The sequence below is a fragment of the Poecile atricapillus genome, chromosome W (genome assembly GCF_030490865.1).
Source record: "Poecile atricapillus isolate bPoeAtr1 chromosome W, bPoeAtr1.hap1, whole genome shotgun sequence".
In the NCBI taxonomy this organism is placed as follows: domain Eukaryota; kingdom Metazoa; phylum Chordata; class Aves; order Passeriformes; family Paridae; genus Poecile; species Poecile atricapillus.
In genome coordinates this window covers 52,541,433-52,685,611 of record NC_081288.1, presented here as the reverse complement: position 1 = coordinate 52,685,611, position 144,179 = coordinate 52,541,433, and the positions used below count along the sequence as shown (strand labels likewise).

At 37.9% G+C, this 144,179-nt stretch overlaps 2 protein-coding genes across 4 annotated transcripts in view; one reads left to right on the top strand and one right to left on the bottom strand.

Moving 5' to 3' along the window:
- Nucleotides 1–42,845, top strand: part of LOC131592170 (cortactin-binding protein 2-like) — a 76,218-nt gene extending 33,373 nt beyond the window's left edge. For 2 of the 3 annotated variants that reach the window (XM_058863490.1, XM_058863489.1), the window contains exons 4-23: nt 1–688; nt 7,088–7,291; nt 12,458–12,557; nt 15,637–15,787; nt 16,892–17,146; nt 20,371–20,488; nt 22,827–23,093; nt 24,447–24,542; nt 24,970–25,049; nt 26,157–26,243; nt 26,340–26,439; nt 28,205–28,357; nt 28,635–28,822; nt 31,206–31,384; nt 34,849–35,054; nt 35,283–35,468; nt 37,223–37,283; nt 38,177–38,309; nt 40,334–40,435; nt 42,098–42,845. The exon at nt 1–688 is cut by the window's left edge and continues 963 nt beyond it. In XM_058863490.1, the coding sequence (XP_058719473.1) occupies nt 1–688; nt 7,088–7,291; nt 12,458–12,557; nt 15,637–15,787; nt 16,892–17,146; nt 20,371–20,488; nt 22,827–23,093; nt 24,447–24,542; nt 24,970–25,049; nt 26,157–26,243; nt 26,340–26,439; nt 28,205–28,357; nt 28,635–28,822; nt 31,206–31,384; nt 34,849–35,054; nt 35,283–35,468; nt 37,223–37,283; nt 38,177–38,309; nt 40,334–40,435; nt 42,098–42,250 (3,507 nt within the window). In that variant the 3' untranslated portion in view covers nt 42,251–42,845. The remainder of the gene's footprint in view (nt 689–7,087; nt 7,292–12,457; nt 12,558–15,636; nt 15,788–16,891; nt 17,147–20,370; nt 20,489–22,826; nt 23,094–24,446; nt 24,543–24,969; nt 25,050–26,156; nt 26,244–26,339; nt 26,440–28,204; nt 28,358–28,634; nt 28,823–31,205; nt 31,385–34,848; nt 35,055–35,282; nt 35,469–37,222; nt 37,284–38,176; nt 38,310–40,333; nt 40,436–42,097) is intronic. The other variant, XM_058863491.1, reaches the window with a different exon arrangement.
- Nucleotides 42,846–49,509: 6,664 nt separating this feature from the next.
- On the bottom strand, nt 49,510–136,582 carry LOC131592446 (cystic fibrosis transmembrane conductance regulator-like). Its single transcript, XM_058863960.1, has 27 exons — nt 136,409–136,582; nt 123,887–123,997; nt 120,964–121,075; nt 115,654–115,869; nt 114,670–114,759; nt 113,159–113,322; nt 112,513–112,638; nt 108,897–109,143; nt 106,437–106,529; nt 105,722–105,904; nt 102,825–103,016; nt 91,968–92,062; nt 89,560–89,646; nt 87,949–88,681; nt 86,906–87,034; nt 84,048–84,085; nt 82,854–83,107; nt 81,736–81,815; nt 77,477–77,627; nt 76,138–76,365; nt 74,020–74,120; nt 65,137–65,379; nt 62,208–62,363; nt 54,798–54,887; nt 52,466–52,638; nt 52,025–52,130; nt 49,510–50,546 (listed from the first exon to the last, which is right to left on the bottom strand). The coding sequence occupies exons 1-27, from the start codon at nt 136,459–136,461 to the stop codon at nt 50,340–50,342; spliced, it is 4,458 nt and encodes a 1,485-aa protein (XP_058719943.1). The 5' UTR covers nt 136,462–136,582; the 3' UTR covers nt 49,510–50,339.
- Nucleotides 136,583–144,179: the final 7,597 nt, after the last annotated feature.

Genomic DNA, 144,179 nt, shown 5'->3' with positions numbered 1-144,179 from the left:
GACCAAAATGGAAACACAACCCAAAGCCCTCCCTCAAGGGATGTATCCCCTACTAGTCGTGACAACCTTGCTGCCAAACAGGCAGCTCGGAATACTGTTACCCAAGTTCTTTCAAGATTCACAGGCCCTCAGAGTAGCGCTCCTACGCGGCCAGGGACATCTCATTCAGGGGAAGCTGGCACTTGCCCCCCAGTTGGTAGAATGACTTTAAAGACTCCAAGTGTATCAAGAATTGACAGAGGAAACCCTCCACCTATTCCTCCTAAAAAACCAGGGCTTTCACAAGCTCCTTCTCCACCACACCCACAGCTTAAAGTTTTAATGGATAGTAATCGGTCCCCAAATACGAGTGCAAAAACTGACAACAAAACCATGACCTCACCTCTTTCAAGTTCACCACAAGGAATCAGGGTAATAAATGAGGAAATTATTTCTAAGTCCTCACCTCAGCTGCCACCAAAACCTGCTATAGATTTATCTGTGGCACCTGCAGGCTGTGCCATACCAGCCATAGCCTCATCTCAGGTGGGTGCCTGGCCTTCCCACTTTCCTGGACTGAACCAACCTGCATGTTCAGAAAATTCCTTTGTCATTCCCACCACCATTGCCTGTAGCTCCTCCATAAACCCTGTTAGTGCTTCATCCTGTAGACCATGTGATTCAGACAGCCTCCTGGTAACAGCATCAGGTAAAGGGATTGATATGCTACAAACTGTCTCCCTCAAAAATAATGTTTTGGTTTTCTTATATGTCTTGTTTGCTTTATTTATCTTGTAACATTCTCTTTCTTACCTTCTAAAAGCTAACATTTTTGTTTATATTTTTCCCACATTCCAGGGGTATGGGAATTCTTTCGCTGATTTAGAAATGTTATAAATAAGTTTGCTTCCTCAAGAAGTCACCATATTGATAGCTTTTTTTAAAGATAAAGAGGACTATTGTTTAAAGTAAGTGAGCTGCAGATTAGAGTATATTTAAAAAATCCTTTATTTTTTTAAATTTATTTTTGGTTAATGGTAGTATTTTGGACTTCAGATTGCTTTCTCAGTCTGGAATGATGTTTTGAATATTACCTTTCCAGGAGATCTTCTATGGAATATGTATTTCGATGCTGTGTGAATCTTTTAAAGAATAGGGCATAGCTGGGATTATGGTATTCTGCTGTGCAGTAGGTAATTGCACATTAAGACATGTAATTGCCTGTATAACAGTGCAGTTTCCTATATGCCCATAGAATATCTTTCATTTTTATTTCGGTTTTTCTATAGGTTTTTTTTTGGTTGTAGGCTTTGTTAATACTCATGTATAGCATCTCACAGCTTTACTTCAACAGATAGAGGCACAAATTTACTGTTGGAAAGTTAAAATCTAACTGTTGATAATTTTAAGTCTGGAGTGAATGTGTGTATCTGCTACTCATTTTGTGTTTTGGTGGGAACTTACTGGTGTGTCTAATGTGCCACCAGCTTCTGGGAATCTTCTTGATGGCATTAAAGTGAACAAAGACAATACTAGTCTACGTTTCAGTAAATTGTAGATCTCCTATAAAACTTTTTATCAACATTTCCCTGCTGGGACCAGTAGCACTAGAACATTAGGTAAAAGCTCCTCTTTAGCTTGACTTGCAGTGAAAAAAAAAGGAACAATTATATCCAGAACACACAGTTATGGAGCACTTTAGACCTTCATCAGCATTGATAAATGTTTGAATTGTTTCAAACTTTGAACAGTTAATTCGGTTATATTCAGTATACTGCAGTCCCTCAGAACTCTAGTCCCTGCATCATCATCTGTAGGGCACAAAAGCCCTGCACAGCCAATCTGCTGCCAACACATAACCAGCCACTTTCTCTTGGTTGCTGCACCACTAGCTAATAACTGAGTTGAACTCAAGTACCAGGCCTGGGGAAGTCATTCCAAAAACTGTGTGTGGTAAAATTGAGTGTGTATATATAGGAGATTCCAGGTTTCCTATTATTAACCAATTTTTATTCTCATTCCAATTCACTGAAGACTTTCTACGTGTATCAGTAGTCATGCTTTTAACATTTGGTTATTTCACCATACTGTCAGAATCATCTCTCCTTTCTGAACTGTGCCATAAAAGGATGAGCTCAGAAATCTTATCCTTCTGTTTGTCTACTGCTCCTCAGAGCCAACAGAATTGGGATTTGATGACTGCCTATTAGTTTGCTGTTTTTCATATGGATATCCTGAATTTTCATCTTAAATTCGTTTCCAAGATGAGTCTGGTTGCCATGTCAGATAGATTATTAGTCTCCCAGTATTTCAAGTATTTTTCAAACTTAATTTGCCTTCAAGTGCTATTATGCTCCATAACAGAATTTAAAAATTCTTTAAAAAAAAAAAAATCTCAAATTTTATGAGCAAAAAATAAATTACTGGAAAAGTAACCTTCAAAGTGAATCGTTTTTGTAAGCGAGAGATTATCTTCCACAAACCCTATCAGCATTACTTTGGTGTATGTAACAGTATTGATATATACATTTATGTATGATTCTGATATTTGGTAATAATTTAAGATGGTTATTGATTGTTCTTTAGAAGAATAAATCTCATGCCTTAAAAATTAAATTACCAGTGCTTTTCTTTATAACTCATGTATTGTTTTTTATTTAGTTGGTTCTTTGAGGTATTAAATTTTTCCTTAGGAGAACAATAGTTCTTTTAATTTCACTTTATTTCATCCAAATATTTAATAAGTGTTTCTTATGAAATGTGTGACCATTCTCAGAGAAAGTTCTCAAAGAGAGGACTTTTTGTCAAAAATTGTTAGATTTTTTTGATTTTTAAGATTGCTTTCTTTCTCTAACTCCCTTAAGTTTTTTTGAAGAGGCATGGAAATATTTGTTGATTTAAGTCCATTGTAATCCTCGCTCTGAACATTTGATCTTAGTACTTTGTAAGTGACACTGTTTTTTTGGGAATATTTGCAACTTCAGGTGGGAAATATATCCCATGACCTAAAGTTTGCTAAGAAATATTGCTTAAACTCTACTTAGCTGTATGCTATTTTGTTTTAATATTGAGATGTTATTTTAGTATCTTCTTTACTGTCTACATACAGGCTCAAAGAACCTTAATAACTTCATAACTTAATAACTGTAATATTTGCATAAATATTCAGGAGGTTCTTTGTGTTTTACCCAAAATAATGCTTATATTTTATTGCACTTATTCTTCAATCTCTTTATGTTTTTAAGGGAATTTAATCTATATTGGCCAAGTGTTCTACCAAACTGCAGAACTAAATAAATTTAGAGCAACAGATATTATGCAAGTATGGAAAACATTTCCTTCAAAATTTTCAAAAATTAAAAAAAACCAAAAAACCCAGATTTTATAAATATATATGGCAATAGAAAGATAACCCAAATTTAATAACACTGGCTTTGTTACGCCAATGTCAGTAATACCTGAATTCGTGTGATTTTATTCCCTTTATTCAGCTTCTTTTTTAAGTATGACTTTTTTTGAGGTGGGAAATATCTAACAAACTACAAATACTGCTGAGACCTCCTTCCCATATCTGCATTTTCATGTCCTCTAGGCATGGAATCAGTTAGTTTTATTAATGGTCTGGTTAATTTTTATATGTTTTATTTACTTTTTTTTCAGAAAATGTTTAGAATTTCAATTTTACATTCAATTAAAGCAGAGTATGGTTAAATCTGTTTCACATTTTATTGTATTGTAAGTAGTGAGCTTCAGTCAGAATTTTTTTATCTTTTTAACAACAGTGGCAAACAATTTTAACATATTAAAGGACATTAACAGAATCTTTCATTTTTAGATTTTTTTTGTTTGTCCATAAATTCATGCTTCTTTCTTCTAATGGTGGAGTCAAAAGAGTCAATAATAACCTAATCACTAAAGTATTATATTTATTAATTTTAAAAGATTTTCCTAGTTAGATCAGCTTTCTTTAGGAACATATCAAGAGTCTGATTTTCAGTAAGGTGGTGTCTTGGTTCTAAGAAGAGGAACTGTTAAGAGCAAACTTAAAATGGGAGCTCTGATCCTGTCATTTATGCATTCTGCTAAAGTAATGTGATCGTATCTTCTTTTAGAGACGGGTTGTTGTACCACATATTGTTCTTTTCATCCCTGGTAGGAAAAGACATGGGCTTTCATCATTAACATTAAGCAGACTGCACATGGAGACATTACAGTGAACATTTATGGCCTGATTCAAAATCTGTGGCAGTGTTTTCATTAACTTCAGCAGCCTTTGAATCAGTGCCAAAATGCTTCTGCTGTTTGGATTTCTACAGTTCAATGACTGTAAGATTTCAAAATGGAAACAAATGTAGGCGTTTGGATTATCATACCCCTGGGATTTCTGCTTTCACTTTCTTCTTACTTTTGTGCTTTCTATGTCACTCTTCAATGAAATGTATTTTTTTATTTTGCTCATTCCTCTAATGATTGATTTATTCTGTCTTTACAATTGGCTTTGAAGATAAAAGTGTGTGTGGCAGGGGGTGAAGGACTGATCTAGGCTCTGAAATTAACCATCTCATATTCTGAAGCTGATGCCAGAAGCTGTTTTTGTCTGTCCCTCTGCCCTCCATCATTGCATGCCCTACAAGCTTTCACAGATGCTTCACATTTCCCAACTTTTTGCATCTGTAATGGTGTCCCTTATTTATTGGTATCTTCTAATGTTGATGCATTTTGTTGATGACAAATTGAATTTTATTATACTGCTTCACATTGATAATAGAATGTAAAGTTATATTTGTGTCATTGCTTATTTTTGTATCTTTATCAGTAGAAGGTTTTCATTTAATGGTAACCTAGTATAATGAATTTCATCACTGAATTGCAACAATATATTTTTCTTTCCAGGGAGCTGAAATGAAAATTAGGATGTGACATTAAAAATTTTCTTTCATTTTGGCCTTTCTCTTAAGGATGCCTCAAGAACAAACAAACAAACAAGCAAATAAACTACATCAAAAATTGCACTTTTTTTAAAAGGGAAGGAAACCCAACTACTATTCATATTACCAAAATTCCAGTGTTATTTGGATAAAACATTGTAGTAACTGCAGTGCCATCTTGGCAATATTCACTATCAGTTAACTACCACAAGAAGACAGTAAAAACTACACAAGTACTATTTAAAATACATGAATGGATGTACAGCAACAGCTGCAGCACAGTTAGTTTCAAAGAATAGCAAAAGGCTGGAAAAATAAAAACATTTTCACAATGGAAAGGAATACCATGAGTTTTTCTTTGGACCTTAGTGAATTTTGTAAGAGTGAACTGTTCTCAAATGCTGGAAGTTGAAGATAATATATTTTTTTGCCACTTAAAGGATACAGTTTAATTTGTATATTGCTTATTGGTTTTTTTTATAAACTTCAGAAACCCTCAAAATCCTCTGATTAAAATTATTGGAGAAATAAGTATTACTAAGAGTATTAATAGTCAGAAGGTAGCTTCAGAATTGAAGTTATGAGAAGGTGTATGGAGTTCATTTTACAATTTTTCTTTGGTTTAAATTTGGATTTAAAAGGTAACTTCATAGCTACAGTGTTGACTTCATACAGTGAATATGAAAAAAATAAGTTTAATAATAAGCTAATGATATTGGGAAAATACTGAAAATATGTTTCCTTTCGATACTTAACAAGTAAATGTAATTTAAATTGACAAATGTAGCTTATTTTAGAAACAAATTTGAAAATACTCCAATCCTTTTTTGTTGTTTTTTTTGTTCTCTTTTTTTTTTAGTGGAATCAAACAATGTATTCTTCATTAGTGTTGCTCAGATGATAAATTCTTTTGTAAATCTTGATTAATTAAAAAGTATCAAGATACTACAAGGTGCCCAGTCTGTTGTTTCTGTTGGTAATTTCCATATTTGATTTTGTTTTCCAAAATGTGGAGCAGATCATCCCAGTATGGTACTGCTACTACCACATACTTTTTCTAGTTCAAGATAGAACTTACTAGCTAGAATGGAACTGAAACTAATGCCCTGCAGCTCTTCTTCAGTCTCAGGCATTTCAAAACTGCATTAAAAGCTGCATTAACTTGCTTTGTATCAGATTTCAGCCTCAAATAGCAGCCTATTTGTGGCCACAGAAGACAAAGTTATTTATTCAGGAAATAAGTCTAATGTGTATTTTCTAAAGGAAATAGTGAAAATATGAAAAAAAACCCAAAACAATCTTTCTCCTATTTTGTCTTGCAGTCTTTGATCAAGGAAGAATGCACAAAATATTCCATACCTTAAGCAGCAAACTTCATATTCTTAACAAAGTCCCTACTAAAGCCAATAAGTAGTCAACAGAACACTTAACCACAACTTCTAAGCTTTCAGAGTTTTGGACTGAATAGTCTTTGTTAATGGAGTGACTTGAAAGCTTTCATCTATGAATTTTATATAACCTGTTATTCATTCCCATTAGAGCATTTTATGATATATTGTTTAAGTATCACTGAGTAAAAGGAATGTTACCTTAATGGAGGGTTTCATAATAAATGTAATTTTTCTGTATTATTTGTGTAAATGATTTCTACGTGTGTTTTCAGACTTTCTGAAAGACACCTGAAATCGTTAAGGGCTCTCTGTGCAATTTATCTTTATAACTACATGTGAGTTATATAAATAATAAATATATAAATACTAATGTTTGCAATAAGGAGGATAAAATTACATATAAAAGTAAGTACTTTGTTTTGAAAACTTTTCCATACATACTTAAAAAAAATCTTCCCAGCATATTGCAAATAAATTAAAACTTGTCTAAAACTTTGTAATTTTTGATAATATACCTTTTTTTGAGACATCCAAATGCTACTACAGTTCACAAGTTTCACACTGACGTTTTGTAGTGAAGTCCTGTGCATTTGTATTAGTAAGTGTCACCCGAGAATGTAGTTTTCATTCTTCAGGATACCTTCTAATGTGTAGACAAAGCACTGTCACAAAACTTTTGCTGAACTAACAAATGCAGTCGTTTTGAAGATATTTTTTAACACTTAAAAGAACACAGAAAATGCAGGGCTTTATTTATGTGTCTCTAACTTTTGTTGCTTTAACTCACAGGCTGGTCTTCCTCCCTAACCCCTTCGTTAACAAGTGGTGGTCCTGTCCCCCTGGGTGGCAGGCCCACCCTTCTTCACCAAGCTGCTGCCCAGGGAAATGTCACTTTATTATCAATGCTGCTTAATGAAGAAGGACTGGACATCAATTACTCTTGTGAAGATGGCTATTCTGCCTTGTATTCTGCTGCTACGAATGGACATACAGGTAAATGATACTAAGATCTAGTATGGCATCCATGTAAACTAGTGAAAGCTTATTTTATAAGTTTTTAATATTCAATTAGATCAAATGCATTCTTCTTAAAAATGTGAAATTGAAAGTGAGATATATAGGTTATATTACGAAAGTCGTGGTATAGCATATATGAGCAATGCTTCTTGAAGCAGAATTTTGAAACAAAAAAATGGTAGCATTCTGCAGGAACATCCATTCTAATTCTCCACTTACTTTGCATAAAAAGCTACAGGTACTATCACCCACTATTCTGTGAAAAAAATAAAGATCTTTTGTAGCAATAGGAGCTTGAAAAAAAGCTTTACAGGGAGTAAGCAGCAAATAGATGGTCATCAGCGTTTTGATCTTCTACAGCAGCAGTGAAAATGATGGAAGATAGGGTCAGAATAGTGTGTTACTTGGGAAATAAAATGAACTGTCTTTATTTTTGAACTAAATGAAATAGCCCTCATTTGTTACTTAGGCTTTCCTGAAAAAATTAAGAGGGGTTTTTTTCCTCCTATGACCCCAACCCTCCTCTGTATTGAGGAAGTAGCTTTTCTGAGCCTTTCAACAGTCTTCATATTTTATGAATATATTTATGAAATGCAGCAGGTATCTTACTAAGAGATAATTAATTTCATTGATAGTAACTCCTAGCAATAATTTTCAGACTTTTCACACAAGGTTCTCAAATAGCAGGATTTTTTTAAATGTGCAGTGCACGTTACTATAGCTTTTCTACCTACATGAAAACCTCCAGATTCTTATATTGCAAGTGGTATCATTATGCTGTTTTAAACACTAAAGATGAAATCCAGCAATACCAATGGAAAATATTCCATTAAATTTTAGTAAATTCAAAATTTTATTTCAGAGTAGAAGGTGGAACATAGTCTCATTAAAGCCACTGCTTTCAAGAGTACTTTGTGGTTTTATTTAATAAAATATTTATTAGTGACACAATTACAAACCCTTGATCCAGTGTTCCAGATAGTCCATAGTGACACTATTTCATAATTCTTTTCAAGTATTTAAACAATGAAACTAAACTTAGGATATAAAATCTGCAGACAGGCAGATGGTGTACATTTTTCTCACATGTTCAGGGTTAATTTTGCTACCTGGCATAGCAAAGAAGGAATTTTCATTTTGCTCAAAATGTTATATTTTGTCTTTGCTTCCTAGGGCTATGGTTTTTTTTTTGTAGAAATGTCTGGGTCTTTTCACCTGAGTTTCTTTCCTTTGCCAAGACCTTTAAAATAGTGAAAAAGTACTTTTCTTTTTCCTTTGGTGAATTTTTCGTTTTTTCAATTTGTTATCTGCAGTGTTATGAATCCTAATTAATTATATTGTGTGGATCTATTATTCTCCCCTCACTGAATGGATGTTTGGTGTATTCTTCTCGGCTTACATCCAGTTATCATTGCTAAGATTTATGGGAGACCACAATTGACCCAATTCTTCTTTATTCATCTTGTGTTCTAAAATTGCTTCAAAGCGAATGATTTTCAGTTACAATTACAGAGCAGCTTCTACTAACAACAAAGGCAATTTGGTTCCTCATTTTATTGTCAAAATTTCAAATAAGAAAGAGACTTGACAGAATTGTGAAAACATAATAACAAAAAGCAAACATATGCATGTGCACCCTGTAATTGTTTAGTATGTTTTATTTTTTGAGATAAAACCAGAGGTTATAGTGTTGTTCTAATATTTATAGTTGACAAGATGTGAAAAGTATTTTGTTGTACAAATCATCATATTTCAGCAACTAAATGGATTGTATGAACTCTGAAGGAGAGAATTACACAGCCAGCAGTGTTGATGTCTCCTTAATGAATTATATGATAATTGAAAGTTTCAGATTTATAAAATTTTTGGAGAAAGATTTTTATCCTTAACTTTATTATATAATAATTTTTCATTACTTAAGTCCTTTATCATACCTCTTTTTAACTAGCTAGGTGGAAAGAAATTACACTGGTGTCATTTTAAGGATAAAATCACTTATTGTTCAAATTTTTCAGTGTGATGAGTTGTGTTGCCTATGCTGGTGGGTGCTCACACCATGATTTAATTTGTTAACAATATTTTCAAAGTTGACCTAATGACTTAATAGATTTTGAGATTTCTAAGTCAACTAAGCAGATTTTCCTATTTCTCCTGGAAAAAAAATTGCCAGAAGAAAAGAGTAACTTTAGAATTTATAAAAGCCAGCATAATGAACCCTTCAGAAATACCACGGTTCAGAGATTCTTGGAAGAGTGTAAAGTGAATGATCCCCACACATTTTCAGTGAAGAAATACAGTATTTGAGATGTGTAGATAACTAGAGGGTGGTAGAGCACATTGTAACCAGCATGGTGGCAGCAGCTGTTACATGCTGTCAGCCCATACTGTAGAAAAATTTGATTTACGCAAGAAAAGAGCACTGAAATACTCTGTCCTAATCTATCCTAATTGCAAAATGTGCAGCTTTCCTGTTTGGCAACAGTTGCCTTTTGAAAGCTGCAGCAGAGGGTTTGTCCAGCACGTGAGGTTAATAGCAGATGCTTTGTTTCCAGCACACACTGTCCCTAATTCTGTCGGTCTGAGAGAGAGAAATTCACCCTAAAAATATACACTTCCTTTGTATTTGGACAGACATGAGGAAATGGTTAATTTTGTGGTTCAGCCACTAGATTGGGATAGCTGAACAGGTTGTCTTGTCAGACTGTATTGGTTTTACCATTAGCAAAGAAGGAACCACTTCAGGTCTTTTGTGTGCTTAATAACAGTAGTTCTCTTAGCTAATAGATCTACATAGGTGTATGATGTTGCAAATCATGACCATTCTCTGCCACAAAGAGGTGGAGAACAACACAATGAAACTAAGAGTTTCTGAATCTGAGAGATTTGAAGATAATATCCTTTGGACTCAGCTATGTGCTAATCATATGTATTTATGGTGTAATAGATTCTCTTCTATCCTGAGTATTTGGAGGCTGTGGCACTCTGGTTGATAGGAAAAAACTGGAAGGATGTGGGAAGTAGAAAGGAATGAGGTGCAGAAACATACAGCTACATGGAGTCTGCTTTGTCAAGCCACCGGATGTATCTGCATGATGTTTGCCAACACTCTGGAAGAACTAACTACCCAGCTATGGTGGAGAGCACTAAAATCTCCAGGTGTTTGTCTTAATTTGCTTCCATGTTTTGCTTTTGCTATGACCAAAAATTTTATCTTAGTGGCACCAATGTCTGTCTAGTGCCTCCCCTTCCACCCAGTACTCCGCTTTGCTGCTTACTTTGGCAGACCAGAGTGAATTGGAGTGAATGAGCCTGGATTGACCCAAATTACCCTTCTCCAAATCCCAGTAAAAACTCTATCCAGAAGACCCAGGCTTCTTGGAGATAATTGCTATTTTACTTGATATGCCACCAGAACGGGTCATGTGGAGCTTACTGGCTCACATGTTTTGCCTTATGCAAGTAGCTGTATTTTCCTCATGGTCACACTTATCCCTAAGAATAAAAAGCTGTTTTCAGAAGCAGTATTTTCATAGAGATAAGCTTCATCAGAAGCAGTATTTATACAGACATAACCTACCACGGGAATGATCTGCTGGTCAATAAGTGTGAATTAACCATGCCTTTCTAGACAGGTAGTCTTGTTCTGTGTGTTCATGGCTTTTGCATGGCTAACATATGCTTTATGAAGAGACAGCAAAGTATTCTAGCCAAGTACTTGAAACTTCTGGATGGAAATGCTTTCAACACCCCTCATAAACTTTAAAAGTATTTTAGGATGTCAAGCAGGAATCTGTATTTTCAAGTTAATAATTTAATATAGGACCAGGATTAACAATGGAAAAAAGATAAGTCATTCTTAGCAGAGTATTTTTGTGTTAAAAAGTGAATAAAAATATAATTTTATTTGAAGTAGTACTATCTTACAATTGGGGGAATTGGTAAGTTAGTTAACAGAAAGCTTTTTTTATGAATTAAAAAAAATTACAAGTCAAGTCCTGGTAACTAACCGTGTTACAGACAACCAAGTTTACAACAACAAAAAATAATTTCACATCAGATTGTTTGCTTCAAAATTAAAGAATGCTAATTTGCAACATAACTTAGAGTGTTTTAAAATCTTGTTGCTTAATGTTAAATTACTTAATCAATTCCACAACATCTGTATTAGTATTCAAAAAAATTGTAACAGGAGTAAATACATCGAAGAATGGTTTAGACTAGTCAGATTTCTGAGTAGTTCTTAATGTATTTTTCTGATATCCAAGTAGTTCTTAATATATGTTTGGTTCTGATACCTAAACTTCACTAACAAAACCTGGCTTTGGGATTTTACTGAGTGCTGGAACAGCATGCATTAAACTTGCTCAGAAATCAGGTCAGGAGTTTGTAACTGGTGTTGTAGCCGAGCTTATTTTCCAAGTAGTAGTTTCAATTACAAAAGACTTGTTTTATTTTGGTCTGGAGCCAATTTCAAGAATGAGGAACAGATCAACTGTTTTCTTCAAAGTTAATTGCATCAAATGATTTACCAATTTGTGGATGAAAAGCAGTCTAATTACTATGTAATTAATTATCTGAAATTAGCTGTAGGGATGATGGAATCAGGCTGGTTCTATTTTTAGCATGTGGTTTTGGAAATATATGAATGGCAATGGTTTGGGGAGATTTGAGTTTGTCAGCTTATTTTATTTGTCATTGCAATCACAAGTCGAAGTGTCTTAAAATAAGACTGACCAGTGTGTTGCTTGAGGTCTGTGTGGCTTGTGAGCATCTCCCTTGTGGCTGGCATATTTGTCACGACTGCCAGTAGGCAGTGATGCCTTCAGGGACTCCTGGATAAGTCAGATTCCTCACTTGGGAGGTAAAACAGCTAATACTGTGGGAATTGCCTGCAGTGGCATGTGTTTAAATCCCAGCAGAAGCCAACCCAAGCCCTTTTTGCAAAAGGGTGGTGATGCCCCTGGGAGGCAGTTCTCATCTCTCTCCTGCAAACTTCTTCCTGAGCTTTTATTTCAGTCCCCTAAGGTGTGATGTGTAGTCCAAAAGACTGGCTGATTGTTGCCCCTTGAGCAGACTTTAGCCTCTAGTAGTTTTAACCACTTGCTCTTGTTGACTCATTCTATGGTTTTGCTCCATTTATAGATTGTGTGAGATTGCTGCTGGCTGCAGAAGCACAAGTTGACGCTGCTGATAAAAATGGCTTTACACCCTTGTGTTCAGCAGTTGCTCAGGGACATGTCAAGTAAGTGAAACCTTTAAGATTTTGCCTGTCAGCTGTTACTCAATATTATATTCTCTTCACATTATGTACATTTTATTACGTTGCTGTTGCATTTTTATGTATAAATTTATGTATTATACATTGTAATAATTTATTATATTATATAATTACATAATATAATACACTACTATATCTTATAGTATATTATATACAGTATATATTGTATAATTATTATGCTATTATGTAATATAATATTAAATATTATATATAACTATATATATTCTATTCATATAATATACATTATTATAACTCATATTCATATATATATAACTCGTATTCTCTCATATTATATAACTATATATATAACTCCTAAATTAATATTCTTATGCCATTCTGATTTTAATATTTGCTATTTGTTTGTTTCCAATTTCATCTCTTAAAGTTGCTGAGCATGTATTCTTAGAAATTACAATGTGGTACTGGTCTACATGGGCATTATATCTCTGAATTTCTTAATTTTCTTGGAGTTATCAGCCATAATATAGGATTAACAGACAAAGGAAGAAGGAAATTATTTTTGCACTGATTTTTTTCAAGCATAGAAAACTATGAATATCCTATTCAGAGGCAAAAGAACATCTGAATTTTTTCCTGAGTGATGCATAGTCAAATACCTTACACAACAGAACAAGGTTTTTTGAAGATTTAAGTTTTTTGTATCAGTAACTTTGAAAAACAGAAAATTATGTACAAGCCAAATAATATTGCAACAAGCATTCTTCAAAATCTCATTAGAATAACTTATGTCATATAATCACAGGAAATAGAACTGCAGGTTGGAAACAACTATTAAATAACCATTTCCAGAGCATCCTTTTCCAGAGAAAATTATTTTACAAATTGAAAAGGCTTTAAGCAGAGTTACTAAGAATTCCTACTACAGAATTTAACTTTGTTTTACATATCTTTGCTGGTTTTTTATTTTCCTGATTATTTTCATGTTTATATTTTGTTATTTTTAAGGATTTTACTCTGATATAGTAACACATAGGATCAGTCTTTAAGTGTTATACTGTGATAGGCCCTGACCCAACAATGAGGAAGAGTGGAATCTCTCTTCTCCTCACAGTCATCCTTAAGTGTACATGAATCTTCAGAGATCCTTGCCACTTCTTATAGATTTCAAGCTCATCAACTACTCGTCATTTTTTACTGGAGGTATTACTCCAAAGGTAGCAGATGCCCACTAGGTGTTTTGAGCACAGAAATACATGTCTAGTTAAGTATTTCAGTGTTTTGTATAAAATCTGTAAAAAATACACGTGACTTGACAAGACAAACCCAATATACACCCTTCATATTCTTTCACTAAAATAAATATCTTAATACTTCATTTAAATAGGAAGCTATTTATTTCCCTGACTTAGCCTCACAACACTTTGCTCTGTGTCATTTGCTGTGTTGTAATATAGCAGACTTTATATTCTTTTTGCCTTGGAGTTACTTATATAATATGTTATCCCTAAACACATTTTTTTGCTTCTACTTTTTTCGACACTGAATATGAACTGAATTGTAAAATTGAGCATGGAATGATAGGGCTAGCCAAAAATGTCAGAGACACTACAGATGGTTCAGGCTGTTTGATTTGTTGGTCACTTCAAAGTTCAGGCTCAGAAAAAAAAATCTGTAATAGGTAAAATTTGGGGCAACAGTATTGTCTGTCTTCTGATGTGGAGTTAATGACAGCACTAAACTGCTCTCAGTTGCACTGTAGGTGTCTGTCACAGACTTGCTAACCAGTCCCCTGTGACATCTTCATTAATCTTTTTCCTGAGCCAAGACAATACTGTTGTTCTAACCCTAGTTATGTAGTCAGAAAAAAAAAATCTACTGTTTGAGGCTGGTCCAGTAGTATCACCAGATCAGAAAATGGTTTTAGGAGAAAATTCCAGAATCATTTCCCATATGGTGCAGGCTAGGATGACTTTCCCTGAACTTGAGGTGAAAAGACAATGAAGCTTTTCAAGATTCACCAAATACAATGAAAAGTATCAAACCAGATATTTCTAACCTATCAGACTTAAAGCTCAGTCTTGAGTTGCTATATGGAATGCTTGTGATTTTTTTAATATGTAGTTTCTTATATACCTAAATTCTTATATATACCTTAAATTGGTTGAAATACTTTGTCACAGTATATTTTGTTACAATATGGTCTCCTAATCAGTAATCTGGCATTGCACTGACTGCTTTGAGGCTTTATTGTTGATATGCTTTCTATTTTTATGGACTGATAATTATTCAGCTGGAGAGCTGGGAACTTACCTTTGTTAACAGTGCGTGTTTGAACTGCAGAGTGAACTGACTGGCATTAAGATTTTTGCAAGGTCATAAGTGTTGTTGAAAAGCTAGGTTGGGGAGGGGAAAGGTAGCCAACCCTGGCACAACAACTGGGGGAAAAAAATGGACCTACTGCTACAGTCTTGTGGGGAAGTACAGGAGCTTGGATATGAATGCCAACCCCAAGTTAATTGCTCTTCAGCACTCCATCTAATCTTTCATCCTCCATAACCCAGTAGCTGCTAGCAGTACACCCAAGCCATCCTTCTGCAGTGGCCTCCATTCAGGGACCTGAATAGCAGGTACTGCCATAGCTGTTTTGCTGTCCCCCATCAGGTTACTTCCCTAGATCAGTGTCCCTTTTGCTGGTAAAGCTAGTCCTAGTCCTTAATTTTATTTTTCCCTTTTCTTTTTAATTCTATTTTAAATACCAGTAGTCAGAAATGTTTCTTTTTTTAGTCAGCTGAATGTTTTTCTTTAGCAGCTGTCATCAAGTTTTTATCAATCTTGTGAAATTCAGTGTTTTACATTCAGAATTTTTAAATGCAGCTACAGTAGTCTAAGATTCACATGTTTAAAGTAGCCTGTCTTTATACCTATGTACAAAATAATACTTTGTACTTGTATATGGGCTGATCAAGGTAGATCTGTATCTGTAAAATCAGTAATTTATTCAAAATATTTAAATGTTGTAAGCTATATAGAGGTGTTGGATTTCTAACATAAGACAATTTTATTGCTTTATTGTTTGCTGTAGATGTGCAGAATTATTAATTATGTATCAGGCTGATATTAACCATGCTGCTGAAAGAGGACAAACACCTTTGTACCTGGCCTGTAAAAACGGAAATAACGATTGTATTAAACTATTGTTGGAAGGTGGAGCAGATCGAACAGTAAAAACCAGTGTAAGTTAAAATAGTTTGTAAAGTTACAGTACCTTACAGTACAGTATAGTACCCAATATTGACATTAAAATATTTAAACTTTTCTTTAAAGCTGGAATAAACCATATAATTTGAAATTAGTATTTTGTTATTTTCATCATACTTTCTGGGGTTTTTTTAAACTGTATATTGTCTAAAATCTCCTAAATTATGTGACTTTCATGCCATTTTACGTATTTCAGATTCCATGGCAATTTGTTGCAACTTTTCTCCACCACTGGATTTGTAAAACTAAACTTGTCTGGTTTGGCTTATTTTTAAGGTGGAGAAGTGGAGATAATGATTTTTCTTCCACTTTGTATGTTAGGGTGCTTTATTGTTGTCCTTGAAATGACAACACCCCAAAAGTATCTTGCCGGTATTGTAAAGTCTCATATATCACACATGGTGGAATATTGGCAAAAAAAAGTTGTATCTGGAGAAGAGGGGGAGGAGGACTGTCTCAAAATTAGTGCCTACATGTTGCTTTTTTCAGGTGCTCTTCTAAAGTTTTTTTATGACTCTGATGTCAATAGATTCTTATGACAATAAATGTGGGTTATAGGCTGTTCCAAAATACAGAACAATGAGTAGCAGCTTCACAGAATATTCTACTCCCCCTGTAATTGTTACACAAAATTTTTTGTCATTCATTTATTTTGCAATTGTAAAGTAAATATATTTGACTTGGAATGAAAGTTGTGATGTCAAAACTGTGAAACTGACTAATAAATGGATTAATGCAACATGAAACAATGATAGTTAGAATAATTATTTTTTTTGATCCACAGGAAAGAAGCAATTTAGTTGTAAATTTAGCAATTTACAGGGCATGTAAGACCTGTATCATTTAGACTCTTCTAAACATTTTGAGACTATATCTGTTGGGCTGGCCTTGGAGAAAGCTGTAAAATTTTTTTCTGTTACATTTTCTTCCCTCTCTTCAGCCCAAAACACATACAAGCAACTTTGTTTTCCCAAAGGATTATTATGCCTTCCATTCAGATTCTTTGCTGATATAAGTCTGCAAACATTTTTTCTATGTGTTTGGTGGCAGTGTGCTTTTTGATTTTGGTTTTCTTTTAGGATGGCTGGTCACCAATTCACGCAGCAGTGGATTCTGGTAATGTTGAAAGTCTCAAGCTCCTCATGTACTATGGAGAGACGAACAATGGGAACTGTTTGATGGATGCAGAGCCTAATTTAGACTACTTTGATTTGGAGAAGAGAGAAGATTACTATAGTAGTAGAATAAAGCCTGTTGTTTCTGCAGATCTCATCAACCATGCTGACAAAGAGGGTTGGACTGCTGCCCATGTAGCAGCATCAAAAGGCTTTAAGGTTAGTCCGTGTGAACAAGTTACAGTAACCTGACAGAATCTGGGCAAAATAAATCCTTTTCTTTTATCTTTGAAGAATTACAACTTAGATGTCAAGTCTTTGTTATCTAGTTTATAGGCAAACTTCATTTAACAGAGACAGACCTCCAGCAGACCATTTGTCCCAGAATCCAGTCTCAAATGGAGTGAGTTATCATATTTAAATGTCTGTCTCTTATGGGACATTAATAAAAAGACAAAACATCATTACTTGATATTTTCAAAGTTAAGGTGATATGAATCCTACCCTGAATGCCAATTCATAGGATGTCATGTGCTTATTGATATTAGATGGGCATAATTTCCAGTTACAGGTAGGAATGATTTCACAATGAACAATTTTTCATCTGTGAAGGAGGTAAGAGGAAGAAATTCAAGAATCAGATTTGTGCAGACATACATTATTAAATTTATTATTTTGGGCAGCCTTTTTAGCAGGCAGTGATACATTTTTGTGAGGTTGCAATAACTGATGACATGGAGGATGACCTGATAGTTCCTACTGATGACAAATAGGAAGATTTCTGGAAATTTAATATTACTTCTTGACGTCAGAAGCTATACACTTCTAACACTGACCATTTAAAGGACTTCTTTTTGTATGGTAGCTGTCCATCAGATCTCACTGTAAAATTTTTACCCAGGAAGAAAATAGAGGGTGCTAAACACAGAAGAGTGAATTTTAAGAAAATGCAGTCCCAAGACTTCAAAAATCAGCTTGTGTTTACATTCCTACTTCAGTGTCTGTTATTATGTTTGCTTTTTTCCTGATAAATTTATGTTCAAAATAGATATGTTCAAGATAGACACAGATTTAGGATTCAGTTTAAGTTATGGGGTTTTTTTAGGGAGAGCCACTGCCTTCTCAGCATTTTGCATTACAAAGAGTCAATGTTCCATTACCAATGTCTGTTAGGCAGGTGCAGACTCTCATTCTAGTTTCCACTCATACAAATTTAGATGGAGTTTAAGGTATTTGCTATAGTCTGTAAATACCTAAATAATGTGAGCTATGTTGGCTCTTTCTGCAATACTGTAATCCTCAGGAACTTTGAATTTAGGTTTCATTTGCTGTCTAAAACTGCTTTGACTAGGTGATCTCTCTGAAAGTTCTGACACTGGAAGTCTTCATGTATGTCTTTCGTGAATTACTCAAGGGTTTGACTTTCTAAGCACATTACAAGTCAGTTGTTTAATAAGATCTCCATTTGGGCTTGAGGGAAGTCTCTTTAGTGATGAACATGATGCACAGCTGGCAATCAGATTCCTGGTTTTGATGGTGCAGAGACTATAAAATTGTATTTGATTTAATGTATTTATCAATTTGAGATATGTTAGGGATATTTAAAAGCTAAAAAAACTTAATAGCCATCTCCAAGTGCTGTTAACACTTAGACTTCATTCTTTAATCCATTATGTACACTGCATGTCATTCATTCCAGTGCATGATAGCTGCATATAAGCAGTTAACTCTTGTATCCTCTTGTTTTGAGATAGGTAATCTGTAATTGTTTACAGATTAATTCTGCTAGGACATTTTAGCTGTTATTTTGTAGGCAGTAGAGACAACAAAAATCCTCATTTTACTAAGGAAATAAGCTTGCTTTCTTGGTTCTGCCCCACTTCTTTCTGCTTTACTTGCCATTTTCAGCCTCACAGTTCAGTCCCCAGCCTTCTGCTGTTCTGCTATTCATTGCTCCTATTTGAGAGATACTGTTAACAAACTAACCTGGCAAGAACACGTGCTTTTTTCTGCTTGATATCCTTCTGGCAAGCTTAGTGAGATAATAATTTTTTTTTAAAGTACTTATAGGTGATGTAACTATAGCCTGATAAAATTTCACTTCATGGGCAGATATACCTTGAATGACTGCTGTATTAATGAAAGGTCTTAGGGTGTCAGATACACTGACAAAAGTTTCTGTAGAGCAGCTACAAAATAGGTAACACTAGGTCAACCTGCAACTAGCCACTCTTCTACATCAAAACACTCAATAGCTGCTTCTCTTTCTTTTTAAGGTTTGATTTCTCTGCTATGGTTAACCCCAGACATTATCAATACAGTATTAAATAATATAATTTCTGTTGGTTTCTTTTTTTAACAATATGGATGTGTCTTTAAAAGCATATCTGCGATGGCAAGGCTTTCATGAAGGCTGCCTGTGTTGTTGCAGAGTGATGGTCATTAGAAACAAGGACTTGATCCTTTTTCTGATTGCTGATTAATCAATCTGAATGTAGTTTTATGAGAACTCTTTTACCCCACACTAATTTGGGAGGATCTATATAGTGAATATTTTTCCATTTTACAGTACGATTCTACCAATCCATATTTGTATGCTAATAGCTTGTTTCTAATTTCAATGATTTTTGCTTTTGTTGAACATACGGTATTTTTAGAGGGCATCATGTTGTTGGCATCCACAAGATGTTTGTGCTCTGACTTAATAAAAATACATTTTTATATGACGGCATTCTTACGATGCTTGCAGAATTTCAAGTTTCTGCTTGCAGAAATTCTGCCAAATAAGAGGCTTGCAAGGTGATTTTAAAATTATTCTTTTTTTGTGTCCCACTCAGGTTTCAGATATGATGGAAACTCCTACTTGGTGAATTACAAAGTGAAAACTGGTTTTATGGATTGTTACCTAAATAGATTCATTTATTAGTCTATTCATTTATTATTTACTAAGCATTAAAATTGCTTCTTTAGTGTTGCTTGAACACTGAGGCCAAGATGTTCAAACCAGGTTAATAGCTGGGTTTCTGTCTCATCAAACCTAAGCTAGTGGCCTGAAGAGGCACAATTGCCAAGAAGACTTTGACACTGTCCACACAAAGAAGCACCACTTTTCCTGTAGAGATGTTTACCTCTGTTATTGTCAGATGTAAGAATTCAGCTTCATTCAGCTAATCAGCACTTGATGCTTAGAGACTGTAGAGCCCTGGCTCTGTGTGTTCTGCTTTTTTATAGTCATTGTTTGAGACTTTCATGTCTGCTATAAAATATTTTTACTCCTGGTTTTCAAGTCTGTGAGAAACATCATTTTATCTATAAAAACGCTGTAGCTGATTGTTTTTGGAAATGCATGTATAAGAATTTTATTTAGGAATCTAACTGCATACTGGTAGAACGCTTTAGTGCAGCAAATGGACAAGTAAATAATACAGTTCCTACCTTTGCAGAACTGTCTAGAAATCCTTTGTAGCCATGGTGGACTAGAGGCTGAGAGAAAAGATAAGTGTAATCGAACATTGCATGATGTTGCTACTGATGATTGCAAACATCTCCTAGAAAACTTAAGTAAGTAAATGCTATCAGCACATAAAAAATGTTTTTAGTAAAGAACGTGTGGGGCAAAAATGAGACATATGAAAAGGGTAGTTGTCATTTTTTTGGCACCACAATATTAATTTACCTTGATCTAGCAAGTTCCTATTTTCCAAATTTTGCAAAAGTGTATGATAAAATTTTGTTGAAGATTATTAAATTCCTCATGTCTTTGTTCCTAAACCATTCAGAAAATGGTACATACTGTACATTTGCAAATATCCATACTCTCTTAAAATATCTGAATTTAATATTAGTAATTACTTTTTCAAAAGCTATTGCACTCCTCTTATCTTTTCTTCAAATTCTTTCAGAGTTAGTCAGTGGTGGGTAGCTGTCAAATTTCCTCAGGCTAAGATGATCATCTAGTCATATCTGAATCTCTTTTTAGAGTATAGTTTATTTTGTCACTTGTTTATCAGTGAGGAGATTGTTTGTTTGATTCTTCCAATATGTCTTAGACACAACATCAAAGAACTTCTATTTTCCAGAATCAGTAACTTCTGTAAGAAGATTGCTCTTCTGTTGAAACCTGTCATCTTCTTCCTTCTCTGTAAGTTTTCTCAAAATTCAGTAGAGCAGGCTCATCTGTATTTCTTGAGACAGAACTTAATTCATTCTCTCACTAGTTCTGTGTATTTTATATCACTGTATAAATCTAGATGTAGCTATGGCTATATATATAGAGAAAGGTATCTATATTTCCCTGTATAATTAGAGTTATGGCATTTGTAGATTTGTATGCTCTATTTTTTTACCCTTCTTTTTGTGTTTGTCTTGTGGGATATAGGGATGTGGGTAGTTAAATTCACTGATTATCAACAAATTAAGGAAGTTTTCTGTCTGCTGCTTCTGATTTTCATCTTCAGCTATTTTAAGTCCCAGTTCTTACCATTTTACTGCAGTTTCAGAAGGGAACACAGCTCGCTTTTTAATAGATACTCCTCCATGGTCATCTTCTTTATTAGACTGAAGCAAATTTCTGATGGCTGAATCTGTAGCCTGTTAAATTAATGCTTATATTATTTCAATCAGTGTTAGTACCCTGTGTCTCTGGTCATGCTTGTCATGAATCCAACGGCTTTTATCAGATCAGAACCTTTGCCCCCCACTTCTCTTCTTCTGTACACCTTGAGCCAAGACTGCGTTTTTGGTGAAGGTGTCTATATACCACCCTCTACCTTCCTCACACTCCCGTAAGGTTTTCACTGCAGGACATGTGCTCTGACAGATCTGAAAGACTGGGGGCCAGGATTGCCAGCTATGCCTTAGAGGTCACATGCATTCAAGTTTAGGCATATACTGTACCTCTGTCCTAGGGCCCTGTTTCCTTGTGGAGAGCCCTCTGTACTCCTTATAGCATATGCTCATTTCCCTGAGGTCCAGCCATCAGAAGGGCAAGCCTTTGATGCATTTCTCACAATTCCACATCTGAAGGATGCCTCTGAGTAATCTTTTCTCTATGGTAGGCTAGTGGGTTTAAATCAGAGCTTTTCTGACATCGGGAAAACTTTATTGGTTTGTATCTGCTGAAGATCTGGCTTCTGGACATAAAAGGGTAACAAAGATCATGTTGCAAGACTTCATAATAAGCTGATATGAGTTGTTTTTTATGGTGTACTTCTTTGAGGTATAATTTCTGAAAGGTATTGTTTGGCATGAAAATTAGAAGATAGTTTCTTTTTCATTTTTAGTCATCTACATGATCTCCAGAGACTGCTGCTTCTGTTGAGTTGTATTCTGAAGAGCAAGATTTAAAATACTTCATAGTTTCTAGAATGTGCATGTAAATTTCCTTTTTTAACATTTTGTCAATTTACTCTATAGCAAATCAAATACACCCTTTCAAGTGCATTTTCTGTCTTAGCTCCTAGCTTTTGATTTAAAGATGTTTGGCTCAGCTGTGTTTTCCACTTGTGCACTAGTGCCAGAAAATTATTTTCTACATTGATAATAAAAAATGTGCACAAACACAATGAACTGAAAAATTAAGACATTGCCTACCATCTGTCCTAATTGATAAGTAATTAGTCTATAAAGAGGAAATGGAAGATTAGGTAAATTTTGTCTTGTTTCCTGTTATTTAAGCATAATAATACTGAACTTTTTTTGTAAAAAATTACAGATACCTTGGCATTTTCATCAGTGTTCTGATTTTGTGGTGGTGATCTGTTTACCATTTGCTTCTTTGTAGCAGGAGTTATTTTGTAGCATTCATTTGTAATATAAGATGTTATTGGTTTGTAATAATGGGACTATCTTAAATTGAGTTTACAATTTTTCTCATAGTTGGTGTTTTGTTTTTCAACAGATGCTCTTAATGTGCCTGTAAGGATTTCAGTCAGTGGCATTGAACCAGTCCATTGTGGTACAGAGGAATTTGATACAATATGTGCTTTAAATATCCGCAAGCAGACATCATGGGATGATTTTTCAAAAGCAGTGACTCAGGCAGTGACAAACCATTTCCAAGCAATCGCTTCTGATGGATGGAGGAGCCTAGAAGATCTGTCATTTAATAGTGCTGCAGAATCCAACATTGGCCTCGGTGCAAGCAGTATATTTTCTGTCAAACTAGGTATCAATATTAGTGTTAATGAAAAAAAGCAAAACTTGGGGGTGTTCTTGAATTTGTGAAATCTTCTAAGATAAAAATATCTTTGAATTACTGCATCTTTTAAAGCTTAGACTAAGAAAGACCAAAACTAGATATGAACCTTTGAACAGTGCTGGCATGAAAGCATTCCTTACTTTTAGCTGTGTGTATAGCACAGTTAATTATGCGGTTCAATATAATCTTGGAGATCGTGAGGCCCAATGTTAATTAGTCTTTTAGTACTCCAGAGGAGAAATCAGTATCTCAGGTGAAACTAAATTCTCACCCTGGGTGCTGTGTGCAGTTTTGGATGCCACAATATAAGAAAAAGCAATTAGTGGGTATCCGAGGGAGAGACATGAGGATGGTAAAGGGCCTTGAGGGGAAGCCATATGAGGAGTGGCTGAGGGCACTTGGTCTGTTCAGCCTGGAGAAGAGGAGACTGAGGGGAGACCTCATTGCAGTTACAACTTTCTCATGAGGGGAAATGGAGGAGCAGGCACTGATTTCTTCTCTAATGACCAGTCACAGGACTTGAAGGAATGGCCTGAAGTTCTGTCAGGAAGGTTTAGGTTGGATGTTAGAAAAAGGTTCTTCGCCCAGAGGGTGGCTGGGCACTGGAAGGGGCTCTCCAGAGAAGTGGTCACAGCACCAGCCTGACAGAGTTCAAGAAAAATTTGGACAATGCTCTCCAGCACAGGACTCTTGGGATGTCCTGTGCAGAGCCAGGAGTTTTATGATCCTTATGAGTCCCTTCCAATTCAGGATATTACGTGGTTCTACAAAAACAATTCAAAACCTGCATTGCTTCTTTACAGTACATCCAGAATATACAGTAAATACAGACTGTAAATCACTGGCATAGGTAAACAGAGCTGCTGTTTTACATAACTTCATTTAGCAAGGTACAAAAGAGAAATCTTTAAAATTATGAGAAATTGGCCAGAATGTGGTGGTCTTAGTAACAGTTGTATAGTAACAGGTTTCTGAAAATCTATGTACTTCATCTTAAATCTCCTTCTTTCACCTTCCCATCAGCAAAACTGAACCCTAGTCACATTAGACTGGGCAAATTGTTCTATTTTACACTACTTTATGTGTAAAGATAAAAAGACAGGCTAGCTGTTTAACTTGTGTCTCAACTGGCATAAAACACTAGTAACTTCATTCGTATATCAAATAACAGCATGATTTAGTACATCTCATACACGGGACTGGTTTATCAAATTTATAAGTGTATGCGCATAGTCTTTGTAAGCAAGCAAATATGCTTGAGTGTAAGAAACTTTATATACATACAAGGAATATCTCTCTCTTATTTTTTCTTTTTAACAGGAAACATTTCGTGGTCAACAGGTCAGATTTTTTCCCAGCCACCATGGGACTTTTTGAAGAACAATAGAGCTGAGCATATCACAGTATTTTTGTTTGGTAATTTTCAAGTCATAATTTTTCAGTTTTGAATGTTAAGAACTCCCTATGAAATACATAATTTGAGAGTAGTTTGCTACTGGTTTTGTTCTTCAGTATTGCTTGATTCTCAGAGACATCATATCCATTTAATTGTTTAACTAGATTTTAAAGTGTCTACAACATTTAGTAAATATGCTGGCACGTAAAAGCCTTACTGCCTTTTTCAGCCATATAGCAGTATTTATATTGCTTATGTCATAGATACCCATGAATCTATGGTGCTAGGTAAAAGCCTTTCATTTATTCAGCATTTTAATTTGCATAATTAAATTTTAAAAATTTTAACAGGTCACTATAGAATACTGCATGAAAATCATATGTATCAGTCATACATGCATGTAAACATAGTAGATTTACAGAAGTTATTTGTATGTCTCATTTTAAGGACCTCAAGAAGGCTGTCTAAACAGTGTGACTTATGCATCCATGATCCATCTTCAGACACTTCAGAATTATCTCCGCCTGGTCAGTAATAAGCTAGCTTCTCTCTGTATGCTAATTGTTTGTCAAAGTACTTCTGTAATAGTGTTGACTAAAATCAGGGTTTTTGCTGTATGAAAGAACATCAAGACTTTTAAAAAAATGAAATGGGATGAAAGCTGTTTTAAAATAAAGTTCCCCCTAAATTTGCCCTTAACTTTAGTCTTGTGAGGGCATTAACTTTCTTTAAATAGTTGCTATCTGATTAACTGACCTGCTTAAAAACATATTAAAAGCTCTCTGATATTTTATTGCTTTACAAAGTTATTTTATTCCACTTTTTGAGAAGAAAGTAAATTAGAATAGCATTCATGTAAGCAGTTATTTGAGACTTAAATTTTATTACTATCTTACATAGAAATCTCATGTAACACAGTTTATTTAATATCTCAAAGTGTAAGGATAATTGAATAATATGACATAACTTTCATAGATAATTTCTTTTAACATTGCCTCAAATCAGAATTAGTTTAGAACCTGCTTAATTTCTGCTGTGTCCGTGGATAGTATTTTATGTTGTTTAAGAGAGCATGCCACAGGTTTCTGATGTATTCAGCCATATTGCAGAGAGATATGAATCTATTCCCCTACTGACATTTTAGAGGTAAAATAGAGTTAATACCAAAAAAAAAAAAAAAAGAAAAAAAAGAAAAAAAAAAACTGTTCTACCATACTGATAACATGATCCCATTTCTACTGCAAATAAAGTCCATAGTCGTAATTTAGCAGTGACTTAAACTGATGATTTTGGCATCATTCTGATGTATATATTTTAGATCAAGATCAAGAAAATATTTGTGATTACTAAACTTATTCTTCCCAGATAAATGTTTTAAAGTCTGTTGTAAAAAATACCTTGCTATGTACTTTCACAAGTTAGGATATAAATTTCTCAACGTATTTTCAAGAAGTTGTATGCAAATATTGTCTACTTTGAAACTCGTATAGTAAGGATTATCTACTCCAGTACTGCAAATCAAAGAATTTTGTCTTTTAGGTGATGATTGTGTCATCTAGGTTAGAAAAAAAAAAATCTAAATCTGAACTTCCAAGAATAATTTATTTATTAAATAAATGTTTATCTGCCTGTAGGTTGAACAATACCGTAATGTCATTTTCCATGGTCCAGAAGGAAGTTTGCAAGATTATATAGCATATCAGATAGCATCCTGCGTGAAGGTATTTACACAAACATATCAAGTAAACCAGACTTTTCACTATTAACATAAACCAGAGTTTTCACTATTTCACCAAATATATAAATTTTCAACACAGCAAAAGCAAGTGGCTGCAGGATCTACGTGTGAGATTGTTAAAGTTGAAGTGGATGCTGGTTTCTCCAAGGAGCAACTTGCAGAAGTGTTCATCAGTAATGGTAAGGTTATTTCAGCAAGACTAATTTTGGTGATTTGTATGAAAAGTTTTAATGGTGCAAAGTAAAGAAATACATAAAACCATTTTGCATAGTGGATGGCATGGAACTATGGGTTCCATTTTAATGGAACCTATAGTTTTTCAGGTGCTTGGGGACAAATGTATTGAGTCTAAACTGAGGGAGAGCTGAGCGTGACAGCCTCCCTATAAAGACCTCTGTCAAAAGTTCATGCCATTTAAGTAGAAGTAGGAGTTTTAAAAATTTATTTATGTAGCTTTTTTTTTTCCTCCCTTTTTTGTGATCCTTTAAAAGTTGATTGCTCTGGTTCAGATCTACTCAATCAGAATTGTAGGTCTACTGTGTGTGCTCATGAACAAAAGCAGAGCCATCCTATCAGGTTCTATAGTGCCATGCAGTGCTCTGTTCTGTTTGTTCTTGTACTGCGTGGTGTAACTTCAGTATATGGCAGTTTTTTCTTTAAGGAAATCCCAGGCACAGTTCTCAGGATAGCTTGTGACAGCGATGATTATTCCCACACATCACTTCGAGTGCCATCACATTGGAGGGAGAGATCATTTAGTCAGAAGTCAGCCAGGCTTTGGTGCTCATCCTGGAGGCAAGAATGTCACTCTTGTAACCCATGTAGTTGCTTTGTTTACTGGCCACTGTCTCTTAGGAAAGCTGCTTCTTTTGGATGCTTTACTTTGTGTCAACCACACACTCTTTTTAATAATCTGGTTTTGCATTTCAGCATGGTGCATGCTAGTTGAGTCACTCATTTTTCTGCCGGCTTCTTTCCCCACATTTCTCCTCTAAATTAATCCATCAGACACAGAGGGGGTACCCATTCTCCCTCCTCTCAAGCTGTTGCAGCCTCTTAGTAAAACAGGACAGTAAATAGTCAGGAAACTGCAACTAAATAGCAATGATCAGATACAGTCAGTTGCTCTAAGTTTTGCCTTATTATGGGTAAGTTTCCTTAATGACCATTGTTAGCTTTGAAAGGTTGTGAAACAATGCAGGGCACAATACAGTCAAGATAAGTGTTTTGTTTTATGTATGCATTGCAGAGGCATTCACCTGGGATTTAATATTGCAGGAAAACTTGCAAATCTGTGTCTTTTTCAAGCAATAAGATCAAAAATTGGGAAAATTAAAGGAAAATATTTAAAATGTTAAAAAAATATATACATGCCATTTTAATGCCTATTAGGTTCAGGTGCTACTGGGTTTGCCTCATACTAGCTCTTATTGAGTGATTCTTAAAGATACTGAAGAAAGTTTTGAAGAGAAGATTGCCTACTTCTCATAGAAGTTTGCTACTATCTCACAGAATGATAAAGTTTCTTACAAACATGGGCTATTCTTGAACCTTTTATCACTACATGTTATAAAGAGTACATGTTAAAAGTTTAAGATATAGTACAGCAAAGGAAAGAAATGTTTGAAGAGGTCTTTGCTATCTTTTCTTTTGTATTTATATTCAGTGTACTGAAATTTTTCCTATCTATGATGATCCTATTACAGACATTCCAGAAATTTTAATCATAGATTTCATTCTTTTTCTTAATATACAGTATGATACTCTTTCTGTTGTTTGATTTTATGCTTTCAATTTTAAGCTTATTATCCAGTCTGTCTGCTCCTGTTAAGTTAAAAAGGAAAATTAAAAAAAAATTAAAAATCCTTTGTTGCAGTAAATTCTGTATACATAAATATAAGTAAATTTTCCTAAGTATACATTAATGGGATTTTTCTATTTCAGCTTGTCTGATCCCAGTGAAACAGCCTCCTGTAAACAAGACAACAATTGTGATTTTAGAAAATCTGGAGAGAGCTTCTTTATCTGAATTACTCGGAGATTTTCTAGCACCTCTTGAGAATCGGAGTTCAGAAAATCCCTGCACTATTCAAAGAGGTATTTAAAGAACTTGGGTTGCAGAAATGTTTTTACTATAGTACAGTTTTATTGTAGTATATGACAAACAGGAAACAGGAGAAAAATGTAATTTGTTCAGTTTTTATATTTTGTTGTAAACAGTTGTCCTTAACAAAACTAGCATATTTTTTAGCTAATTTATGGTATTTTGTGGTTAGTTTTCCTTTATAATTATGTCACTCCTTCTTGATTTTGTATGAAATCCATGACAAGGCTTTTGAGTATTTCAGTTAAGTGTTTTGTGTTTCCTTTTTAGCGAATGGAGTTTCTGGTGCTTTTTACTTTCATGAGAACTGCTTTTTACTGGGGACCATCGCCAAGTGCCATCTTCATGGCTCTGACCTGCTGGTTCAGCAGCATTTCCGTTGGGTTCAACTTAGGTGGGATGGGGAGCCAATGCGAGGCTTGCTGCAGAGGATTTTAAGGAGAAAAGTAATAAACAAGGTAAGAACTCGAGTCAGCTTCAGCAGTTACATTCATCACCAGGTCTGTGAGTTATGTATGATGGTAATGCCAAAAGCAGAGCAGATAACTTCAGTTGTTTCAGGAGAAAAAACATTAATTTCTGGGATGATACAGGTATCTGGAAATGTGCTTGGCCTCACAGAAAGGTGTGTGGCCATGGCTAATTGGCATAAACCATTGGTTGGTTGCAAATAATGATATTGTGGCTACTTGCCTGTCCACTTCATGAAACTTCCTTCAGTAATTTTTTTCAACAACTTCTTTCATTCTTCTGAGAATGATAGTAAAAATCAGTTCAACAAACATACCATCTCTTTTTCAAAGAATTTAATCTCAATATCTAAAATAAGATAGTCATATATGTGTTTTGTCTAAGTTTCAAGCAGAAAAGTATTTTCCATGATTTTCAGATCAAAAGAGGGGCACATTATATATAATCATTATTTGAGTTAATAGGTCTGCTGAAGCTGGAACAAAAGTCCAAATGATAATAAAGATGGAAGTCTGTTTTAATAAATAAATAAAGATGGGAAAGATGTAGGCAAAAGAAGAATTGTGGACTTTCAAAAGTTATTGGAATACCATTTGAGTGTGATAGCAGCTATTACCAACAGTCAGGCACTGTTAGACATTGGCAGAGGAAGTTTAATCAAAACAGCTGCAAAGGAAAATAATCTTGGCAGCAGTTTTGAAAAGGCTTAAAAAGGGAGATTGTTCTAGGAGTAGAAAAAACTGCCAGTAATAAAGAGTCCTGTTGTGGGACAACAGACCTACTGTCAGTTTTGAGTGTTCAGCTGGATGTGTCTTGGTTATCCTTGCAGATGTCATCTCCTGTACCCTTTGCCACAGTTCTCATCTATAAAGGCTTACTGATTCAAAGAGATCCTGAAGAGGAAATGTGTAGTAATTGGACATTTCAGCCAGGATAATGAGGAAATTTAGAAACATTCCTAAGTATTTTTTAATTGCAAGAACCAGAATACAGAATAGAAAAAAAAGAATCATGGGATATCTATGAAACACTTAATAGACTACTTTTCTTAGATTATTTTTTTTAAGTTATGATTTGTTCATAGTCAAAGGCTGCATCAGACTTACTCTGCCGAACTGGTTTGGCTACAAGAAATTGCAGCATCACATAACAGATGTCATTTTCAGGTTATTTATTTTGGACTTGAGAAAAATCCTTAGTCTAATAGGTTAGAATTTGATGATGTAATAGGCTTCTACCTCTGACTGAAGTTGAATAGAATTTGGGTAGTAATCTCATTAAGTTGAATTTCTCTTGAGCATATATGCAGATGGTGGCTATTTGGAGAAAAAAGCCATGTGTCTTCCTGTATCTTCTCTAATTAAAATATAATATATTGAAATGCCCTGTGTGGTAGCACATTTTTTGAAATACATACATGTACCATATATAAGCTCAAACTCCAGTTGGTATGGGACTTAAAATAGTGGATTGCAGGGTCAAAAATAGAAGAAAGATGAATCTGTTGTAAAACTCCAAAGTAGAAGCACATTTATTAGTAGAACCATAGATTATTTCAAAGATCATTGCTCTGTATTATGATACCTTGTTTGTGCCATAATATTCATGTGTTCTGGTGAAAAGCTCTTTTTCTGTTAGTTTGAACCATTAGGTTATATGGGAACACATTAATGTTTTTCTACTTTAAGTTCACTTATAGACTCTATCAAGAGGTTCTGGCTTCAGTGCTGTCAGTTACTATCCCTGGTGCATCTTTTAATGCTTCCTTTAATTTAAACTGTTACAGAAGATAATCCAAGGATTAGGATGATGAAGACTGCAATTTGAAGTCAGAGGAAACAAGAGGTTTTTCTGGCACTAAATAATTTGCCCTTAACAAGGCATACTAAAAACACAAGTCTTAGAGGAAGACATCTTTTCTTCCCTGCTACAGGATCAAAAATCACTGGGCATATGTCTGGATCAGATATTCCTGTTCAGTGCAGTTGGGCATTTTTTCATATGCCTTATTTGTATCATATACATTGCATATATTGCATTGTATATGGTAGGTATCTCTTGTAATCCTAAGCTCAAACACTGTAGAAAAAGCACTGCTAGGAAAATTTCTGCCTCAGTTTCCCACAAGAGAGTAACGGCATGTCAGTTTATTGAAAAGGATATATCTTTTGAAGTGTAGTTGGGAAAATAAGTTTTAATACGGCAAGATGTCAATATATTCTATAAAAAGGTTTGACCTGTTTTTGACTGTTGCTGATCTTTTAATAGCTATATATGCAATAAAAAAAAACCCCAAGCCCTCCTGGGGCTTCAAGGAAAGTGTTTGCAGCTCTGGTCTTATGCCATGTCAAACATCTTTTCCCCCTGCAGTTCAGAGGCAAAGTACCTCCTCCATGTGATCCCGTGTGCAAGATCATAGACTGGATTCTTGCTGTTTGGCATCAGCTGAACTCTTGCTTATCACGTCTAGGAGCACCCGAAGCACTTATGGGGCCAAAGCATTTCTTCTCTTGTCCAGTGGTTCCGGGGCACAGCCAAGCAACAGTCAAGTAAGATTTCTGTTTCCTGTTTGATGCTGCTCAGTGCCAACTAGATACTTACTGCAAATGTAGCAGTTGTGTTTCTTCCAAAACCCTGCTGACTCAGCAACTTAAAAAAATCATTTTAATTGAGATTGTTGAAAGTTTTAAACTTCTGTTGGCTGTTTAATTACTAGAAGGGCAACCCTGAAGGACACAAATGGGAAATGAGTGTCTCATACTCCACCAAGTCAGTCTTCTTGAGATCTTTCATTTATTTTCTGACACAGAGGTTAAAAGTTCCAAGAAAAGTCGGAAAACTCTCCTTGTAAAGTTATATATAAAGGAAGCTTGGAGAATGATTTTTCACTCTTCTAAATATATGGTATAATTTTAAAACATACATGCATTTTAGAGATATATTATCTCAGTAAGTAGGGCAGGTACATATGTTTAGTTACACATATGACTAGCTGGCCAATAACATAAAAAAATACAAAAAAATTATGGAAATTTTGGCTTTTTTCACCTACAATTGCATTAACATCTGATCACATTCCAACTCCAAATGCTAGCAAATGATAAAAGAAATATAGAAATTTGAGTTATATTAATTTCACACTAAGATGCTGTTTGGCTGTATCAGAACGGTAATGAGCCTCTAATTAATTCAAACTTATTCAGAATACAAAGTACAACATTGGTTTCTGGAGATGTGACATAACTTTTCTCAACAGTCAGGTCACCACTTCTGTTCCTTCTCTGATCTGTTTCTCTTGTACTGGTTTCTGCTGACCCTTCTTCCAGCAGCCTTTGCTTAACACGTGAGGGGCCTTTACTTATTATGTGCAGAGGCTGTCTGATTTCATGTTCTGTCTGCAGATCTTGATATGTTTTGCTTATTTATTTTCCTTTTTATTCTCTAAAAGTACAGATTAGATACTAATCTTCAGAGTACTTACCAAAGTCTAAATGTGGACATAACATTGACTTGAAATTTTATTGGTGATGGGAAATAAAAAAATAATAAAGCTTACCATGCATCTGTCTCTCATCTTCCTCTTGAATCATGTCCTCTGAAATGTTTTAATAATTTATTTATTGCATTGGCATTAATAGAGGACAGAAAAACTATTCTTTAGATATCTTAGTTATACAATTCTGAGTCTGGATTTCTCCTCAGTGTAACTCTGACTGGTTTCACAACACTGTATGTTGAGTACAGCCCAAAATGTCCTTTATTGTAGCTATATGCCAGCTGACTTCTCATTTTAATGTAGTTTTTGTATTGTTAATAAATTTTGTATTGTTAATAAATAATTGTTAATAAATAATTGAAAAGCACAGATCCAGTGAGCTCTTACTGCACACTTTTAGCAGCATGATGGCTAACAGTGTGGTCATATAATAAATAGCTTTTAATTAGCAGCTCACTGGTTGCTGTTATTTCAATCTAATTAACCACTCCTTTCCTCTTGCCCCTCCTCTCCACTGCACTATTCTGCTGCTTTTTGCATTTAGTAAAGCTTCTCTGAGTCAGTCCAATTCATTAGGACAGCAAACAGCTATCTAGAAATTGGGCTCACTCTAGGCTCAATGTTAGCATGAGACAAGAGGAAAAAGCAGCACCAGGGGAGGCAGAGAGAACGCGTTACAGGAAATTGTTTCCTGCTGTGTGTTTCATGTAGCTTCACCTGTTTTGGTGAGTAGAGTGAATAAATGAAGAAAATTTTAACTACACTTTTTCTTGGTTTAGGTTTAGGGAACTGAAGATAATGTTCCAACAGGAACAACTTTGACTTTGCAGCCCTTTTGAGGTGCAGGGGTGTGTTATACCTTTTCTAAGTATCAGCTATATCAAAGAATGGGGGACTTGATCAAGATGAGCACAAACTTAAAACTGAATTTAAATACCAGGTTGGAATTCTATTTAGAGAGCATGCCCATCCATTGTTAACTGTTAGATTAGAATGGCCTTAATTAATTTTATCTTTGCAGTGTTCATTTTTGACCATTTATACAGGCAGTATTGCAATGTTGAAAGCTAACATAGACAGAAATTGAAAAGAGAGAGTTTTTTATGACTAAAATACAAGCAATTGTTTATTTTGGTAGCTTAGGTAGCAGAAGCAGACTGTAACTGTATAGAATAATATCTACAACATTAAGCTGAGGACGCTTCAAGGTCCTTCAAGGACCATCTGCAGTACATATTTTACATTGTATTTTAACAACTGTACTAATTATTTTTCTAAGTAAGTAACTAATGTATTATATCAAGCTTATAAAAGCACTTTGAGCATTTATTTATCATAAAAACTCAATCTTATTCTTCACAACTGACCAAAAATATATCTTTCAAATAACTCACGCATTCTAACTTTAAAAAAAATGGAAAAAATCCCCAAAAAGTCATCATATTATTTTAGGTAATAGGATGGCTTCAGTATGTCAATGTATTCAGCAAAATTGTCCATTTAAGTCAAACAGACATTTTAGCCTTCATGTTTTCTGAATGGGTTTCTGCAAACCTGAATGCAGTATGATAGCCTATAATTTCTTACAAACTTCTTTAATATAATTTCAAATACAAATTTCTTTAATATAAACCCAATCTTGCCAAGTCTGACCCAATCTTACTATCTTCCTCCTGTTAGAGGGTATAAGAATAAACAAAAAGAGTTGGAGTTGATCTAAAAAAGATTGTCTCAGTGTCTGTTGTAGATGTGAGCTGAGCCCTAAGTCTGAAATAAGCCTTTATCCCCAGAGAACTCCTAAGTTATAAGAAATAGCATTTATTTTTCCCTAACACAAATTTTTCACTTCTTTGCTAATACGACATAATACTTCTCTCTTTGAAAAGCAAAAGTCCCAAAAGACCTATGTCCCTTTTAATCAAATTTTTGAATCAAAATCAGACCCAGTCTCTAAACCAGATAATCTGGAATATCCACAGCATCCTGGAAACAGTTCACCACAGGTCAAATAGACAAAAGAGGAGTAAGAGCAAGGCAGCTCTACAAATAGAAATGTCTTTTAAACTAGACAAATTTGGAAATGGAAGAATACTGGAAGAGGTACAACCATAACTGAATATCTCCTTTTTTCCATGCTGGCAGCAAATAGGCTAGGAATTAACACCTGCAAGCATGGAAATTTCTCCATGTACTTTTAAAAAAATATTTTTTGTATATACATTAACACACATCTTTCTGGGACATTTTTTTAGCCTTAAAATGACAAGAATGTTTTATAATCCTTATCTGAAGGAGGAAAAGCATCAGGTGGTAAGTTTGTCAAGGCAAGGTAAAGAAAATTTTTAGATCCAATAGCTTAATACAAAACAAACAAGTAAGCCCTTCCTTAAATGAAATCAGTCACTCTCTGAAATGGAGTGCTTCTTTAAAATACAAAAACTGATAATGTTACCAAAGTATGAAATGGCAAGCTTTCATAATTGTTTTTGAAGTTAAAGGATTTGTTTTGTACCACAGGTGGATGTCCAAGCTATGGAATGCTGTGATAGCTCCCAGAGTACAAGAAGCCATACTCTCCAGAGCCTCTGTGAAAAGACCATCTGTACCAGGACAAGCAATAGCCAAAAAAAATCCCAGCCAAGGGCAACAGGCTGTTGTTAAAGCTGCTCTCAGTATCTTGCTAAATAAAGCTGTTTTGCATGGCTGTCCTCTACCCAGACCAGGTAACAGTGAACTGTCTGAAAGCCAAGTAGTTGCACGTTGCTGAACTGGGGCTTTTAACTGCTTCCTTCCATTTTTAAAACTTCCACAAAACATAACTGTAGTTCTGAAGGGAGGTGGTGGGGTTAAAAGCATTTACAGTCAGTAAACCAAGTAGCTGTATAATGTATTCTAAGAAGAACCATTTGCAACAATCAGTTCCTCTTAACACTGTTTTACTTTTGTTTCAGAGCTAGATAATTACATAGCAGATTTTAAGGGAGGAAATTTTCCTTTATCTGTGGCTTCGAGCTACAAAAATTGTAGTAAGAAAAGAGGTGAGAATGCTTCTTGGAGAAAAGTGAGCACAAGTCCTCGCAAAAAGTCAGGCCATTTGTCCTCCCAGTCATGGAATAAGCAGGAGACAAATACTGAAGGTAAATAAAGCTTTTTATTTTCAGTTCTGAAAGTTGCCGGGGTTAAACTGTGTAGATGCAAATCAAACATTTCTCCAACATCAGGAATTAATTTTTTTTCAATTAAATTACACTTGTGCTTATGTTCACCAGTAAAACACTGTTAATTTTTTTTCTCCCCAGAATTGCTTCTTTGTGACTGTGAGGTGTCCTAACGAAGTTTGGTTGTTCTCATGCCCGTTCTGTTGTCTGATAATGAGGCAGGTCTTGGCTCAGGTGGTGGAATTATAAGCAGTGGTTCCACCTCTGACTGTATGGAATGACACTGTATCAGTCAAATACCAGATGAGAGAAAGCTTCATTACTTTAGTGGTACTCCTTAGATTTTCTCCAGATTTACAGTATACATCTTTTTTTCAGTTTCCTTACCCTTACTTTATAACTTCACTACAATAATTACTAACAAGTGAATTCAGCTAAAAATAAATTAATACATTCCTCCCTAGGTCATGTGTCAGTCTTACTAGAAAAATTGAGTAGAACAATGTAGAAGTCCAGCAGTGGAAGAATGAGATCGTTTGGTTTAAATTGAAGGTTTTGATTTGATTTTCACTTTAATAGAAGAAAATAAATATAAAAAATTTGGTGTGGTCACAGATACTGTAAGGTTTTCAATCATTTCAGTATGTTGCTTGATAAAGCGGGCTTTGTATGGCTGGGTCTATGCATGTGTATAAATGTGGAATTTATATTAGTGGCTGACACTTTTGAAAATTATTTTCACCTCAAGATCATAAGTCATATAACAAGTAATTAATTACACAGAGATAATGTATGGATATATTCAGAAACAGCATAATTCTTCTAAAGGACACATATTTCTAGAAGGAAATCTTAGTATTGTTGTAACTAAATACAACATCAAGCAGAAAAACTTCCAGGGAAAAAAAATCAAAGTACTTGCTTTCTGAAAGTAACTGCTTCAGGGGGAAGATTTGGGAAGAGAGAGAAGGCGGCGCATGCACACGTGTGTGTGCGTGCACACACATTTTAACAACAGTGAAATTCTAGCCTTAATTACCTCATATACAAAAGACCAAAATACTTGATGCTTTCTACTTTGCAGCACTAAAATGAGTATTCATTTATTCAGCCCTTGTTCAGAAAGGTCTGTTTTCTCTGACTGCAACTTTAACGTCCTGAATACCAGTTTTCTGTTTGAATCGTGAATTTACCTAATCCCACTAAGAGGATTTAAGAAATAATGAACATAACATGAAGTGGGATGGCTGATGTATTTTGTACCTGAGAATGTTCTTGGAATGCAGTTAATATCTGTGAATATAAGTTAAAAATTGAATGGTCAATTAATTTTAGTAGTCTTCTGTTTTAGACTATCAGAATCAAATGCTGTTGCTGTTTCCAGTAAAGATAAATTGTTTGATTTGACCTCCATGGAGCAAACTTAAACCTTTTCTTGTTGACAAGAAAGTTTTCTTGGGGAGAACCTGTAACAGTGATTCAAATGCCCAACACAGAAACCTCATGTCCTCTCTTTAACAAAAGCTTAGGCAACTCATCCTCTATTTGCCATTTTAGGAGTTCCCTGTGCTCCCCTGAACACTTTGAAGGGATGTATTCTGATCTTTGACAGACCCTGTTGACATAATTAGTTAGAAAATAGGAACACATTTCCCCTGTTTGTCATAGATTTTAGAATAAAGAAATCAACACACATGGTAATAAACTAACAAGTCAGCCTCTCTTTTGTGCAGGTATAAAATCTAAGACTGTGTTGCAACCAAACTGTAAGAAAAGAGCTTCTCTCACTGCAAAGTAAGTTTTAATTTCTGATATTTGTGACACCTTGCAAAAGATAAAGGTGGTAGCATTCTGTTGTAAAGCAGCACACTATAACAAATAGATCAGTAGGGTTTTTTTTGGTAATGTTTTGGTCCCATATCTGAAGAAAGGAAGTATTTTTAATTTGCGTTTCTGAGAGGAAATAAAATTTATATGCTTCAATGTAATTTTAGAATCCATTTCTTTAATTCAAGCCTTGCAGAACTACATGTCTTTTTATGTAACAGAATGGTCTATGACTTAAGAATATTATGTAACACTTAATCTGCCTTGAAAAGTTGACCGTATGCTTTTATCAACTGGCATTATATTTTATAAACTCCTCAGGCTATTTCAAGTTTCTGAATGGCAATTCAAAATGGTACAGTACTATGCACTTTAGTCTCACTGATACAGTGTTTCCCTGAGAAAGTGTATAAATTAGCTAGAGGGAACTGCATTTGAGAATTCACTGCAGTCTGAAACCTTGGTTCTACCTTATTCACAGGCACAGAGAAAATAGAATATTTATGCTGCCAGTATGCCAGAGGTTTTTTTAAGTGTTTGGAATTATTTCCAAAAAGCAGAGTAGAATGAAATTTATTGCTGCATCTTAAAAAAAGAGGAGTCTTTGAAAATATTAGACAGAGGAATCCTTTGTTAGGTTTTCAGAATAGAGAGAATAATTTATATAGAAAGATCTATTATGAGATAATTATTGACAACTACTGCTGTAATTCATCAGATGTTATTTTGTTTTTGTTTGTAGTAGTAAAGGTCATTTGGAAAAAAATACTATTTTTGAGGAGTCTATAATATTTATTTTTAAATTCTGTATAATAGTTTCATTTAAATGTTCTCTCTGTTTGTTTGGGTTTTTTAACCAGATCTTCAGAGAAGGATCATTTGAGAACATTAAATCTGGAGCAAAGGCTGTCTGTTGGTTCTGATGATGAAGTAGATCTTGTGCAGGAACTTCAAAGTATGTGTTCCAGCAAATCTGAGCCTGATATAAGCAAGGTAAATACAAGGCTTTTAAATAATTTACTACATTACCGTATGCAGTTGTTTGTTATGTGTTTAAAATAAATCTTTCATTTACAAGCCCTGCTTGAACTAAAGAAAGTTATTCATTTTTTACATACACTATTTTAAATTACACCTTCACCAATTTTTTGTGTTGAGATTTTTCCAGTGGAGGATAAAATTTCTATAGAATCATAGAATAGCCTGAGTTGGACAGGATACACAAGGATTGTTGAATCCAGTGCCTGGCTCTGCACAGGATAACACCAGGAGTCACAGCACATGCCCAAGAGCATTGTCCAAATGCTTCTTGAACTCTGTCAGGCTTGGTGTTGTGACCACTTACCTGAGAACAGCCATCCCTGCATTACTGTTCTCATTATGTTTCACACTCTCATTGCTCCCAGTGGGAAACTGTTCTGTAGTCTTAAAGACACAAACTTTTCCCTAATATGCACTGAACATTTGGTTTGTTTAATACAATCTCATCATTCTTCACAGAACTGGCTCAAAGCTCCTCTGCTCTGTAGGCAAAATGCAGTTTGCTGCCCCAAGCAAGAGAGGATGGATTGGCCTAGTTCTTCAACAGTGGCAAAAGAGGGTGAAGGATGTTTTCAGGGCTCATAGTTTTGCATTAAATTCTATGCTGGAATGGGCTGTGGGTGTTTGTGGGGGGCTTGTTGAGGCAGAGTGTGGAGCTGTTGGTCTCTCATTTTTCCTTTTATACCAATACCATGCAGCTTTCCCTGTGGCTGAAGCTATTTATTCTTTTTCATCTTTCCTCCTAGCACAGCTGAAGTGGATGGCTGTGACAGCAGGCTGTGTTCACACTGGAGCAGCTGTTCCATATCTTTTGAAATGTGGATAGAGTCAGTCTTAGGTTATTGTCCAGTTAGGCAGTGCATGACATCCTTTAGGATTTCCCTGAACAGTGGTTCCATTAGTTTTGCTTTATTAAGTATTCTGTTTATTCTTAGAAGACAAGCAAGTTTTTATTGAAAAAAAAGAATGATTGTGTTTGGGAAGATTTTTCAACCTATTTATTGAAACCCTTTATTATAGTCTTTTGTTTTGGGTTGTTTTTCTTAAAGTATTTACAGTACATGGATGACTCACATGCACCAAGCTGGCAAGCTAATCACTAGTCAGTTAGCAGGGATTTACTGTAGCTATCCTTAAAAGAATGAGATGTGCTTAAAGAAATGGTAACCAACTCAAAATTGTGTTTAATAACATGCAAAGTGTAATTGCTTGTTGATGACAATTCAAGGAAATGCGGGTTAGATAAGGAAGGAGATAGATGTCAAGCCTTTTGTTCAGTTTCCTCACCATGGGTGGAACCATCCTTGGCTGGAATTTCTGTTGTTAATTCCCCAGCTGCCTAGTAGAGCCTTGCAGAAGTAGGGGTGCTGTTGCATGCTTTCTTTGTGTGATGTAATTTCAGGCTGCCAACAGAATAAGTACTTCTGCTCTTTAATTTGCCATTTCACTCAAATATGTTCCTGCTGCCTTCACTGGATTGGGATTGAATATTTTTGAATTGAGTTGCAGAATTGAATTGGATCAGCTTGCCCCAGGATGAAATACCTAGTTTTCAGTGAGGACAGCATCTTGAGCAGGCTCTGTCTGTTTTTTTTCTGATCAGGAAAAATAGGAAAAAGGGAAGGAAAAAATAGTAGGGAAGAAATACGGTAGGAGAAAGAGAAAACAATCATTCCTTTCTCTGATGTTCCTGGGGGCTGGATAAATATTGATGGGAAAGTACCCTTAAACTCCACTGGCAAGTATTACTCTGGCAAGTTTAATCTTCCTTTGATTATAGTTGATAAGAAATCTCCATCTCCCATCTTCTAAAAATGCACTCAAGAGTAAAGAAGAGATATTTTAATTGTTATTTGGATATTTATGCATTGCACTGTACAGAAACCATGAAAATAAAATGAAGCCTCCAAAAACTGGCAAATTGAAACAATCTCTGTGAACAACTAAAAAATCACAATTTCCTTATCTTTCTTTAGATTGCAGATTCTAAGGATGAGTTACTGATGTTCAGTAACTCCCAGAACATTCCTGTATTTTCAGCAAGTGGTACTAACCCAAATAAAACAACAGCACAAAAGGTAGGTGAAATAAGTTTTACACTAGGATAAGAAAGGTGTCTTGAGTTTGTCCAAATCTGAATTTCTGATTGTATTCTAAGAATTAGTGCCCTGTTTATTACAAGAAAAAACTGTCATAATTCTTAGGAAACTTGTTAGACTACCATGCCAAATTTCTTTCATGTGTCTTAATAGAAGCTAAAGATTTATTAAAACAAAGGATGTATTTGATTTCAGTTTTGGCTTTTTAAATAAAATCCATCTCCCCAGGCCAAGTATTTTTGACATTACATTGGCATCTGAAGAGATCTGAAGAGAAATAAAAACTGTTTGTTGCTTCCTCTCAATTAATGTCATTCAGTAAGTTCACAAAAGTACCACTTTTAAAATTCTTGATATAAAATTGCTGCTTGCTCTGATGTCAGAGCTCTCAAGCAAAATATTGAAAAGCCATGATATTCCCAAAATCTGTGAAGAGTAGTATATTTTTAGGGGTATTCAGTTCCTGGTTTTGACCTAACTATTTGTTGAAATATACAGCCATTTTGCTATGTTATATATGTAAATAAACTTCAGTAACTTCAGAGTAGTTTCAGAGTGGGAATATAAGCTGAATATTATTGAAAGATATAGTAAGTCTACTATCATCTTCTGTTCAGAAATTTATATTGTTGTTTGTGGGTGCTACCATCCGTACTAAATACAAAGATGAGATTACATCCTGCTTAGTTTTCATTCTTTGGAAAATTATGTTTTCTCTGTTGTTACATTTTGTTCCCTTTTCTTTTTTGCTCTTTGTGTTTTTGAACATCAAGAGAGCTTCTGAGCTCAATTACTCTTAGCCAGGGCATAATCTGTGGTCTTTGGATCCTTACCAGGCCTTTTGTGTTCCTTTGATATGGGTCTTTTGGAGGGCAATCCTGATGTTTGGCTGACTGCAATAAATTGTCTTCTAGAGACACAGTTTTCTGCAGATACAATGAAATAGCCCTGAAACTGGATTAACTTTCACACCTTAGCATTAAAAGGGCTGATGTTCACAGACCACCAAATATTCTGAATTGGAAGGGACCCACAAGGATCTTCAACTTTTAAGTGAATGACCCATATGAGGACTGAACCCACAACCTTGCTGTTAACAGCACCACGCTCTGACCAGCTGAGCCAGTCTCAGGGTCAGATGAGTTACTAGCCTTGCAATCATATTTCTTCATAACCAAATATTCAGAAAGTTAGAATACTTCCTGTAATTTTACTTAAAATCCATAGAAGTCTCCACTAAAGGAAATAATTTTAAACTTGCAGATCCACAAGTAGGTGTACTCCTTTTGAATATTTCTCTAAACATATTTCTAGGCATCCCAAATCAGATATTCCCATCGTAGTGATGCCTGGATAATTGGCTGTCAACTGACCTACCAGTTCCTACTGTATATTTTTCCTAGTGATCTTTTTTCTTTAAAAATTCCTGCTAGCAACAGAAGGCATTACTATATTGATTTGCAAGGAGACAAGCTTAGCTACTTGGGAGGTTTGTGAAGAATTTGGTCAAGAGATTTCATACAGAATTTTAAAAAAATATTTTTCTGGAGAAATGTTGGCTGAAATGAAGGAAACACAACCCAGCAATGTCAAACAGTAATACTTACTTATACACAAAATGCATTTTTTCTTTATTTCTAGGATGGAATGCGTCCTGTCAGCAGCAGTCGAACTGTAGAAAGCAGCAACAGTAAATCAGAGTTGGGTGTTTCAAGAGTTAAATCTTTTCTTCCTGTTCCTAGAAGCAAAGTCACCCAGCCTTCTCAGAATACTAAAAAAAAGCAGCAGCAGTAATACAAGGCAAATAGAGGCAGATAATAACACAAAAAGAGAGATTTGGAATTTGCACAAAAAAGAACAAATAGAAAAATCCAATAAATAAACCTGCCTATCTTACAATTTTTTGTGTTCATAGAATCTCTATTGCAAAGATCCAAGTACTTAAATATGTAAATATTTTTTAAAAACAAACTGTTACCCTGTAATGTAAAGTTTGTACAGGACCACAGTTTTATTTCTATGTACATCAGCTAGAAATTATATTGATTTAAAGTTTAGAAATGGGCATTTTGCCTCCTCCATAGATGGTTGGGTTTTTTCTTCTTTTATTATGAAAATTACTTATTTAAATGATAATATTCAGGGGTACCTACCACAGGATTCTGTTTGTGTATATAATGTACATAAATATATTCTATTAAGTTCACATGTTAACCTGCATTCAGATGAGTTGCACAATATATACGACAATGGCTTAAAGCTATTGTTCATGCATTTTAAAGATGTTTTATCTTCACTTAATGAAAAATTAGTGAATGTGGCAATAACTGAGATGTTTGGAATTGCAGATCGATTACTTTCAGCTACAAGCCATATTAGATACTTTGATTTCTTCATCATCATCATCTGCCTGCTGAATTGTGATTTTGTTTTTTTCAAGCTTCTCTTCATCTAAAATGTAATGAATTTCCTTTATATCTTTCATCTCTTAAAAACAGGAAAGAGATTGAGAAATTAAAATGCAACAAAAGTTATTTTTCTCAGACTCTTAACTCTTTGATAGAATTGAGGAAAATGTGATCATTTATTAACTTAGTTTTTCTTGTATACTGTAAAAACTTTTATATGCTTCATTAGTGTTTTAAAAGCATCCAAGAAATAACGGTGTTTTACAGAAACAGATTTTACTGAAAGGAAATTTGAGCAAAAGCTTAACTACAATATTATCCAAGATAATGTAGTAGCAATGAGTTACTATGTAATTATCAATTTCTGTTGTGGATTTAAGATGTAATTGCTGTAAAATGATACTTGATTTGCAGTTAAAATTAACTCTTTGTCATTTTTCTCTCCACCACTGAGGTAGATCACGTTCCCATGAGGGACAGTTTCTATGCAGGGCATATTTCCCCAGCCTCTTTCTACAGTAGTTGCAGTTACATCCTTTTGAATTGTAGGAATGTGGAGATGTGCGCTGTCAAGACAGCTCACCTGTTAGGCAGGGGAAAGTGCAGATTTTTCTTGAGATCAGATTTAGATGTCTTCTGCTGGGTTACTGGGAGATGGTTTGGAGAACTTGGACAGTGATACGTCTCCAATATCTAAAAGATCATTTTTCTCAAAATAAGCCCGGAGGAGGAAAGGATTAACTGTTTCCTCATGCTTTGCCTTTGTATGTAAAACAGTCATCCCAGACTCATGTCAATAAAATCTTTGTACACCATATTGTCTTTCTTTCTCTTAGTTTGTGTGTGTGTGTTTGCTCTATAGATATTGAATATTAGAAGCTTTTTTCTGAAATTATTTCCTGCACAATATATTTAGAAAGTACCCTGATTTTAGGCAATTGCTGCTTTCACTAAGACTTCAATTTACTGTGTGACAATAATGTGTAACCAAATACAGATAATTTCTCTAGAGATTGATTTTTACTTTTATTTTTCTTACTCCTTTTTGTGCTGAAAAATGGATGCTGCTTTTGCTGGTGGTTCTTAGCAGAATGAGTCAGCTGTGAAGCACTGCAGGTCAGAGCAGTGAGTCTCAGCAAATAGGATCCCTGATGTGCTGAAGCAGTGAGCAGCAGTGCAGTAGCTTGTGTGAGAAGCTCAGGTATGGATTTCATGGCCAAAGAGGAATAAAAGTAGAAGACACTGTTTGTAAGGATAACATAAATTTCAACATCAGAATTTGTAATAACTTCTTTTTTTTTTTTTTTTTAAGGAGAGGAAAGGTAAGGAGAGGAAAAATCCTGACATGTTTCTAAGCTAAGTTTGTTCTACATTTAAAATATGCCTTGGAAATGTCAGACCTCATTTAGATCAAGAGTTAACAGTGTGCTTCTGTGTGGGAAGATACTGGGCAGTGTCCTAAAGCACATTTTGAGGCATATTCTAAAACTGCATATTGTCTGTGAGACTGAAAGCTTACCAGTGCTGTACTGTGCATGAAAATCTGCAGAGGACAGAGTAACTTTGATCATGGTGTGAAAGTTGGGTCTCTTGCAAAATTTAGCATTGCCTTTCAATGCCCTCATTATCCTTCCTTTTCAGGCTGCTGTCCTAAACTCTCCATCTGCATCTTTTACTTGTTTGACTTCTGTCTGCTGTCATTTTGGTTGTCTGTCTGTCAGTCCAACACAGTCTGTGATCTCCATGCAGCTTTAATCTCACAGTATCTTGCAGATCTCCTTATTGGTTCTTCTCTTCTGCAGTAAGTGCTAATCTCTCTTGTTAGGCCACAGCAGTTCCTGCCCTCAAAGAATGACCACCACAGAACCATAACACAGTTTGCTTGGACATGCTGACTTCTCTGCTGGCTTATCACTTGGTTTGTGATAGGTTGTGCTGAAACAAGGCCAGGCTCTGTTCATGAGCTCAAGTTTTCACTGTGTCTTCAGGTACAGCACTCCTCATGAAGGACTTGTCATACCAGCTACTCTCACTTTGGGTTTGTACTAGGCAAAATCCTTTCTCTTCTTTGCTTTCTGTGTCTCAAGCAGAGAGGAATGGAGTGTGCTGTGGTGGGCCATGCCCATCCATGCTGCATCTGCTCCCAGCTATTACCCCATAACTTTAAATGAGGTAAGTGAAGAGAGACGCCATCTCCCTGTAGGAGCATCTCAGAAAATACAGGGAAACTTCTACGGTTGAATCCATCTGACATGCCATTGGGGCAGTGAAAGACTTTTAATTTAGCCCTACACTACATTCTTTATTCACATTTCCATGTGTTCAACCAGAGAAACATGAAAGATACTTCTGTCCTAGTTTAGGGCAAATTTGGGAGAGAACCTCTAAATGGTGTTCCCCTAGGAAAGCAAAATCCAAATGATCCCTCCCCCCAGCTGGTTTGGCAAAAAAGAGATTTCTTTGGAGAGAAGTGGAAAAAACTGTTTATTTAACAAAAATTGAATAATATTAAACAATAAAACCTCTCACTGTTCGACAAATCTAGGAAGAAAAGTCCTGTTCATGTGGTGTGGCTCGGCTCGCTCAGGTTCTTATCAGTCCCTCCGGCGCTGGAAAGTGCCGAGGCCCAGGCCCCGGTGGGCCACAGGCGTGAGCTCCTGGGGTTTGGCTGGGTGTTCAGTCCAGAGCAGGCTTGCACAGATCCAAGAAAAAAAGGGAAAAAAACGGTTCAGGGAGCTCCTCTGCCTCAGCTAGCTAAAACTAACTAAAAGCCAGAGAGAAGCTCTGTCCTGCAGTGTGTCCGTGCTGCAGACACCACAGTCCAGGAGCGAGATGTGTGGGAGTGATGTTTTTCCTTAACACAAACTGCGTGCTTCTTCTTCCCCCCACTCTCACTTTCAGAGCCAGTCTTAAAGGTGCAGAACTTAATATATAACATAAACCAGACAACTGGGGATACCAGTATTATAAAGTCACCCCAGGACAACTTCTCATCCATCAACTTTGGTAAGTACTAAACAATTCAGCTCTCCACTTCAAGCCAGTCCTGAAAATAAAAGCTTTCAGCATCTCTCCTTCTTGACAAGAACATGGACTATGTTCCTTAAGTGAATGTCTGAATCCATCAGATATTTGCCTTTGGTTTTGGGTTGCTGAGCATGAACTCCAAAATTAAAAGCATGAAGAAACCTACTCCATCATTCAAGAAAGGCAACATTCATCAGCAACAGCAAAACCAGCAGGCCTGAGGCACATCTTTTCTGTAATACAGCTCAAGTGATTTACAAAATACATCAAAAACCTTCCAGCTTTCCAGTAAAACTGGAGAAACAAAACAGCCTCCGGTGGTGGAAAATTCTTGAAGAAAGGATGAAGGATCACTTTCTTGGTCATAACTCTGGCTAAAGTGATGTTTGTGATGGTCAAACCATAGTTAAGAGACTTGAGAATTATTAAGTGGGCTGTTCCTCAAGAAACTTGAAGTCAAAGTCACTTTAAGGGAGCACAAGGTATGGTGGTAGCATCACTCAGAAACATCTGTCTGCATTTTACAAGGGTTGTATTTTGAGGTTGAAGTGAGCCCTGGGGAATGAACTTAGTATAAATATTGCTTATCCTAGGAACAGGAAATTGGTTTTAGAGAACATGGGGGTTTGTAAAGGAAACATATTACTGTATTGCATTGCATTGCTTAATTTGCAAGATGTTTTTAGGCAGCAACTAATGGTCCATTAATGAACAATCGTACATCAGTTCTAAAGCTGTGTGGGTTTTTTTCCAAATGTTAAATCACAGCCAAGTAATTATAGACCTAAAATACCAAATCTACAATAGAAAGATGAGGAGAAAAAAATCACCAGAACACTCTTCAGGTAAACAAAATCAAGCAAATTATGTAGTTCTGAAATTATCTCCAGCAATTGACACCAATTTAGAACTAATATAGGAAAATTCTTTAAAAATTCTTTAAAAGACCTAAAGTTAATAAGAATTTAAGGCTGTTGCTTAAACAGGGTAGATGAAATTCAAGTGTAGAGGCCATCAGGTGTTTAGCAGCTCTGAGGTAACAGCCTGAGAAATCTGAGGCTTGTGGAGCTGGAGAAGCTGGATTTTAAGAAAGACTTTGGGAATGGATATTTAATGAATAAAGCACAGCTGGTAAGACACAGTTAAGCAACTGTGAAAGCAAGTTGTTTGTTGGAATAGCAAGCTTGTTTGACTCCATTGAGATACTGAGCAGTTCTGCTAATGACGCTTATCAAGCTATTTTGTGTAGTTACTTTGTGTATAAGATTGATGAAAATGGGTAAGTGTGCATAGTTCAAGTTTGTTTAGGCTATCCCTGCTTCGCCTTTGCTCTCCCAAGAACTTCTTAGTGCTGTACTAGCAGTGTGGACACCCTTCTCCACTGTACTTAAGGACAGCTAAAGAATCTCTTTTCAACTTTGTCTTTTTGGTTTCTTCTTAGCAGACTGCAAAATTAAATCTCCACATGTAGTAGTATTAAAGTCAGCATGCTCTTCTCTTAGGCTGTATGTGTATACACACGTTTCTGCATAGCTGGTTTTAATGACAAAGTGCTCTGGTAGGAGTATTTTTTATATCTGTTCTATCAAATGCATGCAAAGCACATGAGAAGAAAAATTTCCTTAAGTAATGCTCAGCCTGTGTTTATGAAGGTCATTGTTTGTTCTTCCACTGTTTATGGCCTCATTTGCTTCTTTTTTATTTTCTCCTTCTCCTCTTGAGCTCTATTTTCCATCACGAACAGCATGTGCAACTTCCCAGATGAGGTTCAGGCAAACATCCCTGGGAGCTGTCACGCCCTGACAGCAAGTACAAAAACACTTTCTCTAGAAGGTAACCTGCTCTTCTCAACCTTTGTCGGGAAAGAGAGGCTGTGTCATCCTCCGCATGGAGGCTGGTGCTAACTTACCTCCTGTTCCAGCCTGAACTCCAAAGGTACTGAAGCAGTGGCTTAGGACTGAAAGGAATAGCACACTCTCCTTTCAGCTGCCCTGATAGGGCAGCATTTTGCCTGAGCTCTTTGTGACCAGCAGTGTGATGGTGGTAGCTGGGCACTGATGGCAGAAGCTGTTTTGGTGAGTATTGTGGCCCAGGGAGGGGGCAATCAGTCAGCTGATTTACTTTTTCCTACAAAGTCCTCCTGCTGAGTGTTTGTATCAGCAGCTTCCATATGTCCCATCTACTACATGTTCCTGCTGTATTTATATTTTTCTTTCCTGAAATGTGCCCTTGTCTGCTGAATCCAGCTTAGCTACCACCTTCTAACTCTGACGATGACACAAAACACGGTCAGTTGTGCAAGCTCTGAAGCATGCACTGGTTCTAATGACACAGTGGTTCTTTTCTGCTGATCTTTCTGATCATTTTGTTTGTTTATATAACAAACTCCCCCACTTAGTGTGTCTGCTGTAACTCTGAGTAACATCCTGAAAAAGAGCGACCCTTGGCACGCCTCCTTGGACTTGGCCACACTGCAGCAGCCCTGGCCTTGCCGCCAGGTTTGGCCACATACTCTGTAAAGACTTGTACAAATAGAGACCTGACTATGTGAGAAAAGGGACAAACACCGTGAGGTGAACAGTTTGAGTGGAGATGGGATTCAAGTGATGCTATTTCAGTACACAGTTGGTTTTCCATTGTTATAAATCAAGCACAGCTTAGTGGCAAAGAAACAGTGACATGGGAAAATTAAGACCCAGGGGTATCCAGAATGCTCTGTAAGCAAGAGGCATTGCTTTGTGGAGAAAATCAAGTGCCACAAGGTGCCTGTATGCCACAGGCAGAAAGGAGAGAGACCCAGGTAAGTGCTAGAAGATAGACAAGCATCGAAGTACAGTACGAAGGACAGGGCAGGAAAAAAAAACGCAGAGGAAATGTGCAATGAAGGCCAGAAAGTATGCGATGGGGGACTGAGCTAGAGGAAACCAGCGTGCTGCAGGGCTCCTGCAGGAGCTCAGGGCAAGCCTTGCGTACGCTGCTGCTGGCAGCTGCAGGGCTCCCCGGGGCCGAGCACCGCCCGCGCTGCAGAGGCTGAAGCCCGCAGCACCACCTAGTGCCGCCCCAGGCTGCTCCGGCACCCGCCGCTCCGAAGGAATGAAATTACTACAACGATGCCCGTGGTTTTGATACAGCAGCAACCATTGAAGGGGAAGTAGCAGAATAGGTCCACAGTGCCTGCTCCACTGGGGGGTGTAGGGCATGTAATGTGACATACAGGCAGTTTCTCTTTTTAAAAATTTATTTCAAGGGAAAAAAAAAATAATCTAAAACGCCTGTGTATCACTGGAATACTTTCGTGCACAAAGACAGCATTGGACAGTACCTGGCCAAACTCTGGGGCTGCCCTCGTTTTCAACAGCTCTAGCATAATGAGACATCAAAGTCTAGTAGCAAAATATCCCTGCAACAATCCAAATATAAAACTTTTTGTACAAATATATTTTCCTTTATAGTACATGATCACTCTTAAAATACAGAATTTCCTTAGCAAAAGTTTGCAACAATATTAAAATAAATAAAATATCCTAGAGAACATTCAGTTCCATAACAAAACTGCAAACCAGAAGAGTATAAAAATTAATTTCATTATTAAAGACTACTTCTGAGAGGTTTCTTCCCTTTTTCTTTTTTCTTTTTTTTTTTTTTTTTTTTTTTTTGGTGTTAGGCCAAAATAAAAAGTATATAAAAATGCCAGACCTATGCAGACTATTACAGGTCCACTGTCAAGAGTCCTACCTTTTGCTAGATACTGATGTCAGCCTGCATTTATCCAATTGTGTGTGCAGGATCAGGTTAACAGTCTCTTAGGTTTTAACAGGAAATACCAATTCTCCCTTAACTGTGGAGACATGACAGATGTTGATTGGCTTCCAAGACAATATCCTCTCTTCCTTCATTTTCACCTATGCACGTGGCATTTGGCCTTTCCTGCTAAGCTGAAATTACAGTTGCTGCATGGAAAACAAAGAGGAGGAAGTATTCTGTGTGCCTTGCTGAAATTGTCCCTTAATTCATATGCAGGAAGTGAATCCACAGAAGTTTTTTACATACTGATTTTTCTATTTTCCACCCAGATTTGATTATTTTTTTCGCATTCTTCCTGCTGTCTTGTCCTCTCACCCCAGCAAGAACATTTCTAAAAGTTTTCTGGAACAATTATGTCAGACTAGGCAGGTTACTTCTGCTTACCATCTTGTTTGTATCCAATCAGAGCAGCTTTCCAAAGAAAATCTGGTTTCTCCACTATAAGTGGCAAAACCTCAAAGAATGTACTAACTTGCACATGATTAACCACAGAAGGGAAGCAATTCCCACATGCTCATGCTGCAGCAAACACCTCCTGAAAGGCTGAATTTGTGCATGGCTGAGGCCGGTTCAGAAGTGCTGGTCCTGTCATCATGGGGCACTGCTGACCATTCCCTCCACGAAGAAGGTCTCTACACAGCATTTCACAGTCTTGTTTCCTGCACTTCTTCCTCCGTCTCCTCCTGCAAGGCAGTGATTTGGGGTCGGGGTTTACGTTTGCTGGAGTTTCTGTGGTGTGCTGGGAGTAGCTTAAGGCGCTCAGCATGACTGATGGCCTGCCTGAAGGAGCTCTTCTCGTTCAGCAGCTTCTGAATGGATTCGTACTGCCTCAATTTGTTGTCCTCGATTACCTGGAGAAACATCACTCACATGTTAGATGTGCAGTGGTGGTGCTGACAGAATTCAGCTAATGCAACTAATGGAGCAGGGAAGAGACATGAAGACATGGCAAACATCTTCTAACAGAAAAAGCCCAATTTACAATTTCTAGTTTCTAGTATGAGGTTTCTAATTACAACTACAAAAACATACATTAAAATTTGAACATGTGGAAAAGGTGCCTAATGCCCAAATTACAAAGTGCCACTGGACTGCCTGGTTTCCCCTCCTTGTGACTTGGTTTTACCTCTGAGTCCCTTTGTTGAAGTCTCCCAGTACCTTGGCATTTCCCTGCCACTGCTAGACTGCCAGGTTAAGAAAGCGTTAATTTCTCTATCGCAAGCAGAGGGAGAAGGCTGCCAGCAAGGTGCCAGGCTTTCTTTGCTTTCTCCTCACCAAACAAGGAAGCTCTGCTCACCTCTGTTTGAAGGAGACAAAAAGTTTGCCCTGTAAGGTTGTTCCAGTCTCCCCTGTCAGGCAGGAGCAAGGAAAAATCAGGCTCCTTCACTGGCACTGCAGTGTCTGCACATCTTTGATAAGGGCACAGGACTGACAGGAGAGAGAACTTTTAGCACCTCTTGTTGCTAAAATGTGGTCTGGAGGGTGGGAAGCCTTTTCAGAGTGGAGGCTGCCTGCCTGCTAGGGCTCTGCTGCCACAGCAGCTGGGGACAAGGCTGAGTCCAGAACACACAGAGGAGCAGCACATCCAAAAGGATGTACAACCTGCCTACTGACTAACCTGCTTTAACTCCAGGCAGTGTTCCACTGCTGTGCTAATGCACCAAATCAAATAGACATCAAAAACCGTGTCTCACTCTGCTAATAAAATTTAGATGCCCTCTCACAGAAGAGTGAAAAAAATACAGAGAGAGGAACATAATTTTTAAGAACAATTTGCGTAACTTGGCTTTTCTTTACTAACCATTTTTATGTGACAAAGGAAATACCCCAGGACTACAGTAATTCATCCCCTTGATTACATGTGAAAGGAATATTTACATGGCTTGTTGAAAGAGGTCAGTAATTCTGATCATCACATACTAGGAAACTCCTCTTCCCCAGGCAGCCTCCTATTGCTCAAGGGCAGCTGATTCTGCATTTGCAATTGTAAAACTCTGTGAGATGCTGAGATTTTTCTGAATCTCCTGAGCCAAAATCAAAAATATAAGGCACCCAGATCAGCAGCTGGGTAACTGAAACAACTTTCCTTCTGGTTGAAACTTTTCTTGCTCCTCCAGAACATGACCCAGCTCATCTGAACACAGGTGTCTGTGACAGATCAGGTGAAAGAGCAAACAGGAGCCTGCCACTGTTCTGCCAGTCGGTAGGTAGCTCAACTGCCCTGAATGACCCCCATCAATCCAGAAAATCATCATTTCTACTTGGTGTGTTTTATGTGTTCATCAAATGCAGTGAGACAACAGTCAGTGAGCCTATGAGAAATGCTCACCAAAAATCTCTGGCACTCCAGCATCGCCTCCAGCCTGTGCTCAGAGAGTATCACTGTGCAGTTGGCAAACGCATGCTTCAGGGTCTTCCTGATCACTTGGGAAGTTCTGAAAGGCAAATAAACACTGGCATTCAGACTGCAATGTGCATGCCCATAACTGCATTGACATGTGTAACAGCCTGGCTGTAGGTTGTAGAGCCTCCATGCAGGGACACAGCTCTGAAGTGCCTCTGCTCATCTCTGCTGTCAAAGTTCCTATCAGCCATAGAGTAAAGGTTGTAACCAGGCTTCCCCAATCCCCTGCACAGAATTACCAACATACATTACTGAAATCAGGCTTAGGAACAGGCCAGACAAGTTACAAAAGATCTCTTTAGATGGTGCTGCCTCATGGGTTTTCTTACTCCGTATTAGAAAACAGAACAAACGAACAAAACATACACAGGGTCCAGGTGAGCACTTGGTTCATCGAGCAGCAAGATTTTAGCTTTGCTGAGAACTGACCGGGCGAGGCACATCAGCTGTTTGTGGCCATGACTGAGGACGCAGCCTCCATCCACAAGAACAAAATCAAGCTTGCCTGGAAATTGCTCTATTACAGACTTCAGTCCAACCTGCCAGAGGAGAAAAAGGACACAAAAAACCAGCAAGATATAATTACTGCTGACTGTGGAAATCATGTACATCATTGCAAATGCTATGGAAAGTGATTTTTGAAAGAAAACAGGCCTCTGGTTACTAGAGTTTAAAAGAAATTATCAAAATTTATGTGCTACGTTATAGCAACAGAGACAATATCCCCAGTCACCATGGTCGCTGTCTCTACAGTTCTGACAGTGTTTCCAGGTGCTCCTTTTGCTGCCCTAAAGGTTCTGTGCACTTTGGTTATACTAATGGCATGAGGGGCTTCCCTCTGGCACTGGTGACAAAGCGTTTAGAGGGGTGCCCATGCCAAGTGAAGCTGCTGCCTTTGGATCAGAAACCAGAGTACAGCCCAGATGTTTTCTGATTTTCCTCCAGTTTACTATCCTTAGGAGATTTACACTTCAAAGCAAAGCTTTCTATCTTCCACAGATCCAAACCAACTGTGGTCCTTGGCCTTATCAGTGGAGTTTAGAGACATTTTTACAAAATATGAAAACTAGGAAACATATGTGAGTTTCATGGCTCTATAAAACACTATAAAAATGTAAGGAAACCCCAGGAATTTATGAAGGCCACCTCCCCTGGATTTTTTTAAATATTACTGACCTGAAATTAATTTGCATTCCGGGGAAAACAAAAATTTGGAATTCCTACAAAGTGTTTTCACTTTGCATGGAAACCATATTAAACCGTGCTGTATGGGTATACGTGCTGTGTTTCTGAAGAGTTTGTGCTTTAATTTTTAAACAAATTAAGACCAGTGATTTGTTTTTCCTTCTCTTTTGAACACACATTGTGTCCTCAATGAAATTTTGCATTCAATGGATAGAAAAAAGTGCTTTCTTCTTAAAACTACACAAGGTCTCTCCATGTTCCTGTAGGGTTCAAACACCTGACTGCAGGAGCAAGACTTAAGCTCACAAGTTGACACAAGGCTGACAGATTCATGTGCTGAAATATGGGGGCAACAAAAAACAAAACATCAGACAAGGCCTGGTCCTCTGCAGTTGATTGCAAGGAGTGTAAGAGGCAGATGCTGATCTCAAGAGGATCCTCTGAATCTTCAGCAGTCAATGTGGGTCTGGAATAAGCTGACAGTTCATTTCTGTGTCGTGCTCCCAAAGTTACACTGACTCATTGCCACTGCCAAGCCAGACTTCAAGAGCATGAACTTTGTAAACAATCCAATCACTCCTAGTAAAAAGCATTACAGCTCTTTCTCTTTTCTATTTGCTTTGCATTCTGGCCTGTGCAATGAAAACCTCAGTATCACATACAGATTTGCCAAACTCCTTAATTATAAACATTTCAAAATAATTTTTTTTCAGGCCATTGTAAAAGAGGTTTAACTGTTTAAAATCGCAGACTCAATTCAAACACACACTGGAAACAATTCCCCAAAGCAGGAGAGCTTATCTTCCTAAAGAAAGGGGATATTGATCCAGGCTTGATTAAGTCCCACACCTGTAAGCATTTTTTGAGACATGAAACTTGCAATGAACAGGGAAAATTGCACCAATTTATGGTTAGGTCCATGTTAATTAGCTCATCTGTACCTTGGAAAAAGGTATCCACTTTCTAGGCTGTGGCTCTTTCCCTTCTGTAATGCTCACCTGACTTTTCCTAGGCATTATTGACACCTCTGCAACCCATGGAGCACTGTCAGAGCCAAGAAGTGGTACCTGACAACTGCAAGGTGTGTGACCAGTGCAACATGGAAACAGAATCTGGCCCCTAAGCTTGAGAATTGGGGGAAAAAAAACAAAAAACAAAAAAAACCTGTTGAAACCTCAACAAAATATTGGAAGACAACCTGTAGGTTTGAAATTCTAACATTCCATTATTCTTATTTCCCATGGCAAAGGAAGCTCCATGACACAAATAGAACAAAAGCCTGAATGCCTTGTTAGAGGGAGATCCTCTCATCTGGCTTCACATTGGCCTGGGAATTAAAATAACTATTTATATAAAACATAATAGATACAGTTTGTAACACAGCATGACCTTCCCCCTGCACTTGTTTCCTAAGATTCTACATAAATTGAAAATATTACAATCATTTGACCTACACTGCAGCCTGCTGTAACCACATCACCAGAGGGAGACAAATAACACTGTACAGGTTTACCTCCTCTGCAACTTTCCATATTTCTTCATCATTCCACTGCCCATAAGGATCCAAATTCATCCGAAAAGTTCCAGAAAATATGAACACTTTCTGCAAGAAAAAAGACATACCGACACAGGTAGATAGATAACCTGAAACACTGTATAAAGCATTGGAAATTCTGAAGCATACAGACAAAAAAAGAACCATCTGCAATTACCAGATAGAGCTAAGAGCATGTTATTAAATTTTTTAAAAAATATTGTTCCAAAACAAAAAGTGATTTTGAAAAAAATTACATATTTAGATTTTGGCAATTATCTTAATAAAATCTTAGCCAAACTTTTCTGGAAACCAGCAAACCCCAGATTTCAGCAGATTTCAGAATAAAACATTTCCTGTATTGTCATTTTGAAATAAACGTTTTAAAAGTATTTGAGAATACATGAAACATATTCAAACATACCAAAAAAATTAGTCAAACTAAAGTGTGTATTTCCACAATTTTATTTAGAGAGAAAAAAACCTATTGCTTATTTGTCAAAATTCAGGGACATTGTCCTAAGTTGTTTTTCACCAATGAATTTCTTTCTCTAATCCACTGTAGCCAAATACACATCTCAGCATCGTTCTGTCCCCTGGCATTTCACCATGTCCGAGTCCTACCTCTAAAGATGTTCTTTCCCTCTCTCACTGTCACATGGCTGAACATGAGAGACGTGACAGAGCATGGCTGCAGCAGCAAGAACCCTCTCTGTCGGAGTTTGCCCCCTGGACACTGTGGGCTGTGAGACGAGAGGGATGCACATTTCCTGGTACTGAGAACACACCCTTCTCCAGCTGAAGTTTCCTACTCCAGTCTGCTTTCCCCATCGGTTCAGGCAAGCAGATTTAGGTGACCATACCTTAGATACACGTTTTGTAGCTCAAGAAGCAGTGACTCAGACAAAATTAAATATTTGTTTAATCTCTTTTTACATGGGGTGGATTCTGATGGAAATTAAATTCTTCAAGGGACACTGAGGCTGTCCAATATTTCTTAAGAAGCTGTTTTTTGTCTATGCTGTAAGGTACACCCGCTGTTTTTAGCGGGGAGAACTTGCTCCTAAAGAATTTAAGTGCCTTGTTGAGAAGTATTACCACTTGCTTGCTCTTTCCTTATACGTACACAACAAATACCAAGAGGAAAAATTTGAGTCAATTATTTTCTTCCATCTTTCTAACCAAAGTATTTATTTAGAGAAAATGTGTTGAAATGCCAGTGATTCACAGCCACGTAAGTTCCTGGAGTTTTAGTAGTCAAACACTACCAAAAGCTGTGAAGGACTAGCTGTACCAGCAGAAACTAACTGAGAGAATACACTTTCAGTGCTGTCCCAGAGTTTGGCCTGTCTAGCACAATTTCCATGTGACCCAACCTGAGAACTTGGCATTCTTTCATCAGATTTCAAAGCGATTTATACACACATTTGCATTAATCATTAAATTATGATTAATTAAAAGTGCAAACATTGCAGAGGAAAATAAATTACATTAATTAATTTGCTAGATTAAGATATGCATGCCACTGCCAACTTATTTGGTGTAAAAGAGAAGGAAATAACTAATTCAAGAAACCAGAGGAGAAAAGCAGCTGCACTGTGGCGCTGTGCACTCAGTGGGGTAGATTTAAGTGCAACGATACCTTCAATACATGGCAAACAACACATGACAAAGCTGCAGAACCACACTCAGCTAAAAATTAATCACTGAAGTACTTTTTGTAGAGACAATGGGGAAAGAGTAGACTCCCTTATAATTGTTAACAACAGTGAAAGCTTCAGTGAAGTACAGCACAGTCCTTTTCCCATGCCCTGCACTGGTTAGGTGCAGTGGGGTGACATATTTGCAGCAGGATTAGGTTCTTCCAAGTAGTGGGTGTGGTGGAAACAACAATGCTGTGGAAACAGTGTCAGACGTGGGTTTGTTCACACTGTGAGCCCCATGCATTTAACTAATGGAATACGTGTTTTCATTTCTCAGTGGTTAAGAATAGTTAACTGAACAAACCAGTTTTAAAGAAGATAGGGCTGAATAACATTCCTGCTGAAGTGCACCAGGCACAGCAAGAAAGGGTACAACTTTCTTCTGAAGCTGCTGCTATTTCTAATAACTGTGCTTTCAAGAAGTGGGGCACTAAAAGCAAGCTATTCCCAAAAGCAGGGTTGGTTTTTCATCCCCACAAAGTAAATATGGCATTGTCCTGAATTCTGGTACTTCTGTCTCAATTTCAACACCTCCTTCCTCTCGACTCATTAGAAACCATATAGGGCTCACTTAAATGTGTCACCTGGGCAGTTTGGAGTCTACTTGAAGAGAAGCAGAAACAAATCTCTCCACATTCTTAAAAACTAGAAGTCTAAGGTGAAACAAAAACACCAGGAAGTGAATATGAAGGTCTTACATTGTTCATAAATATGGAAGAAGTAAAAATAAGGAGAGAATTGGAAGAGTGGATGGCTGGGTAGACTGGCAGCAAATCTGGAATAATCTCCTTCTTGGTCACTTGTTCACATTCCCACAGGATGATAGTGGGTGTGATTGTACAACAAATAGTTTTTTAGACCTGACACCAACCAAACGCAAAACATTCAGAAACATAAATATGGTCGTGTTTATGTTCTGACCACCCCAAATATTGCAAACCAACCCTTCTGAAGGGCATTAATCCCCATTAGTGGCTACAGCCTCTGTATTGGTGTGTGTGGCAATCAGCTTCCTAAGCAATTCATGTGTTATGTGGAAAATCAGGACCCCAGGTACCTAAGGAAATGCTTACAGAAGAGTTAAGGATCAGCTGACAAGAGGCTGCTAAGGAGTGAGAGTATCCTGGCTGTGAGTAGCTGCTGCTTGCTGTGTGCAGGTCCTCAGCAAGACCCATGGACCCTTCTCCCCATATGCCCCAGGGCTGGAGAACAAATCTAACATCAGCTGGAACCAGGCAGCAGCTGCATGCACAGAGAAGTTATGAGTAACAATAGCATGACCTCCATGTAGCCTCCTCTGCTTTGTCTGTGTTATAGCACCAATATCAACATAAAAAAAAAAAAATCAAGTCACTATGTGAATGCTTTAGTGCATTCACATAGTGACATTTAGTGCTTAGGTGCAAAGTTAGAGGATTTGTTTTAATAAACATAATTTGTTTTCATAATCCTTTAGGGACTTTCCATTGACATAAGAATAAGAGCACAGAAACAATAAAAACCTGAAGGGTTTCTGGGACCAGTTCTGTAACATTCTCCCTTGAAGATGCCAAAACATCTGCCTCCCATAGAGCTTACTTGTAAATACCATTGCTGTGCTCCTGGCAACACTGAACTCATGATGTAGAAAACAACCTATATACGACCTGAAATGAGCATGTGGGGCTGTTAATTAATGTCCCCAGTTGCTCTGTGCACGGGTCTGACGCAGCAGATGCTCCCTGCTATGGTGATACTGACTCATCCCAACGCCCTGCAGGAGTCCAGGCTCTGCAGGACCCTCTGTGGGAACACCTTGGGATGTGGCTCTGCTTGGCAGCTGCACCAGGCAGGAGTGTGCTGGCACACCACAAAGCACCCATGACCTCCAAAAGTAAGTGTTGGAGACAGACAGACAGAGACAGACAGATAGAATGAACAGAATGTGATAGATGCTGAAAAACTGGAACTACAAAGATAAATGTTGCAAAATTTTACTTCTTCTGTAAAATAAAGGAGCAAAACAAATTTGATTTTTTTTTTTGTCAGCTGGCAGTCCTGCAAAGTGTAGAAAACTTGTTCTCTGTGCTGAGCTTGATTTTAACTCTATATGGAGTATTTACATGTAGAAAACAGTGTGAGATCCAGTAGGATTCATGGAATAACACTCAAGAAAACATCAGAAGTCATCCCCTTCCAGGGAGCTAGCAACATCTCATGGGTCTCAGGTTTCTCATCATTTGTTTTAACTGGAAATCAACTGCAGGTCTCCTGCCCTCCATTCCAAGACAAAATTCTGAAGGCATGTTCTCAATCTGACTCCACTAAATACTTCAGGATACAATCTGCATGAGGACCCATGCAAGAAAGTCTTGAGTATGTTGAAACCACATGCAGCTGGAAATCCTCACTCTGGAAATGTTGTGGGCAAATACCTGCAGAAGAACCATCAGAAAGGCCTGTCCAGGAAGAAGGGACAATGGGTGCAAAGGTACAGCCTGGTGTCAGTGGAGCAATTGTTTTGTGGCTGGATGACAAACAGCCTGTAGGAGCAGTGCTGGGCAGGCTGTGCTTCAGCAGCGCAGCCTGTGAGGAGCTACAGCCAGGAACTTCCTTGTGGGTGCTTCAGAAAATATGTTTTATGTGATTTAACCCTTATCACCACTACAAGGCACTGACAGCCAGATTTGAGATACTGAAAGAAACAAGGGGTTTAGCTTTGCTTCCGCTCAGTGTGATCCCTGACCACCCTGCGGGTCATTCCAGCACAGCCTGCACAGAGAGGACAGCAGTGTCTTAGGACTGTTTGTGTTATGTGGCTGTGCATTAGTGAGGTTCTCACACTGGAAAAGCACTTCTTTTCTACTAAATTGGGAAACAGTGTTAAAGAAGAGGAAAGAGCTGGAAAGTTTTCAGGAGGAAGCATGCCTCAGGTAGAGCTCCATTCTCCTTTTGCTGGCAAGGGCTCTCATGGGGACAGTGGAAATCCAGGTGTTGCTGTAGGAGCACCTCCCAGGAAAGGAAAGGCAACTTTTTTTTCATTCTGAAGCTGTAGGTGAATGGTAAAGAACAAAAGGCTCCCTTTGTTCTTCTGGGAAAGGCAGGGTGGCATATGCAATTTCTCTTTCCTGCTGGGAAAGTGCTGCTGAAAACTTCATTTTGTTCTGAATGTGGGAACTTTTGAGGCATAATGTGCGGTTCTGTGCCAAGGCTTTGGGACAAGTGCTGCGAGCTGAAGCATGCAAACGGACTGGCAACTCACATGACCTTCCAGAGAATGGAGGTCTGGGATTATTTGGCATTGATCCATGTATCAGGGACTTCCAAATGTGAACTAAATGTGTAATTTTAACAATGAACTAACTGCACCTCACTAGCAGAAGGGCAAGTTACACTGCTCATGTAATAAATGTCTCTTGCATTTTGCTGATAGCTGAAGAATTATGTTTTCTATACTATTAGTGACACTATAATAAGCGCTCAGCTATGAGAATTATTCCTCATATTTTCACTGGGACAATGAGACTACTTGTTACCAAGTATTCAGATTTCTTCTCAGTCCATGCATTCCCAAGGACAGCTGGAGATGGAGAACATAAATTCTGATGGGCAACCACATCCCAAATGGCAAAAGGCTGAGAGCAAAAGGATAACTATGGGAGAGATAAGCAAGCCTATTCCAGTACAGAAATTTATACTTGGCTGTACAGGAAAATTTACCAGTGCAGACATACCTTACTGGTAAAAGCATCCTTCATCCTATACAGCCATGCTTCAGAAGACAGCTGTATAACATACCTGTCCTCCAAACTAAATACAAGCAGCTGCACATGCAATTCACTGCACAGCTGCCTTGATCTGAATGGGAGACATTTTTTCATACTTGCAAGCAACAAAAACTCTGCAGAACTGAACCAGCTGTAATAAAGATATGAAAATTTAAGGGAATAGATAGATATGGACATGTTGAAGAGAGTACGGAAGTGGTGACAAGAGGTCAGTTATCAAATGGCAGCTTGCCAAGTAAGCCTCAGCTCTGCAGTCTGTGACTGGCAGAGCTCAGGTAAGAAATTAATCCAACCCATGGACTCGACACCACTCTGTTAGGCTTGGTTTGTTGAGGGTGTAGGGGCAGGGAAGAAAGGGTCTATTCTGACAAGGTCAGAGTGCTAAAAAATTGCTGCCTCTAGGAAATTTCAGAGCATGAAATGCACAGAGAAAAGGGAGTTGTGCCTGCTTTGCATGCCTACTCTAAATAAATGGCACTTGGGCTACTGTGGAATAGCATATTTGAAAAGGAAGCTATCATAGCTCAAAACTGATCATCACTTAAAAAAATTGAATTCTGAGTCCTCCTTGTGTTGCAAAATCAAGGCCATTTTTCTTCCAGCATGAACATTTCAGTGTTTTTTAACAGTGACCCAAGATGTAAAACTTCAAGAATTTTATGTTAAACTGTCTGTCTGTCCCAGAGTCTCTTGAACTATTTTAAAGTGCCCTGTGTAGTCACTGCAACAGCTTCATACTACACATACACTCACCAGCTTTCTAAGACGGTAACCACTTTTCCCAGATGGGAGACTATCAGGAAAAAAAACCCAAATCTTTATAGAAACAAGATAGAAACAGCTTTACTGTGGGGGTAGGATGGGGGGAATAGCACAATTAGGGTTTGACAGCCAACAATTCAAAGGGGTTGCTTGGCCACTTTGGTCAGCCCACTCCTTTGTGGGTGTTTCAAGGAGGAGGTTACCCAGGGTGACAGGATCAAACCATATTTTTCAGTCTCTGGGGCTAGTAGCCACCCTCAAGGATGGATAAAGGCAGGACAGGCTGCATGGTCCCTCACAGTGTGGCAGACTGATCTGCAATTGGTCTCCCAGTGCCACCTGATACTACGAGCAACTCATCGGTAAGATTGCCATCAAGTGTTACTTGAATTGGTCTGCCACAGTCACAGAATTCCAAAGGAATGTTATGGAGGAAATTGTGTATGCTTTGAAACTGAAGAACTGTCTAATGTATAACTGTCAAAGAAGAGATGGTCAATATGTGCCACTTGGCTTTCAGTGTTGTTGGTAAGGACAGACAACAAAAGTACAAAAGAGTTAAAATTCTGCAGTTCATTCCTTCAGTTTTCATTCCTACCCTTACAATCACCTTTTAGCGTTACTGTATGCAGACAATAATGTTAATTTTTCAGACAGATAATCCACATCTGTAACTGAAGATACTGTCCAGCTGTGGGAACACTGGCAAGAGACTCAGAGGCCCTAGATTTACATGTTTGCTATCAGTCTGCCAGGGAAAGCACGCAATGTGCAGTATCCACATGTTAACCATGATATGTGATGTAGCTGAGAACACTGATTGGTATTTTTTTCTTCAGGTGGCACTATCTTATCCTGAATCAAAATTCAAACTGAGTCAGAGGAGCAGGGATAAGCAGGCTAAAAACACTTCTGTTTGAGTGTGCTGTATCTTCCTATTTCTACAAGAGTACCTGTGGGAGTGGCAGAGAAACCCTAAAAATGCAAAGTTTGCTGTGAATCATTGCATCCTTCCACCCATCCATGCCACTCCCCTTTTCACAAAATCTGTGTTTTTTTCTCAGCATACAATAACAAACATCTTAAAAGCAGCTATGTACATATGGGTACAGAGCCAATAAAAATAAAGGCACAAAAATTTTCAAAAATTTCATTACCTGAGGAATCACTCCAAATGCTTTTCTCCATTGCTGCACGCTGACCGTGTTCCAGGAGACTCCATCAATCTGGATATCCCCTTCAGTATTCAGCAGTCTTAAAAATGCAAAAAGTAAAGTGCTTTTCCCTGAGCCTGTTCTTCCTAAAAGGCCCACCTGCAATACAGATCATACAAGGAAACATTTAATACTCTTCACATAACAATAATCACAGACTAAGGCAAAAACCTTAGAGGTCTCAGCAGTGAAGAACAGTCCAGGTGGATCTCAGTGGGATAGCAAGTATCATTCATGGGGGAATGGTAAAAGCCTACAGCAAGAGCTGAATCAAACAATGGGAAGACTCTGTTTTGTTAGAATTAACCAGATGAAAACTCTGACAGCTTATGCTTAGCTGAAGGACAGGAATTTGCTTGTCTATTATCTTGCACTGATCAGCTCAGCTCTTTGTGCCTTTTCCCTTCACTTTGCTATGAAGCACTCATCAGCAAAATCACATCCAGAAACCAAAAACTAAGTGGGGAGTGCATTTGGATCACCCTAGTAAGCTACTCCATTTTCATATGACTGAAAATAAAGGGCCTAACTCTAATTAGTTAGCTTGAGGCAGAGGCAGTGGTTCCAGCAGACATCATGCCATTGGAGACCCCTAAGCACCAGTGCAAGTCCTCAACCTGCCCAGTTGGTGCTGATTTTCCTTAACTCTAAGGTGTGAAGAAACATAATAATGTAGGTTTTTGTTTTTGTTTTTTTTTAAGTTGTGTTTCCCTTGTAGGGGAACTGACCTATTGCAAGAACAAACAAATACCTGCAGTAACCACCAACAAACTCCAAGATGCTGCCTTTTCCAATGTACATGGCTAACAATGTCCTGTCTGAGTGTGGGCTGCTTTTGTAGCATGACCATACTGGAGAACTGGCTGAAGGCTTGTAGTGCATGGGGCTGGTGATGGTCATTGGTGGTATTGCTCAGGGCTCAGTCCTCAGGACAGTTCTCTTCCACATATTCATCAATGATCTGCATGCAGGAGTCAAATGCACCATTAGCAAGGCTCCTGATGATACCACACTGGGAAATGCTGTGGACTCTCTTGAGGACATGAGGCCTTGCAGAGAAATCTAGATAGTTTGGAACACTGGGCAATATTGCAGTTTAACAAGTCCAAATGTCAGATTGTGCACCTGGGATGGAGCAATGCCAGGCACAAGTATAAACTGGGAGAGGAGTGGCTGCAGAGCAGCCCTGCAGAGAGGGATCTGAGGGGGCTGCCTGACAGCAGGATCCGTGCGAGTCGGCTGCGTGTGCCCGGGCAGCCAAGAGGGCAAACCCCAGCCTGGGCTGATCAAACACAGCATCATCAGCAGCTGGGCAAAGGGGTGATTATCCCACTCTATTCAGCTTTGGAGCAGCCTCACCGCAAGTTCTGTGTGCACTTCTGGGCTCTGCAATTTAAGAAGGATGTGATGGTGAGTGAATGCATCCAGAGGAGGGCAAGGAAGCTGGGGAAACTGCTGAAAGGAATATCCTACAATGAGTGGACAGGAACTTGGGCATGTCCAGTTTGGAGAGGAGGCTGAGGGGAAATTGACCTCTTATCCCCGAGATCCAGTTAGAGGATACACAGGAATGATTCAAAGCTGCACTGGGGGAGGATCAGACTGGACATTAGGAAGCATTTCTTTACTAAGGTGGTGGTCAAACACTGGAACAGGCTTCCTAGAGAGGTGATTGATGCTCAAGCCTGTCAGTCTTCAAGAGGTGTTTGATAATACGCTTTAATTTCTGGACAGCCATTAAGTGGAAATTCCATCCCTCAGCAGAGGAAAACTCCTTTGTTTCCTTCTTGGTGTACTACCTATGCAGGAGAAACAAATTATCTCCAGTTTAAGGAGCATCTGAGTCCAGGGTTCATCACTGAACTTGAATCACAGTCCTTGAGAGGAGGACTTCTGGTTTTACTGCTCTATCCCTTCTTTGTAGAGTACAAAAATGTCTTTCATTTTCCTTATACCACTGCTTCAAGGGATTTTCCAGGAAGTAAACCCACCAGCCTGCAACAGCACCTGCATCTTCACATTCCAGGAATCACAGGTGTCTTTCTTTCAAAGGCAGAGTGGAAAGGCTGAGTTCAAAGTTTTGGTGCCCTCAAATTTAGTAGATTAAACACTCAGTTCATGTAAACCAAGACAAACCTACCAAACCTGGCAGACTGGTGCTATCCAAATTAGGAGTGAATATGTGCCTCATGTCAAGGCCAGGGAGCTGTCACTGAACCTTTCTCATTAATGTGGGACAGTTGAAATCTCTTCCTCCATAAGGCTTCAGCTCAGGAAATCACAAGCCTTTCTTCCCATTCCAGCAAGCATAGGTCTTTAGCATGAACTTGAAGCCAACTGTTAAACTTCTACCTAAATGCTGTCCTGAAACTAAAGCCCTTTCTTAAACACAACCCCAAATACGCACAAAGATTAATCAGAGGTTTGTTGGTCCTCTAAAGAATGGAGCTGTTTATGGTCTGTAATAATTCAGGGTGGCGTAGAGCCCTCATGGAATGGGCGAGACGGCACCTCCACCCTCCGGCCGCCGGAGCCAGCGGTGCATTACCCTTGGCACGGCAGCCAGTATTCTTCTGTGCCCTGCCCCACCGGGTCAGGCTGTCCCCAGCACCTGCATTCACCAGCAACCTTCCCTCTCCACAACAGCAGAATCTCAGGCACCAGAATACAGCTTGGAAAACTGTTGCACGTGTATTTTATCCGAAGTCATTTCTGTTCTTCAGTTAGTTTAGAAGATATTTTGTGTTGCAACAATTTCATTTAGAAAAACTTACCAGACTCAAAATCCCTTTAAGTCATTGAATAGGTTTGTGACAATTCTCTACTTAAGCTTAATAGAAGTTAGATAAAGCACAGCAAAACAGTATCTTACCCTCTGCCCTGAACTTATTGAAAAGGAAATGTTTTCTAGTACAGCAGCTCCTCCTTCACCATATTTAGCTGTAAGGTCTTTCACAGTCATTTGGCCCCCAGATGGCCAGTTCTTCTCTTCCTTCACATGCCTGTTTTCAATTACAAGGGCATCTGAAAACTGATTATTCTTCTGCGGCTTAATGCTTTTTGTCTCTTCTGTTGGCATGTCAATGAATTTAAATATTCGTCCGACAGACCGCATCTACAAATCAAAACAAACAATATTCTAATTGTAATTCATACTAAACTAACAACACAAATGAAATAAAATTATTCCCAATTCCTAGACAGCACTGGAGTCTTTTTTCTGTGTAAGCTACTGTAACGAGTAACCAACAACTTTATTGTGTTCCATACTTATCTGTATCTAAAAACTCTTAATGCCTCTTTAAGACCTAGTGTGGCTGGAACTGGAATTACAGGGCACTTGGGAGATGCCAGTCCCTTGAAAAGGTCAAGGCACCCAAGCCAAGTCCCTCTTGTTCCCGGCAGCATTTCTAAAGGCCGAGTCTAGTGCTTATTTACTAGGGGTTTTTTCTTCCTGTTGCTGTTTCACTTGTTATTTTTCACTCTTATTTTTTCACTTAAATCTACTTACTTATTCATTATTGGTGGAAAGAAATTGGTTGAAACTAAGGGGAGGTAACTAATTTTAAAGTGTCCACCTTTTTAAATTGTCTTAAACCGAGACACCAATACTGTGATATAATCTTTAAAGGCAGGCTACTTCTCCTCTAGAGCTCTAGATTCCATTGCACTTGTACTTCTGACATTGGTCCAACATGTGATTCTTGCTTCCTTTTTAAATGGACATAGTAGCTCTTTCTATCTTAAAAATTCTATTTTGGAAAGTGATGACTTGTATCTAGGAAGACAAAGAATAATCATAAAAACAACATGGGTCACTTAAACTCTTCAGGAAGGTTTTTTTTGGGATTACCCAAAACCCGAAGTTCTTTGAATAATGACTGATCACGAAAGATCAGTAGACTGCACGGGATTTGAAAAATGAAAAACAGTAGCATTAAGTAAAAAAAGAACAATCATTAAACAGTAACAGTTGAGCATTTATGAGAAATTATAATTTAAAAAAAAATTAGTAGGAAGTTCCATGATAGTGAATTTTGGATCAGTAATTATATATATTAGGTAAAATAATAAAGTCCTGTAGTTCATGAACATCAGACAGAAGTTGCTAGTAGCAGTCTTAGTGCATTTTCAAAGGAACATGGGGCTAGAAAGGAGCCTCTTGATCTTATTTTTTTAAATGGATCAAGGGTCAATAAATAATTAATTTCCTTCACTACAGCTTCTCTGCTCAGGTGGCCAGAAAACATTTTCTGCTTTATGGACAACTTTGCGGTTAGAACTCTATTAATTTTAAATTCTAAATAACTCCTTTTACTAGCTGCTTTCCCCATTCATTTATGGAGGGACACCTTAGATCAGATCACCCTTTGTTCTCCAGGACTAAAGAAAATCCAGGTTTAAGCCTCTTTCTTAATCCATGTTCTCCTTCTCCAAACTCCCCAGTTCAAATCAAGCTTTCCTGTCTGACCAGAATGTATGCAGCATTTTGGATGATGTTTTACCAGGACATTATACAAATGCATTGCTAATTCCTTATTCTATATTAGGAATATCTGCATTAACACATCCTAGGATCATACACTATTTTTTTCACAATCACATCTTATAGTCAGCCTTTGACTGAGGGGTGTTCAGCCAAGCTTTCCTCCATTTTAGCCATTTCTAACCAAGATCCTCACTTACCACTGAGGTTATTCTTAGCCATCTCTAAATCCAAGACTTTGCACTTTCGTTAGTGGAATCTATTTAATACCTGCCATTTGAGGTCACCTAATACATTTAAACTCCCAGGATCCTTTATGCCAACACTGCCTTTCAGCTTTGTGCCATTGGCAGATTTCTTCAACAACTTTTTTTTATTTTGTTGAGAGCATTTTAAAAAGATTAAAATTAGCTCAATCAGCAATCTAATCTTTGTTGAGTAGCCTCCCTACAGGTTAATACATAATACAGCTTAATGCCATTTCCTTTCTGACTAACTCATTAACACTTTACAGTTCTTATAATAATCCTGATATCCTTCATTTATTTAATTCCTGAAACAGAGCCACAGTCAATGCTTTCCTGAAGGTAAATGAGATCTATTACATTACTATTGTCTGGAAAATAAATCATCAGACACAGTTCTGAGGATACGGTGATGCAACCCTAATGTCAGTAAATCTAAGTGACTCCAACCTATATGCATCACATTTTTAGTTATAGAAAATAGTTTCTAAAGACAGGTGCTATCACACTAACAGACTGATGGTGGTATCAGTGACTTCTCATTTCTCCTTCTCAGCAAAAATTGACAGTTGTTATTTTGTCACATGTCACCACCACTGCCAGCTTGTTTTATTTATTTGAAGTGGCCATTTTATGATTTCCAGCCTCTCAGCCAGTTCTTCCTGAACACCTGGGTGCAAGGTCTGCTCTACCTGGTATGGATGGCATTGTTGCAGTCTGGTTTCACAGGTGTAAGTGAAATGTCCAGCTGCAGAACCAAATCACCCCTAGCTGAAGGTTATGATTTTAGATGGACTGACTCACAGGGGTTCACAGGTATGTGTCCCTCCAAAAACTGTACAATTTAGGAAAACCAGGATTCTAGCTGGTTTCCATGTAATTCCACCTCAGATATTATAAATCCCATTTCAACCTTCTGCTCCACTTTTAATTCCACAGATTAAACACTGCCTTTTCAGTGAAAATTAGGATCAAGTATTTATCCAGCTTTTGAGCCATTTGCAAGCCTAACTTTGATTTTGTCAAGCTTCTCTATCTGCTTCTTGTCCTCCAACACATAGCTAGTTTAGGTTAACATTAAAATCCATTCTGTAGATGCTGTAATCCCTCACATACTGTCAGAGAATGCAGTTCATGCTGGCAGTCCTAAAGCCTTCAAAATGTCCTATTTTCCTCCTGTTCAAGAAATAAGTTTCAGCTCCTTACTTATAGAAGACGTGACTTCCCTTTACATTCAGGTAAGTGCCTCAGTCCAACTAATTAATTAATTAGATTCCTTGCTTTACAAAAACTTGTTCTTGTAAACATAATTTGTTCTCTAATCTGTATTCTCAGAAATATATTTCTGTTTAGTGCTATAATGGAAAACCCTTTGTACATCTTTGTTTAACTGCTTTTATATTCTTTCTGAAAAGTGTTTCTACTTGACACATTAGGTGCAATTCATTTTTGCTCCTCAATCCCAACTGAAATACTGTTGGGTAGATTTTCTATGTGGAAGTAAATGCAAGGGAATACTGGGATGATAGCTTATATCTCAGCATCTTGAAACACAATTGTGACAGAAGTTCTAAAAAGTGTGCTAACACACAAGCCCATCAATTCTTATTTCCATCTCAACCACTTTGCAAGACAGAAAAGCATGGTCATCATCATATCCATGTATATATGTCAGCTCTTTTTGATGTCACAAACAAGACCTCAGATCAGGCTGACAGTTTTCTCCCCATCTGACTGTCAATAGTAAATCCCACAATGCGCACCATGCAGTTATTTTGACTGGTATTTGATAGTACCTTTGTTTTCATAATTCTTAGCTTTATAGAAACATAGCCATTTTAGAAACAAAGGTCTTTCTTTAAGGTCTTGGCTTCATCAAGAGCTGTGACTGTTTGTACAGGCCGAGATTCCCCATAACTGCCCAAGAGGTCAGACCACAACACACTGTCTAACGTCTGCTGTGAAGCCAGCTGGATGAACAGCCTTTCTACACAAAAGAAAATTTAATCTCAATGTCCTAGCTCCCCTGACAGACTTGTCAGTTACGTATGCACATATTTTAGACCGTATTATAATTTTAAAATCAATTCTGAATTCCTTGTTCTATAGCTTGAACTATGATTTAAATCTGGGCAGAATGTAGCATGTCAGGAACATTTTACAAAAATATCCATTCTTCCTTTCACAGGTAGAAATGTTCTGTCATCCATAATGACAGGTATAGGATAGGTGACAGCAAGTTTCTTATCCATTTTTCCCATCAGCACTGTGCCAGCTATATTCATGTTCTTTAACTAGTGCTTTTGAATAAAGGAGTATATTTACTATTTTCATCCCTAAGTCTATAGCATAGTACACTATTTTTAGCCTTGCCTAATTTTATTTTGCTGAAATTTTAGTAGCACTGCAAATTCTTTAATTTATTTTCTCATTAATATCACTTAAACTCTTCTTAACTTTGAAGGAGAATTCATAACATAATTATATAATTCATATTTCCAGAAGGTGGAAGAAGTAATTATTTTACAAGTAAGATAACAGAATTAATTTAATCAGGCTCTGTGTTTTCTTCTGCTAAAAAGAGAGCAGGCACTCTCTTCAGACCAGACACACACAGTATTCAATGGTTGTGTTGCCAGACATCACCTCCTCACAAACCCACTGCTTGGAAAGTGCAGCTGGGAGATCCTGTGGGGGATTGGTCCAATGGTTCCTGTTGTAAAAAATCCCGTGCATTAAGTCATTGAGCCAAAGCTGGCCTGGTAGGCAGAACATACGGTTTTACCAAGGTTCCACATCATCTGCTGTTACATATTGGGTGCACTTATAGGATGTATACTTCTCTTCTGAACTGCAAAAATGAAATACTTGGTTCATTTAAAACTTTTACTGATTTTTTTTCTCTTTATCACACTGCTGTGCAGGCAGGCAGAAAAGAGAATGTTCTAAAGATTTTTTTCTTCATTATGTTTCCTTCCAGAAGACCAACACTCCACTTTGAGGACAGCCATTCTGATGCAGATTTTACAGTCGAGTATTTACTCTACTTTAATTTAAACTTTGGAAATTAACAGTATTCTCAGGTTTTCTGCCAACAGTAGTAAAAACAATAATAAGATCATATCCTAGATTTAAAAAAAAAAGAATCAATTGAGCAGGTTAAAAGAGGTTAAAGGTATGGGAATATAAAAGCATAAAAAATCATCTGTAAAAGCACCATTATTTTTCACAGCTGTATTTTTAAATTTAGTCTTCTTCCCTACCCTGTATTGCTTTAATTCTTCAGCATCCCTGATGTACAGGGTTGGGCACTGTGACGTTTAGCAGGTGGGGTTTTAATATCTCTTTGGGGGATTCTTTTTATATCTCCTTATATAAGTAATCTTGGCAACAGTAAAAGCATGGCATTGTCTCTTTCCCTGAAAAAAGGAACTGTCCTTCACCATTAAAGCACTGCTACTGCAGGATATACATCAGTGAAAGAAGAGGTTAGAAACCATTTAAATAGTCCACTGGGACTAGCTAATGCTTATCAGTGAAAGCAGCACTTACTGAAAAAATTATTTTTTATTTCCTTATGAAGGGGAAAAAACAATTTGGGACACTACAAGACAGCCTAGAAGTATAAAAAAAGACTGAAAACCAGCTGAAAGGATATTAGCAGAAATTATCAAATTGAAACAATAAATCTAGCCTAATCCCTAGCTTTAAATGAAACAACAGATAGCTGTTGTAGTGACTATGTATGTTTCTGGGGGGGAAAAGGGGGTTTGGGGGTTGTTTGTTTTTAAATAAAGGCAGAGCAGACAAAGTATCAGGGCTGTAGAGAATGAAATGCCAAAACCATTACCATTACCATTGTGGGGTATTAAGAGACAATAGGGATTTTTAATTTAAAGTCAAGCCTGTTCAACAAAAATTGTTTGGAAGACAATATCTGTGTATGTAGAAATAAAAACCAACCTAGGAACTCAGATTCTTCAATCTGTGTGCCAGTGTCATGGAAAGCTCACGAAGGAGATTGTGTGGAATAAAGTCAAATTTGCCACCTACCCATCTGTTTGGCCAGCTACTCCTTTGGACATGGCTTTCAACCACTTGCAGAAAACTCAAGCTTATATGACAACTAAAGATTGCTACCTACAAGTGTGCTATTCACTTGGGCATGCTTGTCTGCAGGCTTGTAAACACAGATATCACAGCTGCTCAAGGAAAGGCAAGAGTGATGTCAACTAGAGCAGTGTGTGTGTATCTGTAACTGGAGACATGGGGAGAATGTGCCAATTCTAGTCAATCTGGTCCTGTAGGGAGCTTCAAACCACCTCTAGAGAGAAAAATAGAGTATAACTAAATAGACTACTAAGTCAGGCAACCCTTTGCAAAACATCTTTAGCCAAATAATTTTAAAGTACTTTGAAGAAGGAAGTGCTAAATGCAGAGACTACAGAGTAGGAAATGATAAATACATCTGTATCACCCAATGAAGCATTTTTATTATCTTGACACCATTAAGCTATTTTTATCTGCTTGTGCACAGGAACAGCTTTTGAATGTCAAGACAACCATCCTGCCAGCAATATTTATTAATTTCTCATCTGGGAAGTCTAAAAATTCATGTAATGAGGGTGGGCAGTTATCCACTGCTAAAAGATGTCCAGAGGATCCACTGTAACCTGATGGACCTCAGAAGGCTGTCAATAATATAATATAACACATAACATAACCAGTGCTCCAGCACAGTCCTTTTCTTAACACAGAGCAAAAGTACTCAGAAATGTCTAGAGCAATTTGAGACTTCCTTTCCAAGGGAAAGGGAGTTACTTTCTTGTTGCTACTAACAGGTGACATTTTAAGATGGCTGTACTTTTAAAAAAGGGAAGTTCTTCTTTATTAAAGCACTATTGTGTCCAGCACCCTCTGAATCCTGCAGTAAGACTTCCTGTTGCTCTTGTGAAACACCTTCATTTTGTATTAAGCCATGTAATATGCACACATGATTTGTATACAGATTTTCATACTTAAAGTGATCACATTCTGCCTTACAGGGGATGGAGTTCACAAATGAGAGCCAAGTGAAGGAACATGGCTGTTGCTGATTTTGTTTTGGGGGGCTGACCTACTAGAGAGCAGCTTTGCAGAGGAGGACCAGGGAGTCTTGGTGGATGACAAATTGACTATGAGCTGGCAATGTGCCCTTGAGGCCAGGAGGACCAGTGGTGACCTGGGGTGCATCGGGAAGGGTATGGCCAGCAGGGCAAGGGAGATGATCCTGCCCCTCTGCTCGGCCCTAGTGAGGCGACATCTGGAACGCTGTGTTGAGTTCTGGGCTCCTCAGAACAAGAGAGACAAAGAGAGGGTCCCGTGAAGGGCCACAGAGATCATTTGGGGTCCAGAGCATCTCTTTTATGAGGAGAGGCTGCAGAAGCTGGGCCTGTTCAGTCTAGAGAGCACTGACAGGGGATGACATTAATGCATATAAATAGCTCAAAGCGTGTGTCAGATGGTACCAGGCTCTTCTCAGCAGTGCCCAGCGACAGAACGAGGAACAATGGCTATAAACTAAACCATTAAAAGTTTCACCTCAATGTAAGAACTTTTTCACATTGAGGATGACAGAGCACTGAACAGGCTGCCCAGAGAGATTGTAGTCTCTCTCTCTCTGGAAACATTGAAACCCCACCTGTGGGGAGTTCCTGTGTGCTCTAGGTGACCCTGCCTCGTCAGGGGAGTTGGACAAGAGGATCTCCAGAGGTCCCTCCCAACCCTAAAAATTCTGTGATTTACCAACATCACATTTTACTTCATTTTTAGTCGTGTAACTACTGTTCAGCAGGTCTTGCAGTTGAAGAAGGCAATGAAGCCCTTTCACAAAGTGCTTGCCCTTCAAGACAGGCTGTTCAAAACAAAGCAAAGGAGGAGCTAGCATAAAATGTTTGGTGGATAGGAAACACTTCTGAATGGCCATCATTCAGATCATTCTCAACTATCAGCAGTCACATGTGCAAACAAGAGATTAGATGCTCTAAGTGGTTAATTCCTTGTTCTGAGGCTTTTAATGCTTTCTCTCAGGATGCATCTAGTTGAATAGATTCTTTTTTAAAAAAAAATAATGTCAGCCTTGCAAATATTGCTTCACTGTCACCATCTGCCCCAATTATGTATTTTTAATATGACAATTAATTTCAATTAGTCACGATTTAAGGGACTCTGGAATTTTCTGTAATTTTTTTTTGTTTTCCAATACTGAAACGGTTGGCTCGAGAAGCTAATTTAGGGTTCAGAGCAGGTAAGACAGGATGTGGGAGATCTTTTTTCTCAGAATTTTTTTTTGGTTTATAAGACTGCAGTATTTTGTTACACAAATTCTGTCTAAGATCCTAGAATGAGTGAAGTTCATGTATCTAAGCTAATGTATGATGAAAAGTGTAAGAACAAACATATTCTTTTATGAGTTTCCTGTCTGCTTCACATATCTCAACAAATAGGTGATGAGAAGCTGACCATGTGAAATAGTCTAAAGCCAGTCTTACCTATTAAAATTATGTACAACTGCAATTTGAGGGTATTTTACATAACACCAGAAAAAGACTGCCAGGAAAGTCAAGGACAGATTTTTAAATCACTATTGATAATAGGTAAAAGGAACTCAAAAACATCTATTGTGATCTGCTATGCAAAGCTAAGTAGACCAAGGAAGGAATATTTTATATATATAAATACAGGAAATATAATCATAACAAAATAACCCCAGGCCTTTTCAAGGTTTTCCTATCGCTGCTACATCTGCAATCTGAATCCTCAAATGCAAGTATTTGCTGTTGCTTATTCCAGGCCAGAAAAACTTCTGATCATGGAAAAACTCAGTTTGTGACATCCCAAAACCAGTAGTTTGCTATCAAAGGTATGAGGGAAACTTTTCTGACACACCTGTGTAATATTCAACTCTGAAGAGAATTCACTGCACAACCATAATCAACAAGACAATTCCTCAAAAGAAAGCCCAGCACTGTGCATTTTTGCTTACCAAACTATCAACATCTATGCTTGAGTTTACTGCCCACTGCAAGGTTCCCATGATGTTCATAGCTAAAGTAAGAATAATTCCAGCTGTACCCGGTCCATCACCTGTGGAGAGAAAAACACATTCCATTTCTATGTAAATAAAAAGCCATTAGAAAACATAAAATTAGCATGTATATCTTAAAATGCATATTCATACTCTCTCCTCTTTCATTTCATGGAGAAAACATGGGTTTGTTAATCATAAAAAGGACTAAGAGCTAAATCACAGTTAAACACCTGACTAGAAACCCTAATCTTGCTTGGCAGAAGAAAAAGTTAAATCTTGGTACTTAACCTGTAAACAGAATCAGGTCTCTGCAATCTTGATTTGACTTCCCTTTTTCCAACACATACGAATCTGTGAAATTACTCTTATCTAACTAAAACACCACACACAGCTAACAACTTTAAAATTCAAAATGGCTTACATTTTCATTTCTTTGACAAATAGAGGATGTTCTCCTTAGTGTTTCACAAAGATGCAGGTGTAAATTTTTTAGCTTTAATTGTCAGCTGTAACAATGGGATTTCCCAAGGATTTTCCTTTATTACTTCATACAATACAATATAAGCATTTAATATACCACACTGTTGATTTTTAACCTCACCATGTGTTAAATGGAATTGAGAATTTAAGGCAAATGCCTTTCTATGATTTCTTCATTCCTTATATAGTTTTCTTCAATAAACCTCCTCCTGCTTTTTTAATAGACATCTCATTATATAAGTAAATGTAAAAGTAAGCAATAAAAGCAACATATTCCTCATGAAAATTGATAGATTAAGAAAAGAAATTTAGTGTTGCTCCAAGGGCCTATTATAACAGTAAGGATTATAATGGTGGAAAGATGAAAAAAACATCCAGGACAACTAACACAAGAAATTATTTTCCTAAAAAACCCAAACTACTAAGGACACAGAGTAAGAAATGAGAAGGGCAGCAGAGAATACTATTTCCCATGAATGGAAGGGGAACTAGAAATCTCCTTAGTAACAAAAGTATTGTAAGTGCCTATTTTCATACAGAAGTATGTGTGGTGTCTTCTTTTGTAAGGAGAGCTAGATCTCCTTCTACAGAAAACAGAGGATAGCATTTCATAAACTATACAATATTTGATAAATTGCAAGCTCTTATTTAACTCCTTTTCAACACTAAAGTACAGCTGAGAGAAATATGAGTATTTTTAGATTTAAAAATCTCCTCCATATAATCATCAAACTCTTGTTAATCAGCAACCATAGTACTGAAACTGCATACAGATAGATCCTGCACACGAAGTTAGAGTAAAACTCGGGGAGGTAGAACCATGTCCAAACATAACTAAAGCACAGTGAATAAAAAACTGTATTTGAAGTAATCTCTAGCTGAATTTTTCCACAGAAATTAATTATTAATTATTAATATTTCTGGGACATCACACTCCTACTTTTTGTTTGTTTGAGGCTGGCTACACCTGGCAAGTCATGGGCACCACTTCAAATACCAGTAAGATACAGTGTGATTTTCATTCGTATATTGTGTTTACTAGGAGTGGTGAGTCATTTTTCAGGGGATTTTGAATAGAATTTGCAAAATTTCACATACAAAAATGGGTCAGTGAGTTGGGAATTAAAGAACTAGATGAAAATTTCTCCTAATGGTGTGGACTTTAAAAGGATATTAAAACTTTTAATGTCTTAACCATTTGCAAGTGAGAGGAACATTAACTTCTATTTACTAAAAACCTTTGAGCTGCACAGGTGTGATCAACATCCAAACTTCTCGGAACAGTAATGCAGTTTCAAATTCATGAGAAAATTTTACAGCAATTTACTATCAAGAAAATTAAAGTTTTGTCCCTTTATTTATAATTTTCTGATTAATCCCTTTAATGAGTCCTCTACAATATCAGACTGCTGGCAATAATGGTGTTATTTATATTTTAATTAAATTGGGTTTACTGTTATGACATACTTAAATCAATGACTCCAATGTATGCTAAATTCTGCAACAGTTTATTTCTTTCTGAATTTTCTAAAGCTGAGCTGTTAAAAAGAAGCAGCACACTTCCATTTCATTTTTGGGGTAGAGTTACCATACCTGTAGTTATGATAGAGATAAATGCCACAGCAACAAAAAAGACAACAAAAATAATTTCTATCCTCATCTGGAACCAGCGCAGTGTTGACAGGTAGAGGAACCAGTTTGCCGTGTGTAGGTTCAGAGCTTTGTGAAATAAGGTCTCAAAATACGGCTGCCGCCCAAAGGCTCTCAGTGTCCACAGCCCTTTTAGGCTTGTGACAAGATGGGTGAAAATTGGACTCCGAGCTGTAAAGTATTTAAATTAGAACAACATAAACATGCATGAGCAAATGCCTTTGATACAATTCAAACAGCCCCCCATGCTCTACCTCACAGCAGCGTAACTACTGCCAGTGTGTAATTTACACATGTTGTCAAAGTACATGACTGAAGAAATCCTAACAAAGGATATACAACAACAGTCTTTGCAAGAATGGGTTGAAATTGCATTCAGTGTATTGGCAGGAAAGGATCACAATAATTCTTCATAATTATCACATAACTACTTGTCTCATATCTACTTGGGGAATCTCCTGGCCCTCTGTAGGATGCCACAAGAGAAAGTCTGTTCCTCCCCAGCCAAAATTAATTCCTACAGTTTTGATAACTTTGATATATGAAGCTTTCTTAGCATAGGCAGAGTACTTTAATGCTCCAGATTCAACTGCACTGACATGGTAATTTTAAGCAGATCTTGCATTACATAAAAAGTGGTGAGCCAGTGCTGGATCCCTGTGAACATCAAAGAAATTCAAATTTAGATCTGAGGAACTCCAGAATTACACTTAAGTAAAAGAGAAGAGGATCACCACTGTTTAAGATTCAGGACTGATTTGCTGACGATCTGCCAGTTTGCTGCAAAGCCAGGCAGCAGTACATGGTCTGCAAATTCACACTTCCAAATGAGGTTTTTAATTTTACTTAGAACATTTTTGTCTCTTAATGGGGGGGAGAGGAAGGAAATTTAATCAAATAACTTATTCAGAAATAAGAACTCTTTGTGATCAAGAGATATCCATTGAAAATTTTTCTTACAAAGAAGAAAACTCAAAGGGTACATACCAAGTCTGACCACAATTTTGCAAGTTACATTTACTCTCAAGAAAACTGTCAAGACTTTGTTTTCAGCTGCAGTGGTGATAAAGGCCATATTTTAAAGGCCTTTTTATTGCTCTTTGGCAGCAGAGCACTCAGTATTGGCTGGATCAGAACAGCCCTGACTTTAAGGAGATATGTGTTCTGCTCCCAAAGACAATGTCATCTTGCAAGAGCAGAGGCAAAAATGAGGAGAAAGGGTGAATCACTTCTCAATTGATTTGTTGTGGATTTAAAAGTCTACCAATTTTGCTGCTCCTACCTTCAGATTCCAGTTGTTTCAGCTGTTGAGAAGTGTGGAGGAAGTATGCCCTTAACAGAATAAAGGCTGCTATCACAGGCACTGATGCCAGGAAGATGTAGGGCTCTAATATTGAGACTACTGTTATAGCGCCAATCACAATCAGTATTAACTGTAGAATGAAAGAAAAATACTATTGATATAGCAAACTTGTCATTTTATAGACTAGAGACTGGTGATGATTCTCCTTCCTATGGCAACTATGTACTGTTTCTACAAACATGAAGTGCTAACCTAAGAAGACTTGCAGCTGAGAACAAATCTCCATGAAAAGATAATGAATAACTTGGACCAGATCCATAACCTGTTGCAATAATCTGCCATCTTTTTTAATAGATGGAAGAAATGTTTTCCCTAGTACAATCAGTATTGCAGGCTTCTAAAATATGAAGCCACACAAAAACAATAGTAGCTAGGCACTCACTCTCTACTTAAAATTATAAGAACTACATTTACAATATCTGCAGCCACCTACCAAACCTACTGCTGTTGTCCCTGTCTTGTCTGGACTAGGTGTGCAAGACTGACAGGAGCTGTGTGACAGTCTCCTCCTGCAGATTCTGGGCAAAGCAGTCTTGCTGAGGATCAGAAAAAGTGAGTTTTCCTTCTTTGCTAGCTCAAGGGACTGTAACTCATATATGAAACTAACACTACTGCTCCTCCTGATCAGAACACAGGAAATAAGTTGTACAAGAACTTGTGGTATGACAAATTAGCAGTTTCAGGAGAAATAAAAAGGTGTTTAAAGGTGTCAGATGATTAAAGGAACAAAATTGTTTCAGAGTTAATCTATTTTAACCCGCTAGAGACTACTACCATTTTAAGACCTCATTCTCAATAGCTCCAGACAGATTTAGCTAAATCTGGTCTTGATCTTTACTCTGTAGGAGACTTAAGCAGGTAGACTGTTTTTGCCTCATGTCTAAATCTAAAGAAAATCAAGTATACCAATGTACATAGAATAGCAAAGTTCTTCTTTGTATGAGAGTGTTACTTCTAACACTAAACAACTGCTTCAAGCTGCAAACTTACCAGCATAAACCAACTGCAAATGGACAATTTGGACAAAATTATGAACATTTCATTGAAACATCACTGCAAATGACCAGTCAGCAAAGAAACAGATGGAAAGCAAAACTAATTTCACATTAAGAAGAAACCTGTAGTGGGTGCTTTTGCTACTACGTTCAAATAAACTCAAGGAAGGATTTAAATTCCAAGTTAGAGGTCTTTCATGAACAGGTAAGCACATTCTAAGTTTCCTACCACTTTTTATTTTTCATCAGAAATCCGAGAAACGCAGTATCAGCATCACATATGAAAAAAAACTACATTACAGCTGAACTAGCTAAAGGAGGAATGGCTTTGAACTGAAATAGAGCAGGTTTAGACTAGATATTAGGAATAAATTCTTTACTGTGAGGGTGGTGAAGCATTGGAACAGGTTTCCCAGAGAAGTTGTGGATGCCCCACTCCTGGAAATGTTCAAGGCCAGGTTGAAAGGGGCTCTGAGAAACCTGATCTCATGGAAAGTGTCCTTGCCTGTGCAGGGGGAGTTTGAACTAGATGATCTTTAATGTCCCTTCCAGCTAAAACAATTTTATGATCCTATGAGTTCTTTCATTATTTTCCTCACTTCTCTTAAAGAACAGTGATATGTGTGGGTTACGCTTGTGCAGGCTGTTTAGCACTGGTCTGCAGCAACTCAAGAATGGATTTGTGTTTACTCATTACTTCAAACTGCGGAAATTAGTAACACTTGTATCTCCCTCTAATTGTTAAGAAGCAAATGAGCTATTCAAGTGATATTGAGCCAAGTTATACAGTTCTCACATTACTTGAGATTAGTCACTCAGTGACTGTTATAATTCCCGTTTCTGTCATTTACTCAAATTTTGTAAAGGTCATCATGATGTCATATTGTCCTAACTGCTGGTCCCACGGTTATTTCACTAAAAAGTTGAATATTAAAATCTGTGTTATCTCATAAACTCCAAAGTAAGCCTAAAGTCTAAAGCCTAAAGAAGATTATGTTTTCTCTAAAAAGTCAGAAACAAAAATCTAAACCACAAGCCAACTGTATTGGCATACAGTTGAGAAATGGCAGTAGAGGGCTTCTGCAGCCCATTTCAGTGCCCCAGATGCTGAGCTTTCAGCCCTGGGACAGAGGCCAGATGGGGAGACATGTTCCACTGTTTCCCAGTTGGGAAAATGCAGGTGAGAGTGGAGAAAGCAACTCAGCAAGCGTTCAGGGTGGCAGTGACTGCAACAGCCAGTTTGATTAAACAACAGGAGCTTAACATTTAGGGGAAAACAGTCATGATCACAGGCATAAATGTTCAGTGAGTTCACTATGAACTTTTGAGTGAGGCTATATTAAACCTTAGGGACAAGCAGTATGTGCCAGCAGCATCTCACATGGAGGATCTCCAGGAAACGAGAACTGGTTGATAGAACTGGGTTTAGCCTTTAGAGAAGGCTTAGGGGGATCTCATCACTTTATATAACTATCTACTGGTACTTATTATACTAATATAAATTATAAAAGTTTCTGTATATGAAGTTTCTTATCATTTATATAATTAAAAATATATTCTGTTTATATAAACACTAGTAGGTATTTCTTATGGACCATATGTGCTTGAGCCAAATTCTTTTCAATGGCTGGGAAGAGGTAATGGCCACAAGCTGAAATGCACAAAATTCCATTTAAACATAAGAAAAGGCACTTCTAGCATGGGGAAGGTCAAACACTGGAACACATTACTCAGAGAACTTGGAGATATCCAAAACCCAGCTCAGCCTTGAGCAACCTCCTTTAGTTGAACTTGCTTTGAACAGAGGGGTTGGAGGGGTTCCAGGTCCACACATCCCCTCCACGTTCTGTGACTCTTCAACAATCATCAGAAAGAAAAAGTCCTATTTATAATTTCTCTGTATCTTTCAGAGTAATCTGACTTTGTTAATTAGCAGAGTCCATGGAAGTCTGAATCAATAGAGGACCAGAAAAAATTGATTGTGAAGGAATGACTGTTAAAATTATTCAAGACAGTGGGTAGGTTCTTCAGCAGAAGAACCTGGAAAGACAAGGCAGCTTATAATGCATGTCTAGAAGCCTCTGCAGTTGAGACTGAGGAGAGAGAGGTGAATCTATGGGACAATAGGGTATAGTTAAACCTCTGAAAGGCATCAGAATAGAAAAGCCAAATATTGGGATTTTCCTTCCTCTTGAAAACATGAAAAACTAGTCAGTTTCTTGTAGAAAGTTCAAAATGTAGAGACAGACTAATTAACATGCTTCTGGAATAACATCCCCATGGTAGATCCAAAATATCAGAAACAAAATGGTTGTATCAGAAAGTCACACTGAAGATTATACTGTTGATTCAGAGAGTCCCAATGCCTATGTTTGCTCATTCAGCAAGTCCTCATGGCATCATCAGGACGTGAAGTAAAGTCTTCTTCATGTCAACCTGCACTGGCCCTTCTGAAGCCATGAGTCAAGGTTATCAATTACTCAAAAAGATATAGGGAAAGAAATTCTGTCTTTATTAGATCATCATGTTGGTAGGGATCATAAAGCAGGCAAACTCATAGATGGAGAGTGTTTGGGTTGGTTAAGTTGGGCCTGTATATCACCTCAATAATGCAGAGAGAAGCAGGAGCACCAGGGAAGATTTGCTTCTGTTTTTAAAATGTTTTGGGAACCAGTTCAATATAAGGAAAAGCTGGCATTTCCATAGACAATAAAGGAACAGAAAAGTCAAGAATATATTCAACAGAAGAGAAATAAACTAAGGGTGATGGTAGCAAACTGGGAACAGAAGAGCTTAAGGAGGGGAAGTTATGAAAGTGACTGAATGCAATCAAAGAATAGCATTAAAAACCATTAAACTTGAGCCATGATAACAGAAAGAATTAGGAATGCCCTTTATGACTTACAGTTGAATCTGGGCAGCAGCAGGGATACTTGTCCTGTAGGGGTCTGCAGGGCAAAAATATTTCTGAGCCTGAGTAGTAAGAGTGGTTTGCATAAACAGTGGAGGTAAGTACACATAGAGACTAGTACTCAAAAATGAAGCAATAAAGCTGACCTACAGGATAAGCAGCTATGTAGATACATAGATTGAAAAAAATAATATGATTTCTTTTGCAAGATGTACAGCTGAAATATGACATTGCTATAAGACAGCAAAAGTTACAACTTTTATTCTACAAACCTGAATGAAGTCAAATACTGTAAGTGGAAGTAAGTCATCCAGTACTGCTGTATCTTTTGAGAATCTGTTAAGCATACCACCTATGGATTAAGAAAAAAGTAAGTATAACATTTTACTGCCCCCCAAATCCCACATTTATTACTTTAACAAAAAGTACAACTTTTTCTGAATAGATAATATTAAGTACAAGATCTTCTCAAGTACAAGCAATTCCATTACAGTTTAGTGGAGCTACAGTTTCTGTCCCCCTGGAGAAATTTGGCTACACAACTTCTGTTTCAGCTCTTGGAAGAAAAAACCAGGAAAATATAATTATATAAAAAAAAAAAAATAAAAGGGGAAGAAACAGAGGCACAAAGCATAAGGTCAGTACCCCTTGTTCAGCAGGCCCTGTGATACACAGGTAATTTGCACATCAGCATTTGCATGGGTTTGTAACCTGTTTCTTAATTTCTGAGTAGAATTACTGTATTAAACATCATGTAACAACAAAGTAAAGAATAAAAGGGAAAATGAAGGAGAAGCCCATTGTTGTATCATCATTTAGCAGCGTCTCCTGTAACCTAGTACTTATCAATAAGAAGCATACAAGATAGGAATTTCATGTACAATGGGAGATGGAAATTGTTGCACCAGTTATATAATGAGCTTTATATCAACTCCTAAATTTGAATATGCGTACCATCATTCACATTAACTGATGTTTTATGCCATTTTAGTAGGACTATTCATAAAAAAAAGCACTATTTATCATCCACATCTGATTCCTTGTCACTCACGACATAGCTGACAATATCTTTTCTATTGCAGCTTCTGACAAAGTCTATTCTTTAGAAGTTATTCTACTTTTATTGCCCAGAACAGTTAATAGTTTATTTTATCCAATTTTCTTTTTTACAGGGTGGTATTTCAGAATCAGAATTGACAACTGAAATATGTCACACTTAAGTGCAATCAAGTTTCATTAAAGGATTCACAAATTACCTTATGTGGCAAACTTCTAACATTCCACTTGACTGAAAATGTAAATGGAAGGCAACACTGTCCTTCAACAGAATGAAAACCATTTAATTGAAATTAAATGCATAGATGAGTCAATCACCTCCCATCTCATTTACCTGCTTTCCAAGAGTTGAAGGTTGACATAGGTGCATGAAGAACTGCATGCACCATCTTTTGATGAAGAGTTTTAGACACTGTTATAAGTGTATGCACAAGGGGCAAACCTCTGAAGATTCCCATGGCAAGCAGGGTATCTGCCACACCTACATAGATGTAAATGATGTAGTAGCTGCTAGTGTCAGTGACAATCACAGGAGGTTTGTCAGAGGTGCTGTTTTCTGACTGTGTTGAATTTGCCTTCAAAGCTGTCCTGTGTGATGGAAATTAAAAATAAAGGCATTACTGGAAACTGTGTGCTTTTCCTCTTTTATTAACTAAACTAAACCAAACAGTACTCCAGTGTCCATTTGTTTTAAAACTATGCTAATGGTTAGTTATAGATATTTCCAGTTGTTTTTAAAATATTTTTATATATGTATGAAATAGAAATTATTAATTACTCTCGTAGTCACTTGCAAACCTAATGCTTATTTAATCACTGACAAACCTAACCTAATCCAGGAAAATACGCCCAATTCTTTTAAACAGAAAAAATAGTTTAAGTCTTAAAAAAACTGAATTCCTATGAATGTAAAATTCTTCAGGTATACTATAAAAATCAAAGCCCTGAGTGACTTCATGTAGACAGAAATCAACATAAATCACTCTAGCTCCAGTCAGACCTACATCACCATATGCTTCTATACTCAAACATACAGACTCATTGCCGCAGGACAAAAACAGGGATTAAAAGCCACTGGCTTTTCCACTGCTCAGTATGTTTTAACCTTCAACTCCTGACCCTGTAACTACTGGGAATTCCTCATAGATGAGCAGAGGAAATTTTACAAATGGGGTCTTATAGAATCTGCTCCCTTAAAATGTTCCTATGCAAGTCTTCCCCAGCACCTCTGAATCACAGTATATTGACGATAATCAGGTCCATGCATCCCTAGAGTGACCCAGGAAAATCTTGTGTACACTGTTGTGTACTCAATAATAAGGCATAAACCATTCAACTGCCAGCACTTACAGAGGTAGCAGATACCACCTACACGAAGTATTTATTAGGTCATCCATCTATGAACTGTTTTGTTGACTATAAGATAGTGACTATCCAGAAAGAATTCTGGCAGAATTTATTCATTATTTACAAAAAAAATAATAAAAGGTATACCCCAGTTTCTCAATAAATTATCACCACAACTTACTTTTGAAGAAACCATACCCCACCAAGAGAAGCAGCTACCTGTGACCAAAGAAAATTGAGTCAGATTTTGTCTTGTCACTTTATGTAATTTTTCTCTCTCATCTTTTTTCATTGACTTTATACCTGTTTTTAGAGGGAGCATAACAAATGGGTTGAAGTCAAACTTACTTGAAGCAAAAACCTTGTAATATCTGCTTCTCTCTCCACGGAAACAATTTAGTGCATCCCACCAGGAAAGCTACATTTAGACTTGTATTACAATCATGCTCTCAAGTGCCTAAATATTCTTGTATTGTTTTTTACCATACTATTAACAAAGGTTTGCTAATGCCTTCCTACTGATAACTGTATGCCTTAACAGATTTTAAGTTTTAAAGATTAGTATTTTTAATGACCCTAGAAGAGTCTCTCGGTATCTTCAAAGGCATCTATTCAAATAAGAATGTCAAACCTTTAACATAATTATTTTTGCATTGTTGTCCTTGCTAGCTGATATCTACATTTGGTATATTCATTTGACTGATATTGCTTTGCTGCTTAGTTTTACATAATTTTCTACATAATCTATTGCAATATTTTTTAAATGTAAAATTAAACCCTTTTTATTGTGGGACGGTTCAGGGTTCAACAAGAATTTATTCTGTAATATATTCTTGTCTGTCCATCAAGACATTGGAGATCGTCATCTAGTCTATGACATTTTAGTTTGCTCTGTTCCTACCATTTTTCTAAGGGTTAACAGTTTTTACATTTTCTTCACATATATTTTTATGCCACTGGTATAGAAATGTATTGTGGCAATACCCCAACACATAACTGAAGTCTTCTCTTTGGGAGCCACTAACTTTTGCAGGTCTTACAGTAAATAACTCAAGAGCAGCCGTGGTCCTGAATTTAAGTATTTGTAAGAATCAGGCCTCTTTCACAATAATGTTTTTAAATCTCCCAACAGAATTCTGTTCTCATCTTGACTCCTCACAACAGAGGAATTTTTTCAGCCATGAAGATGATGGTAATATTGTCACAGAATAGTTTCACAAATCCTTTCTCTGTGTTTCCTTCTAAAACTGCTCTTCCTGCAGTTCAGTGGCCCTAGTCTTTGGGTATTATATCCATGAGACAGTTCTGAGCTGGTTAAGTAAGCTACACAACATAAACCTTGCAAACCTAGGAAACAGGCATTTTTGGTCCTATTTATGGTGACCTGTGTGGACTCACTTTGGCATCTCCAGAACTTCCACAGTAGTCCCAGCCAGATCTGAAGGGTGTAAAAACACCACTTTCAATTTACTTGGATGTTCATCACTATTCTCTCTTCATTGTCTCAGGTTGGAAGGGTATAAACTGTTAGCACAGGACACATAAATACTTGGTATGGTATTTCAGAGATTTACTCAACACCGGGCTGCAGTTGGATATCTTCCAGCCCATTCATCTACCAAGAGGCTTTTACTTCAACAATAGTCACACTGGAAAGTTTAAATTGTATGGAAACATACTTTCTCAAAAGTGGGGTTTTTTTTTCAATTAGAAGATGAGGCTTCTGAACTGTTTAAAAAAGGTTTAGTCTAAAATAAAAGCAAAAATGTGTAATCAGCATTAGAAATATATGTTGACTATACAGGGATAAATCTGATATACCTTAAAATTAAAATTTCCTTTGCCTCTAGAACCCATGTTCAGCTTCGCTGTTGTTTACATAGCCATTTTCCACTACCATTAAAATAAAACTTACATGATAAGAAGAGAAATACATCTAAATACTCTCTTGCTTCTGGAGTTGGTTTAAAAATTTGGGATGTTAAACTAGATCTAAGCTCCAAGATTTATTCCTGGTACAAGAGAACTAACTTATATCACCTGCAATATAACATTAGTGTAAATTTAGAATACCATCAGTCACATCTTTCTCCAGCTATGATGATACTTAATGTTTGAATCTCACTGCAGAACTGCTAAAAACCCTTTGCTGATAATCTGCCAGAAACCAGTCCTATATTCCTAATGGATTCTTCTCTTCATTCAGTTCATGTTGAAAAACACCGAGAGAAATCGGCGCCATATTTTATAAGCTGACATACGAATACAACCTCATTGATTTCCCACTATGAAACATATTCCTTCCCTTTGGAAAATACTTGGCTTAGGATATTTACTGTAGAAGAGAACATTAAGAGGTTCTGTATGCTAAAATTCTTTCCTAAATTCAGAAACAAGACAAAAAAGCAGGCAATTTCTGGTATATGAAAAGCAGTCAAATGTCCACAAACAGACAGATGTTCTTCAGTACTTGTTCCAGTGTTTTACACCATCCTTGGAAAATGTCTTCTCTGCATGCTGCAGGAACACCCCTTCCATCTTTAACTGCACCACAGGCATTCAGCACTGTGCCTTACTTACCACTCTTCTTTCGCCAGGAGCAAACCTACTAACTCATTTTTCAAAGCAATTTTCCAGAATTTATGTATGTGCTCATAAAAAAAAAATAAATTATGGCAATTATTGTTGTTAACTCCCCAAGACTCTGCAAAGATAATTTTTAAGATTATTAAAGGAAGATTATTCACCTGTGAACAAGAGACTTGCGTAGGGCAATAATTCTTATTTATGGTACCACATAGCAGAAAATAACCTGGATAATTTGAGAAGATGGGTCTTCTGCTACTCTGCACTAACCACTAACTTTGGTGCAGAAATGCTCATCTAAACAGTAGAAAAGTCACTGCAATTTTATTTGGCAGTAGTTGTCAATAAGCAATACATGCAAGAGCTTGTCTTGATGCTTTATGCATTTTCACAAAGAACAGTTTGAACAAACATCATTTGTTGCAACACGACACCAAGCACAGATATTCTTACCTCAACTAAGAAGACAGTCACACATAAAATCAGAACAAAAATCAAGTTTTTGTGGATAGTAACGTATCTGAAATAGGTATTCCATGTAGTCACAGTACCCATGCTTTCAGTATCATCACTGAAGCACTCCTGTCAAAAAATCAGTAAAATAAGAGTAAGAATGCTAATAATATCTCTGTATGAGCATTTCTGACACAAGAATGCTATATAACTCACGGCAAGTAATTGAGCTGAAGCATTAAATTGGCTGATAATGGCTAGAGAGGAAGGTACTGACTAGTTGAGTCACCTTTGCTATGAAAATACAATCAAGAGATTATTTGAAATTTTCAGATAACAATGAGAGAAGATGAGATTTGTCCAGCATTACCAGATTCTAAAACTGTTAATCAACAGCTATTTTCTTTCAATGGAGAAAGAAAATTATTATTGTGATTTTAGAGTAAATTTGTAAACACTTTGAGCTTTTTATTTCTGTTGAGCTCAAATGAAAAAATGGGAATGCTTCTGCAAATTATGGATTTAAATTTTCCTTGGACATCTGTTTCTGTTGAAGAAACTCCACCAGAAAATCTTCCTGTCCTGAGAAGAGCAGCCTAACAAATTTATCAAATTTGATCAAATTCCAGTTTTAAAAACTGCTAGTACTTCAAATGTATTTTATTTTTCCTATGAGCCTTAATGTTTCAAAGGTGAATTTTACATAAATGCTTTAAAACAATGTTTTTCCAAGTTGTAGTTTCAAATTATATTTTATCATAAATAATCTGAAAGGTAAAGTGCAGGAGATGTAAATTCTGTATTGAAATTCCCCGCAGATAGCACTCAAAAATTAACAGAAAATAAAGCAAAATAAATTTGTGAGAATTTCAATAATTTCAAGATAATACTTGAGTTTAAAAATTTTCACAGGTATTCAAAAAACATATTCCACAGAGAAATGCTACATTAGGAAGGAAATAGTCAAGTAGAAAAACAGATGAGTATATTACACTAAGCCACCACCATAACCAAACCCAAGATGAATTCAAATCAACACACACCTTCAAATCCTCTTCACTGATTTCGTCAGTTATGTCCAGGACACTGTCTCGAGACACACGCCTGGTGTAGATATCTATCTCAGAAGACAGGTTTGTCTGAGGCACCATAGACATTTTCCGAAATGTTGTACTTCCCTTTTTGGAAAAGTTGGGTCCGTAGTTGGCAGAGGTGCTCGTCATCAGGTTCAGCACCGACTGCCTCCTCCGTCCTTGCAGCAGATGGTCAGCCTTGAGCATGCTAGTCCGCAGCAGAGCCACGTCCCCCTGCTCCAAGTCAGGTACCAGCGAGAGCCTCCTCTCTGGCGCGTCATTGTGGCCATCCTCTATCCCATTGACCTGCATCCCGTTCTTCGGCACTACTGAGAACTTCCTATTTGCATTAAGGGGGTTAATAATTATGGAATTCTTCCTTTTGTCATTAAAATCTGATTTCTGTTTAAAAGATTGCTTCTTTATTTCATTGCGTGATCCCATACCTTCTCCTTCAATGGAAAATCGTCGGAGAGTCTCAGTAAGGATTGAATTTCTTCTCTCTGCACTGAACTGATCAAAAGAATCAAATCCCATCAGCTCTGAGCTGAAGTCCGGCCGTTGACCCTGAAGTTCAGAAAATGTTCCATAAAAATAGCAGCTTCCTTCATGTAAAATTAATATCTTGTCGGCAATCTTTAAGTGTTCCAATTTTGAAGTAACCAAGATCCTAGTTTTATTCGCCATCAACTTGCACACACAGCTGTAAAAGACGGAAGTGTGAACATTTAGACTTTTTTCTTCTCATGATTAAATGATTATTTTATCCTTTCACTTTCAATTTGCTTTTACCTGCTCTGCTCCCAGTATGAGCAATCTTGGTTGCTCCTTCAAACTACAAAGGAGGTGGTAAAGCTGAGATGTGTAAAGGGTGAGTGCTTTATCACAGGAACCAAAAAAGGGGTTTAATTTAATCATTTTCAGGTCAATCCACAAAGTTCATCATCAAGTATTTATTTTCATTTTAGGATTACTCAGATCTGCTGATCTGAGGTTTAAGAGTATTACTCCAGTTTCAAAACTTAAAAACTACAGTGGCTGAAAAGCTCATGGATGGCAGTGTGTGTCCTTACTGTTTTCATCAAAAGGACAAGCAAAGAGTCTTTGACTTGGGCCAACCTGCTGCCAATCTTCAGAAGGCAGTTTCAAGTGATTCAAGATCCAGCGATTAGAAAAACAAGTCAAAATATACCTTTTTGTAAAACAAAAATTACACTTATAAAGCAGGTAATTGTTTTAAAGTGAAAGCCTTTCTGATACAAAGACATGTCAGATATGAAGCCACACACACTGCGGGTATGAGATTACAGGAGGTTCAATACGTTGAGATGCAAGATGGAGCAGTAACACATCTGGACCAGGTTTTTTCCCCACTCAGTGCACTGTCCTACCACTAACACAAAATACTCAAAATACATACATAATACTACAACATAATACTGTGAGAAACCCTAAAATGAATGGCCCAACAGGTATAATTTTGATCACTTCAGTATTTTTGTATGGCAATTTAAAACCCTTCATTTTACTTTGTGCTGCTTGGTGAGATTCCTAAACACAATCTGTCAAAACATACAATACCTTTCAAATATCTCTTTTTCTGTAAAAATATCTAAGTGTCCAAAAGGAGAATCCAGAAGATACAAATCAGCATCTTTGTACACTGCCCTGAACAGAAAAAATAGAAATTACATTAACTTTCACACCTCTTATAAGTTTAAATGAATATAATTTATGAAGAACCAAATCTTTTCATTGATAGACTTTCTACAGCATCAATATGGAGCTGGAGTTTAACATGAAACGTGCTTATAAGACACATTTCAAGCCTTTTCTTGCTGCAGACCACATTACGAACTAACTCAGTTTTCCATTAATTTCTGTGCAATGAAACAATGATGAAATGATCTATCTTTTCCACAGGTTACCCTGTGGAAAAGAGATCTGTTTATGGCCTGAATTCAACATTCCCCATCAATGTACAATGACCATTTCAATGGGAATTCAATGTCTACTGTAACATCTACTGGAGCCTGAGGGAATAAAATTTGAATAGAAGTTCAAAAAGACCCCCTGCCTTCCTCCGTGAGAATGAAAATTACTATGCATTATCAATCAGAGGATAATTAATAAAGAAATATGGGCAGCTGCATTTCTGTATTTTTTAATGTTAATCAGTGTGAAAACATTTAACCACCAGGAGGAAAAGCCCTCAGTATTAGCTCATTATGTTAATAAAACCAGCAACTTTATTTAAAAATCCTCTAACACAATGGATTTCACTGACCATACATTATGATGTAATGGCTGCATAACAAAAATTCACACTGTTCTGGGTGATTTTATCAGCAAGAAGTTTGCAGGGTTTATTGCTATAATTTGTGGGTTGCACTTAGTAGCTACAAAGTTACTGGCTTTAGGGTACCAGGCCAGCAAGCTGACTCAAATCCAGGACATGCACTGTGTTTTTCCCTTGGTCCTTTCTTTCCCATGGTTGCAGCTGCAGGCAATGACAGTGCTCTGTAAGAAAGGCAGACTCACACAATCTCTACCTGCTTCTCATGACAGCTGGTTGATGTCACTTCCATCACAGATTCTCATTTTACTTGACCTTGCATACACTACACTAGCTAAGTTTATGCAGCCAGTCCAAGAATATAATGTCCAGTTTATCAGCCCAGGTACAACCCAGGGCTGCAATCCTAAATTTACACCTCTAACTTTTCAGAGCTTCATCTGCAACCCACACCTCAATACCTGCACACATAGTAGCACACTGAGCTTGGACTGGAGCCTGGACAAAATCTAAGACAGTCACTGTCTTTATGACATGCAATTGTTTTAAAAATTACTATTCTACAGGTGACAATAAAGACATAAGTTCTGTGACCCTCCAGGAAACGAGCCATGACTATCCCAAACGTGACAGACATGATTATCCATAGCGTCTAGGAAATAGTCGGTGTAAATGTTGCATTTCAAATGAAAATCTAAGTGGGTTTTGTAGCTTTGGGGTTACATGCTTTCAAAGCTTTGCCTGATCTTTCCCTCCTCTTTCCTCTTACTGCATAAACCAGAACCATCCATATGCCTCTTCAGTCTCACAAACAAACCCACACTGAAAGATTCTCTATTTTAATGATCCCATCTTTTAGCTTCACAGAGACATGTGCATCTTTCATGGGATGCCAGTGTGGATCACTAAAATGTGATTTTACTTCCACATAGTGTTTCTGGGCATGGGAATCAACACAGTTTGCACTTGGAACAGAAATAAATGGGGCCATTTACATATCAGAGCTGTCATTACTGGATTTCTGACAATAGCTAAGTGATTCTCCTGAAACACATAGCTAATTTATAAGACAAACACCTATGTTACTGTTCTCTAGACCTTCAGAATTACTTACTAACATAGGAAGGTCAAACAGACAAGGCCGTTATTCATACATACTGACTAGTCACTGCTTTCTACTTTTCTTTTTCTTATGACAGAGAGAAACCCAAAGTGTTCGTGCAAAATGCATTGGAACATGGCTGGTTTTTTTTCCTCTTTTTTTTTCCATTGATCTGCAGACAGGCAGTATGCCATTGATCAATATATAAACCACTTTGAAGAAAAGCCATAGCAGGGAAAGACCTTGGAATATTTATTTATATCTTTCTATGGGTTTCTTCAGTACATAAAAATCTTCACTTAAAGGTCTGAACTTCCAAAGACATCTCACATCAAGGAGGGAAAGATTCATCTTATGCTAAGCCATAGAATTTGTCTGACATCAAACTTTTAAAATTCATTAAATTGATATGCAGGTTATCATAAACAAAATTGCACAGTGGAACTCATATTTCTTATAGTAAAATCAAGTTTCTGATATACCTGGAGGATATTTGTTTAGCAGGACATAGTCCACGTGTATTTAAATGCTTAGTCATAATACATTCCATATAAGTGAAACAGCACACTACTTGAAAAGCAAAATACTCACCTTGCCAGTGAGATTCGTGCTCGTTGACCTCCACTCAGAATGATTCCACCTTCACCCAGCAGTGTATAATCTTTGTCTGGGAACTTGGAAATATCCTGTTAACATTTTTTTTAAGAATCAGTATTTTCAATGTCCAAGAAACTCAAGCTACAGACTTGATGAACGCATAGTGTACAATTGTCTACAGACAGGTTGGATAGCAGTTATAAAAAAAAAGTTCCATAGAGGTTTATTTATTTCATTTGTTTATGTAATCAGAAATGGTGATATCATTCTATTGCAGAAATCAATCATGAGCTACAAGATCTTAAGGACAAATATTTGTCTGAATAGTTAATCTCCAAAAAGCAAGAAATGTATCTTCATACAATGTCAGTCCAAGACTGCTCAAGTGTAATGATAAATGCCCTTGCTGCTGAAGTTAGGGAAAGCAAGAAGCAAACTCTGTTTCTGAGCTCTTCAAAACCCAGAGAAATATATACTTCAGGCAGGTTCATTAAGAAAGGCTTGACAAGCATTCCCAGCCAGGAACGCTCATGGTTTGCCAAAGGTTTGGGAACCAAGTTCCACTGCTTGGGCTGTAAATTATTTAGAACTCATGACTATGCTAAAAACAAATCTTTAGCTAGGGATAAAAGCAGAAAAATACCATTTCATTTCATACAAGACACAGAGAGGAGAAAAGGACACTCTTGTGTCCCACTGGCAAGGGTAGTCAGAAATTTTCTTAAGAGGAGTACTTAGTACTAAAATTGATGATCCATGTAAACCGCAGAAAGTCATGGAAGTGAAGACAAAAAGAACGGCTTGTGTGCCTGAAGGCTGTCTAGTTTTTCCACTTTTAGAGTTGCTCTAACAAAAAATATTAATTCTGCCTTCAAGCCTGACCTACATCTGTAAGCCAATACAGCGACACCGCTATCACTGTGGCGGATATAGTTTCAGCAGAAACACAGGCTGGATGAGCTTCCCGTGCCTCATGGCACCCAGGCTTCCAGGGGATACAGTTTCAGGGCAGTTTGCCATGCAGTGAGTGGGAATCCCTGACTGTGCCAGGAGCCTGTGCCTGTGCTCACTGCTCAGCAGCACCATAGTGCCTGTGCACAGCTTTCCTCACCCAAGGCAGGGGTCCCCCACAGCCAAGGAAGCTGACTGGGGCATCCAGGACTAGACACAATCAGTTCCAGTGCTCTCATGCACCACATATATTTTCCTTTTGAGTGCATCTTCTGAGAGAAAAAAAATAGTGGCATGCATTATCTGACAGAAGCTGAGTTTCTTTAGGCCATGCTCTGGAAGGGGTATCCTGTTTTGGGGTCTCGTCCTGCAGGCAGCCAAGAGGTGGGCAGGAGCTCAGCTGTCTGCACGCTCTCTGCAGCACCCACAGAAATCCTATGGCTTCCAGACTGGAAGACACATGAGGCACTTTTAAGGCAATACTACCCAGATTCTATGTTGAGCTGCTCTCTGTAAGGCCATATTCATACAAAGCCATATACAATCCAATTTTGATGGCCCCTGCTGTGATTTTGATGGTTGAGCACTCTCTGTTGGGCAGCCTGTTGGCATTCCAGGCCTCTGAGGCTTTGCAGAATAAATAAATAAATAAATAAATAAATAAACAAATAAATAAATAAATAAATAACTTTCCAAAAAATGTTTCCTTCTTCCTCTCCTGCAAATTGCCCTGACCTCAGGAACAATGAGTGAACAATGCTGTTCAGACTTGGAACAGTGACAGATGAAGGGTCCAGCCACTCAAGAGCAAGAAATTGTCTGCCCGGCCTATCAGGAAATGGGAGATTCTCACAACTCTCTAATTTGATAATAGTATTTACTTCCTGACTTAGAGGATTCTGACCTTAAAATCAAGACGCTCTTATTTATGGAAAATCTATTGCAGGTGACTTTTAAATTATTCTCACATTAACTAGTTATTTCCCTCTCTTAAATGGACAAGCAAATCCCTGGTATTAACATAACAGCTCAAGTATTTGCAGAAAGAGGAATGTGAAAAACAGTGCCAGCAGCAGTTTTAAAGAAAAATTTTCTGAATGTGACAAAATCACCTTCCTGTAAGTCATGAAGAATTTAGAAAGAACACAAGAAATTCTGGCATAAAATGCTTTTTAGCATTTCTTTGAGACAACCTGGTCAGATCACTTGTGGTCTCATGATGTATGCAGGAGTCATGTTATTCATCTGTAACTTTGGCATTAACATAAGGGGTTTGCATGATTTAGTACGTAGATCTCTAAGCTGATTTGTTTCCCATTTCTACCAGTACTGCAGCCTGTAATGGTGCTGGTGCCCTCACTGTTTCCTAATTCCACTCCTTCCCAAAAAACCCAAGTGAAGAACTGGGCCCAGAATTTCTTCTCCTGCAAACAGGGTAAAATCCCAGCTGTAGTGAAATTCATTCCAGGGTTCCCATTGCTTTAAAGGTTGAGGGGTTTCATCAGATATATTTCTTTGCAGGTGTGTCAACATGGAATTTTAATCAGACTTTTAATGAGTTCCCCTTCTGCTCTCCTCTACCCTTCACCTCAAGATAATATATGGCATGCAACAGACAAAGAACTTTTCAGGCTGTAATTACAATAATTTAAAAATGTTTAGTAATTTCTTTCAAAGGCATAAACAAAGTAATGAAGTCCAATAGACACACAATGCTTTTTTTTGGAACACGCATGACCTATTGTAAAAAAGTACATAGGGCTGGTCCAAATACATCCTTGCTGTCATTTTATGCAGGAAGTGAAATCAAGCCAGGAACAAACCTAATGTAATGATGCTGAACGGCACAAGACTAGGCATATTAATGAAGTATGAAGTAGCCACTGGATTTTCTCTAGCAAATCTATTTCTAAATGCTTAAATTGAGAAATCAGTTGGTAACTATTCATAAATGAAAACTCCTACAGTTACCACAGATACTCATTATTTTTGTGGATGCTTCTAATGTGAGGTGCTAAAAAATCCCAAGTTGCACACTCAAGGAGAAGGTACCCTTTTTGATGGCTATTTGCATTTTTTGCAGTGAAAATGCCATATTCATCTACCTCAGGAGCAAAGGAATGGCCCTCGTAATACCTTTGGGCTTGGTAAGGAAGAATACAGCCAGGATAGCTTCAGGGTGAATAGGAAATATGATCTTGTTATTAAGAAAGGAAACCTCAGAATGGACTTCACACTCCAAGTCTTTTCTGTAGAGATTAATTGTTATCACAGTCATTTGATAAATCATTAGCAACAATGAAGATAATAAAGCATGAGTGCATGATTGCTAGAGAAAATAGTCTCTAACAATCAAGAGTTGCTTAATATGTCCAAGGTTACTCAAACTACTCGAGCAATTCTAAAGATAGAACCTAAGTATTTTATTTATGTGACTTCCTTTTCCTCCTTAAATTTGTCCTTAATTTTGTGGAGTTCGATAGTCTCTCTTCTGCCTTCCGTCATAAAAGACAAAACAGTCATGAAACTGATGGAACAGAGCAGCAGTCTTGACTCTCTGCATTTCATCTTCATCCTATTTCAGTTCTCTATTTACCTTCTGTTTTTATTATGGTGACCTCTACACTCATCTCTATCCCCTGCCTTTTCTTCACTGCCATTAACATTCCCTATGCTTATTTTCACAGTTCCCAGAAGATCCCCCTAATTTCACTGCTACTGAATTATTCCCTTTTTCATCATCATCATCTTTTGAATTCTTAAAGTTTTGAAATCAAAACTTGTATTTCAGACTCATACCCACTACAGAATACTTCTATGAATTTTTAAAATATGAAGAATTTCCAATTATTTCTTGTATCTTGGCTTTAGGTAACCAGCCTGAACATATTTAAATCCTCATTTTGCTAGGAATTAAGCCAGAAAAACAGATTTCTTTTAACTATTTCAAATAAGATTTCTTTTTAATTTAATTTTATTTTATTTTGGTAGCTCTCCTCTCTCTCCCTGTGATTCTGTAAGCCAAGGCTTTTGTTAGATTTTAGCTGAACCATTTAGAAAGGATTCATTATCCAAAAGCATAAGCTTTGTTTTTGCAACAGTTTGTGACCTTGAACAGTGTCAGGCTCACCCAAAACTCACATGAATGCTGGCAAAACTTGCTTTCTCTATGGCAAAATATTTCTGTGGAACACATCTTTGAAATGTGAAGTAGCCAGAGCACCGCATGTGGGTAGGTTAAATGCAGGGTAAGAGAATTAAATACGATTCCAGAAAAGGCACAGAAGATAGGACAACATCCAAGGTAACCAATCCAGAGCCCTGTACCTAAGACAGGGAAAGGGGTAGGGAGACCTGTCTTGACTGAAACAGTTTTTTAACCAAATTATATCAACAGAGAACACTGCAGGGGGAGGAGCTTCTATACATATTTATGTAATCACTGATAAACTTCTTGAAGTCAGTGCATTTGTGAGTTTTTCTCTAATAGACATTTTCCCCTGCTACAAAGAACCTGTGCTGGCCTCTTAACTTCCAGTTCACCCAGAAAACTCACTGTCTGAAGCTCCACAGCTGATCTGCCAATGATTTTGGGCCATAGATAAGAATTTCAGTTAGAGGACTCTGTGTAGGCCAGTGGATCACACCAGTGTAGGGTGGGAAAAACATAAAGGTAGCCAGATTTGAGACCCAGATGTCTGAGGTGCAACGGTGGTACTGGGAGGTTCTATGTGGTGCCAAGACCCACACCAAGACTGTGGGTTCAGTCCCCAGATGGGCTTAAGAGTTGGACTTGATCATCATTGTGGGTCCCTTCCAACTCAAGATATTCTGTAAATCTGCAACATATTAAGTGGCCTTTTGGTCTGAAAAGGCATTTATACTCTTTTAGCTGTTTATATTAGGATGTGATAAATTTCACCTTGACATGCCGTTGGCTCTCCTCAGCTGTGAAGACAGGTTAAGTCACTTGCTCTCGCATAATTTACACCATAGACATGATTAGATAACCAAGCTACCATTTAATACCCTCTTGTAGAGAATTACATACCACAAAGCACTCTGTTCCACACTTGAACCCTTTATTGCTCCTCTCTTCCACACGCTCTGTAATCTGTCCATTTCCCTTGTGAAAACGAGGCTCAAAATCACGACACAAAGTATTTCACTCACTGACATAAGAACTTCTCAGCACCTACTGATTTAGTCATGTGACAAAAAAACCCAAACAAAACAACCCCAAAAAAAAACCCCAACTCAAACCAAACCCAAATCAACCAAACAAAAACCAACCCAAAAACAGCACAGATAAAGGAGCTGGAGCAGTACATGGGATGCAAAGATGTGTTTCTGTTTTGGAGCATTCTTGACACCGCAGTGAACTTCTCCCCCGGGGTGGATACCATCCTTTGCAAGGAGACATTGAATACACAGTAACACAAACCAGGGCTTGGCCTATTGACTGTCTCTTTCTATAGTTAATCTCTCCATAATCCAGTTATTAGATGAAAGTTAATCTCCTGCACTCCCAGTAAACCCACCTCAAAACCCTACAGAATCTGGCCACAAACTTCTTTAGTACTATCATATAACTCAGTTTCACGTGGAAGCACCTCCTCTACTTGCATGTGATGTTAAACATTACCTTGATGAGCAGCTGGTGTCTTTCAAATCGGAACATGTGTTTACTTAGAGAGTGGTAATCTCTCAAAGGTAATTTGTCATTATGTGTTTATGGACTCTGAGGTAACTATTAAAGGATCAAATGAATTGACTAGGTGGAAAAATATCACTTACATAACAAAACGGTAAAACTGGAAGTTATGGAAGTATGGCTTCAAAACTCATGAACTACTGAACCAAATCAAATGTGATATAATGCTTGTTTATTTTTAAACAAGAATAAGTATACCAGGCCTGCTTCTGTAGTCTTGACTGGAGGAATGCCTTCTCTTAGGATGAGTTTGTTCAATGGTAACAGCATTTAAACATGAAAATTCCTGTTTCAGCTGCCTAGAGGTTTTACCTGTTTAACTTATCAAGTGGTAAAATCAAACAAAAATCCCATACCCTGCATATAGCAGGCTATTAATACTGATTTTTTAATCTAAATATCTGAAAATCAAGTCACATTCCTTTCCCATATTTTATAACATGAGTAAAAAGGATTTTGCAAACCCACATACCACCTACAAATTAAGTCCTACAAACTTCCATTTATATTCATGTTATCCCTGCCATTACATTAATACAACCTCCAATTAATATAATCCTTAGGAAAGTCACACTTGTAGAATTACTTCAGATTTAGTGGCAAGTTTCCACAGACATACAAACTTGGGAAGTTCATATATCTCAGTGGCTTTTACAGTACACTTGAACTCGATGTGTTAGACAAAAATTCAGACTCTCTTGCTACAGTTTTTTATTATGAATGTGATGAAAGGTACTTGATTAAAAGGGTAAACCACTTTGTCAAAAGTGCTGCTGTGACAGCACCAACTCATCTTATCTTACTTTTTGAGTACCTTTAAACTTGCCTATGGGGACTGCCTTTAGAAAACATGCTCAGAATCCATACAAACTACGTCTCATCTTGTCTCTATTAAAGTATGCCAATATAAGACTTCAGAGGTAATAGATTTGAGGTAATACTGCAAACTCAAAAGTACTCTTTTTGAAACAATTAATTTCAATAAAGGACAAATGGTAAGGACTACTGATCTGTGCTAGAATGGTTTAACCTAGGAGGTTAAAACATTCACTTTCTTATTTGCTTACTGGGATCTTAATTTTAGAGGACATATTAAATAAAGCATTCATCCTGCTTTCTTGGTTGTTAAAATAAACAGTTTCTCAAGAAAAGGAAAAGAGAGCAAGAGGGTAGTGGAGAAGGAACAGGTAACCCTTTTCCTATGTGTCTTGAAGACTTTTTACTGTGATGTTTTGCGGAATGTGTAATGTAATTTAAATGCATTGGTATTCCCTTGAGTTCAGCATCACACAAAAACATGGGCAGTGTCTACACACAACTTGCATCTCACTGCAGTCATACTCAGTGGGTGCCAGGCTTTCAGAAAGAATGTTTGCCAGTGAGGCTTTTTCTTTTGGATATCAAGAACACTAATGAAACCCACAATTACAACTGTCTCTTTACCTCAACTCCAAAGCACTCTTTTTTGTTCTTTCACCTTTTACTGCTTTTCTCTTAACCTCTTCCCATTTATAAACTGCAGTAATGAGAACAACATTGTAAAACATGACTTTAACTCCTCTGATGCCCTACTTACTCTCAAAGGAAAAATATAATCAAAAAATGTAATTGTAATCAAGTTCAACACATGACTGTCTTTCATTAGGGATCGTTTCAGCAACTCAGATCTCATACACTCAGACTGGGTTGCTCTGTGGTGTCCCTTGCTCTTGCTCTCCCCAAGTGCCCGAGAATGCTACAGAGAAGAGCTGTGAGGACCAGGGACCATGAATGAAACCTGTGACACTACTGCTGTCACATGCATCATCAAGGGGGACAACACTCCAAGGAGCACCATTGAAACACGTGCTTCCCACAGGCAGACTCACAAAACAGTACTGCAGGTCCATTGCCTGTGTCTGGCTGCCCATCAGTCACACACCATGTCAGGGCATTGGGTGAGACAAGAACCACGCCATGCACGAGAGAAAAGGATACTTGAGAGACATGTACAAACTAATTAAGCTTGTAACCTCAGGCACAGACTGACATCCTAGTGCGTTGTGCCCTACACAAACACACTTTGTCAAACTATCTCGGCATAGCATTTATGAGGCAGGCAGATCTCCAATATACCACAACCATTTTCTTTTTAATCTTCATTTTCTGTTTCACAGTACATCTTGAACAGGTATAATGGCACAACTGCAGGGTAGGTGAATTACATCAAGGCAACAAGATTAAGAAGCTGAAGAGAGAAATCTCTTATGAGAGTTAAGGAAGTACAGATGTAGCTACCTGAACTACTTGGACTAAAAAATGTCCCATTTTAGTGCTCTGAATTCCTATAAACTTATGTACGCTCATAAAAGAAATATAAGAAAATCCTTTTGTTGCTCATAGTTTCACTGCTTTTCAGTAATATTTTTTTGTGATTAATCAAAATTACCTGGAGAAGAAATCATCTTTTTAACCTTCCTTTTGATGGTTCCACACACACGTAGAACAAAATGCAAAGCTGTGAGAATATATTTTAGAACAACATAAAAAAATTCTTCCATTCAAGAAAAACCTACCATAGCAAATCTGTTGTTTAGGTAATGACTAACATAATCAGATTTGCCATTCTCTACAACTTTACAGAATCTAACACAAGACACATTCCAACTTCTGAATAAAGATCTGATTTCATATACAGGGAAAATTCTATTCTTGAACACCTAAAAATATGGAAAGCTCTGGGAAATATTTACTTGCACTTTCCATTTTTCATAGAGATAAATTTACTTTGTGTACTTAGCAACTCTTAAGAGGCTCTAAGTGATACCTCCTTAGTAAATTAACTACGTACCAAATCAAAAAAGTCAGTCAGGAAAAAGTAGCACTGACTTCTGTAAAAATTCTCATGCACCCCAAATTATTTAAGTAACACTCCTGTAATATCATTTCTATATCTCTATAGACCTAAAAGGAAGTGGAGAGCGCCTTGTGACATCACCTGGTTTCAGCATCCTGTTTTGCTGCAGACAAGAACAGGCTACTCACTGTGGTCTGGAAGTCTCAAGTCCACATAAATGGTAGGATGTGACCCACATAGAATGACCTGAAGTATTTTATTGGTACTAATAAAGAAGAAGGGGAAAAGACATCAAATTTATGAGTTGGGCTAGATCTTCAGTTTGCTACTTCTATAGGTTGATGGTGGAAGTGGCAAAGTAAAAGCGTCACCTCACAGGTATATTACTTTTTATCCTGCTAACACATCTACTTGCCCACTGGGTCAAAGAAGATGTAGTTGTATTCCAAAAGCATTTTGGTGAGTATGGAGCTTGGAAATAAATCTGACTTAGCCAATGTTAAGAGCTCTATATTAACTGACTTGGAGTATATGTGCAATAAGGAAATAAACCCTCTTGTTTCACCAACCTTTGGTTTGAGGGCTCTACATAAGAATTAGACTCAGCAGGCCTGTTTTCAGGCAGAATATATCACTACCTACGAATATTGCAGAGAAGGGGACAGAGTGAACTCAGGCAAAACTCGTTTCTCCTTTCTGAAGAATGAGAACACACACACACAAACTGCAGTGCAAAGCACTAATATAATAAACCCCTAAAAGGTCACATGGGGGAATAAGCAGGGAATTAATATTTGAAATCTGTCATTCAATCTTCTATACTGACTCGTTTGGTAACTAATACATGAAAGCTAACAAGACAAGAAAGCATAATAATGGAAATAAGGTAATGTGTTTGGCTTCCTTCCAGACTATTCTGCCTTCTCTTCAGGCAGCCCAATTTATTTAGTCCAGGAGAAAAAAAAGTAAAAGTATCAAACCTGATCTCAAATAATAAGCCCTGCTAGGAGGTGAAGCATATAATTCTGCACAGAGCTGCAGCAACAGAGATCAAAGCTGGCTTGATTGAGCCTGCTTGGAGAACAAAGGAGCTGCAGCCTGCTGAGACACCGAGCCATCCCACGACCACTGAGACACCAAGCTGTCCCATCAGACAGTGCTGGGACACTGAGCCACCAGTAATCACCTGCTGCTCTAGGAGGGGCCTGGCGTGGGAAGCCTCCTTGAGTGAGGGCAGCTGTGAACTGCTGAAGCCAGTTGTTTCTTGGGGATTTGGCGTTAACTATAACTTTCATAACCGGGGTTAAGGACAACTCCACAGAAAGCCTGATACAGAAGTTGTTAAATCTCCTGTCTTCAGGAGCTTCCAAAGAGATTTCCAGCAAACCAAATTAAAAATCTAAACATAAGCTGATATGGTCAGAAACATATAGGGAAATATTACTTTATTGCTTAACTACACCCTGCTCTGAGATAATCCGTGGTAGTAACCTTATCTTATTTTTAAACAGGCTGGCCATGGTTTCTTGCTTGACTGGTGCTAAGGGAAAATATGTTTCACTATGTAGCCAAAAGGAAAATCCTATTCAGCACAGCTGAATAGTGTTTTTAGTTGTATATTACAGACAAAATCTTAAGGCATAGAAAATTTCACAAAGGTCGCAAATGCTGGCTCCTTTTGTACCCTGCCATGTGTAAAATGTATTTCCCTACACTACCCTCTGACAACATCAAACACATAAAAGGACATTTTGATATGATTATACTCATTTTGGGCTACATGTCACATAAAGATCGATCCTGCAATTATTTCCAGTGCAAGAACTTTTAGAGTATACACAGAAGAAATCCCAAATTTAGTCAAGATGTTTCTGCTAAATAATTCAGATTTCTGCCACAAAATTAAGGTTATCCCTGGAGCCATTTTTTAAGTGCAAAAGAAAGGAGAAAAACAGGTTAATTTCCAAAACTGTAAGGAAAAGCTTCTTTATGTGGAAGAAATATGACCTAAAAAAAAATTGGAATAATATATTTGTACATAATTTTTTCAACACCAGTATGTTTACTCAGGTTTTTAACTAGCAAGGAAGGCTGAGAAGGCAGACATCATATAATATCTGTGCCTACTTACTTAGCTTATGTTGTGTAAACTACCAGAATAGTCAATGTCAGTGTATCTCCCAAGCAGCTGTCAACAAGATGACTTGCAATTCCACAAAATTCGAATGTCAGACTGAGTTTCTTAAATCTCAGAAATTTCTCACTTGCTTTAAGCCCCATTCCCATACCTTTTCTTTGGGGGTTTGCACTTGGGTTGAGTCACAGGTGTTAAAAGTCCTAGATGACTAACCTCTTCTAGCTGGCAGGCTTTGATGACACTCTTGTACCGGTATTCATCATAGGATACACCAAAAATTATGTTTTCTTTTATTGTTCCGGGCATGATCCAGGAAACTTGAGGTGAAAAGGATATCCTTCCACTGTGTTTAACTTTACCCTGTGAAGGCTCCAATTCTCCCATTATCAACATCAGAAGAGAAGTCTGAAAAAACATTAACTCTTGATTAATATATCAGAGATCTGTACAACAAAAAGAAATGTTGAACAATGTGGGAGTCATTCTGTTAAGTCACTTAAATTACATATTTGTCTTGTCAAAAGTATCCCTGTAAGTACTGATTTAGTGCAAACTGAAATTAGTGGAGATTTTCATATGTGTGATTCTGAAAGGCCTCTAATATAAGAGAAACTTAATTTAGTAAATGATAAAAATCGTGTAAGATATCTTGTAAAAAAGGCATGCTACTGCAAAAGCATGTCATTTTAATGAAGCTATCAATAAATTTACAAGGTAAAAATCAATCTGTGAAACACACAGACATAAGGTACTAGTATTTATAGAGAAATCTATTTGATTTTTCACATTATCAGTGACTATTTTGTTTGTTCTTTGTAGGACATAATTCATGTTTATAATTTTGCTAGTGCTTATAACTATTTTATCTGTATTGCCTTGAAAAATTCAATTTCTCTGTGTAAATATATACAATTGCTCATTATGATCTGAATTCTCCTGTATAACTCTTAGCTCATTTAATAACTATTTTATCTGTATTGCCTTGAAAAATGCAATTTCTTTGTGTAAGTATATACAATTGCTCAGTATGATCTGAATTTTCCTCTGTAACTCTTAACTCATTTACGTGAATGCATGACCTAAGTATATTTACTATTTCCCTTCATAAAAGAATTGATTGCAATTTCAGTACTGACATGTTATAATTTCAAAGTTAATCAGTAGCTTGTAGTAACCTTGTCACACATGATTGGCTACTAGATCAAAGAATAGAATTGAGAAATACACGGAAAAATATGTTACAGAGCCATTGCAGTGGTGTTCTTATCACTAATAAACAGTCAACAAAGTTGGGACGTAACAGCCAAAGACCTAAAAAATCTGTCTAAGTCACAGTTCAATGCTGTCAAGCCCAGGATCCTTTTGCAAGTTATACAATGTACTGGGGGAGTCTCATGAGATTCCTTCCTCTATACCAGAATCTGACTTTTCCAAAATGCTGAGTAAGAAGTTCCCAGTCTTGCAAAGGACAGCTGCTCAGTATGTTTTGTACACTGGATGTTAAACCACTGCATCTTGTGCCATATAACACAAATTAAAAAACAAAATAAGACCAAAGCAAACCCTATCTAATACTGAAGCAATATTAAAGAGCTGATGTCAGGCTTCATACCTGTTGTAGATTAAATAGTTAATACAGATAAAATTGTGTAGTCTGTTTCATGGGCCTGACAATTCCTGGAACATACAGTAACAGTCTCAAGCACCATGAAGGAACCCTTACATTTAGAAGGTGTAAAGGAAGGGCAATATTTTTTGGGGGGTGGTGGGTGGGAGGCAAACCTTATTTTTTGACTTTTATAATACTAACTTCTTGAGTAAGGCTTTTATTTTTATTGCCTTGGAAAGAGAAAATTTTTTGTATGTATATACTCACATAGACTGTTCAGTGTAATCTGAATTTTCCTCAATTTCCTATGTAGCAGAATAAAGGAGATATACATACATCCTTCAGCATTTTCTAGTTCACACTTCTATATTACAATTACCAGCATTAGCAATAGCAATAGATAAACTGTTCTGTTAATTCGAAAGTATCACAGTAAAATGCACCTTAACATATCATCTTAAGGACAATCTCATGTTCTGAGTCCCTTGCTCTCCCTTGTGGGGATCATTCGTGAAGAATAAGAAGCCTTGATCATACTGAAATTGATGGGTCCTTTGTCATTGACTCCAACAGACCAAAGATTTTACCCCATGCAAGTAAAAGAAATCATAATATTTTCACCTATAATTTATTAAACAGGAGAAGTATAACGAACATTTGTTTTAACTTTCACATCTCCTCAAAAAATCCAGTAAAAATGAAAGGCTCATCAAGACTCATCTAATTACTTGCTGTTCAAAGTGAATAACAGTATCACAGTTCAACTCATTTTATATTAATGATGTTAATTGGATGTGTCATCTGCAAACTAAGTGCATTGACAACATTTTGGGCTAGTAAAATGATGAATAATCTAAACCACAACTTTTCACAGGAAACCACCAATTTCAGCAGCATCTCCCCAGGCTTTCACATGGGTCTCAGGATGCCCAAGTGAGGCACTATAGGAAGCAGAGCTGGGTGATCAGGTACACCACATGTCCAGGGCACCTGGCTACATACCTATCAGCCTTGTCAGATTACCAACTATCTTGTGTTCAGTTTTTTCCTTGAAATGTTAGCAAGGCAGGGAAAATAAATGCTTTCTAGCACACTGAGCCATCAGAATATCTATTCTATATTCTTCATTTTTTTTAAAGGCAGGGAGATTCTCACCATGAGCCTTAACTTTAGGTTTCAGTCTGCATTACTCCTGTAAAATTTCCTTTTACTTCCAATGGGAAAATATTTTGCCATTAAATTGATATTTCCTTATAATTATGTAACCTTCTACTACAAAAAAATCCATCAAAATCTAACTCATATTTGCCACAGTATAAAATATAAAGTAAATATTTTAATGAAGCTTGCAGATTATCCATACTTTTTCCTGCAGCCATCATTTCTGCAGCAAACACAGGATAGCAAGAATACAGTAAATATACAGGTAACAATAGAGGTAACACAATATTATTCTTTATAGTTATTAGGACTCTTGTTGAATGAGCAAAAACATAAATACCTTGCCTGCTCCAGTAGATCCAGAAACAGCTAATAGCTGCCCCTTCTCAATCTTGAAATTTATATCCTGAAGAACAGGAGAGGCATGAAGGGGAAAATTGCCGAAGAAGAGATTACTGTCAGTGCTAGGAGCTTTGCTGTTGTTGTTTTCCTGGTTTGCTTTTACAAACAGCTCTCCAATTCCCTGCAACATACATGGATATATATTTGATATCCATAAAATATAAAAAAAACATGCATATGCAGATATGTATATCATGCTATGGATTTATGAAAATACATGAACTTACATTTATTATGTTACTTTGCCTATCAATAAAATACTCATTATATTCTTAAATATACTTTTTTTGATGTACGTATTGGACTTGTGCCAAAATTTGTGGACACAAAGAGGATTTGGTAATTATATAATTTTTTCCAATGTTTACATATGCCATAGCCTGATCCTGTTTTCAGGCTGGCCTAAGTCAGTAAAAACTACTTATTACAGGCCTTAACACTTATTAAAAGAGTTCTTCCAAAGTTTCTTGACTGTGGATAATCTGATATCGTGCATTAATTACTTGCTAAGTATTCCTCACCTGCTGAGAGCTGAAGGTAGTTAAAATGAAAGAGTGTGGGCTGCTCTTTTTAGAGCATCATGGCACATATTAAAAAAATTAAAAAAAAAAAAATACTCTATGTTTTAATATAGTTTGGGTAAAAGTACCAACCTCATCCCAAAAAGCTGTTACTTTGTCCAGCTCAACCCCAGTGGTTGTTAGATTATACTCCAGAGCTTTATATTCTTTTTTCAGCAAGAAATCCTAGAAACACCATGAAAGCAGATGAAACAGTAAGGGACAAGGTCATATTGCACAAAGCAGTCCATATTTGCCTACACAGAGCACTAATACTTCTGGTAGCACTTTGCATTGCAGTGCTTTCAGCAAGAGGCATAAATAGAAATTATACAACATTCTTGGATGCAGAAGGACATGTTTTTAAAACTACCAATTCTTTCATTGCTACTGAAAACATAGCCATAAAGTTCTGATTTAGAAAGACTATCAAAGCTTGGCACTTGTTTTGCTTTCAGGACTTGTATCTGGCAAGATCACCCCTCTGAGTTTAACCCTTTTCAAATAAAGCTTTACTTTTGGAGTAAGATGTAGAAGGTTGTGCTCTGGTAAACAGTGGAACGAAGCAGCTACATGCTGGTATCTCCCTTTTCCAAAACTGCAAGAGTTTTAAAAAGCTGGAATGATCTCTCTACCAACAAAAATAAAAGGCAGATAATGATCCTGGCATGTGCAGCACTGATGCAGTGTAATTTCAGTGACACAAGTCAGAAATCTGGTGCTCATGTTGCCTTCTAGGATAGCACTGGGAAATAAGAGTAAGCCTGTGCTAATGTAGGAAAGACAGCCTCTCTGTTCCATTACTTCATTGAGGTTATATAGTCTATATCTATAAAGTAGATATCGATATAGTAGTATCGATATATAGTCTATATTGATCTAGTAGGTATTGTCTCCTCCAAATTCTACTTTTTTAAATTTTGTGGAAGCAAATAGATCTACGTGGGCAATAAAATGGAAAAACTAAGCAGACTCATGGGGAAATCAGTTCTCAATGGGATACTTGCAGATTTCCCAAGTAGAACATGAAGAGTTCTCTTGGCATAACAATTAAGCAGCTGATTGGAAGAGCAGGAACTGAAAAACTGGAAGGCAAGACACACATGGTTTATGAAAACAAAAAAAAAATAAAAGGGTAAATTATAACTACGCTTTCATAACAAAGGGGTCATCCAGTGGAGTTCCTGGAGCAGTGATAGTCAGAGAAAGCACACTGTGAAATATCATGGTCTAAAAAACATGTGAAAATACAATAATCCAGGGGATTTGCCTGGCCCAGTCAACTCTCTAAACAGATGTGGAAATTAAATCAGAGAGATGTATGAGTGGTTTGTTATTCTTATTTATATTTCTTAAGACTAGGAAAGGGCTTTCGTATTCTGGGATTCTGTCTTGTCTGTCTATGGGGACTATACTGAACCTGCCACACAGAGATGATTATTTATGGATTCTGGAGCACCCATTTGCTAGTATCTCCAAAAACAAGCTTTCAGTGAAGTGAGGGCAATGTTGTGACAAATGGGCTTGCCAGTTCTGTGACTGTGTCCAGGGCATTGGACACATTCTTCCAGGAAACAGGAAGATACTTCCACTAATGCCTAGGGAATCTGAGAGCACAAGGAAAACCTATAGTGGGGCCTAACAAGGCAGACTTCTGAAAGTCAAATCGACAAGTTTATGGCTAGATTTCTTGAATTTCTTGCCCAGTTGAAAGTCATAAAAATCTTACACCTACTTCTTATTCTAGACTGAGGTTCAGACATCTGATTAAGATCGTTAGGTTCTGTATTAGTTATTTTTATCACACCAAAAATAATAAAATCTATGTTCTACAAAAAAACCTACATCTATAAATATACAATGGTAAAGGTCTAAGATTTCACCCCAAAATAGTGTATGAATTCTCTTCCTAGGGAGTAATTTCAGAACAGCAGATAAAAAAGACAGAGTTAATGAGAATCCACCCTGATTTTACTCTGCAGATAAGCCTCTCATGCTGGTACATGAGCAATTAATCTCAGTAGGTAAGGTGGGTAATAATTATTTGACTGGTACCTTAATTATATTTGCTACTCATAATGAATGGGATGCACATTTGCATAAAATGCACAGTATCCTGCTGTTGTTGCCAGTAATGTCTAGAAAAACAGAAGATCTGTGACTGCAACTCCTGGAAGCCATGCTATATAAAACACATCTTATAATTTTGGACTTCCTTTTCTGAAGGGAAAACATCTCTTAAGCACCACAAGTCATGATTTCATGATTTTATGAAGTTTCTTATCCTGCAGTGAGAATAACTAACTAAATGTCACTGTTTCAAATAAAATAAAAAAAAAAAAGCAGCAAGCAGGTAGCATGAGGCTCATGTGGTTATGCTGCCTGGGGAACAATATCAAGATTTATAATGACACTTCATGGTGTTTAGTCAAAGCAACATATATTCAAAAAGTCAGCATAAATGCTGTGTGCTTTTGCTGATCAGCCGACAAGATAACACGATATAAAGAATTAGCTTACGTACTTGGGAAGATTTTAGTCTATGTACCCTACCTGTATTTTGTTTATTGCTCCAATAGAGTCATACCAGGTCTGTACAGAGCCGGGAAACTGCCTGGTCACTGTCATTCGAAGAACAATGCAGAAGGAAATGGTGGTAAATATTTTTCGGAGAATAATTCCTTTAATCACAGCATACGGAAGCACAGCTAAGAACACCACAAAAAAGCCTGAGAAGAAGAAGGCTGAGCTGTTGAAATATCTCACATAAGCAGCTTTTCGGGTAAGTTTTAGTTCAGTTCTGTTAAAAAAAAAAAAAAAACAAAGCCAAATACAAATAATTAGTGTAGGATTTCACAGTTTACAACTTAGAAATATTTTGGATGGAACTGTTGGTATAACAACTCAGAGGCTCACTCATCCTCCTTATTTTCTAGAACTGCAGCTAAAAAGTAAGACTCCAAACTATTTCTAGGCCTAAAAAATCATTAGAGTCAAATTTTGACATCAGTGTTCACAGATGTCAGACAAAGCAACAATAATCTGTCATGATTTGCATACTGAATAAGCCACAATCATCTAACACTGTGGTAGGTGATGTACTCCCAGAAGCATCATCACATACTCATTTAGATGCGTAACTCCTCTAGAAAAAAGATACTTTGAAATGCTAGATTTGCGATGTGTTACCATATAAATAACTTACAATAGACAATATGATTATAAGGTCATCTTCTTTGGCATGGCAACCTACTAATGGCTTCACCCATGAATTAAGGAGCCACTTCACCTCAGTTCGAAGAGGTGGAAGGCTGGAGTCTGCTCTCCACCCTCCCTTCTCCATAGAGGTGCAGTCTACAGAGAAGCTTACTGATTCCTGTGCAGTCAGGAATGCAATCAGTAATTACTCCTAGCTGTTTCCACAAGGTCCAAGCATCTTACAGCAAGCTATTAAATTAAAGGATGAATAATCTAGGGGATATAAATAATTTTCTGAGTTGATAGCTCTAACTCTCAGTGCTGAAGATTTCCATTGACTGCTCTCATTTTGTTCCTGTTCATTTCACATCTCCCAGGTGCACTGCAGCTCAGTTTTGCCTGGACAGAAGCACTTCTGCTGCAGTGACAGAACAGCTGTTCTCCTGCAAGAGCAATTATCTGGGGCTAGGAATGGTGCTAGACCCCAAGATGCCAATTTACTGGGCAAGTGCTATGACCACTGGAATACTGTGCAGTCACATTGCTGATGGCAATAGCTCGTCTTGCAAGGCTGAGCACCACAACCTTCATGTGTCCTCTCGTACTGACCCAGTGTCTGCATCCAAAGTCCATCCACATTGGTGCTGTGTGAAACACCTTTTCAGCTCCCATTACACATGCATGAGACTTGTACATGCACCAAGCATCTTACCAACTTCTGCCAGCCAAAGAGATCTTAAAACTCCCTGGCAGAAAATCTGAGTTCAACCCATTTTGGAAAAGTGTATAGCATTCCTTGTTAAGTCTACATTCCACAAGAGGAGCCTGAATAAAGTAGGCAGATATACAAGTCACCACCATGATAGAGCTACTGCCTGGGAGAAAGGACCTTGTAAGTCCCTCCAGAGCTTGTATGAAACTGTGAGTGGCAGCACCAAGTTGGGATAACAAAGATTTTGGGACTCGGTGCGCATCCAGTCCTACATAAATGTCTGGCTAGAAGCTATCAGAAAGACCTCCAGTGCTGAAAAACACAGCCCTACTCCAAAGAGGGAGAATGAAATCACTGTCAGCTTCAGTGTTACAACTGAGACTAAGACACAGACATGGCTTCAAGCACAAGGTCTTGTTTCCTAGCAGCTTCACAAGCCAAATGACTGGGAGGTACTGCAGAGCTGATTCTGCAAGCCAAATTCAATTGAAACTGATATTCCTCAGTTGACTTGCTCTGGTGATGTCATCACTGAGTGACCTGCTGGATGACTTCAGAATACAGAAGAATCACAGAATTATAGGATGGTTTGGGTTGGAAGGGACCTTAAAGATCATCCAGATCCAATGCTCCAGCCATAAGCAGGGACACCTTCCACTAGACCAGGCTGCTCCAAGCCCCATCCTGACCTTGAACACTTCCAGGGATGGGGCATCCACAACTTCTCTGGGCAACCTCTGCCAGCACCTCAGCACTCTCACAGGGAAGAACTGCTTCCTAATATCTAATGTAAATGTATCCTCCTTCAGTTCAAAGCCATTCCCCTTTGTCCTATCACTATATCCCTTGCAAAACATCCCTCTACTGATTTCTTGTAGAGTCCCTTCAGGAACTGAAGGGCCACAGTAAGGTTTGCCCAGTGCCTTCTCTTCTCCAGGCTAAATAATTCTAATTATTTCAGCCTTTCTTCATAGGAAAAGTAATCTGATCTTGTAATATTGCTAGCATTCTTGTCTTTTAAAAATCCATGCATCATACAATAAAAATTAACTCCAGCATTACAAAATTTACTATAAATTATTATAGAAAATACAGATAATAAAGAAACAGTCCAAATTCCAGGTTTCTGCAACTAGTTTGTGGACTACAATTTATTTAATTAATTTCTAGAGGATTTCCTAGCATGATGTGCTCTCAAATTTCATAAAAGCAATACATGTGACTAGGGACATCAGGAGAATCCTAAACCAGTTCCATCCTTGAGCTAGCACTCGTGACCTGGATTCAGACTGACTTTCTCTGATTGCTTATAGTAAATAATTACAAATTCTAATGGTAAAGAACACTTCGCTTTCCCTGGATTGTCTTTCAGAAAGCAGCTGAACAAGAAGGTGTTTGTGGAACAACATAATTTTATGTCTGCTATTTACATGATAATATGACACTTATATTTCTTTTATTTTCCCAATCACACACCTGGTACAGAATTTTATTTCTCTGTAAAGGACTACACAAACACAAAGGACACATGGGAGAGCTTTAATGCAGCGTCACCCATCAATCAATATGTCACTTCTCCTCACTTTCCCCAGAACTCCTTGCCGGTAACAAAGACTTCCTTCTCACAGGTCTCAGCTAACTTTTACCTCCTTTCTCCTTCAGGTCTGGTAGTTACAGTTCAATCCTTACATTAATTGAGGAGATAAGCATTCTACAAGGCCATCTACAGACAATAAATGTTAATGCAAATGTGCAGGACAAATACATGAATCTATGCTACTTTACTCCTTTCACAGATTGTATGCAAATTTTATAACAGGCTTTATTGCATTTCTCAGAAAATGGCTGCACAGGATTCATATTATTTCCTTCACCACAGAATAAGGACGTCTGTTAAGCCTTAAGTAACGATCACAAAAGGGCTTTTTAAGATGAGGACAGGGTTGGCCAGAAACAAACACAGATCCCACAATTGTTTTACTTGAGCAAACTAACCACTGAAACATCATTATAACAAATGAGGAAGTGCATAAAAAAATAATAATAATAAAAAAAAAAATCTCACCTCCATAGTAAACTTGAAAAAAAAAATTGGGAAAAAACCCCAAGCTGCAGTGTGGGAATGCATGGTTAGTTTATTGAGGATTAATAGCTGTTGCTTTACTTCTTAACTAACGTGTCCACAGATTATGTTCATAGCCACCCAATTTTTTTTTCTGAGCACGTAAAAAAATTTGTGTAACAAATGAGCACACTTACTCACGGATGTTTTCAATCATTTTTTCCATTGCATCTTCCCAACAGTAGGCTTTAACTGACTGTATATTTTCAATTATTTCTGAGGTGATGACAAGTCTCTCATTGATCTTTCCTGCTCTCTTATTCCTACAAAGTAAAAAGGCAGTAGGTCAATCCTCATCTTTTTCATCATGTATAGTTAGCTTGTATCCCATTATATCTTATGAAAACAGCTTCCATATATGCCTCTGCTTAAAATATTTACTTTAACAGAATTATTCTGACGAATGTAAAAGAAGAAATTATTAGAAGTCAAACAATTGTTCTAAAAGGAGAAAATACAAATTCTAAAAAGAATGAATCAAATAACTAACAAGGAGTTTTAATTCTAAAAATTCTAGATTTAAAAATTAGATTTTGGCATAAATAATGCTAAATCTAATTTTATCAGTATTTACTCTATGTTAGACCTTTCAATTTTTTAAGTTTAGACACCTGCTGCTAAATAAGTTAAATTTCATCTGTAACTTTCCCTACACAGAAAACACTCTTTGGACTCATCCTATGTAATGTCATAACCAGAGTTCCTTAATCAAGTGGTATAAGCTGCTTAAAACCAATATGTTTCAGAAAAATACATTGAAATGTTTTAAAACATTCTTGTCACCTGTATTTCATCATCATTTGTCCCAGCCAGGCTTGGAATAAGACCATGACTATTAGAAAAGCAAGTCCAGAAAATGCAGAAGCTTCTAACATATCCCAGAGCAATCCCATCAGCAGTGCCACTTGTAATGGTGCAATCCATACAAAATGAGCCAGAGCAAGACCCTATGGAAGGCCACAGTAGAAAAAAAATAATAAAAGTTAGAGATGTGCTCTAAAAGCCACATGAAAAGGAAATAGTCATTAAAGTGACACTTTGAAAAATATAGTGAAGAATGGTACAAATATTCCCAGTAGAAAAACAAGTTTCTAAAGGAGGACTTGTGATCCTGAGCACATAGCATTCTGGGTGTTAATTATTGTAACAGTGCAGCAATACATATACATTCTGCACCTAAACTTTGATTTTTCTAAGGCAAAGTTCAATCTGCAACTCTCTCTTTGTTATGTTATATGCCTGAGGAAAAGTCACAGCTTTGTAAAAGTAAACTGAATTTGATATCAATGCTGGATTTTTTAATCACTGTAAAATGAGAAAAATATATGTTAGAATCTTCTGAGAGTGTTTTAATCTGATATAGAAGGCAGATATTACTTTGGTGAAGAGATGACTGTTGTATGAACACAAATGTATGAACACTAGTTCAATGCAGTTCTCACTCAGGAGACTTGGGAGTGAATCCCATGATCAGATGCAGAGGGGTCTGCGTTACTGCAGCTATGGCAGTGACAGACCTCTTGTCTTAGCCTGTGCAGCACCAGCTGACCTTATATAGTCATACAGTGCTTAAACTAAATACACCCTGCAGTTCCAGCCATATCTCTACAGTCTCTGATCTTGTGTCTTCCATGGGAAGCAAATCTAATACTACCAAAGGGCCAAATGAACACACGTGAAGAACAGAAGTTCATAGAGTTTCCAGGTCCTAAAGGCATTAGCAGGGATTTATTGTAGTCTCTAGGAAAAGAGAGGTTTTACAGAAGGTTCTCTCAGATTTTCTGAGATGGATGTCTATCTCTTCCTAACACAGTCTTACATCAATGATCCCTTTTTAGTGGACTGGGTAATAATAGGAAGAGGAGGCTAAACATCATTGCTTGTTCAATGACAGAAATGGACTGGATCGCCTAAGTAAAAAGATACAGTCATCAGGAAGTAGGATGGAAGGATTGAGCCAGCAAGTTCTGACTTCTGTGAAACCAAGTGTTTAACCCAGAGATTTCCTGGCAAGTTCTCACTGGACTGAAGAACAAACATGTTTTTATGATGTAAGCGCTTTTTAAGTTTCCTCTTCTATTCAGCATAGGAGATAATGAATGTCATAAGTATCGGAATAAGCATTTCTATGACTATGTGCCAACACATTTTCTCAAGGTAATGAGTATTTAGTCCACAATAAGCACTCAGTGCAGTTCTTCATTTATGCTCCTTCCTTCCTTAATATCTGTCATGAACAGCTTGACATTTGTATTTGATGGATCACCAAGTGAATTAAACAACTGATGACGCACCTCATCAAATTTGTTCAGATTGTTAGAAAGAAGACTGACCAATTGTCCAGTGCTTATTTTATCTAGAACTCTGCTTGACAGTTTTAAGATCTGTAAAAGAAAAAAAAAACACTGAAAAATTATCATCTAAGTTATCTCCATAAAACACATAAAAATAAAAAATAAAAATAAAGATTAAAATGATAAGCAATGGTGCAGTAGTGTAAGTAATAACCTGTTTATGCTATAAAGAAAGTCTCATTGAACTTGTTATTTATGTCACTTGAATTCAATATAGCCATTAATTTGCTTTAAAAATATTGATGTTTGACTTAGTCCTTGCTTCCTGTTGAATGTTTTATGGATATAGATATATATGCAAATGCAAGTTTCAATTAAGCATGCATGCTGTGTGCTGCTGTGCATCCTCCTACTGTTGTCTCTCTTGACAGATATTTTTGAAAGATACTTTCACAGTGGGCTTTATCCTAGATTAACTAACACGTTTGTTTAAATTCTTTGGGTATTGGTAAAACAGAGTGACTTTTTAAATCTTAGTATTTTTGAACATGTGATGGGTCAGTATCTGTTGACTCTTCCTGCTATAGTGGTGTCATTAGTATCATTCAAACTCAATCCCTTCCATGTTACATTTATTGTTTAAATCTTCACCTCTAACTGTCTTTTGAAGATATTCTTTGGCCACCAGCATGTTATTATGCAGTACACATTTTTAACAGGAGTACAGTGGTAAAACAATTAAGGCATCTCACCACATATGCAGCAAGACTGATCTCACAGAGGCTGATTTCAGTCAAACCAGCTCTAGACAGGTATTTCATTCTTTAGGCTGGGAAATTGAGAGCTGTCAGAAACTGTTAGCCACGTTATTCTTACATGTATTTTGCATACCTTAACAAAACTATCAATCTTTCAACAAACTAGCTTAAAAGTTACATAGGCTACAGACAGAGGCTTGGCTTTGAGTGTAAGTGAAACAATTACCTTCTTATAAATCAAGCTAAACATAGCTATCCTCATTTGCATTCCAATATGATGAAGACCAAATACAGCAGGGTGTATAAGCAGTGTTCTCACAAAAAAGAGAAGGCACAAGCCAATGCCCAGGTAGTAGGCTATGGATCTTTCATCAGAGTTGTCTGGATCATAGGAAGCTATTATTCTTCCCAGCAAAAGGGGTTGCACAGATTTGGTGACTTCCTGTAGAGAGAAACAAGAAAAGTAATTTTGGTCAGCAGCTGGCTCACTTTTTCAAAATGGCTAACATTTCAATTCAGTGTCCTACCAAATGGGATTTAAAGTCTTGTATCTTCAAAGAGGAAGTCAGGCCTGTTTGCTATGCAAACCACAGAAAATTGCAGTAATTGCACAGGAGAACAGACAGCTCACTGCTGTCTGTGATGCTCCTGCAACTGCACCAAAGCAAATCTGGCTTGTAAACTTTGTTGGATCATTTTCTACAAAAGTGACAACTGAGATTAGCTTCCACATTTGCTTTACAGAGTTGTATAGCTTAGCCATATCATATGACTGAATCTAGTTTATCAGGCAGAAAGTCTCTTTTGGTCCCTAGGGAACAGTTATCACTGCATTTTACTGGACTTACAGGACAAGGGAAGCCTCAGAACTCCCAAAATGAACACCACCATTCTCAAGACAGTGAGAATATGGCTAAGACAAAAACAAAAGAAAACAAAACATGGAAATAAGAACAGAATAAAAGTGTAAATAATTGGATCATCCTACTCAACAGTTCTGGAAACTGCTTCGAGTTCTGTAACAAAAGCAGGAGGAGAGGAAGTAAATGGTAGAGGTGGCAGGTTTAATAAAGGTCCCAGAGAGAAAACAGTCCTTCCTGCATTGATTGGAGGACCCAGCACTTCCCATCCAGGGATAGAGAACCAGGGTAGGAGGGGAGAAAGAGGTCAAGTCAAACCACTAAACTACAAGGTATCCAAATGATTTGCTAAAGCACTGACTTTAGTCTGGTATTACATTTGTCTTCAGTCTCTTTTTCCATTGTAATTAAACCCCATCAGTGCTACCTCATCTTTGCCTTCTATTTCCCTCCCTGCCCCATCATTCTCATACTTTCATTCCTCTAACCTCATCTTTTTCCATCTCTGCCTCTTGCCTCCTCTTTCCTTACCCAGTCTTTCCCAAAGAACAACAAAAACCACCTGTGTGCTGTGGTCTAACATTTTGTTTCATCATCTGCACGAGCTTCAGAAGGACATGAAGTATGAATGTGCTCCTTTGTTTCACTGTTATGATCAGTTTAAAAATACATAATATTATGAACTTGCATGCATCTCCTTATTCTTCTTTCTGTTGCATTGCAGCAGAAAGCATGTGATACTTCCAAAGTAACAAGACATTACTGAATTCTTTTGTACAGACATGTTAAATTCTGCCCAAAAGTTACCAGTACTGCCTTCCAGATGAAAACCACACAGACCACCATAGAGACTCAGAGAAGGGAACTGGTGAAGTTCAGGTGTAATTGAAGTTATATTGTGGTAAACAGATTGGAAAATCTCCTTTAGGTTTTTTTCCTTCTTTGGGTTCTCTTATACCAAAGCAATTGCAAGTGCTTCTATAACCTGTTCATGCTACTGTTAGTGGAGCTGATATTCATCATTCAATTTTTCCACAGAAGAGGTAGAATTTTACATCTCAAACGCCATACCTGTACTATGTGCTACATTACCCAAGTTAAACACCACTCTGCCGTGAATCTGGAGCCAGCTTTGATAAAGACTTCAGTGTTATTAGTGGGCAAAGGGAGGAGTGTTTATTAAATAACACATGACCCAAGACAGCTGTGCTTAGACCATATGCATCCCAAAGCATCGAACCAAGACTCCCCAAAACTCATAAAATACAAAACATTCACCCCTCAAGGACAATACAGTGTTTTCATATTCTTGGAGATTCAAAGATAAGCTTTTCTAAAGAAGCTTAAAATAGCAACTTTTTTTGTGTGTTTACTTTTATTCCAGTGAAAATTACATGTTCTGCTGCTGTGTTTGTTGTGACTATAAGTGTATTGCATACATTCTGAGCTGGAAAAAAAGATGATTTACAGACTAGAACAGTGGCTGGCAATAAGCCAAGTCATACACTATCTCATGGGGCATAAAACTCCACTGGTTTACAATAGAGATTTATCAGTTTGCTTACCAAAGATATTATCTAGTCTACATACAAATCAAAGCAGAACTGCCTGTTTTTTGTGTCTCCTCTTGTAAACTTGAACTTACCCACTGATATAAATATGAATCAACTGTAAAGAATTTTAAAAATAATGGAATTTGTACACCTAAGAGAAAACTCTGTTTTCAAGAGTCATGTCTTGCCTTTGCCTGTCCTTATTCCCTCTGCATTCATCGTAGGCCACTGAGAAACCCATAAGTCTCCCCCTCACCAAAATCTTAATTAAAAGAGTAAAGATCTGAATAGAAATGAGATTATGACACAGCATATTGTGCTAATCTGACCTGGTATGATTATTCTAACAACTTTTATGTTACGTGTATCCCCCATATGGTCAAACACTCTGCATTTGCAGACAATAATGCACATCTCTTCTTCGGCATATGGCCAAGAAGTGCTTCCCTCCCTGCCTCCTCACTCACACCCGTGACCCATATGTGAGAACTCCAGGAAATCCTCATTATGGTCCTTTGGGATATGAGACTGAAACCACTTCTAAGTTAATATTAGCAGCTGTTATGCCTGAGTGGAAATATAAATTTCATGGCAATAAATATAAGACCAAAATGCAAACAGAATCAAACTGATCCTCACAGCAAAGTACCTAGTTGGCTAGCAGGTATCAAGTTGAAATACAAGATTTTTGTTTCACCACCATAACACCTGCTCTTTAAATTGCAAGATTCATATTCTGACAGGATGAAGAATGGAAACAGTCTCAAACAGCAGGAGAGCACACACATTAAGTGCAGTAACTCAAGGTGCCTAACATAACACTATTTATGAGGGGGAGTTGTAGTACTCTAGGGGGCCAGAGCAAAAGTGTCCACCCTGCAATAACATCATTACCTACAGCGCATCAGGGATGAGGGAGAGATGGAAAAAAGGCTAGACTTAATGAGAGCAAAGCTGTGCTGCCAGCTGAAAGGACATCTATACAAACAGCAGGGATGTCAGCACAGTTTAAACCACAGTCCAAGAAAGATGCCATGAAAACAGCTCAGAGATTAGACAAGCAAAAAGCTGAAAGGAAAATGAAGTTCAAAAGAACACACAACTTGGTTACACCTATGCCAGTACGGCACAACATCCTGTCCCCTTTCAAATTTATGGCAAAGCTCCCATTAATTTCCGTTGAGCAAGTCCTGCAAAGAACACCAGCAGCTTCAGGAGCAATTTGGTGTTTTTACAATTCCTCTTTCAATAAAGAAAAGCAGCTTTAAATAAAATGAACACTAATGATAATAGAATCAAAAATTTAAACTAAGATTTAATCTTTCTATGTTCATTGTGGAAGGTGCAGATTCATTTACTGTGTTTAATTGCACGCATCTGTGATTTCTTAAAGAAATTTTTAAAAAAACCCATACACACAACCGAAGAGTATGAGTAAAAAATCCTGCAGTCTTCCTCTGTCCTCACCCTATCTAAAATTGTACTCCATTTAAAAAGTGCACAAGGAGAAATCAACCCTGTGCATCCACACATTGCCTAAACTTTGGGAAAGAGTGTTATCCTCTGTTATCCTCAAGACTGCCTGCAAGAGCCCTCAGACACTGCTTAACTTTTAACAGGGATGCATTAGTGCAAAGGTTCTGATGGCAGACTGTGCAGGAACAGCTACTACAGTCCATGGAAGGCTACTTTTGTAGAACTGTTTTGTTGTCAGTGGGGTTTTATAAATACAAACGTATCATTAATAAGGAGTTGCTGGCTTGGTGAGTAAAAAAAGTTTAAAATCTAAAGGCAGTAATGAGATCACAGGAACACATAAAAGACTTGATTGAGTAGGGGTCTGCAAATACAAGGTGACATCCCAGAGAAGAGCTGACAAAGGTGATGAAGAAGTAGAGAGAGAGCTATCATGCAGCTCCTTACATAGCAAGAGCCCCTATGGATGCTAACTATGAAGCAGGGAGCACAGTACCTGTGGAATAGCAGGCCGCATAACTTTCTCAGTCTCGCCTGAGAAAGTGGCCTGGGAAATCATGAGGAGGAATTAAAACAATCCTCAGAGATAGAAAACAGCCTTGCAGGTGCTGTTTGTCAGTTCCTTGTTTTCTTGCAAGAGAAGGTCGAGGGGTGGTATTCCCCACTGACCAATGATGGTGATGTGTTAATTTACTAACCAATAAGAGTTTTACTTTTCTGTACTTTTCACATGTCAGTCTATAAAAAAGATCTGAGGTAATAAACCAGGGAGAAATTCTCCTGTTGACTCCCAAGAGAGTCTGTGTCGTTGTTCTCGCCATTCCCAATAGAGCGACAAGGCCTTGTCCTAGATAGCTAACTGCCCTACCTGGACAGAGACAATTTAGGGTCCAGTACCTAAAGGGTAGCCTCCTGACACTACACTACCTCCTGCATCCAGAAAAGAATGGAAACTCTCCTCAGCCTTCCTTTTGCTACTAATGTATTTATAGAAACCTTTTTTTTGGCTATCTTAAACTGCAGTGGTCAAATGTAGCTACAATTTGGCTTTAACCCTTCTTATTTTCTCCCTACATAACCTCACAACACCCTTTCAGTCCAAGATTGGCTGCCCCTCCTTACAGAGGTGATGCACTCCTTTTTAATACTAAATCACAGAAATTTGTAAGTAAAACAGATACTTAATTTGCATATTGGTTAACAGCAATTTTCAGATTTACAGTCTGGCTACACAGCATACCTAGTGAGACAGCATTAGCAATAAATTATTTTCACATCTCTTAACCCCAGTGGTAGGATTGTCAAACAAACAGGTGGCATTTGGTAAGTCAAGGTAATCCTACCTAACGTGTTAGAAAGGTGATAAACATAATCAGTTCAGGTTTTCACATCAGGTTCCTGATCACACACTTGGGAGCACTAACAGCACTAGAAACACTTAAAAACTATTAATGTGTATGTTCAAAAGGTATTAAGATTTTTTTTTAATGAAAGCCCCTGAATACATTTCTGTATTTATCACCTTTGTAAGCAACACACAGAGGAAAAATCTGTAGCTATTCACAATATTCTGTATTAATTTAGCAGTCCCTAAAACTTGGATATATTTAAGGAACACTAAAACTTCCTGAGGAGAACAATTCTTACCCCTAAATATAAAATTATTCCATAGAACATAAATTTCCAGAAAAAGCATCGTCGAAGAGCATTTATGAGTTTGGGTTTCTTCTCTGAAGTTGCCAGCTCTCTGTCCCACTCTCTGAAAAGAAAGCAAAACCAGAACCATTAAATTGTATGAGCAAATACATTGGCTGTGACATACTTCAATTCACTCAAGTATATCCAAGGAGATTTAGCTAAGGTGGCTAATGAAAGAAAGCTGTGCAGAGACCCCAAGAATCTGGCCTTCATGGACTTGATAGATCAATAAAAGCTCAAACCTAGTTCAGCCACATATTTGGTAATTTTAAGTACTTGGTCATACATCACCCAGCAGGGAATTATTTCATGAAAAGGTCACATTGTATGTTTTAAAGAAACCTGCTGTACTTAAAACCAGAGTACAATAATAGGCAAATAAACGTTTTGGAGCTCTTCCAGTCTGAAAAAAAGAAAGCACCAACAAAGCATCAAAAATGTGACTTTTCCACTGCACAGTACTATTTTAAACGTTGTTACTGGGACAATAGCTTTCTTCTCAATAAGAAAATGTAGACCAGAAGCAATGCTGCATACAGAGAACATACGTTTTGATTAAAGCACTCCTGAGACTAACTTCAACTAACTATTTTCTCAAGTTTTCAATTGAATATTAGATAACCAGCATATTTCATTTATAAGCTATCAAAACACATTAAGCATACCAATGTTCTCAATAAATTCCACTGGTTTGGAAAACTTATGTCACACTGCAATTAAAATTGACTGGATTGGCACAACAGTGTAGATGTAAGCTGCCCTGGTACATCAGTGAAAGCTACATGTAAGCTGCCTGGTACATCAGTTGGTGGAGAGGGAATGGGTTTAGGCACCTCTGTTGCTAAGAGTTAGTCACAAGTGCAGGACAATTTCTAAATTAGGGCCCACTGAAATTGGATAAAGAAGACTGGAAACCTAAATGAGGAAAGTCAGAATATGATTTCTGCAGAAACAATTAGTCTGTCAACAGTGGTATCAAAGGAAATTAAGAATGTTACTTCATTGAAGAAAAAATAAACCATGGTTTTACAAGGTTATTTTGGGAAGAAAGAACAGCATTTCTGCTGTCTCATTTTTCAGGGAACTAACACTGAAACTCTGAGTCTAGCTTCCCTCATCACCCTGAAATTGTGAAGGTTCTGCTGCTCCAGCTGGATCCTTACAAATCTATGGTGCCTAATGGGATTAATCCGAGAATCCTCAAAGAGGTGCTGGTGTCATCGCAAAACCTCTCTCAATGATTTCTGAGCAGTCTTGGGGATCTGGTGAGGTCCCATCTGTTTGGAAAACACTGTGCCAGTTTTCAAGAAGGGCAAGAAGAAGGACCCCAGAAAATACAGGCCTGTCAGTCTCACTTCAGTGCCCAGCAAAACTGTGGAGGAGATTATTCTGGGAGGTATTGAAAAACACCTAAAAGACAACGTAGTCATTTGTTACAGCCAGCACGGCTTCATGAGTGGAAACCTGATTTCCTTTTATGACAAGGAAACCCACCCAGCTGACCAAGGGAAGCCAGTTGATGTAATCCCTTTGGATTTCAGCACAGCTTTTGATACTGCCTGCCACAGGATCCTTCTGGACAAAATGTCCAGCACTCGGCTGGATAAACACCCCATGTGATGGGTGAGCAACTGGCTCATGAGCTGGGCACAAAGGGTTACAGTGACTGGGGTGACATCAGAATGGTGACCTGTCACTAGTGGGGTTCCACAGGCTCCATCCTTGGCCCTGTGCTCTTCAACATCCTCAGAAATGACTTGGACATTGTACAGGAAGGGACATTGAGCAAGTCTGCAGATGGTACAAAACTGGGAGGAGGTGTTGACTCTTTTGAAGGCAGGAAGGCCCGGCAGAGAGACCTTAACAAGCTACAGGACTGGGAAATCACCAATTATATGAATTTTAACAATGGTAAGATTTGGCCATATTCTTCACCTGGGATAGGGCAGCTCTGGATGTACAGACACTCTGAGGAATGAGATGCTGGAAAGCAGCACTGCAGAAAGAGACCTGGGGGTCCTGGTTGATGGCAAGTTGAATGTGAGCCAGCAGTGCCCTGGCAGCCAGGAGGGCCAGCCCTATCCTGGGGTGCATCAGGCACAGCATGGCCAGCCAGGCAAGGGAGGAGATTGCCCAGCCCTACTCTGCACTCCTGCAACCTCACCCTGAATATTCTGGGCAGTTTTGGGTGCCACAATATCAGAAAGATACGAGAGAGTGTCCAAAGGAGGGCAACAAAGATGGTGAAGGGCCTTGAGGGGAAGCCATATGAGGAGTGGCTGAGGTCACTTGGTCTGTTCAGCCTGGAAGAGACTAAGGGGAGGCCTCATTGCGGTTACAGCTTCCTCCTGAGGGGAAGGCACGGATCTCTTCTCTCTTGTGACAGGACTCTCCAGTGACAGGACTTGAGGAAAAAGCATGAAGCTGAGTTAAGCTAGGTTTAGGTTGGGTATTATGAAAAGGTTCTTCATGAAGAGGGTGGTCGGGCACTGGAACAGGCTCCCTAGGGAAGTGGTCACAGCACCAAGCCTGGCAGAGTTCAAGAAGTGTTTGGACAGTGCTCCTGGGCACATGGTGTGATTCTTGGGGATGTACTCTTTAGGGCGAAGATTTGGACTTGATCCTGTTAAGTCCCTTCTAACTCAGCTTATTCTGTGATTCTGCGATCAGTGGCAGGTATCACAGGTACCTGTAAATAGAAATTTAGACCACTTAAGTTGTACATCTGCACCAGGGATCCCAGTCATGTCCAAAGTACAACTATGTTCAATTAGTTTGCACCCAATGCTATTTAACCATTTCATCCTAAAGCTGTGTAATGAAAATTGCAGTGTGATTTCTGAAACAAATTTATTTAATTAACCTTTCATACCTTTCCAGTTTTTCAGAAAGATTATCAGCAGAGTCTGCAGAAGGGATTTGATAAATATCTGACAGCTCCAACCGTCGTCTGTAACCCTTTTTCAAAATTGGGTTTGTCCATCTAAGAAAATATTAAAAATAACAATGTTAGAAATAAAAAAAAATTTCTAGCATTAATCCTGTGTTGCTTTCTCTCATCCTGAATACTTCGTCTATAGCATCCAAGTATTTCTAAGTGCGCATGCACTCACATACACACACATATATGGCACAATATAGTGCAGCCCTGCGCTATATTTACAAAACTATATTGACAAATATAATATTAAAAGAATAATTGTGAAACTCCTACATTTTATAAGTTTTGGGCTGGGATCATGCCCCAAACTTCCTACCAAGTCAGCAGGAGGCAAATGATCAGGGGATTGAAACCTTTGTACTGTATTTCCAAATATGCTATGTCCATAAAAATAAATAATAAATAAGAACTATAATAAAGTGGTCATGTAAGTTTCATTTCTATCTGCTCTGCTCTGGGGAGACCCCACCTAGAGTACTGTGGCCAGCTCTGGGGTCCTCAGCACAGGATGGACAGGAAGCTGTTGGAGCGAGTCCAGAGGAGGCCACAAAGGATTAGAAGGATGGAGCACATCTCCCTATGAAGGTTTAGAGAATTGGAATTGTTCAGCCTGGAGAAGAGATGGCTCTGGGGAAATCTTAAAGCAGCCTTCCAGTACCTAAAGGGGGTCTCTAGTAGAGCTGGAGAGGAACTTTTTACAAGGGCATGTAATGACAGGATAAGGGGGAATGGCTTTAAACTGAAAGAGAGTAAGTTTAGATCAGATATTAAGAAGAAACACTGTGAGGATAGCCAGACACTGGAACAGGTTGCCTAGAGAAGCTGGGGATGCCACATCCCTGGCAGTGTCCAAGGCCAGGTTAAATGCAGCTTCCAGGTTTGCTGGAAAGTGTCCCTGCCTGTGGCAGGGAGTTTGGAATCCAGTGATCTTTAAGATCTCTTCCAACACAAATCATTCTATGATTCTATGACATCCTACATTGCAATATGTACTTAACAACACAAATCTTGCACAGGACTCCTCATAAGAACTTCATTGTGTCCTTTATACACATGTATTTTGCATTTGTTTTTTCAAATGTCTTGTTTAAAATTTTGCAATTTAAAGGGCAGTCTGAAACAAAACCAAGCAGGAAAAGACTACTCTGAATGGCTACTCTGTAGAGAAAACTTTTATACAGCATGACTAATTTTATCAAACAATTCAGGTCCAAAAAGGCCTTTGAATCCCCAAGGATCAACTTTGACAAATTTTTTCACCAGATTCTGTCCAGAAATCTTTTTGAAAGCAAAGGACTATATCAAAACATAAGAACTGTTTTGAACTAATGGTGTATTTTGAAACGACTTGAACTTCTGCTTTACTGTCACCAATAAAAAGTATTTACTTAAAAAAATGAAGTGCCTGCAAAAGAAGTAGCTTGTGGTTGATGGCCATTGTACTTCCATGTGTAAACCAGAGTTTGTAAAAAACCTGCATGATTCATGATTATGATAAAATTCTGCAAAACTTCAATAATTTCAAAATTTTTCTTTTAAACTGTGTTTCTAGACAACAGATAAAAACCCACAAAATATATGCAATAATGTTTCCCACAGTCACACAGAAAATATGAACAGCTTATTGGATATGCTTACCTGTATGCCTGTAAGAACATATGTTATACACACAAAGTAATCCACATTCTCAATTGCAGCCTCTGAAGGTGCAAAGTTGATACAAAGGGAAAAGAACATCATTGAACACTACAAAAGCACAAAAAGCCCTTAAAACTACAGATGAAGACTACTTGTATGCAACTGTGTGCACACACATGCACACTTGAAAATTTACTTTAATGAAGTTATGAATTGCATGAGACACCAGTCTATAATCCCCATAAATCAGTAAAGCACCAAGATACTTCCCAAGTGCATGGTTATAGCACACCCACTGCAAAGAAAACATGCTCTAAGAAATTGAAGGAGTATCCTTAATTTCTGCAATAATAGTATGGTTTCAGATGAATCGTATGGCTTTTAGCTCAGTCTTTCACAGCACTGTAGCTGAGAAATAACAAGTGATTCATGGTACATTATAGGAAGGGAGCTAGGAGAGTCCACTTTGTAGAGCCACTGAACTCTCATTTTACCATTTGGAGATGAAACATCCATAAACTTTACAGCTATTGGAAATAGAGGCCAATAATTTTCAGGGATAAAATGGATTAGAATAAAAACCTTGAATTTCATGTATCACTTATGTGTTATACAGAGTCTTTCATGGCTACTGCAAATGGTATATCAGGTACTGATTTGTACTTTGCCAGCTCCTGAAGACAGAAAGGGCCAGTTGCTACTGGCTTTGTGCACATCTTGTGGAGAACTTGCTAGTCCCTGACATTCAGGAACAGAAACTCTCATGAGTTCCTGTTCTCAGCTTCACCAATGTCCCGTATACATAGGTATTTCAGTAATGACACAATAAATACAAATTATGGGACACAAAACTACTATTGCACCTAATGCAAGGAAGTAACAGTACTTCCTAGGCAACGTCTTTAATTCACAACACTGTAGCTAAGTAATAACCTTCCTGAGCCCCTTAAAAATGCTTTGAGGCTGCAATAAGCAATTCCCAGCCTGACAAAAGATAAGCGCTTTACAGTTTCACTTTGTATGTTTTGAGAAAACAGTTTTTATTATACTGCTTCCCTCCACATATTTGATTTTATTTATAGTTTTGATTAACACTTACCCTGGCATTTTGCCACAGCCCAAAGGAACAAAATGTGACTGCATTTAGAAAGAGAGCTGAGTGGTTGTATCATCATTAGGAGAAGGTAGCACACTTAGCAGATCTACTGTACTTCTAGAAATGTCTCACATGTTTACACTGTGTTTAACTCTGTGTTAACCAGGCGAATTTATCATTGCCATCAAAACTATGTGGTCCCTGAACTCCCCTCCTCTCCCAAGTCAGCGTTTCATACAGACTTACGCAGTCCTCATCCTCATCTCACTGCTCATCACGGTAGCTGCACCTGTGCGAGATAATCTCCTCCAGCCAGCTAAATGAGCAGTGCTGACACCTTCCCCTGGGGACCTCCTAGTCTGCAGCCAGGCTCCTACTGCAAGCTGCTGGCAGGGCTTGCACAGAGATGTTCATCTCCCAGCTGCCCTGGCCTTGCTTGGAAGTCCCACCCTAACTACATCTGGCCAACCTGTGCGCCGTGCCAAGTGGCTTCAGGTTGGAGTGGTAATTGTGGCAGGAGTTGGCCTGATGTGTGATGTTTGTCTCAAGGTGGATTTTCAACAGCTGCTTGAGTTGTGCTGTCAGGAACTGCAGGAGACAGTTTGCGTTTTATTAAAAGGAATATACTAGACCTAAATATATATACTAGACCTAAACACTTAAATATCTCACAAAACCTTTTTTTTTTGCCAGTTTCCTATAGCATTCCTATAGCAATTATGTTTTAGATTTTTTGCAAAGATTTGAAATGCAAAATGACTATGAATTTATTTTAACTGGCAATATAATCTGTAGTTATCCATGTTTCCATAACACGTGGCGACATAGTCCACTCAGAGCTATTTTTTTGGTTTATTGGAAACAACTTGCCAACATTAATGCTGAGGTTTTTTCCTGAGGTTGTTGAGAGAGAGAAATTTATTCTGAAAGGAAGCGAGCAAGTAGGAAGGGAAACAGATTGGCTTTACAGCATTATGTTAACAAATGCCATCGGATTACTGGCTGGCATTTAATGAACCCTTTCACAGAGAAACCTGTAGTGCTGTGAGAGTTTTGCCACAAACTATGAATGTCATTATGGGTACACATGCATGAAATCCATCAGGAAACAAGTTTCAAGGATGTAGAGTAGGAAAGGAAAAAAGAAGGGAAGTTCCATATCTATTATCCACTGCCCATAGTAAAACATACATTATTCATTTTATATGTAAATATCATATATATAAAACGTACTGTTTGGTAGATTTCTAATGACCGTTTCTTTTCTTTTATTAAGGAGTAGTTAACAGGTTTCTTATTACAGTTATTGCTTTCTACAGCATGTTCAGACTCATCCCACTCAAGCAATTTGTACCAATAGGACAGATGTCTTTGGCTTTCCAGAGAGTATTAACAAAGACAATTTGTCAATAGGATTTGACTCTCCCTTAAGGCTGCTTTGCATGTCACTGAAGACAGAAGGAGCATCTGTGTTGCTAAGCCAACTGCCCAGATCTTCTTCCTGAGCACAGGAATACCCTAGCTCCATCAGGCTATTCAGATCAAGAAGCACAGTTTGCTGAGACAGAACAATGGTGCTGGGCTACCCAAGACCAGCAAAACAGAGTAGCTCTCCTACAGGGGTCACTGATCAGACTGCTGCCATTTCAACAGGTGCTCTGTGCACAACACAGCAACATCTCCCGAGCAGTGCAGAGGTGGCCATGCCTTCACTCCCTTCTACAAAGCATTAATACCTGTGCAAAATATAGTTAAGCATAGTGACTGCAGCTCCTAAGGAACTGGACCTGAAATTCAATGGAGAGATCAAGAATAGTGCCTCTGGCTTTAAGTTATCCTTCCTCCTAACAATTAAGGGGGAGGTAGGGGGAGGGCAGGGAGGAAGGAACATAATCAAGCTGTAATTATGATGCTTTGGAGCTTAAGTTTTACTATATGTTTGTAGAGCCATGAATTCTTACCAGCTGCAAGGTAAGGCTGAGGTACCATGTAGATCTCAGAAAGTCCCAAAGAGTCCCTCTGACCAGAGTGCATCAGAGGCTCTGCACTCCCATCCTCCCACAAAAGATATCCATCAGTGCAGCAGCAGCAAATTGTAAATTGTTACTTACTTCATACTGGAAGTGGCCCTACTACACCCAAAACTGCTTCTCCAGAAGAGTGTCTGCACCACCAGCTGTCTTCTCTGAGCGTCCTGCGGCTGTAATGCAGCTGTAAAAGGTGACCCTGGCTTTCTGTGATCCTTGCTAACAGATGGGACAAGTCAGCATGCCCACGGAGCACAACAGCCTTATTCCTGTCCCCTGCCCCTTGGTCACCCTCAACAGAGCAGAGTTGCAGTTATTTTCTTTTGAATAGTAACCTACTGAGATAGCATGTTATATATTCTGAAAACTATATTAACTTTAGCATTTCCCCCTTTATAAACAAAAAAAAATATATAGTTTAATATTTAAATATAATTATTGTAGGGTTTCAACAACAAAGGTAAATGCAGACCCTACTGATCTCCAGGTTGTTGTTGTTGTTGTTTTCCCCACAATCACAAAAATTAAGATTTTAATTTCTTCACTAATAAACAATTCTTCCCCATGAGGTGTTATTTGACATGGAAAGTATTTAGCTGCAATATTATTGACTCTGCCACTAGCTGTGAGCAGCACCATTTTAAGACTAATCAATGTTCTGCTGAAACCCCAGGATTTTAATATCAAATCTTAATTAGGATTATGCCACAGCAATTCTTGGGGAAGTCTTTTCTTTTATGGCCAGTTTTTGTGAAGTGATACTTATTCAAATTATCTAACTGCTAAATGCTTTTTTAGCAGAAATTTAGTACGTTTTTCCTTACAATTAGTAAGGCAGTCAAAATATTTCATTTTGCAGAGTACTGACAGATATTTGAGAGAAAACAAAGCACATCAGGGGATAGGTTGTGCAAGATGGAAGGACAGAATATATTAATTGTATTGCAAACTGTCAGTTGTTTAGGTACCAAATTCAAGTGTAGGACATGCTTCAAATATTTCCTTAACAAAGCTAACAAAATAACAGTGGTGATGATGTGCTATGAACAAGGCTGTTTCAGCATATACCTACAGTTAGACAGACTAGGAGAGGATGTTCCTTAATTTTCATTCTTTTTCTCAATTATATACCCCTCAGCAAGAATAAGAGAAAGATTTCTTTTCTCCTAGTCCTTTGAAAGAACAAGGAACATTACAGAAAGTTTGCATCAGCAAAACTGTTGCAGAGCAGTGCTATTCATGATTTAATTGAATTTTTAAATATTCCAGATGTGTCACTAAGTGACAGCAACACATTCCACCCAATTTAGCACTTCATTTGGTTAGCCATGAATTTTTTAAGATATGTTTCATAAAAAAATAGCATAGATTTGCACATCAGGTGCAATGACCCTTTCCGAAACCATAATTTGTTCCAACCCAAATGACTGATATGTGGTCAGGTATAAATAAACAGGTGAACACAGTTGCATTTTATTTAATTTTAATACCAAGTGTCAAAATATAAATTGCCATCACAGTAACATGGAATCAACCCTGAATTAGGTGCCGCTTCTCTTACTGCTTGCTCTTTGCCATTTTCTCTGTATCCTGGTATTTATGATGCTAGTCTTCAGCATGATCCTTGCAAATTAATAAGAAAATGCTTCATATCTTTTGATTTCCAAAACAGTCAGGCTTTGAGCAAAGCAACATTGGGGGGAACCTTTGTGGTTTTGTTTTCTTTGTATTTATCACCTATAGAGAAATAAAAGCATTCCAGAACTTACAGATTAACTTCAAAATGAGTTAAGGTGAAAGCTAAAGTGAGATATCAGAATGACTCCAATACAAAAAAATCACATTCTTTATTTTAAAAGTTTGGGGAGAAAATAAAGAGTAAATAACAACATTAAAATATGGGAATCTACCTAAAACCAAGTACCTTTATCAGCTGTCACTTAGGATTTTCTCCTAAGGCACAACCTTGCCCATGGAATCAAGACATTTGTATTGCAACAGCCCACCCCAAGCACTGCCTTTCAGGATCTATTCCCCCCTTCCTACCTATCTTCTCCTGAAAGAAGGATGCCTACCCATATCTGACAGGCACAAAGCTTGTGGTTTAAATTGAAAAACAATATTGTTTCCAAATATGTCTTAAATGCCTATTTATTCTCTTGTAGTTAGGGGAGTTTCATGACAATGCAGCCTTGGATTAGCTACTTGCTGACTGAAAAAGCTCATGCAGATCCTTTTGCTTATGAGAGAGGGACTGACACAAACAGCCTCTGAGTTCTTGCTTGTCTCACCCAGGTGTACCCCTAGTCTCATGGAAGCAGGTTGAACTGCATCTACAAGTACACATGGTAAAATCTGGCAATGTGTTTCAATGTGTCTCCTTAAACACTAGTTAATTATCACCTTTAACTTACTTATTTCAGAGGACATAATGTGACACATTATTACCTGGATGTCAAGTTGGCACCATCCTGCCTCCACAACTATACCTACACACATATGCTGCAAAGCTGGGGGGTAGGTGAACAGAAAAAACATAAACCAAGATATCTGCAACCTGTAGAAACCTCTTGCAATAAGTCACACTATTCTCACCACTTTGAAACATAGCATATCCAAAAATGTAGACTTAGATTCTTAAGCGTGAAAAAGGTGATAATTATTCACTGCAGAAATATTCTTAAATAACCTTGTCACACCAGAAATACTCTTGTGTAATCAAAGTTCTGGATAGGAGATCCCAGGCAGATTGCACTGACTCCACCACATGCTCCTAGGACAAATCACAACCCTTGTATACTCCACTTTCTCCTCTACAAAACTAGTAGGGAAACTTCTTTTTAACCCATCTTTGTGATATCTGCTTAGACTTCAAGATCTTCAAAACAGAATGCTTTATCAAATATTTTGTTTAGTGTAAAGGACTTTGAATTTCTGTCAGTGCATTTAGAAGCCTCTATAATATAGATAATAAATCTACTAACCATGTCACTGCCTACAGTATTAAAAAAAAAAATCAAGGATTTGGACAGATTACTTTCTATCTGACCAAAATCAAATAAGCATGTAGAAAATAACAAGGTCTGCAAATATTTCAAATGCTTGATAATTTAGTTTTAATATCAAGATAGTAAGTCTTCCTCCTGCAGGAAGAAAACAGACTTTAAATATATTTCAGAAGTCAGATGCAACTTGATCTAGGCATCTGTGCTTTAGAATTATAAAGCAGCCAGAGAAGGTCCCTGTGCTACACAAGGTTTGCATTTTTTGGTCATTAGACCAAAGATGCAGTATCAGGCTGAGCCAAGGACACAATTTAGCCTTATTGTTAAAGAAAGTATTCCTCTGTACTTGACATGTAGGAGACCCTGCATCCTTCCTCAGTTCACTTCAAGTTTCATATTTTACCTTGGAAACAGCAATAGAAGTCAAATTTTCAGAAGGAATCCAAGACTTGCATGCACATCTTTGAGCTATCTGACTTTCAGGAGCTGACGCCTTGCTGGTTTAGACAGATCTGAAGGACTGGCAGACCAGCAGGTCTCCAAGGACCACTTGTGGCAAGAGAAGAATGATCAGGCAGCCTCACAGGGCCAGAATCCATGCTGCAGCTGCATCTGTACTTGGTTATCACTAACAGCCATCATTTATGATTGTCTGGGATCAGTGAAAGGCAGCTCATCAGGGCTAGATACATACAGGGCCCTAAGAGTACACTACAGAAAAATTGCCTTGTGTAAGTGTCTAAGCTGACTGCCCCAGAAACTGAGGCATAACACTGTGCCATTCACCTGCTACTGTACACAGAGGCTCCTTTTTCGAAGGGGGAAGATGATCGAAGTGTTATAGCTAGGTATTGATAAGGGAAGCTTATTTAATTTCCAGACACCTGCCCCCCAGAGTGAAATGTAGAAGCATGAATTAGTCCTTTAAGCTTCCTATACAAAATCTGGGACTTTTAGGAACCCAGGATAGTTTCAGGAGAAACTTTGAGTAAAAATGTATGCATTAAATCCCAAACTTTGCAAGGAAAACACAAGATTTTTCAATTCAAGAATGAAAATCCTAAGGAAGTTGTTGGCCTAGAATTCTAAGATATGCAGTTCAAGAACAGAACAGGGACTGCCCAGGGAAGGTCTGGCTTTTGTTAATTTCTCTGAAGGGAATCAATTTAATTATCATTAATATGCCTTTTCAAACCAGAAACTATCTTGTACAAGGCACTCTTTAACTTGAAATTACGACTGAATTAAGCTAGAAAGAGTGACAGAATAACATTACTGTAGTGTATGGCCTAAGTACCCAAGTCCTGAATTATCTTATCCACCTTAAAGATTATTAGCAGACTTCTTAAGAAGTCTCACACAAGGAATTAGGACTTTCAAATAAGTTTTTTATTCAGAAGAGTAGACTCACTCTTTATTTATGCTCTAAAAAGTAGCTGAGCCAGAGATAGAGAACTAAAACACCTTCACTGCCAAACACTGGTAACATTTGGTCCTGCTTCCTAGAAGAGGTAAGGTATAGAACTGAATTCCTTTTCCTAGCCTTCACAACACACACAGGGCAGAAGAATGAATCCAGCATTTATCCCTTACTGGCTAAATTGTCCTAGGAACCACTGGACAGTTATATAAATGCATAGATTTCTTTTTCTCTGGTTTGGAAAGCAAGAAGCAACTAGAGCAGATCTGATTGACTGAATCCATGAGACTTGACAAAAACAAATGGGTTAGTTTGTATTTCTCATTTGGTTTTAATAATGAATCAGGCACTAAAGTACTAGGTCTTGCTAAGAGTTGTCATGTTTGATAGGTACCAAAGCAAAAGTATATGCTTAAAGAGTTGCACACAAGCACAAAGATTACTTTTTGAAAACTTGTATTTTAATATCTAAAGTTGCATGTAAAAGAAAAGTAATAAAGTCAGAACTGTCTCATAGCTGCAGCCATTTCTGAAACTCCAGAAATAACTCTGCGTGCCAGTTCTCAGATAAAAATTGATTAATTAGCAAGACTTCCTGATCTCAGTTAATTTTCAATAAAACCTAGGTGATTGCAAAGTAGTTTGATACTGTTTGTTACAGAAGGTATGGCCTTGATCCTGCAAAACCCCAGAATTCCAAAGGAAAATAAGTATTGGCTATAAAGACAAAAGTGAAGCTTCATGATGAATATTAAGCTAAGCATACGATGATCTGACTGCTTCTGCATAAAACTCTGTTTTCTTTAAGCAAGGGGAAAAGTTCCCAATGAACAGAAAGAATGTTTTGCATGTGGCTGGGAACAAGAAATCAACTCTGAAAATGTAATAAGGAAAATACAACAAAACACAAAACAATCTCTGAAACCTCAAACCCTCAGTATTTAGTATTTTCTAAGTGTCCCCTTAACAGAAGATGTCAAACCACTTGTTTTCACACTTTGTTTCTTATCCACCAAAGCTCAGTTTTTAAACAAAAATTGTTTAAAATTTAGGATGAAAGTTAATTTCTAATTTTAAATACTTTCTATCATGACCACTCCTAGAAATTTTCTCTTTTTTTTTTTGCCCCAGTAGTATCACTATCACTAACACAACAAAAAGGTAACACCTTCTATAAAATACTACTCTTTGTAAACCAAAACATTTCCTCACTTTTTTTTTTTGCATAAAGAATTAAGAAAAAAGGTCCAAACAATATTGAAATATGTATAAACTATTCAGTTATAATCAGAGAGCTACATTCTGACTTTAACCTGTTAAATCTATCTCTCCCACCCAAACAGGATAGATTATGAAGCAATAAAACCTCGCCAATAGGTTTACACACCTATAGCTGATAACAACTTGTACATTAAATAGTAATATATTTATCAGCAAGATTTCCTGAATAATCATAGCTAATACTTTAACATAATTTCTGCTAACATGATCTTCAACTTATCGCATTATATTCAGATTGGTACTTTACACATAAGTGCATTGCAGACTCTTATAAAAGTTACTTCACTGAAACATGTGTTGTACTTGATAGCAACTATTTCATTATCATTGAAAAAAAGCAATCTCTTCCATACACCTTTTTTCTCTAGTTAATATTCATCATGAGCATTTCCTTAACTTCATATACTTTATTATTATTACTTTAGTTAGTCACCTGACCGATATTTGGTACAGTATAATGCATCATGCATGATAAACATGATTAAAACACCATTCGCTTGACTTAAAGACTGTGATTTAAAAGATGAGCTCAGGACTCAGGATGGTTAATTATGTACTTAATGAGCAGGAACTGCATCTGGTTTCAGACATAGAAACTTTCACTACGGTAGGAATCAGAAATATGTTTGCTTTATCTTATTGGTTTTTTTTTTTCTTCACACCTTCAACACCCCACGTTCTAGGATGATAAATTTATAGAAGTTTATAAATAAATAAAATTATATAGAGCAAGTGGCCCCTCAAGAAATTAAATTAATATACGGACTTATTTCCTACAGATTTCTGTCTTATACTTGACAGGAGCACTGGCTGAAGTATCATTTATGGAGAATTTTAATTGCTTACACTCCTGTCATGCATACTCTCTGGTTCCAAAAGTATTTGGCAGAAAGCATGGCTTCTTGCCCACTGCAGCACCATTGGAGAAAACCTGCAGGATCGCTACTTTTACCTGGATGTTTGTAAAACTTTAGGAACAGGTTATATTTGGGATCATTCTCCTCTATCCTATCTGGCTAAAATGAGCCAAAGCAGGGGGGACAGGCAGACAGTGACTCATACACACTCCCATTAAGAAACTTTAAAAACCATACAGACCAACCTGCTGAAAGCTATCCCAAAAGGATATAGAAGTGGGCTAAAAGCCCTCAGTTTTTAAGGCAGAGACCTCATGACAGTGTTTTACACCATGTGCTCTCATTTCAGTCATCATGTTTACATCTTGCACAAGATTTCCTCCCGCCCTTCCTTGCCATGCAAAAGACCCTTCAGTAACAAAAGGGGGTAAAACTCTGGTGAAACCAGTGCTGTGAGGGCCAATGCCCAAAAGATTATTTGCTCTTTCCCGTTCACACTGTCATTTCTAGCAATGTCACATAAGACATATTCAGCTTCCATATTGTCTTACAAAGAACATTGTGCCCAGGAACTGTTATTGACTCCTTCTCTTTTTATTTGAAGTTTTTAGAAAGAAAAGGCACTAGGAAGTTTGCTTGAAAGAGAACTTTTTCAAGGATTACAAGGAACTGTGGAAACAAGATATAAGATCATATATTACACTTGCACACACACTGAGCAAATGCTAAATCCTCAAAGAGCCAAACAGAAGGAATCCTTGCTCTGAGACCATTTCCCCTCTGCTCCTTACCACCCCACAGTGTTCTCAAAGTTTACACGAAATAACAGATTAACTGGTTGAGCAATTACCAAAGGTTGCTCAAATTATGTCATAAATTCATCTGTCCGGGTCCAGCAAAGGTTTATGACACCTGGCAGAGCCCATTCCTGGTACTAAAACCCCAGCAACAATAACGAAAAAGTAATCTGATCAACAAGCGAGGCTCCCACCGCTCTCCCCGCAGACCCTTCCAGAGCTACTTGGTGCCCGGTGCTCGGTTCCCTTCTCCGCGGAGCTCCTCGCCCGCCGCTGCCCAGCCCGGCCCGCTGCCCCCGCCCGCACGCGTCCCGCCGCACCGGGGCTCCCACCTGAAGAAAAGTTTGGAGAAGATGTTCGCCTTCTCCAGGGGAGACCTCTGCATGGTGAGGTGAGCTGAGGTGAGCTGAGATGAGCGGGGAACCCGAGGCAGCCGCTAATCGCTAACGCCTCGCTCGCCCACTCCGCTCCTGCGGCTCTCCCACCTTATCCGCCCGGCCGCTCTGATGTCACCGTCCGCCTCCTGCCCCGGCCCCTCTCCCCGCCTCTGCTTTGCCCCGGTTCAAAGGCGGGCGGGCCGGGGCCCCAGCCCGTGCGCTGCCGCTGCCGCCGCCGCTCCTCCCCCGCCTCCCCTCCGCGCCCGGCACCGCGCACCGGGCGCGCCCCGCCGCTCCCCCCGCAGCCTCTCCTCCCCAGCGGCGCTCGCCCAGCCCGTTACCTCCACCTGCCGACTCAGCTTCCCGAGGCACCCCGCCCCGGCTTCCCGACCTCCCCCCAGCACTAAACCCCTCTTCTGACCAAGCGCCGAGGTGGGGAGACCACCCCTCCAGATGGACCTTCTGCCCTCGGACCAGGGCAGCGGGGCAGCACAGCAGCGAGGACAGCCCCGTCGGGGCGTGGACACCCCCTCGCCGTGCCGAGCAGCTCCTCACCGCAGAGCCCGTCCCAGTACACAGGGCGCCTGCTTGCAGCCCCCTGAGACCCGCGGGAGCCGAGCCCGGCTTTAGCGGCGTTTGGCCTCGGTGGCTTCCCAGGGCCAGAAGCCCCCGAGCAGCGGCCCTACGCCTGTGCGCGGTCCCGCGGGCGAGCGTAGCGGCACACGGGCTTAAGGCAGAGGGCGGGCGGGCAGCCCAAGGAAGGGTGCGGGCCAAGCGCGATCACAGCCACTTGAAAGAACACTTGCTTCAGTTTTTCGAGTTCTCTGCCAGGCCCGTACCTGAACCGAAAGGAGTGGGAAATGAAGTTGTATCTTCAGTAAGTTTAGCTCAAACACCCATATCTAACACTAAGGCTGTTTCTGAAGCTTCATATGTGTGCCGTACAAACAAAATCACTGCTTTAATGGCGCATAGCAGAAAGCATACTTGAAAGAGACAGAGATTACAAGAATCAAGAAAAAAAGAACATGTGATTTAATTCTATACAGGATTTTATTTGCTGCTTTATTTTGATATTTACACACTCCAGTGTCCTTTCATTTCTGTAACTGAAAAAAATACGGATGGAAAAGTCCAAGCTTTCTTGATTACAGCCGTTGCCCTCTGAACTTGCTCTGTAAAGAAGCGAACGTACTTTTATACGGACTTATAGCTTGCGCTACAATTTAACCAGCTGTTACTCTTTCCAAAACTTTGCAGGCACTTTTTATTTCGACGTTTTTCGCTACAACCCGCTGCATTTTAATAAAGGATTCCTCTCTGACTTGGCAGTTCTTCCTCGTAAATTGCCGAACCAACAAGTGCCCTCTTACCCTGCCACCACACCGGGCTCCTTTGTGTCTCAGACCTCCCTCGAATCCTTCCCGATTCTACTTCATTAATGACAAAACCAGTAAGAATCTCGGGGCAGGCAGGACTCCAGGAAACTGTCCGCATTTTATCATGTCCTCGGACAAAACGGAGAGGCAGGACTAAATCCGCCCGGGCTCCAGGACAGCAGCGCGGAGCCCTTCGGCATCCTGCCACCTAGTGGAGCGGGGCGCCAGCCCATCCCGCATCGCACTCCGCCCCGCCCCGCACCGCGCACCGCACCGCTCCGCACCGGACCCCGCACCCCACACCCCGCACCGCAGCACCCTGCACTGCGCACCGGATCCCGCACCCCGCACCGCACCCTGCACTGCAGCCCGCACCGCACCCCGCACCGCATCCTGCACTGCAGCCCGCACCGCACCCCGCACCGCACTCCGCACCGGATCCCGCACCCCGCACCGCACCCCGCACCGCACCCTGCACTGCAGCCCGCACCGCACCCCGCACCGCATCCTGCACTGCGCACCGGATCCCGCACCGCACCCCGCACTGCGCACCGCACCGGATCCCGCACCCCGCACTCCGCACCGCACCCCGCACCGGATCCCGCACCCTGCACTGCACTGCGCCGCGCACCGCACGGTGCACCCTGCACTGCAGCCCGCACCGCACCCCGCACCGCACCCCGGCAGCCAGGAGAAGGCGGGACCGGCTTCTCCGGGCGCTCGGTGCCGGGCGCCTGGAAGACACCTCCCGGCGCCCCCTGCTGCGGCAGTGCCAGCCCGCCAGCCCCTCCAGAGGCCAGGCAGCTTAAGTAGGAACGCGAATCAGGATTCAGATCCCCTCTCTGCACGAGCCGGGACAAGGCTGGGATCCCACATGCTCCGTCGACCTCTGAGAGAAGTTCTTTGGGTAGGCCCTGACATGTAATCACCTAAATCTACCAATTATTTTTACTTCATTAAAAAAATGATGAAACATTAATTTAAAGACAGAATCAGAGAATCAACTAGGTTGGAAAAGACCTTTGAGATCAACGAGTCAGACTGGAAAGTCACTCTACTAAACAGTACACACTAGCCTGCTACAGGCTCTTCCCCTTCCCAGCCTTTGAAACTCTGGTACAAGTGAATAAAGCAGAAAGTGAGCAGGGGATTTGAAATTTTTTTTCTTTTCTTTTTTTTTTTTTTTTTGTAATTTACATTAGAAAGTGAGGTATGTTAGTAATTTGAAACCATTACTGGATCAGGTCCAAAGTAGTTAAAATGTCAATGGGTAATGAAGTATTCTTCATAACAGTATCTCCCTGTGGCTATTACCATAAGAGCTGATTTGCAAGCACTTGTAGCAAATTTGGGACTAACAAAGACATCCCATCAATCATTGTTGATTATGTAATTTTTGTTACATGAAAAATTCCACGAACTTTCCCTAATTTTGAATATTTCTTCTCTAAACTTAGAATATTTCTATGCCTACTTCCTTAAGTACCAGCTATGGCTATGTTCACCATGGAGTGATGACTCTGTAATCCAATAGTTTTGCAAATAAATCAGATGCTTTTACATACACACATCCCTCAGTCAAAAAACTCCTAAACTCTTGGTTTTGTTTTACATATTTATTGCCATTTTTCTCTCATGTATCCACAAAGTTTCCACTGGTGCATTGTCTTGCTTATTTCAGACTCCTCATCTTCCCGGGGATCTTGAGCATACTCAGCTGACATGAATGTAAAAGTTGTCATTAGCATTACTGTGACTAGGAATAAACTGAATATTTCTATTCTTCTCTAGGGACTGAAATACCACCAACTTAAGTATTACTTATGCATTTCATTTACACAAACTTCTTCACTTTTACAGAAATGCAACTTGATACACTGAGACAACAGCTACTTTATCCTTTAGATGCACCCACATCCACCATCAATCTGACTTTACTCTGAAGAAAACACAGTGAGGCTGAGTTAGCCAGGCACGAGAATGGGAAGATGAATACAGGCTGGTTCCCTGTGCCATCACCATGGTAGTTTTGGCTCCCACTCTCCTGCAGGGGTAACTCAACAAGTAGGTTCAGCAAGAACCAACAGGCTGGACCGTGGGCAGACTGAAGTCACACACCTGGGAAACAGACTGGCTGCTTGGACGCTTCCATGCTCATGGCAGCTTAAAGTGACTTCTGCCCTGGGGACTGTACCTTGACCTCTCTCCTGCCTTTGGGTACCTGTTCCCATTGTGCTCCAAAGCCACCAGACTGCATGTAAGGCTGGTTAAGGCTTCTGAGCTAGCTGAGAACACCACCAGAGTGGTGCATTTTCACTGGGAGGAAGAAAACTCAGTGCTTTGTCATGGTAAGTAATGGTACAAACTTATGGAAAGGGGCAAGGCAGAAAAGGCAGGGCATGAATTTGCTTTAGATGCCATGAAGCCACCAAAGGAGTTTTGCATTACCTTTCCTAGGTACAGCAATACTTTGCGGATCTGGTGCTTGTTTGTTTGTTTTTTAATCCAGCTGCTGGTTTTCAAGAACAGGAGGTGGTGATGGTGATGGAGAAGATGGTTTAGTAGAGTGGTGGTGATTGTTCAGATTGGACTTTATGATCTTGGAGGTCTTTTGCAACCGTAATGATTCTATGATTCTAAAAAATTAATTCCATTTGGACTTTTGATAAATGTCACTGGACAAAAGGGTAGAAATTTTTAGTAGAAAGAGAAAGCATGATCATATTAAATACAATCTCCTCAGAAAATGAAGCTAAAGAGCTGTCAAAACTAACACTTTAAGTCACTGCTTTTCTCTTGTTGCTTAAAATGAAAAAGTTCTCTGTTCAGTCTCAATTCTGACCTAAAAAAAAAAACAAAACTGCTGCGTTGACCTATCAATGACATTTCCAACTAAACCCTCTATTTTTTCTGAATACTTCAATTAACTGGAAACTATTTTTCTTTTATTAATAATTTTGTTTTGCAATGTCTCATTCAACCTCAAAGAAGTCTGGTCTATTTCCTATATATATATATTTATTTTTTTTAATAAAAGCAAAGAACCTTATCCACAAGTCTGACACTTGTCTTTCTCTCAAGCTTCCCTGTACACTCAGTTGGACCAGGGTTCCTTTCATCATTCCAAGTAATTTCAACAATGGTGGGAAGCCTTATGGCAAATCCTTTTAAAAGAATGGCTTTAATATATGGGTCAGGTATAGCTCCTCATATCTCCTACAAGCAGGGAAAGGAGTCTGGCCACCTTTCCATAGGACAGTGCTTCAATCTACCCTACAGATGTCAGTTACAAAAAATTGATTACTCTGTCTCAGAGATGCTTACACACATTAAAAAACTACTCAAAACAGTAAGGCAGCAAGAACAAAAGAACTCTGTCAGCTACAGTTTTAAGTATAAGTTATTATTCAGCACAAGCATTCTACCTGATGACTTACAAATATCTACTCCTAGTTGCTGAGGTCCTCACAGTATTCTCTAGTTGTGGAAAAATTAGCAACATCTTGCTTTTCATATTGTTTGTCAGCTTTGGCTTATACTACTATGAATTCCAAAGAGTTTCTCTGTTCCCAGGAAATATATTGAAAACTGAATCTTAACCAAGATAACAGCTGTAGCAGCATTCACCTAAAAAGTAAACTATTCCCAGATATTTACCAGACAAATAGTTTTTGAGTCCACATTCATAATACTTTTAGAATACAGATGGACATGCAGACAGTGCCAGACTGACACTGGATCCATTTTCACAAGCAAAAACTGTATTCCAGTACATTGTCTTAATACTGCTAAAAGTGATTCAGTCAACGCTTCAAGTATTTGCAGATTAAGACTCTTAATCTATGCACACTGAATATTTTTGGCAGAGTTATGTATGCTTCACCAGTGTCTGACTGTTAATTCAATGCATGGTCTCAAAAAACACAGAAAACAGTTTAATATTCCAGAGAAACTAAACAGATCTTTTATGAGGCATTTGTTTTTGTGGCACAACATATGCAGTTGGGAGGTGAAGTACTGTGAAAATACCAGACCTTTCATTCTGGAATAGGTAAAATGGGAAGATCCCATTTTGGTAAGATCTTACATGGAAATCACAAGAGGGAAAACAGTGAAGAATACATCACAGGCTTGATGAAGGAATAGCAGAATAGCTGTGTGTTGGTGTTCAGTATGGTGCAACTCATACTGAATTTGCAGAGGTTGATTTTTCAGGCACTAGAGGCACACTTCTTCAAAGCACTTGCACACAATTTTCAACAAAAATTGTAACACCACACTACATGGAACCATCAGACAAAAGTCAGATATGTTCATATGCTGTTATTTGGTCTGTGGAGTTAATAACTAGTACAAGAATACCTTTTTAAACTGGAAAGTATTTTTAAGTCTTTTGTTGGCACACATAAGGGAAACAAAAGCATATTATTTCATTCAGAAGCACATGATTCTGTGACAACCTATTTCTATTTATACCAATGCATCGAAACAAGTAAACTTTTTACTTAAAACTTTTAGACCTACTGAAGTGTCATTTTGATCTGCCTTTCTACATGATCTATCAAAGTACTGACTGAAATCTTGCTGACTAAGTTGATGCCAAATAAAGTCCTAAAGGATCTAGAATTTGAACAGAGGAACTTCAGACTTTGGCTTTGAATACATATGATAATGATACTACTCATTTTTCTAAAAGATTAGAAATTTAGAAATTACTCTGTTAGTAATCCTCATAATATCAACACTTGTGATGGGTGTTAAGTTTGTTCACAGCTTAATCAGAAACAATAATTGTCCTGTCAGATAAGGTATCTGCATTAAAAAAAAAAAAAAAAGAAAGAAAAAAAAGACAACTTTGGACAAATGTTGAAACTAATGGAAAAAACAACAGGTACATTTGGGGTATGGGTAAGTAATGTAGGGTACATTTCTTCACTTTATACTTGATAAAATATGTTCTTTAGAAGTTGCAGTAGAAAATAGTTTTCTGAAAACTTCAGGGTTTGTTTGCTTTCAGTCTAGAACTAGTGAGAGGAGTTAAGAGCCTAAAAATCCAAGTCACACAAGCATGCAAGGTTTATGTTTCCAAAGATAGCTTAAACTTCTTCCTCTTCATACTGTCATGTAATAATCCCAGAACAATGGTATCATTGAGGTTAGAAGGGCAAAAATCCAAGACTGATACCTTCTGTGACTCAATAAAAGGCACACGCCGGCAATCTTAAACAGTTGAGCAACAAAGATTATTGAACTACCTAGAGCATAACAAAAAGTGCTTAATTATTTACAACTGCTTAAAAGAGAAAGAGTTGGAGTTCCTGTCAGAGACTTGAGACTGGGATTGTCTTTACTGGAATGTTACTGCAAAGATCATGCAGTATAAACTCTACCATGTGAATCCATGCAGCACGATGGATCCTTAACCCATTTCTTTTTGAAAGTATGATTAGTTTGGTGGATGCTAATCTTGCCTAAAACAACTCTACATGTGTCCAAATATTTTCTGAACTTAATGGAAAAAGTTGGAAGCAAACCACCATTATTCCAGTTACGAAAGAACTGTAAGACTTGGTCTTTTTTTTCTAGTCTTGAAATAGTCTAACATTGCCTCTGCAATTGCCTCTTCAATAAGGAAGTTGTCTTAATATTCAGAATAAAAAATAAAAATTAAAAGAAAAAAAAAAGGCAAGATAATCACTCCCCCTAAAGTTATCCAAGAATTTTGAACCCACTGTGTGGGTAAAGGAGCAGACAGGACTCCACATGAAGACAAAGGGTGGGGCAGCATACAATCCTCTATTTTCCATGCAGTTCTCTCAGCCCACATCCATCCCATTTCCAGAGGCCATGCTGAGATCCAGGTTAGTAGGTTACAGCCCTGTATTTAGTCAAGCTTCAGAAAACGAATAACTTTTTCAAGTACAAAGGAACAAGGATTGGGTCACTGACTGACATTTTTTAAAAGAGTTTTCTCCCAGCCAAAATGAGAAGCAATGTCTTTTTTTCTTTTTTTCTTTTTTTTAAATGGCAGATGTCAGCAGAATATAATGAGTTACTAAGTTTAATCAAAAACCTTTCACAGTGGACACAATGAAAAATTTATATGAGGTTAAAAGTTTCTTCTCATGAGATCCTGAAGCTACTTGTGCTAAACCAAACAGGTACAGCTGTATTTTGAATAGTTAGATTTTTGAGGCTAAAAGCAAGATCTCTTGAAATTGTGTAGATTTATGTTAAGATGTGATTTTTTACAAAATACCCTATGACTTCTCTGCAAGAAAAATATTCCTACTACAGGATAAGAATCATGTTAGACAATCACAGCACAGTGGTGTGTGCTATCAGTG

Coding starts and splice junctions, on each gene's coding strand:
- LOC131592446 (XM_058863960.1), bottom strand. CDS start 136,461: ATGCAGAGGTCTCCCCTGGAGAAGGCGAACATCTTCTCCAAACTTTTC. Junction 112,639..113,158: donor CAAATGATGATGAAATACAG/GTGACAAGAATG, acceptor TTTACTTTGTAG/GAATAAGAGAGCAGGAAAGA. Junction 87,035..87,948: donor TCAGTGAAGAGGATTTGAAG/GTGTGTGTTGAT, acceptor ATTTTTTGACAG/GAGTGCTTCAGTGATGATAC.